The sequence below is a fragment of the Canis lupus genome, chromosome 6, assembly GCF_011100685.1.
Source record: "Canis lupus familiaris isolate Mischka breed German Shepherd chromosome 6, alternate assembly UU_Cfam_GSD_1.0, whole genome shotgun sequence".
Lineage (NCBI taxonomy): Eukaryota > Metazoa > Chordata > Mammalia > Carnivora > Canidae > Canis > Canis lupus.
The window spans coordinates 14654019-14792600 of NC_049227.1; the positions used below are offsets into that span (position 1 = coordinate 14654019).

Sequence of the window (138582 nt, forward strand, 5' to 3'; positions counted from 1 at the left end):
GGTCCCCCTTGGAGGGCTTGTGTCTGAGCAATTTCCTCACTTTCTTATGGGCACCTCAGGGCTCCTACAGGTGGCATTAAGTCCCGTGTCTTTCCCTGTTTGCAGTGATATGGGTGGCCCAGATCATCTAAACTGCTCTCACTGGGAAGAGAAATCTACATAGCAACAGTGCTGGTGGTCAGCTGCTGCACCTTGATTGGACACATCAGTGTCCAACATCAATTCTGATTGGCTGGCACCCTTCTGCCCAGAGAGCATCTGTCAACACCTGCCAATACCTGTTGGGTGGCCTCGTGGGGTCGGAGGGCAGAAGTCAGGGCCAGTTCTGCCCACAGTGGGGTTGTATTACAAACCCACCCCCTCACCCTAAACTGAAAACCTAAAGGGCTATGCTGTTGGTGTGGGAATGGGTCAGAATTTAACCTGCCCCCCATCCTGCTACGAACCCCAGGGAACTGGCCAAGAGTGACCCAAAGTTGAATGACCACAGTTCCTCAGACATTAGAGCACCCTACTCTACACCCAAGGTGGAGCTCCCCTGGCTCAAGCTGTGAATTTGGGTTGAGGGAGGTCCCCACTGAGCTCCTCCCTAGGAAAGCTCCCCTTCACGCGAGCCCTCCAAGTGTTTGAAAGCCAGTGATCAGAACAGTCAACGGCCAACAGGCAGAAACAAGGTACCATGTGACATGTCATGGCAGATCCCGACTGGCTGGCCCCAGTCGCTCCCCTCTGTCTGCCCTGCCACGCTCGTCATGACCACATGACTGAAGCCCCAACCTGGGAATGTGCAGAGTAACCTGTGCCTTCTGCACCCCACCCACAAAGCCTGGCCTGTTTGACCCTTCATGTTCTCCTCTCATTTCTGCACACCTGGTGAGGTCCCAAACAGGAGCCTTAGGAGCCACAGGCAGACAATGACACCAGGACAGCAGGGCCCGGGTCCCCTTCACCCCTGGGAGGAAAGCTGCCCAGGAGAGAAAGCCTGCAGTGCACCCACCACTCTGTGAGCAGTGAGTTTCAGCCATGGCATCTTCAGGGGTGTGATAAGCAGCTAGTGTTACAACTAGTGTAGACAGGCCATAGAGCACCTTGAGCTTGCTGTGTTTAAAGAATTAAAAGGCAAGCTTGAAAGTGTCAGCACACAGCAGAGGTTATATGAAGTGATGGCAAATTTTCAAACAGTACAGAACGGGACATAAATCAAAGGACAGGATATTTAAGGGGAAAAGTGAGATCTCAGGGACTGACTGGTGTTCTAGAAGAAGTGAGAAACAATATGGATCACGGACGTCTGAAAGGACAGGGGCTGAGATTTCGCCAGGGTGGAAAAAAATCCAGATTCAAGAATCCCAGTGAATCCCAAGAATTAAAAAAACAAAACAAAACAAAAATGCAACCCTCACCTACACAATAGTAAATTGTCCAAGCAGCCGCAGAGAAGACAGGTTACCTTCAGGAACAGAAGTGAGGCCGGCAGTGACCTCTCGGGGTCCCCCTGCTGTCCCCCTGTCGGGGACAGTGGTGTGCTCCGTGGACCCCCATGCGCTGGAAGAAACAGCTGCCAGCTCAGAGTCTATACCTGCTATCAGTGTACCCCGAGAAGGACGGTTGACAGAATGACATGTTCAGACTAACCCAAACGGGCATTTTCACCACCAGGCTCTCCCGAGGTGCTTGCTATAAATGCAGGCTCCCTAGGCACCTGCTTTCCACCACCTGCTGAAGCTGGAATGGCTGAGGGCTCAGAGATCGGGCCACAGCCAGTGACTCAGTCTCCTGTGGATGATTTTCCAGGAGAATCGGGGAGGGCTTTGCAAGACACCATGCAGGAGAGGCTGCTGGGCACCTGGCCCTAAGAATCTTCCGTGCAGCCTGCTGGCAGTGGGGAGCCATGGTAGGTTGTAGGCAGGGAAGTGACAATGACCGGGCTTAGACAGATTACTCTGCAGCCAGGGAGAATGGGCCAGAGAAAGGGAAGGTCAGTGGAAGGAAACACATTAAGAAGTGGCCCCAGGAACCCACAAGAGAGGCAGAGGGTGCAGGGAAGTGTTATGATGTCCCACATGCAGCGTCCTTGCCCCACCCCAGTACGGCTGACCCGTGTGCAGTGGGTGTGCAGGTCCAGGGCTCAGGGAGAAGTCTGGGCAGGAGTGTGTGTGGGGGTGTGGGTTATGTAACCAGGGGAAGGAGGTGGGCAGGTCAATTCACAGGACCTCAGGGACACACCGTTGGAGACAAAGGAGGAAAGTGAGAAGCTAACATGTACCAACCACTTTGTGAACGACGCCCCATGTCTCCCCGTCAGCTCTCAACAGCCCGGTGAGGCCCACACAGCTCGGGGGGCGGGGGCACCTACAGGACCCAACAGCCTGTCAGAGGTGGAGCCGGGCCCTGACTGTGAGTGCATCTGGCAGGCCAGTCTCCCTTAGTGGGCAGGTGGAGGCAAGCGGGCCCACGCTGGGAATGCAGATCTGCCCAGGACAGCCCCAGCTCTTTCCACAGCGCACAAACCTTTCTGCGCAGGTCCCCCCGCTGTCCACACATTCCTCTCCCTCCAGAAGGTTCTGTGTGATGTCGGAAAAGCGCACAGGCTTTCCAGAGGTGGCAGGGCCTTCACCTCTGAGGTGAGAACAGGGCAGGGCAGGGATTAGCAGGTGCCTTTTCCGCATTGACTGGTACCAGTGTGCAGTTTCTCTCCTGAGCCTGTGGACGTGATCGCTTACGTTAATTTTCAAAGGCTGAACCAGCCTTGCACAACTGGGACGAATCCCACTTGGTGGCAGTCTAGAATTTCTCCATTGTTGGATTCCACCCACCGGAGCTATGACAATGCCTACCACCACCATTCACGGCACACTGGTCTCTGGTGCTTCCCTAGAACATCTCTGTCTGATTTGGGGGTCAGGGTGAGTGAGCACTCTGGAGGAGAGCAGAGAGCGCTCATTGCTTCCTCATGTGGTTGGTACAGCTCACCAGCACACCCGTCTGGGCCTGGTGCTGTTTGGGAAAGTTATGAGTTACGGACTCAACTTCCTTAACAGAAACAGGCTAATTTAAATCCTCTATTTCTTCCGTGTGAGTTTGGTGGACTGTCGTTCAAAGAATTGGCCATCTCATTTAGGTCAAGCTGTGAGCCCGAAACTTCTCGCAGCGTTCCGTTATTATCACCTGCACTGAGGTCCCCACCTCTGTTTCAGGGGTTAGTGATTTGTACCTCCTCTCTTTTCCATACCCAGCTTATCGATTTTACTGATCTCTTCAAAGAATCAGCTTTTGGCTAAGATGATTTTCTTTACTGAATTCCTATTTCTTTTTTTTTTTTTAATATTTATTTATTTATGATAGTCACAGAGAGAGAGAGAGGCAGAGACATAGGCAGAGGGAGAAGCAGGCTCCATGCACCAGGAACCCAACGTGGGATTCGATCCTGGGTCCCCAGGATTGCGCCCTGGGCCAAAGGCAGGCACCAAACCGCTGCGCCACCCAGGGATCCCCCTATTTCAATTTCACTGATTTCGGTTCTAATTTTTTCTATTCTTCCTGCTATATATATATATATATACATATATATATATTTATTTATTTTAAGATTTTATTTATTCATCAGAGACAGAGGAGAGAGAGAGAGAGAGAGAGAGAGAGAGAGAGGCAGAGACACAGGCAGAGGGAGAAGCAGGCTCCATGCAGGGCGCCTGACGTGGGACTCGATCCTGGGTCTCCAGGATCACGCCCTGGGCTCAAAGCGCTAAACTGCTGAACCACCCGGGCTGCCCTATTCTTCCTGCTGAAGATGTAATCTGCTCTTTTTCTAGTTATCGAAGGCAGAGCCTACTGATCTGTGATGTTCACCATCTCCTAATCCCTGCATTCAATGCCTAAACTTCTCTCTGAGCACGGCTTCACCCCACAAACTTCGGTAAGTTGTACTTTTACTTTAATTTAGTTAAAAATGTTTCTTTCTCTGGAGATTTCTTCGTTGACGGTGCCAGCTGCAGAGAACTCCAGGACATTTGCCTGTGGGAGCCAAAGGGGAGAATGTCCATCTCACAGATGAGAAAACAGGCTCCAAGAGGGAGTGATGTGCCCAGTATCCCACTGTTGGGAGACAGCAGAGCTGGTCCCAGTGCAGCTGTGTGGCCCCCTGGGCACCGGCCCAGGTTCTGACCATCCTCCCTCCCCCCCGCCCCCACGTTACCACCAGCACCTCTCCCTTCCTGGTGAGTTGAGACGGCAGGTTCTGAATCACTACAAGCATATGGTGATCCTGCAGGTTCAGAGGCTGGAGACCTGGCCTTGGTCCAACCTGGGGTCATTATCACCAGGGATTAGAATCCAGGGCTGGACACTCTCCAGCCCGAGCTATTATCTCTCTGATGCCTGGGCATTCCTGGGGCACAGTGGGGTGGAGACCCCCCTGACCCACAGCCATGAAGCACATGGCTGTCCGGCAGAGAAATCCTCCCCCAGATGCTGCTTTTCCAAAGCCCCACTGGGCCTGGGACCTACCCCTGGGCAGTCTTAGAACACAGGCTAACTCAGGGACACCATCAAATGCCATTTATTTTGAGTAAAAAATAAGCCACTTCTTTAATAATACATCAAGATGGACTCTTCAACCTTGCTGGGCTCACCTGGTCCCGGTCTCCCTGAATAGTCCCTCGTGCAGCCAGGTCAGCCAGAGATCTCAGGACAACAGTCCCAAGGAAGGGACGTGGCACAGGGGAGAGGGACGCTGGGGACACTGCCACTGGGCTGGCTCAGTAGCAGTCGGCCTCGTTCTCTCCCAGGACGCCCACCGTGGCCAGCATGTCCTGCAGGAGTGACTGAGGGCTCTTCTCCATGTGGTCACTGCCCTCGGCTAATGCACCCCGAAGGCCTTCCAGGTCCACAGACCTCAGCACAGCCAGCACGACCTCGGGCTCCAGGTCCCCCAGGGGCTGGCCCTGATCACCTGCCTGCCACCTCTGCAAGGCAGCCTCCACAGAGGCCACATCTGGGCCGCTCCTGGACTCCTCCAGGCTACCAGAGGAAGAAGCAGTCTTGGCCCTCAGGAAGAGGAGGAGATCACAGGACTTCTGAGCCACAGGTCGGTCACAGTCAAACAAGGCACGGAAGGCAAACTCAAAGAGCCGCACTCGGCATAGTGGCTGCAGGGCCTGGGCCAGCGAGCCAGCTGGGGCCGCCACGGGTGGGGTCACAGCATAGGGACAGTGGGAGTGGAACTGGCCCAGCGTCTGCTCCAGGAATACCAGCGCCAGCTCCAGGCCCTGGGCCCGGACCTCCCAGTCCAGATCCTGGCTGGCGACCTGGAGCACCCTGGCCATAAACTGTTCCGTGTCCCCCGCCACGTCGGCATGGTGGTCCCTCAGCCACTGGGTGAAGACCTGCATGACGGCTCTCCGCGGGAATCCCTCTGAATCTGTGGAGAGGATATGCAGAAGCTCCACGAGCAGACTCTTCTGGAAGACAGAGCAAGAGGCGGTGGGAGGGGAGAGGGGAGACAGAGCCGCCGCTGACAGGCGCGGGTTACAGCAGGGAAGATCCGCCCCCCCAAGAATCTTCTGTCACGCAGGTCTGGGGCTAAACCTGCTTCTCCCCTCATCCCTCCATTTGCTCATGTATCAAAAAGGAGTGCTTGGAAGTAGAGCCAGATTCAGGTAATATGTCCAATAGAACCATAGCCCCAGACTGCCTGAGACCGAGTGGCCAACCCACTGGACCCTGTGCATCAAGACAGCTACCAGGTGTGGGCTACCTGGCCTGGGGACCCATAGCCTCCTACCTGCTGGCCCCCTGGATGCTCAGGGCTCACAGGGGTGACATGCAGCCCCTGGCTGGAGAGCTGCCCCATGACGGTCACTGCACTGGCACGGACGTAACTCTCAGGGTCTCGTAGGAGCTGCTCGGTAAGCTTGGGCACCTCCGAAGCGAGGAGTGCATGTCTGAAGCCAGCCTGCCCTGGGAGGGTCCAAGCGGCCACACTGGCTGTGACCAAGGCCTAAGTCCAAAGCCTCCTCCCTTGCTTCCCCAAGGGCAGCCTAGGTGGTCTGCTTCCCAAAGCTGACAAGAGACAACCAGTGTGGCAAGGTCGGGTCCCCCTTATGCCCTGTACTCACCTCCCCAGTGTCTGGTCATCTGAGTCAGGAACTCGAGGCCGGAGTCCCTCACCTCCCAGCAGGGGCTGCACAGACGCTTCTGCAGCACAGGAAGCAGCTCTGGGGCAGGAGGGGCAGCTCAGAGTGGCCCAGGCCATGCCCATCCTGCCCCCAACTGCCTCTACCCAGCGACTCCCTTGGTTTACCTGGGAAGGGTCAAGATTACCTCTCAGGACCAGCAGGGCATGGGGTTCTAGATCACAGCAGCCGGGGGTCTTGGGTGAGCTCAGGAGCCACCTGAATGTGGCCTGGAAGGCTTTCTTCAGAACCTGGAGCAGGCAAAGCAAGGCTGCAGGGCCAGGAGTGGTGAGGGGCCGAGCTGGCCTGCCTGCCCCCATCTGCCCACGCTGCACTCCTGTGCCTGCCCTAGGACACAAGAGGGGACCCCGGGGTATGGTGAGAAGGAAGCACTGGCTTTCATTTCCACAAGGCAGAAGCACCAGGCAGGGGCAGAACTGACATCACGGATCCCGATAGAAGGAGGCAGCTCCCATAAGGTCGCTGACTGCCGAAGAGATTCTCCAGACCCCCTTTCCAAGGCCCAGGAATCCACCATGCCTTCTGTCCCATCCTCTAACCGTCTGCTCAATGGCAGGGGGCAAACACGCTGCACCCACCAGAGCACAGCCACCACGGGGCCACGGGGAGGCCACGTTTGCAGAAAACGCTGATGAAGAGTTTGGATCCCAAGCGCAGGGGCCCTCTGGCTCCAGTTCCCCACTGCACCAGAGCATGCCCTGTTCCCATGGCTCAGCTCCCCTGGCGCCCAATCCTCACCACTGCTAGGCCCTGGGTCAAACCCCGTGCCGCTGCCTGCCCCTCCAAACTCACTTTAAGTAGTGACTCTGGGGGCGCCTGGGTGGCTCAGTCGGCTAAGCGTCCAACTCTTGGTTTCAGCTCAGGTCATGATCTCAGGGTTGTGAGAACCGAGCCCCAGTCGGGCTCTGCGCTCAGTGCACAGTCTGCCTGAAACTCTCTCCCCACTCCTCTCCCCCACACTTTCTCTAAATGAATCTTAAAAAAAAAAAAACAAAAAACAAAAGGAGCAACTGTGGCCCACAGAGACCTGGTTCCGAGAGGCCTGCAGGGGTCCTCCCCAGACATCTCCCCATTCCCCCCGCCCCGTGTACCCCATGCCTGTACCGTGGGGCTGGAGTCTGGGCTCCTGAGATATTCCAGAAGGACAGCAAACACCTCCGTCACCAGCTCTTGGGGGCCTGAGACAAACATGGAGAAAGAACCCACCCTTCCCTTCCAGGGGCCTCCCCAGCACAAAAGCGCGTCAATCCAAGGAAAGCAGGGGCAGAATAAGTCAGACAGCCGAACCCCACCCCTACCCCAGAGAGAACATGCAGAGGACATTGATCCCCGGTGCAGCTGAGCAGCAGGTGAGCAGGGCGCCTGCGGGGGCACTGTGGCTTACCTGTCCCCTGAGACAGCGTCCCCAGGAAATCCAGGGCCGCTCGCTGCACCCGCACGCAGCCCAGCAGGAGCGCGCAGAGGTGGCGCCCCACGTCAGAGGCAGGGCTTGCTGAGCCCCTGCATAACTGCAGCAGGGTCACCGCGGCCCCAAGCAGGGGCTCCTGAGGCCAGGGGCAGGGGCGCTGGGGCTGGGAGAGAGGGCATGTCAGTGCAGGCCCCGATTCCGGCTGCCACTGTGGACATGGGCCAGGACTGCACTTACTAGCGGCTGCAGCAGCTCCAGGTGGGCCAGAGTCCGGCACAGGAGACCCACACAGGCCGCCTTGGAGGAGAGGAGCACGTCCACTGTCAGAGAGTCACCTGTGGCACTGTCCAGCACACCTGCAGGCCAAGCCAGAGGCAGCTCCCAATCAGCGGGGTGCCTCCCACTTGGCCACTGCAGGCCTCGCTAAGGGCCACCGACCCCGCGGCTGCCACCACACACTGGAGACCAGGACCGGGGGTTCCCAGCAGGTGACATGCCCAGGGTGACACAGGCTGGCCAGAGCTGGAACCTGTATGAAGGGCTGAACCCTACATACAGCTGAACCTATATGTAGGGCTCCTGAGCCATCGAGCCTAGCTCTGGCCACAGCCTGTTCCTGGGCCAGTCCCATTACTTGGGATACTCGTCCCTGTGCTCAACATGGGGGTACAAGGCACACCTGGGTCCCCTTTGCTAATCCTCGACACACCGACACACTTCATAGCTGAAGCAATGTGAGTCACAGCAGGGGAAGCCACCCCCCTACCACCACCCTGGTCACAGAAACCACCATGTGGTTCAGGTCCACATGAACACCCAGCTGCTCTGGGGCCACCCCGGACAGCACACGGGGGCGGCGGGGGGGGGGTGATGCTGCCTCGTGAATCCCAGCAGGGACACGAGACAAGCAGCAGTAATGCTGGTGACAACAACCTACACCCATCCACCTGCACTCGGCAGAGGCAACGAGCTAGGTACCATGCTGGTCACTGCCCCAATATAAAAGGACATGTCTGGGACCCCAGGGGCCTCCCATCCTATACCTGTCTACTCTCAGGAAGCAGCATACCTGAGGGTCCGGGGTCCTGACCCGTGGCTTTAAGGACGCAGGCCAGAGGCTGGAGAAGAATGACAAAGGCCTGGGCCCTTAGCACCTGTGGACTAAGTACAGAGGACACGGTGAGTGCCGCTTCCTGACCCTGACCTCTCCACCAAATCTGGAGCAAAGAGGCCAGTGCTGGGGATCTGGACACCCCCTTGAGAAACAGCTTCCTTGCAAGCACTGTGACCAGCACTCAGGCCACCAGTACACAGACCAGCAATGTGGGACTCCATGGGAGCTGTTGGAAAGTACTGCCCCAGGCCCCAGGAAGAGCCCCTTGAAGGACAGGCCTGCTCCAATGGACAGTGTCTACTCAGAGCCAGGGACAGGAGGCCCACCTCCAGGGAGTGTTCTTGGGCTCACGGTGGGGTGAGAGGCTAAGCCAGCACATCATTCTCCCTGTAGGCCAGCTGCCCGGTCCTCCCCCTGTGGACCACTACCTCACCCTGAACATCTGGAGAGCCTGAAGCCCAGAACCAGGCTTGCACCATACCCTAGTACCTCTGGGGAGTGGGTCCTGTGGTGACCTTCACCCCTAACCTGGGCCAACATGACCACCTCTCATCTGCCCAGAACCCTGGAAAGACTTACTCATTCCTCCCATCTCTCTAGGCTCACGCACCCTTTCCTCTCCCTGCAGGAAGCTGTCCAGCCACTCCTGCCCACTGGGTCCCCCTCTACCTTCCCAGGGCCCCTAGTCCCTACCCCATTGACATGCATGCCATGCTGAGGCCGCTAAAGTGGGGAGCAGATCCTGGGTAAGAACCTAACCCTGCTCAGAATGGAACAGCTCCAAGCCTCTGTTTTACCTCTGGGGAGCCTATATAGTTTTTCATTGAAAACATTCTGCCACTATAGCACGTAGAAGCCATAGCCTCCAGCAAGACCTTGGTAATAACCAAGTTATGGCCCAGCCATATCCCCAATGGCCGCCTCCGACCCTTCTCTGGTGTCAGGAGTTCCCCAAAAGGTCCCTGACCACGAGGGCTATGCTTCAGACCCCTCTGCCTGTCCTCGCATAAAACAAACCCCAATCCTTACCAGTCCTGCAGTTTCAGGATCCCTAACGCCAGCGGCCCTGCTTGGGTAGGGCTCAGATGGTTCAGAGTCTGAGCCAGAGTCTCCCACAGGCCGCAGCTAGAAGAGCTCAGCCCAGGAGAACTGCAGAGAAGCCCAGAAAGATAGTTAGTTCTCTGTCCTGCCCACCAAAGCCCACGAAGCACCCAGTGGGACTGCCACAGCCCTGGCTTGGGGCATGCCCAGCTGAGACAGAGTCCTTCCTAGGTGGGTGGGCTTTCAGATCCCCTCTGCCATTCCCCTGCTCCAGGCGGTGCCCTGGTTGGGCCCATGAGATGTGCCTCAGGTGTAACAGCTACCCTAAGACTCCCCAAGGGAAATAGTGCCCCCAACTCCTGCCCACCCCCGGATGCACCCCAGAGGAACTGACCGGGCCACACTGAGGAGGAGGTCCACGAGCGAGTGTGCAGCTGGGACAGGGTCTTTCTCAAGTAGACTGCCTACTAGGGGACTCAGCCGTACCCACAGAACTTGTGTCCAAGGGTCATGGCAGTGCCCGAACGTGGTAGTCAGGACGTTTAGAGCCTGTGTGATCTGCGGGACGGCTGTGGAGTGCAGGGACTCTTCTATGTGACCCACGATCTTCTGGGCACACACTGGCCAATCACCAGCCTGCAGGCTGGGGTGTCCCTCGGCTAGGCCTTGCATGGACAAGCCCAGGATGTGCACCAGGAGCTGCCCAGCTGCCGAGGCCACAAACAGGCTGGAATCTCCCTGCAGGGAGAAGATGGTGTCAACGGCACCTGGGGAAGGGATAGGGGCAAGGAGAGAAGAAAACGGGCTTCAGCTGGAACAGAATCCGAGGTAGAGGGCAGAGATGCTAAAACCACCAGGCGGCTTTAACTGCCAGACTTGGGAGCCTCAGGGAAAGGGCCCGAATGCAGCAAGCCACAAGAGGCACCGCTAAGGCCCCAGCCTCCCCTCTGCTTAGAGGCAGGGGAACCAGCACGGAGGGCACCAAGGGGGGCAGCTTTAGACCCTTGGAAGGAAGCTTTTGATTCTAATTAGTTTCAAAGTCAACCCTAACTGCTTGGTCTGACCTGTAAACCAAAGGACACTGCAGGGACCTCGAGGAGCCTCAGGCCCCCCAGTCACCCCGGGTGCCCCTCACAACAGCCCCATGACATTATAGCTGCTTTCCCAGATGAGCCCAGCAAGGTGCAATGAGGTCGCATAGGTATGGCAAGGCCACGGGCTAAAGGCGGGGCAGGCAAGGGCACTCACCACAGTCAGCCAGGAAATGCAGGGCACTAGGATGCTGTGCCAGGGAGCGCAGGCCCTGGATCCAGCCACTGCGCACTGAGGGGGCAGTCCAGGCAGCTCCTCCCAGGGGCCCTGGCTCCCCAAAGAGCCTGGGCAGCAACTCCCCCTGCTGGGAAGTACAGAAGGAAGTGGTGACGTGGGCCCGTTCCCATAGGCGGGCAGATCATAGACAATTTTTCTGTTGTTCAGGGCTGGTCAAGGCACTTTTCTAGGCACTTTCTCACTTGCTGCCAACACAGAGAGCCCACAGGCAGCTGTGCTTCCGGGAAGTGGCAGGTGGCCACCAGTGCCAGCCATGGCAGCCCAGGCACGGCCAAGTCTGCCTTCCAGGGTACAGCTTTGGGAGAACTGGGTTTTAAACAAAGGTTCATCAATCCTGTTGTTGGTTTACTTTAGAAATCCTCTCCCCAAAACAGTACCATGAGTTTCACCTCCAAAAGTCCACCTCTGACCAGGACGTCGGGCTCACAGACCCCTGATAGACTCCAAAGCCTACTGAACTCCTGAGCTGGGCATGTGGGGTCCACCAAGGCACTCACCCTCCTCTGGGTATCCCCCACTCCAGATGCCCCAGCACACCTGTTGTGCCCAGCCCGCCTCACTCCCTGTACCTGTTCAAACCCTTTACAAACCAGCTGCGAGCCCACTGCCCCCACACAAAGCTAACCCCCCGCCCCCCGCCCATCTGGCAGTGGCTAACTCCCCACTCAAGTTCCACCAGCTTAGGGATGCCCACAGTACAATCATGCATTGTGCTACATTTTCTGCCATGGGTACAAGATTCTCCACCACTACTGGTTTCAACACAGTATGCTGCCTCTTACCAGGGCAGTCAGTGCTCGCTGGTGCAGCTATTCCCTCTGAGCCTATCTGCACAACAGGCACGGCAGTCAGAGCCCAGGCCATGACCAAGCCAGGCCACGGAGCATCCTGATCGGCTCTGGCCCAACCATCAAGGCACAGGGGCCTTCCAATCATCTGACTCCAGGATCAGGGACCGAGCCTGGATCAGGGACCGAGAGACCTTGGAGACAGGCTCCAAACACTCAGGGATTAAGTCTAACTCTATAGCAGTCACGGCCCCTGAGGGGGGTGCCACTGCTAGCAGCTCACAGGGAAGGCCCCCTGTGGGGTCTGTTGTCATCAAAGAGGGGCCCCCCCCGAAGTTACAGTTCCTCACCAGTAGGTGAGTAGAGGTTTCTGTCACCAAAAGAAGGTACAGCCCTTCACCAGTAGGTGGGTACAGAGCTCACCCCCTGCCTGGAACTGTCCACTGCAGAGCAGCTGGCTGGTGAGGAGCCCGTGGGGCTGTAAGACCACCCGGGAGTGTGTGCAGGGGCAGCTGAGGAGGGAACAGGAGGCCAGCCTGGCACTGCGGCCCTCGTCCCTCGTGTAGCCAGCAGCAGACTCTTTATGGTCTAGTGTGAACAATGCCACTTCCATGAGGCTCCTAGAGTAAGCCTCCCCTGTTTCCTCATCTGGGAAATAAAGGCCATTGGTCTGCTGACTGGCCAGGGCTGCCAGGATAAAACAAAAGTGATTCTGCAAACCCTGAAGAGCTCCATAAGCCGCAAGGTACCTCGGGTACGTGTGCGTTATCCTATGTACCATGAGGACAGCAAGCACAAAGTTATGCCCCAAAACACTTTGGCACAGTAAGGTGCAGAGAACATCCTGGAAAGTCAGTCCACAGCAAGGTGCGCTGAGCCATGCCTCTGGAGGATCTGCTTTGCCAGACTGAGGAGCATCCATGAACAGCATCCCAAAGCTACTGAAAGAACACATCCCTCCCCACTACTGTCCTCTCTTCAGGTGACTGTATCATAGCATGGCCTTCCTGGGGCCCTGTGCACACCAGGTCAGAGAAAGTTAATGTGCTTTCCCCAAGAGCTGGTGAGGCTGAGAGGTGCCAAGAGAAGCCAATGAAGGGCTAGACAGGCTCCTTCAGGCATTGCCTAACCAACCCAGCTGTGCCCACATAGGAGCATGCAAAGCTGTGAGGTGCAGTGCTCTGGGGAGCTCCCCAAACTCCATGTCTATCACTAAGTAGAAATTCTTATGAGTCATTCATTCATTCATCCAACAGGACCAAGTGGGAGACCGACAGTCTTGGTTAGCCCTCGTGACAGTTCCACATGACGTGTACAACTCTCCTGTCTGTCACAGGAAGAAACTAAGGCTCAGAGGGCTCGTGAACTTGGGCAAGTCCATACAGCAGGCCAAGTGTCAGAACTGAGCCAACCCCAGCTCTGTCTGATTCCAAAAATCTGACCCTTTCACCCCAACATCATTCTTGGCCGGTTTTTCAAAGAAGGTTCACATTCAGGAATAAAAACCTCATGATATAAGACAAAACACGGGTCAGCACATTTCAGAGGCCTAGGGATCATTACGGCCACCACTGCTTGGTGTACCTGCAGCAAAAGCAAGCTGTGCACTTCCCTGTGGGTCCCTCAGCTGGGAAGACCCCGGCTCACCTGAAGATACTGGAAGCAATCTTCCTGGGCTGCAAATACCCCTGCGAGGCGGAGAGAGAAGGAGAGGACTCTGGAACTCAGGTCCTGGGGTTTCAGCACGTGACACAGCAGCTCCACCAGACAGGGGTTCTCCTGTAATAACAGGAGACTGGACCCTGGGGGCAGGCCCAGCCAGGGAGAGTGTCATTGGGGCACAGTGATGCAGCTTTCTCTAAAGGACTTTTCTTTCTTTCTTTTCTTTTCTTTTCTTTTCTTTTCTTTTTCTTTCTTTCTTTTGATTTATTAATTTATTAATTAATTTATTTATTTAGAGAAAGACAGTGCAAGCACACATGTGCACAAGTAGGGGGAGGAATAGAGGGAGAGGGAGACAGAGAATGTCAAGCAGACTCCCCTTTGGCACGGAGTCTGACTGCTCCATCCCACGACCCTGAGATCATGACCTGAACCAAAATCAAGAGTTGGACACTTAACTGACTGAGCCAGCCAGGCGCCCCGTAAAGGACCATTCTTCTGGCAACTCCCAGACCTTCTTCTCCCCCGATATTAGGTTTAGCAATCCCACCAAGAGAAAACATTTGCACCAACTGCAACAAGGGAGTCATGACTTGAACTTGATGGGAGGGCAGGAAGTAGAAAGCCATCACCTCCACATCAGGTAAGGGACCAGGACAAGTGTCTAGCAAACCAAAACAGGCATTCCTGTTGCTGCTGATTACAAAAAAAGGAAATGCAAATTAAAGCAGAAGACCACTTTTACCTCCCAAGTGGGTGCTTTTCTTTTACACTCAGAGTGCTGCCCGCAAGGAAGTACAATGGAACAGCCATCCTCACCCAGATGCGGCACCAGAGTTGTCTATACTCCACGATGCTCCTATTCAAAGGCACTCAGGTTGGTGAAGGGGAGTGTGTGGCACAGGCTGAGACAGTTTCCTGTTAAGAGGCCCTTGCTGACACAACCACCAACAAATGTGGTTCAGGGAGAATGACAGAGAACAGCATAAGGAAGAGAGAATCATGAATCCAAGAAGCCAATAAACACATGGGCGAATTTAAAAAGGCACCAATTTTAAATACTAAGTAACTTTTTGATGGGTCTTAAGATAGAATCAAAATGCCAGACAATAACAGTTAGACTGTGCTGGAGTTAAAGGGCCCTGAGATCCCTGTGTCAGTGGAATGGAGGATAGAGATTCTAGTTAACTTCTGACTTTTTTTTAACTTTTGACTTTTTAAATCCAGTTTGTGTGTGAGAGTCACCACTAAAGAACCTAAGTGGAATGCATAATTTCAAAACCAGAAAATGAAAAACTTTAAAAACAAAGCTTTATCCATCCAATGCAAGGCAGAAAGGAGGGGAAAGAAACAAAGACAAGGCATGGGAAGTTCTAAAAAATCCAAAAGAGGGCAGCCTGGGTGGCTTAGCAGTTTAGCGCTGCCTTTGACCCAGGGTGTGATCCTGAAGACCTGGGATTGAGTTCCACATCAGGCTCCCTGCATGGAGCCTGCTTCTCCCTCTGCCTGTGTCTCTGCCTCTGTCTCTCTGTGTCTCTCATGAATAAATAAATAAAATCTTAAAAAAAAAAATCCCAAAGAACATAGGTTCAAATAGAATAAACAGTAGGCTCAACAAATGAAGAAGATCATCTGTTAGGGCGCTGCTCATATTAAATTGAGACTAAGCCAGCCGCATAGTGTTATAGACCAGAGGAAGCAGGACAGCACAGAATGGCTGGGAGCACAGCAGCGAGGGTGCAGCATGCAGGTTCCTGCCTTAGAAGGGCAGTTGCATCAAGAAGAACATCTGACAATGTGACTTGAAAGCAAAAAGCACCATCAGTGCTTCAAGAAGAAAGTCATCATTCAAAGGTAGAACAGTCTAAGCCTGCAGGTACCTAAGCTAGCTTCAAGATCTGTAAAGGAAAAAACCAAGCAGAGTTTCAGAGAAAAACTGTTGAATCCACAATCTCAGGGTAGGGTCTTCCCATCTCAGAAACAATCAAGCAAACCAATTAGCAAGAACACAGCGAGCTTGAACCAGGGAGATCTGAACTAAGGAGCGCGCATGAAGACCGTTCTCATTGTGCAGAATGCTGAAGGCCATGGGGCACAGGCCCGCTTCCTTTAAGGGACGGACAGTGCTGCAAAATTACACTGTGGCAATGGCTGTACCAAGCCCCCTGTGTGTGAATTTACTGAAAACCAATCAACTGTATACTTTGAGTCAATTCCATGGTATGTAAATTATATCTCAAAGAAACCCGTCTAAAAGTAATTTTTAGGGCAGCCCTGGTGGCGCAGCAGTTTGGTGCTGCCTGCAGCCTGGGGTGTGATCCTGGAGACCTGGGATCGAGTTCCATGTCGGGCTCCCTGCATGGAGCCTGCTTCTCCATCTGCCTGTGTCTCTGTGTCTCTCATGAGTAAATAAATAAAATCTTAAAAAAAATAATAATAAAAAAATAAAAGTAATTTTTAAAATCTGACTACAAACTAGGCCACCACTGAAGACTCTACAAATACCAGAAATGCAGCAGGTAGCGAAATCTATAGAATGTCTGAGAAAATAGGGTACTCTACCATGGTAAGAGCCTCGACGGATACAAAGAAATAAAAATGCAGGTATTTTAAAGTCTAATAAGTTAGAAATCAATAATAAGACTGAAGAAAACCCCACGTTGTAAATATAAAAGAAACCCTTTTAAATCGTTTGTGTGTAAAGAAAAAAATCACAATGAAGAGTATGAAATACTTGGAAACAAACTAAGCAAAAGTACAGAGCAGTAAAACCTGTGGGGTGCAGCTTCCAGGGAAGTGTGCAGCCTTACATGCATGTATTAGAAAAGACCTAGATGTTCAATTCAAAGGAGGGTAAAAAAGCATGTAGACCAAATAAACAAATAGCAGGAATTAATGACGGGTGCTATCCTAAGATCACTGGTAGTCAAGAGATCAAACGCCAGTAGGGCATTATTTACACTAGGGAACATCAGAAACACAAACACCTAGTAACAGTGGTGTGATTGTGTAAGTTATGGTCCATTCATATAGTGGACACCAGATAGTCAATAAAATCAACATGTTCTACAGAGAAAACACTCACTGTAGTGCTAACAGAGAAAAAGCAAGGGGCGCTAGGTGGCTCAGCTGGTAAAGTGTCTGCCTTTGGCTCAGGTCATGAGTCCCCCCATCAGGCTCCCGGCTCAGCGAGGGGAGCTGGTTTCTCCCTCTGCCCCCACCCCACTTGCGCATGCGCTCATGGTCTCTCAAAAAAAAAAAGGAATAAAATCTTTAAAAAAGAGAGAGAAAAAAAGCAAGACACCATATCGTATTTATGGCGTGACTTTGCTTTTATAAGAAAATGCAGCTTTGGGGCACCTGGGTGGCTCAGCTGATTAAGTGACACTTGATTTCAGCTCAGGTCCCAATGTCAGGGTTGTAGAATCCAGACACTTGTGGGGCTCCATGCTCTGTACAGAGTCTGCTTGAGATTCTCTCTCTCCCTCTGCTCCCTCTCTCAATAAATAAACAAAATCTTCTTAAAAAAAAAAAAAAAAAAAAAGGCAGGGCAGCCTGGGTGGCTCAGTGATTTAGTGCTGCCTTCAGCCCAGGGCCTGATCCTGGAGACCCGGGATCGAGTCCCATGTCGGGCTCCCTGCATGGAGCCTGCTTCTCCCTCTGCCTGTGTCTCTGCCTCTCTCTCTCTCTGTGTCTCTCATGAATAAATAAATAAAATCTTAAAAAAGAAAGAAAGAAAGAAAGAAAGAAAGAAAGAAAGAAAGAAAGAAAGAAAGAAAGAAAGAAAAGAAAGAAAGAAAGAAAGAAAGAAAGAAAGAAAGAAAGAAAGAAAGAAAGAAAGAAAAGAAAAGAAAAAAAGACAAATGCAGCTTTATGACACATTAAGAAAACGGGCTGGAAGGAAATTTAAAAGATGGTAGTTTAATTTTCCTTACTCTTTTGTGTTGTTCAAGGTTTATCTAAAGGATACACATTAGTTTCATAACAAAAAATGATTTCCTAAAGCAGACAAACAAATGCAACAGTAACAACAAAGTAAGCTCCTCGTTGCCCTCACAGCCATCTAGAGTGAACTGAAGGAGGAGGCCTGGACAGGGCAGGAAGCAGCTGAGAGTACCAAGGTCAAGCTCTCCTGCTCATTCCCTCAGACTTCAACTGATGCTGTCCCCAACTCGCCAGGCGGCCTCCCTAGGATGGAAGGAAGGGAACCAGAGGGTCCCTCCTTCCCCTGTACAGGAGAGTCCCACGCACCCTCTGGCCTTCCGGACAGCAGTCGACAGCAGCATCCTCCCCTTACCAGCTTTGGTTATCGTTTTAAACCAATCCAGCAGCTTCTCCAAACAGGTGTCATCTGCCACGGGCTGCCTGGGGTCTGCCAGAACTGCACAGAGGGCCGGGAGGAGCTGGGAGCACTCTGGGTCCATGGTGATGCTGGGGATCCCTGCAAAGAAAACGTCCGGGCCAGGTCCCACCCGCCCTGGCCCCAGGCAGCCACTCCCCCAGCCTGGGTCCCCCCGGGGCTGGACGCTAGACCTCGGCCTGGGTGGTCCTGGCAGGTGGTGAGGAGCAAGCGGGGCCCTGAGCTCGGGGCCTGAGGAGCTCCGGGCCTGCCAGCCTTGGACCCTGGTGGGAGGGGAGCGTGGGCCGGCGCCAGCCGCGCTCCGGGGCAGAGCTTCTCCGCCAGGGTCAGCGCGTCTGCACCGAAGGCGCTCGGTCCACCGTCGGTCCCCCCCGGGCCGGGGCGTGCACCTGCCAGTCCTGCCGCGGCGGGGACCGGGAGCCCGGTGGCCAGGCGCTCAGGCCGCGCGGTCGGGAGGCTGGGGTGCGCAAGGACTCCGTCGCAGGGGGAGCGTCCGTCGGGCTGTCCGACTGCGGGGAAGCTGGGTCCCTAGGAGGGAGCCCTCCTTGCGGGAGCCGCCGCCCCGGCCGGCCGAGGCCCACAGAAGGCACGAGGCGGAGATGTCCGTCGGGCCGGCCCCCGGCTGCCCGCGGAGCCCGGCCCCCCCGCCGGCCTGCACCGAGCCCCCTCCGCGGCCGCGACCCCTCCCCGCGCTCGCCGCTCACCTGCTCCGCGGGCCTCGGGCGCCGCAGGCCCCGCCCCGGACCGCACCACCGGCCGGGCCTGGCGGGGGCGCGCAGACGGACGGCGGCCGCCGGGAACCCCGAAAGGCCCCGGAGGCCACTCTGGGAGCCCCGGAGGCCTACACGTGAGGAACCAGCTCTAGCTGGGAGGAGCTGAGGCAGACGGGGGCCAACCGGTGGGTCCGACCCGTCACCCTCACGGTGGCGCCGAGTGGTACTGCCCGACATCCGGCGGGGCCTGCGCCCAGAAGGCGGGCCTTCCGGTGGAAGGGGCGGGTGCAAAGCCGGAAGGGGCGTGGCCTCCCACGCCGCGGACCGAGGGTCTGGGCCGGCCTGTGGGTGGGATGCACTTTCGGGTTTCCTAATTTTTGGGGCTAAGTCCCTAGGTCTTTAGGCTCAAAACTGGGTCCTCAGGGCCCATCAGGGGTGTGCCAGGGGGTCTCTAAGCCTGGGTCCTCGGGGCCCATCACTTGTGTGCCAGGGGGTCTCTAAGCCTGGGTCCTCGGGGCCCATCACTTGTGTGCCAGGGGGTCTCTAAGCCTGGGTCCTCAGGGCCCATCAGGGGTGTGCCAGGGGGTCTCTAAGCCTGGGTCCTCAGGGCCCATCAGTGGTGTGCCAGGGGGTCTCTAAGCCTGGGTCCTCAGGGCCCATCACTTGTGTGCCAGAGGGTCTCTAAGCCTGGGTCCTCGGGGCCCATCACTTGTGTGCCAGAGGGTCTCTAAGCCTGGGTCCTCGGGGCCCATCACTTGTGTGCCAGGGGGTCTCTAAGCCTGGGTCCTCAGGGCCCATCACTTGTGTGCCAGAGGGTCTCTAAGCCTGGGTCCTCGGGGCCCATCACTTGTGTGCCAGGGGGTCTCTAAGCCTGGGTCCTCAGGGCCCATCAGGGGTGTGCCAGGGGGTCTCTAAGCCTGGGTCCTCAGGGCCCATCAGTGGTGTGCCAGGGGGTCTCTAAGCCTGGGTCCTCAGGGCCCATCACTTGTGTGCCAGAGGGTCTCTAAGCCTGGGTCCTCGGGGCCCATCACTTGTGTGCCAGAGGGTCTCTAAGCCTGGGTCCTCGGGGCCCATCACTTGTGTGCCAGGGGGTCTCTAAGCCTGGGTCCTCAGGGCCCATCACTTGTGTGCCAGAGGGTCTCTAAGCCTGGGTCCTCGGGGCCCATCACTTGTGTGCCAGAGGGTCTCTAAGCCTGGGTCCTCGGGGCCCATCACTTGTGTGCCAGGGGGTCTCTAAGCCTGGGTCCTCAGGGCCCATCACTTGTGTGCCAGAGGGTCTCTAAGCCTGGGTCCTCGGGGCCCATCACTTGTGTGCCAGGGGGTCTCTAAGCCTGGGTCCTCAGGGCCCATCAGGGGTGTGCCAGGGGGTCTCTAAGCCTGGGTCCTCAGGGCCCATCAGTGGTGTGCCAGGGGGTCTCTAAGCCTGGGTCCTCAGGGCCCATCACTTGTGTGCCAGAGGGTCTCTAAGCCTGGGTCCTCGGGGCCCATCACTTGTGTGCCAGAGGGTCTCTAAGCCTGGGTCCTCGGGGCCCATCACTTGTGTGCCAGGGGGTCTCTAAGCCTGGGTCCTCAGGGCCCATCACTTGTGTGCCAGAGGGTCTCTAAGCCTGGGTCCTCGGGGCCCATCACTTGTGTGCCAGGGGGTCTCTAAGCCTGGGTCCTCAGGGCCCATCAGGGGTGTGCCAGGGGGTCTCTAAGCCTGGGTCCTCAGGGCCCATCAGTGGTGTGCCAGGGGGTCTCTAAGCCTGGGTCCTCAGGGCCCATCAGGGGTGTGCCAGAGGGTCTCTAAGCCTGGGTCCTCAGGGCCCATCAGGGGTGTGCCAGGGGGTCTCTAAGCCAGTGGATAAAAACATCTCATCTTGGGGCACTGGGGTGGCTCAGTGGTTAAACCTCTGCCTCTTGATCTCAGCTCAGGTCGTGATCTCAGGGTCCTGAATTCAGGCCTCATGTTGGGCTCCGCGCTGGGCAGGAAGCTTACTTAAAATAAAAAAATAAAATATTTTTTAAAAGCCTCATCTTCCTGGAGCATCAGTGTTACAGCAGGATATTGGGGGATACACCAGGTACATATTAGGATATAGAAAGCAGAATTCCTACCAGTACGAACATAAAAAGGAACTCTAAAAACTTTGACTTTGATGGGTGATCACTTTGGACACCCCGCCCCTTAGAGCTGCTTGGGTGAAAAGGCTTGACCTGCGCAGCTCTCTTCCCTGAATTGTGATCCCTCATTGTAAACACGGGGACAGGAATATTTGCGCGGCCCGGCAGTTGTGGGGATAGCATCTTAGGGCAGCACTGTGTTAAGTGCTTCATGTAATAGAGGTTTGCGTGATTCTGCACTAACTCTGGTGGGGAGGGGTACTATGACCATCCCCTCACCAGGGAACTCAAGTGCACAGAGGTTAGCTCCTAAGCTTACAGGGCTAGTGGGTTGTCCTGGCTGGGGTCCAAACCCAGGCAGAATGGCTCCAGAGTTGTATACTAGATTATGCAGGTCCACCATTTCTCACCTGAAACTTTTTTTAAAAAAGATTCTATTTATTTATTCATTAGAGACACAGAGAGATGCAGAGACACAGGCAGAGGGAGGAGCAGGCTCCCTGCAAGGAGCCCGACGCGGGACTCCATCCCAGATCCTGGGATCACAGGCTGAGCCAAAGGCAGACGCTCAACCTCTGAGCCATCCAGGCGTTCCTCACCTGAAACTTTTGAGGACACGTGGTTCAGGAACATGTGAGCGGTTACCTGGTACACATACACTGTAATGTGAGGTTACATTCCTGCCAGGCTGTGATGGGCACACCATAATCAAATGCATTAAAAGTTCTGTGGTGAAACACATTAATATACAAGCAGAACGTGTGGACGCTGTAAATAGCTTCAGCTCAGACTTCTGTTGGCAAATGAGGTCAGGACAGCTTTTGCCAATACGTTTTGAAAGGCTTTTAGATGTTTTTAGAATTCAGAACAGCAGAGGGGATTCCTGGGTGGCTCAGCGGTTTGGCGCCTGCCTTTGGCCCAGGGCATGATCTTGGAGTCCTGGGATCGAGTCCCACGTCAGGTTCCCTGCATGGAGCCTGCTTCTGTCTCTGCCTCTCTCTCTCTCTGTGTGTGTCTCTCATGAGTGAATAAATAAAATCTAAAAAAAAAAAAAAAGGAAGAAAAAGTCATTAAAAAAAAAAAAAAGAACAGCAGAGGAAAAAGTTGTGGACACGGAGTGCCTGGGTGGCTCAGACAGTGAAGCGTCTGCCTTCATGTTGTGATCTCTGGGTTGTGATGGAGCCCCACATCTCAGCTCCCTGCTCAGTGGGGAGTCTGCTTTCCCTCTCCCTCTGCCCCTGCCCTGCTTGTGCTTGCTCTCTCAATAATAATTTTTTTTAAATCTAAAAAAAAAAAAAAAATGGCCCTGGACTGTCCTGACAACTAAATGAGCGAAAGTAAGAGAAACAACACAAGCAGAAGAGCAAGGGGACTGCAGGAGCAAAAGGCACACGGGCATAGGTCGTTTAGGTGGTACAAGCTCTTGTCCACCTCGTGGGCAGTATCCCCAGGAAATAAATGGCAGTTGTTAAAATAAGCAGCTCAGTTTCTCCTACCGGTGGGGAGACAGCCTGTGTGCCAGAACTAGGGCAGTAATAACCCGCCAGGCATTTCTGCTGCGCCGCACTGCAGCGGTGTGAGGAGTCAGTCATCCACCCCATCAAAGGACACGTGTCGCATCACACTCATTCTGGGGCGGACCACCAACTGTACTAAGCACCTTACAGCTATTGCCTCACTTGATCCTCACGGCAACACTTTCCCCCACTAGATATTTGAGGAAACAGCGCCACAGGGAAGTCGCATGACTCCCCGGACTCCAAATATATATTAGTGGAGCACCTGCCTGGGCCAGACCCCGTTCCCAGGGATGAGGGGACGGCTGTGAATTAAACAAAGCCCCTGCCCCTAAGAGCTTGCATTCCAGACACGCAACGCGTTAGCAGATAATGTCAGTGGCTGGAAAAAGAAAGCAGGGTGAGGGGACAGAGCAAGTGCCCTTGCACACCTGTGCCAAGGTGCAAGGGCAAATCATATTTGCTATTCATGATTTAAACAAACTCTGCAGCCCGATGCTCCTAACGATCTTCATGATGCACACCGAGTGCGTGCAAACTCGTCACTTTTTATTGCCCTGGGGCTGCATCAGAACCCCAGCGCCTGGGATAGAAGAGGAGGAGAGCTCTCGGAATGCCAGGTGCCGGGAGCGAGCAGCCTGGGACCCTGCACACGCCCCTTATGCCTCTCAGCGTCAACCGAGCACGCACTTGCATCCCGTTGGGGTGACTGCCGCGCAGGCGTGCCGCAGAGCCTCCGCGAGAGAAGGCGGGGGGCGCCCTCTGGGAACCGTTGCGCTCCACCCCCGGCTCCGGCACCGCTGCGCTCGCCGCCCCGCACCTCCCCGCGCGCGGCGCGTCGGCCCGCGGCTTTCTCTGCGCACGCGCACGGTCGGCCGGGCTCGCCGGCGCCGGCCACATCCGGGGCCCCGCCGGCGGCGCGGTTACCATGGCAGCGGGGGCGCGGCCGGCGCGCGGGCTGGCAGGCCCGGAGGCTGCGGGCGGCCGGGGGGCCCGCGGAGCCGCGCAGCGGGACAGCCGCGCCCGCAGCGCCCCGGGCCGGCCGGGCAGCGCCGCCGCCATGTCGCAGGGCACCGCGGAGCCGGCCTCAGAGACGGTAAGCGCGGGCGGGCCTCCCCGTTCCCTCCGGCTCCCGGGCTCGCGGGGCCGGGCGCGGGCCGGAGGAAGGGGCGCACGGCTGGCGGCCGCCGGCTCACAGCCGCCCTTATTGTTACCGCACAAGAGCGGCCCTCGGGTCCCCGCCCGCGGGCGGCCGGCCGGGCGTCCCGCCCCGCACCCAGCCTCCAGCCGCCCCTCGACCCCGCCCGCCCTTGCACAGGCCGCCGCTTCCAGGAAGCCCTCCCGGACGCCGCGTCCTCGCCGCTCGGCGCCTGCGAGGCCCCGGCCTGTGCCGAGCCTGCGACCGCGGCCCGCGGGGCTACGGAGCTCACTGCGTAAGTGCCCGCCCCTCCCCGTGCCTCGGGGCGGCGGGGTGGGGGGCGCAGCGGCCGGGTGCCCAGCCCGAGCCCTCCAGATGTGCGAGGCGTGGAGGTGGGGGGAAGGAAGCCCCGCGCCGCCCCCCCCCCCCGGACCTGCGTCCGGCCCAGCGCCGAGAGGAGGCTTCCCCGAGAAGGTGCCCCCAAGTTCCCCCCTAGGGTGAGGGCAGGCGTGCTGACAGCTCGCGCCTTTGCCAAGTGTTTGGGGGCGCCTGCCCCCCGCTGGAGGTGTCACGATGGGTGAATGAGTGGCACTGCGGTGCAGGTGCGGGGAGAACGAGGCCTGCAACCGCACTCAGGTGGCCCGAGCAGAACAGGGAACAGGCCCCTGGGGCCGCGGTGGGTTGCAGAGGGCTGCTTCAGGCCGGGTGCTGGAGCAGGTGCCCAGGACTCCCTGGATGCCCCTGCGCAAGGAGACCTGAGAGCGTGGGAGGTGGGACGGTGGGGACTGTTCCAGGGCCTGAGAGAGCTTGCTGCCCCCTGCCCCTCCAGAAGGAGAGCAGGGCCTGACCACAGGGAGCCTCGCAGGCCATGCAGGGAGTTTGCACCTTATTGTGGGCACCGTGAGAAGCCTCTGGAGGGCTCCAGACAGGGACATTTTGGCCACGTTGCTTCCTTCTCAGAGGGCCGAGCCCCGCAGGGCTGCACAGAGCTTACCCAGTACCGGAGCATCCCTCAAGGCACCAAGGCCTGGCCCATCTCCAGCTCACCTACCTGGGCGCACTCCTTGCTCCTTCATCTTTAGAAAGTGACTTCCCAGGTCGTGATTACGAAAGCCATGGCTGCTAGAGAAAACGTAGACAGCTTACCCATGATCTAACCACCTGCGCCAGACCACCTCAATATCGGGTGGACTTCCTCCCAGTCTTTCCTCAGTGCATCTCTTCCCACGTAGATTTTCTAAAAATCGAGATCATTGTGTTTAAACACGTTTAAATTGTGTTGTGGGATCCCTGGGTGGCGCAGCGGTTTAGCGCCTGCCTTTGGCCCAGGGCGCGATCCTGGAGACCCGGGATCGAATCCCACGTCGGGCTCCCGGTGCATGGAGCTTGCTTCTCCCTCTGCCTATGTCTCTGCCTCTCTCTCTCTCTCTCTCTCTCTGTGACTATCATAAGAATAAAAAAAAATTAATAAAAAAAAGATTCTTTAAAAAAAATAAAATAAATTGTGTTGTGACCTTTACCATTTAATTTGTTGACGTTTTCCCACAGCCACGTGTTTTCAAGAGCGTGATTTAAAGTCTAACCTGTGGCTACTCCTACTTTACCTGTTCCCCAGCTTTCCCTCTCTTGTTTTCACTTTTATGTGACTATACACATTCTTACACGCACAAGCATTTGTTAAGCCCCCTATACATGGGAGTCCGAGGCACAAAACCAGTTATGCTCTGGTGCCTTAGTCTCAAGGAGTCCAGTCGTGGAGGAACTGGCACAAAGGTCTCTTGGCGCTTAGGAGACTCTCAGCCCTCGGTCCAGGCTGACCTGTGGCTTTCTGCTGATCTCGGATCAGTCTGAGATTAGACAAAAACCTCTTGAGAGCAGGAACTGCTCTGTCTGTCCGTTCCCTAAGTGGAATGGAGCTGCCTCCAGGCTGGCCGGTGAAGTTCACAGAGCATGTGCTGTGTGCCAGGGGCTCACTGTGCGGGCTGTAAGCAGCCCCGCTGACCACGGTACAGAGCCACAGGGGTGACATGGAGCCTGAGTGGGACCACCTGTGATGTAAGAGCCAGTGCTGGTAAAAGGGCTTGAACATATTTATTATGGCTGCTAGTCTATTACCTGAGCCTCTTCAAAAGACTCTATTTCTGCTTTTCTCCCTTATTCCACTCATGCTTTCCTGCTTCTGTGTATCATAGTTTCTCATCGAAAGCTAGACATTTAGATAGAATGTTATAGCAACTTGGTATTGATCCCTCCTCCCCATGGGAGCGATGGGGTTTGCTTGGTGGTTCGTCTGTTTGCTGAGCGATTTGGCTGGACTCACTCTGCAGTTGGTCTTCCCACACCTGTGCGGCCTCTGATTCCCTGCTCACATTCTTTCTTGTTTGCATCTTTTAGCCTAACTACCTAGGGGTCACCCCTGGGTCAGCAGAAGCCACTTTCTGGTCAAAGGTTATGGGTAAGCTCCTTGGCCAGTCAAAACTTTGCTCTTTATCACTGTGTGTACATGTGTGCATGCATTTGCATGTGTATGCATGCATGTGTGCACATGTGTACCTGTGCTGTGTTACATGCATGTGCATGTATGGTGTGTGCGTGTGCATGTGTGTTTGTGCACATGTGCATCTGGAGCATGTGTATGTGCGTGTGTGCATCTGAGGTATGTGGCCTGGGGGCTGCTGCCACAGGATGGGGATTTACGGTTTTGCCCCTGCAACCAGGGCCTAGCAGCTTGGACTGCTCCCCTCCCATGTCGCCTAAGAGGGCAGCCTTAGATGAGCACGTGGCCCCCCAGACTTCCAAGGATGTGTGATTTTACCTCTAAGCCTGGCTTCCTGGGAGCTGCTCTTGGGTCAGAGCTTCTTATTCAACTAGTGTTTAGTTTAGAGTCATGCTGAGGCCCCAAGTGCTGGTGGGCTTGTGCCCCTTGGTTGATCTAGGTGCGTGTGGGGGGTGTTTCCATGTCCACCTTGAGCCTGCTGCTGATGCGTGCAGTCTAGTGCTTGTAGGCAGCCTCCCTGAGCCTCAGGGTTGACCATGACCCTGGGAAGGCTCTCCTGGGCCTGTTGTAGTTCTGCTTGCTCTGCTGGTTAGTTTTCTGTTGGTATGATTGCACCGTGAGGGGGCTTTGCAATTGCTCTCCATTGTGTCACTGTGGTCTTCGACTTGGCAGTGGAATCAGGGAAGCATGAAGATGCTCCACTACCTGCCACAAATAAAGCCAGTCCCCTTGGGCACAAGTGTTGACCTGCCTCTCCCCCGGGAAAGGACCTTTGTGCTACTGCACAGAACTGGCAGTGGGGATGGCCACATGCTTCTCCTGGAGTGACACCTCTGCTCCAGGAGGGGTGCTGTCCTTCTGGGCCTGACCTTCCCTGTGTGGAACCTCTGCCCTACAAGCAAACTGGCTTAGGGGTTTTGGGGACCCAGAATCCCTAGCCTGCCACACCTGGGGCAGAGCTTACACTCTACTTCTGGAACACTCCCCCACCATTCCCCACCATCCTGCCTGCACCCACCTAGAGCAGGTCTCTCTGAAGTAGAGAGTTTCTATGGGATGGAGCTTGGGAGGCGAGGAGTGCCCCAGACTCTCACTCAGATTCTTCCTCAGATTTAGTAAATTTTCTTGAATGAATCTTTCTCTATTGCTGTATGCCTTTAGGTCAATTTCCAGAAACCTCAACCAATTGTTTGTTTTATAACTTTCTTGTTTGTTGAGACAATCACCCAAGCTCCTCACCTCACCATTCTGGAAGACGTCTTCCTCTCTGTCATGTACTGAGTCCCTAGAGGCCCCTGCATCTCCTGGACATGCCATATCTTCTGCTCCAGGGTTGAATTACTAGTGTATGTATACTTCCAGTGCTTTTAAACATCTGGTAGAGGAACATGTCCTCCGTTGTCAAGGCAGCTGAGCTGCGGAGGGTTGGTGGCGTGGCCAACATCACAGCTGGCCCAGAGGCCTGCTGCTACTCCCGGTCTTGCAGGACCCCCCTGCCTGCCTGCCCAGTGCCCAGAGGCCCCTGTGTTCCTGACGGGCCATGAATGGGTGCTGTCTAGTTCGCCAGCCTGCAGCAGCGTGGATCATGCTCAGGGAATCAACCATTAATGCTTTGGTTGTTTTTAACACTGTGTGTGGTCTCTCTCCTGGGGACTGAAGGGGCGGGTCTGAGGAGGCTCTGTGGTTCCAGATCTGACTGGTGGGGCACAGGTGGTGACCCGTGGTGGGGGACAGGCTGGGGAGAAGGCATGGTGGGTGAACAGACCTGTTGCAGAGAAAGGTAACACACATAACCTCAATCCCTCGTTGAGCCTTCAGGTTATTACACAGTTTTCAAGGTTTTATTCAGAACAAGTCATAATGATGAGTCTCCACAAGAGAAACTTTTTTTGGCTTCTGTATGTAGTTTTCCTGGGGGTTCACACGTGCGGTTGGCAGGTGTGTCCTTTGTGATGCCAGGGCACCAGGACATGGTTGCTGCTGTGGCTCCTCTGGTCTTGAACAGGATCTGCACATCAAATCCTCTGCCTTCCCTTCCTTAATGCCGCACATCATATTAATCCACTTTGCTCAAAGAAAACTCCTCTCTATAATGGGCATGTGCTCTTTACGCCTGAAAACGTCACCCGTTTAGTGACATCGAAAATCTAAGTGGCTGATAAAAGGTTCTGTTTATTTGAGCACACTACCTTCCCCCTGGTCCCACGTCAAGTCCCGCTGCACCATTAGTCCAGACTGTGTCTCAGAGAGGCTGTATAGCAACACCTGATCCATGTTCCGCCGCGGTCCTGTTTCCAGGGGACCTTCAATCTGCTAGCAGAATTATTGCTCAAAGTGCTGATGCTCAGCCTTGGATCATCTCTGTGCTTTTCAGAAGGCATCAGAGCCCCCCCTAGGATAGTAAGTGGGTTCCACCACAGATGGATGGATGGCTCGCTGAGACGTACTCACCCCAGCAGCCAGACGCAGTGTCATTGGTTCACAAGAGGGGCGTGCAGTCCTCTCAGCAGCAACTTCAATCAGCAACACAACAGTCTGAAGGATTTAAATTTTGTTCCTCCTTTCTCTCTCTCTCTCTCTCTCTTTAGGATTTAAACTTGGGTGAGTTAACATGGAAACACTCTTCTTTTGGGAAATGACATCCTAGTACTGAAATTAGGTGGTACAGATTTTATTTCCTAACTTACTGAAATTAGGTGGTACAGAAATATACCCCCAACCCCCAGTCCAGGGCAGGAAGCTTTATTAGTCCAAATAATAATGCATGTATTAATGAATGAATGTGTTTTTTAAAATGACTTTGATTTGCTCTTATAGGATCCAGTTACAGATTCCTCATGTTTTGATGTGAAGGTGATGCGAGCACATTTAAACAGTGCAGAAAACGAAATCCTTTTATCCTGAACTGTTTCTTTATCAACAGTACCCAGCAGTTCCCTGAAAATGGTGTCTCTGGACCAACAGACACAGAGCAGCCCCTCAGGCAGGGTTTCTGTGCTGTGTCCCCCACCCATTCCTTCTGCTGGATGGAGCCATCTGGCCACCACCTGTTTCGTGTGTCCTGAATTTCTTGAGTCTCTGCCTCCATAGCTGTGGATGAGCTCTTTCTACCTTGTGTATATGACTGTAGGGAGCCAAGCAGGTGCCCTAAAATTTCAATGTTTGCATCTCTTCTTCTAGGGAGATGACAGTCTATCTGCAATTACCTTTGACTCTGACTTTGAGACGGTGAGTGTGATTGAGGGGCAGCCACATATCCTAGCACCAGCTAGGCTATTTTGCCCCTTTTCTTGTAACTCAAACATGTGCACCAGGTCAAACCCCACAAATGTTGTGTTTGGAGCTGGAATACAAACTCCAAATGCTACTCAGCCCTTAGTTGGATGTAAACAACTGTGGTTATCATTTTAAAACTTGTATCCAGATGTTAGTCCTGAGCAGAGTATATTTGAGGCAGATTGTAAACTCCTATTCTGCATCTAGTTTTGGCCTACAACCTGCACCACCCCCCTCCGGATCCCCAGTCAGGAGAGGGCTCCGGGTGAGAAAGAGACCCTTTGGCAGCCACAGCCCTGGCACTGCATGATGTCCTGGCCAGATGGCCCCTGGAGTCCCCAGGGTGCAGGGAGCTAGGCTGAAGCATCTCCAGGCAAACTAGCCCCCATCCTGGTCTCTCTGGGTTCATCTGGGAAGCTGTGCTGGATAGAAAAGCCCACCAGCCACGCAGTTGGGAAAGAAGAGCACAAGGAGCGTGTGTCTAAAAGGCAGGGTCACAGACAAACGTCTGCACAGAGTTCTGAGGGCATGTGGCCCCAGCAGATCCCCATTCCACAAGAGCCTCATAGGTTCCTTGTCTGTCGTGAGGAACCTCTGCAGAGTTAGGGATGTTCCCTCCACACCACTGAGAACAGGAGCCCAACATGTCCCCTGGAGAAGTAGGGATCCAGCCCGTCCACTGGGTAAAATTCAGAATGTAGAGTTCATTGTTTCTACCAGAAGGGAAGCAAAGGGGATCCTCTGTCTAGTGGGAAGCAGTTGAGGAAAACAAGGCGCCAAAGGTGTGTCATTTCCCAAGCCTGCAAGTAGTGGGTAGGAGAACCAAGTTGGTGCCCAGTTCTGCACTTGGCATCAGGGTTGGCCCGGGAGATGGTGAACCAACACATCTGTCCTCTGCTGGACCTTCCCTCCCCAGGAGGATTCGCAGGTGCCTTATTCATAAGGCTTTCTTCTTGTTGAATCTGCCCTCATGGACAGTCACACCCTGGTGCTCCAGGCGCTGACATGAGGACAGTGGCGTGGTCACAGATACACCATTTGTGTGGTATCTCCTGTCTGCACTTAGGTGGTGTCACCAGAGCTCCCAGGGACCTGGCCCAGCTAGAGTGCTGTACTCATTACGTTTCCTGGGGTCGCCCTGCTTTGCAATGGGTTTCTTTCTTGGCCCAGACTATGCTAACATCTCTGCTGGGTGAATCTCGCTGCCCTTGCACCTGCCCTGACCCATCCTGATCACACCTGTGCTTCACACCTGAGGCTGCTGGGCTGCTCCAGAAGGCTGGGCATGCTTTACCTCATTTTTTCTTTCTTTCAGAAAGCAAAAAGGAAAAGTTTCCACAAACCTCCACCCACATCACCAAGTAAGTATGACCAGGCCCCTCATCCCTCAAATTTCTTTAGTTTAACCCAGAAAATGATTTTCAGAAACTGTCCTTCCCTGGCATCTTGGGAGAAAGATCACGAATATCTTCTTCAAACACTTAGGGTCATTGAGCTAGGACACTCCACTGCTTGGCTCTGTTTTGTGTTAGGGTGTTTGGAGCTGGCGCTCTTGGGGTCCCTGCCTTCCCCCGTGGCCCCAGTGGTCCCCATGGGAGGAGGCCTGATGAGGGGCTGAGGCTCCTGAGTGGTTGCTGTCCCTGGGGCCTCTGGTAGACGCAGTGCTTCTGGCCTCTTGTGCTCTTTCCTTTCTCTTGTGCTCTGCTGTGGCCAGAGGGCCTTGTGCTCTAGAGTCAGAGGGGTTTGGCTCTAGAGTCAGAGCTGTTGTCAGCACACTGTGTTGAGCAGATGTAGTGGCTTTCTTGTGGGCTCTCCCTGGCTGCATTTGCTGGCAGGTTCTGTTCCCCATCCTCAGCAGGGGTGGCAGATCTGTCCGGGAGACACTGTCCTTGGCCGTGGGCAAGCATGTGGCTGCCTGTCGGGGAACCAGGTTGTGGGGATGGGTCCTCCACCCAGGCGGCTGAGTGCCTTCTGAATAACAGGCATTTACTTCTTATGGTCCTGGAGGCCAGAGGCCCAAGACTAGGATCCCAGCATGGTTGAGTTCTGGTGAGGCCTCTTTTGGGCTGTAGACAGCCACTACCATTGTATCTCACACAGAGGAAGGGGTGAGGGAGCTCTGTGGGGTCCCTTCTATAGGGGCACCAATCCCATCACAAGGGTCTCATCTCATGACCCAACCATCTCCTGGAGGCCTCACCCCCTAATGTGATCACATTAGGGCTTTAGGTTTCATAGTAAGGCTTATGGGAGGCACAGGCATTTAGTCCGTGGTGCATGGAGTTAGTCCAGATGGCCAGCCCGGCCTCTCTCATTTTCAACTGTCTGACATTGCTCTAGAGCACAGTGAACCAATCACATGTGAATCTTATGCTTAGGAATGTTTTTATGACAAAGTTTGAATCCTGGATTGGCTTCCTTTTGCGACTCAAAAACCTGAGGCTGTCCCTGACTTTATTTTATATATATGTTTTTTACATACACGTACATTTCTTTTTTTTTTACATGTACATTTCAAACAGACTGTGTCATGTATGTGACACACTCAGAGAATACTAATGGACTTTTCTATTAGCCCAAGAAAAACATAATTGGAACGATAAATTCCAGCAAAGGAGAGAAGCATGTTTTATGTTACAAAGTAATATAAGCATTAGAAAGAAACTATCAGCTTGAATTTTTGATGTCTCCTCTCCTTCCATGGAGGAAATTGACAGTCCATATGAAGTAGAAATGTGGTATTTGTGTTTTAATCCTTCTTGTTTTATTTTACTTTTTTTTTTAAGATTTTTTTTTAATTTATTCATGAGAGACAGAGAGAGAGAAAGAGACAGAGACAGAGACAGAGAGAGACAGAGATACAGGCAGAGGGAGAAGCAGGCTCCATGCAGGGAGCCTGATGTAAGACTTGATCCTGGGACTCCAGGATTACACCCTGGGCTGAAGGCAGTGCTAAACTGCTGAGCCACCCAGGCTGCCCCCTTCTTGTTTTAGAACCATTTTGTTTGAAGTCCTTTTTGGCTACAAGGTACCTAAGGTAAATGTCACAGCATCTTTCATGATTCTTACTGAAAGTCAGTGTTTCGAGTGTTTAAAATCATAAAAATCAAATTGTTTTTAACTTGATTTCTGCAAATGTCAGAATTGCATTTCATGTAATATACAATGGTGAGAACCCCCAAATCACAACTCGAGAGGGTTGCTGAACCTCAGCGGCCCCACTTCTTCTCGTGCTTTCTCCTGGCGGCCTAGCAGGGCCTCTCGTCCAGCACCAGTGCCGATTATCAGTGTCCTGTCCCCCTGCTCTGACGCCTCTTTCCCTGGGCTGGCGTGGCCTCACACTGGTTGGCCTGATCTCCCTTCACGGCCTTCGGAACGCCCCTTCAGCAGGTGCACTTCTGTCTGGATTCCCCGGGCTACGACAGCAGCAATTGCGTTTCCTGTTCCCTTAGCTTGTTACTTCTCTGTAATGCCTAAGCCAGTTTCGCATGTTTGTAGCTTCCAAGGTGTGGGGGTTTGGTGCTTGCAGCCCTTCTCGCCAGCGTACTTCCCGCTTTGGTCTACGCGTATACATGTTCCTGAGGAATTCTTACTATTTGTTGATGAATCGCATACATTTAGGAGGGAAATGTTACTTGGGGAGCTGTTTTACTAACCACTAATTTACTTTATAAATGAGCACTTAAATGAACAAAATTTGGAAGGCTTTCATCTTCCGGTGAGGGAAAATGCATCCAGGTCTAATGTATCTTTATTCTCCTGTTCTAAATCATAATGGGAAATTTCTCATAAATTTTGAAGCCATGAAAAAAACATAGAAGTTTTTTAAAAATTTAAAAAATGTTAGCTTTTTGGGACCTGCTATAGACAGACATTTCTTTGCTAATTATAAACATGTTTTATGACGAACTAAGTTTTTCCATAAATTTGTCATATCTTCCAGAATTAAAGAGATGAAATCCCAGATTAAAAAAAGAATTTTAAAACATTTCCCTTGTTTTGATAAAACTAAAAATGCCATAGAAAGGTCATTTTTTCTCATTTCTTCTAGATTTTTTATTTTTATTTTTTTAAGATTTTATTTTATTTATTCATGAGACACACAGAGAGAGGCAGAGACATAGGCAGAGGGGGAAGTAGGCTCCCTGCAAGGAATCTGATGTGGGACTCAATCCCAGGACCTTGGGATCATGACCTGGACCAAAGGCAGACACTCTATCACTGAGCCACCCAGGCACCCCTCTTCTAGATTTTTTAATATATTAAGTTCTTGATATTATTGCTTATGTCACAAAATGGACCATTTTTTACAACGTTAAGTACAATAGACACAAAATTGTATGTTCATTATATCACAACTATGTAAAACTACACATGCATCTGAAAACGTCAAATATTGGTAGAATTAAGGATTTGTGTTTTTAGACAAATTTCCCATTATGTTGTCTTTATAATGGAATTTAAAAAGAAATATAAGTATATGTACATATATCATAGCTGTGTTTTTGACTTTTGTCAGAATGTTCTGGTGAGTATGCTGTTTTGCCTCTCTGAAGCACATATGTTGAGGGGGCATTGATATCTTGCACTTCTGAAACCATATATTGGCTTTCCAGAGTCACCTTATCACTCTAAACCGCGAAAAGTGGCATCCTGGAGATCTCTGAGGACAGCAGCAAGCATGCCTCTTGGTAACAGAATGTCCTTAACCCCACAGAAGCTGTGGCTGGGAAGCACAAAGCAAGGTATGTGGTTGCTCCGACAGAAACTTTTCCTGCTCCAGAGGAGAGTTTTAGGACTTGCAGGTGGTAATTTAGGATAGAGTTTCTGATATGACTTATTTGAATGACATTGTTTTTAATCCTCTCAAAGACGTTGCATTAAGTGTGCTTTCTGATGGTTTGCGTGTGTGACACTGTATCCCTTTGAGTCTTAGGATGTCTCAGCGGTGCTGGCCGTGGCCAGCTCCTACTGGCTTGCAGGAGCCAATTGTTCAGTTTCTAGGAATTTTGTGAGCTGGTCGATGTCACACTGCCAGCTTGAAATTGGATGTGGTGGGAATATTTATACCATGGAAATAGGTAGATGCTACAAAACTGGGCTTTGTTTTTTGAGAGCTGCTGATTAAACATCTATCAGCCTACCAAGATTGTCAGTATCTGCTGGTTGACTTAAACTTTCCTCAATCCACGAAGATTGATTATTAGGGGCAAAACCTCCTGTTTCATTTATCTGTCCTGTCCTATTAAATCCGTGCACATTCAAACCAGGAAGTCTGACCCAACCCCTGAAGTCAGACCTGACCTTGGAGCATGCATGGACCAACCCCCCGAGCAGCACTCCCGACTATCTGACAGAAGCTTTAAGAATGAAGAGGTCAAATCTCAGGCGTTCCGCCAGCAACGGTGAGCACGCTAATGGTGACGAGGCCACAAGGAGGGAAAGCCCGAGATTTGTGCTTTGACATAATGAGATTTGGGGCTTCCTGTACTGGCTCCATCCCTATGAGATCATGGAGAGAGGACAGGGACCCTACAAGTCCACTCTGCCTCCTAGAAAGCAGTTTCCCTAATGTGGACAGTGGTATCTTCCTGGGCTCCAATTGGGCCTGCCTCCCTAAGCTTAGAGTCTTATTGAAATCTATTGTGGGGGGCAGCCCCGGTGGCTCAGCGGTTTGGTGCTGCCTGCAGCCCAGGGCGTGATCCTGGAGACCCGAGATCGAGTCCCATCAGGCTCCCTGCATGGAGCCTGCTTCTCCCTCTGCCTGTGTCTCTGCTTCTCTCTCTCCTCTCTGTGTATTCTCATGAATAAATAAATAAAATCTTAAAAAAAAAATCTGTTGGGGGCAGCCCAGGTGGCTCAGCGGTTTAGTGTCACCTTCAGCCCAGGGCCTGATCCTGGAGACCTGGGATCGAGTCCCACATCAGGTTCCCTGCGTGGAGCCTGCTTCTCCTTCTGCCTGTGTCTCTGCCTCTCTCTGTGTGTGTCTCTCATGAATAAATAAATAAAATCTTAAAGAAATCTATTGGATAGGGATGCCTGGGTGGCTCAGCAGTTGGGCAGCTACCTTTGGCTCAGATCATGATCCTGAGATCCGGGATTGAGTCCTGCATTGGGCTCCTGCTAAGAGCCTGCTTCTTCCTCTGCCTATGTCTGTCTGTCTGTCTCTCTCTCTCTCTCTCTCTCATGAATAAATAAATACATTTAAAAAAAAAAGAAATCTATTGGATAAACAATATTAGAAATAACAATTGCAAACAATAAAAAGCCCAAATCTCACCAGAAAGGCTGGGTCTGTTGTCCTGTCTCTGCCTTTCTGTCTCGCCTTTATCCACGTTTCCTACCTGGCTCTCACTGCTCTCCTTGGAGACTTGTGCAGGGAGCGTGGTGAGCCCATGTCACCTTGCCCCCTGAGCTGACCCCCTCCCTGTGTTTGCTGGCTCTGTGTTCTACTTTAGGCTTGAATGTTCTAGAGTCTTAATATATTAAGTATCCTCCTGAAACCAGAGTATGCTTCATTCACTACACTTCATTCACTGGACATTGGAAGGGGTGTTGTTCATTGCCTTTTTACTTGGTTTGCTATTTAAAAACTTGAACTTACCACTTCTTTTGACCCCTTCTTTCCTTTTCCTGCATGTGAGCCCTGTGTTCACACCTTTCCATTTCCTCCTGCTTTATCTTTCTGGATCACTCTCAGTTTTAGTCTCCTTACTTTTGCGGGGAGTATGGCGGTCAGGCTAAAAGTGTTGAAGTATTTTTACTCTTTTTTTTTTTTTAAGCCTCCTTTTTTAAAAAAGGTAATTTTGTCAACTTCCAGGTTTTCCTTCAGGTACAGCCAAGAATTCTATCTACTGTTCAGATGATCTTATCCAACATTTGCTTGTCCCCCTCCAGGTCACGTTCCTGGAACCCTCATCTACAGAGAGAAGGAAGACATGTATGACGAGATCATTGAACTGAAGAAGGTAGTGTTTCTGTCTATCCCTTGCTGGTTTTCGACAGCAAGAGCCTTCTGCAAGGACAGCGGGGAAGGTCGGGGTCAGTGCTGACATGTCTGCCCGGGAAGAACATGAGCTTTGAAGGGACACCCGAGTTCAAACCCCGGCCCCGTGTCATGGAAGCTGGGTGTCCCACCTAGCACCACTGTAGAAGAGGCCTCCCCAAGTATGTAGATTCCATCTGTGCTCTGCTCTCGCAGCCTGGCAGGGAGGCAGGGGAAACACAGACTTGACCTCACAGTCCCTCTGCACAGAGATTTGGCATCGGGTAAGGTCACTGGTGTCATTATTATCAGTAGCCCCCCATGTGTGTGACTGTTTCACATTTACCGGATGTTCCACATGCCCTCACTCAGTGTGTCTCTACAGGAGTCTGGGAGGGAGTGCATGGCTCTTAGCCAGTGCTGACCTTGAGACTCAGACAAGGTAGTCTGTCCAAGGTTGACCAGTAGCAGAATGAAGACTTCTACCAAGGCCATCTGCCTCCCAGGGCCAGGGCTGCTTTTACTTTCCCATGCTATCTCCCATCCTTAAAGTATGAATTGCACTGATAAATGACCACCATCCTCGTCACCATCACCATAACCACGAATGCCACACTGTTCTTTAGTGCTCATCTGCATTCCTGTGCCCCTGGAGAAGAGGCCAGGGTTCACTCCCTTACATAGCATTAATCTCTTTCAAGCCCTACCATCTCCGCCAGCTGAGCTTCATCCAGGGGCAGGATCCTCTGGGCACCCGAGGTTAAGCGGGGTGTGGGCAGCTAGCACGCCCAGGGCACAGCTGTGGAGAGGAGTCTGTGAGCCATCCTACCTGAGAAGCATGTGGTCTAGGCCGCTGTGGACAAGATGCAGCCCTTCTGTCTCGGTCCAAACAAGATGCTCAGATCTCAGATAGAACCAAGATACTCCTCACCCATGGGAGCCGCCTGGCGGTTAAAGTGCTATTCCATGCACCCGAACTCCCTTGTCCTTCGAAACTGTAAGCACATGTTGGACAACTGCTTCTCAGGCATACCGTGGGGAGAACCCTCATTTTGAACTCTGAATAATCACTGCAGCAACACTCGTGAATCTCCTTTTGGCTAGAATTGGGTCCCTGGGTAAAATTATACTGACTTTATTCAAACTTAACATTATGGGCTTCTGGAAAAAAAATCAGCCTAAGCTCCTAAATGCAGAGAGAAGAGAACGTCACTTCCATGACTCTGTTGCTCTGGGATCAGTTTTCTGTGGCAAGTGATGCCTCCCGATTCCTGTTGAAAAATGGCAATCATAAAGGGGCAGTCTCACAGGGTCACTGTGAGAGTTTAGCAAGGTACCCATGCGCGTGCCACCACTCCACGCCTGGTACTCAGCTGGAGGCCAGGAATGTAGACCGCCCAGGCAGTGGCAGAGATGTCATGGAGAGTCCTTTGCACCCAGCACCAGTCTCCCCTACCCGCCAGCTTAGTATCGAAACCAGGACACAGACACGGGCACAGTGTGAGTGTTGGATTCCATGCCATGTTGCCACGTGTGTATATTCACATACCCGCCACCACAGTCAACACACATGCTGCTCCAGACTGTCCCTTAAACTGTCCCTTTGTGGTCACACCCACCTCCCCTCCCCACTCATCACTCCTCACTCCTGGTGACCACTGACTTTTCTCCCCATCTCTATAATTTTTGCATCCTGATAATGTCCTATACATGGAATTAAAGAGCATATGACCTCTTAAGATTGGTATTTTCTATCAGTGTCTTGCCCTGAGAGCCTTCCACAGCAGCCCATACAAGTGACTCCTTCCACTCGGCCCTGGTCCAGCTGTGTCTTTGTCTGAGTGTCTTGTCTTCACACTCTCTTGCTGTGTGTGTATGCATTTAGGGTCCCTGTTGTATTTTTTTGATGTGTTAATTCCCCGAAGACCCTTTGGCCTGTGGATTATTTGGAATTGTGTTGTTAAATTTCTGAGAATTTAAAGATTTTCACGTTATTTTTGTTGCTGAATTGAGTTTGACTCATTATGGCCACAGAACACATCCCGTGTAGTTTCATTTCTTTTGTGTGGCTCAGGGAGTGCCCCTTTGCAGCTTTGCCACGGGCCAGAGTAGAGAGCATGTACATTGCTGCCAGGCAGGGTGTCGTGTGCAGGCAGTCAAACCCTTTGGGGTGTCAGGGTGAGCTCCCCTGCACCCCTGCCGGGTTTCTGTCCAGCTGCTTGCTCATCACTGAGAGAAGAGTGTTGAAGGCCCCACTGTGCTCATAGGTTTCATTTCCCCTCCAGTTTTGTCACGTGTCTTCACACTCTCTTGCTGGGTGTGTATGCATTTAGGGTCCCTGTCTCTTCAGTGGACTGACCCTTAAAGTCACTATGTGACGTATCATCAGCTTTGCCTGATGATAATGTACCCACTCTTTCCATCCTATTACTGCCACCTTCTGTCTCGTTACGCTAAAGTCAGTTTCTTGTAGACAGCATATGCTTGGTCATGTTCTTTAATCTACTTTGCCAGTTTCTGTCTTCCAGGTGGTTTGTTTAGATCATTTATATTTAATACAATTTTTGGTATTCCGTGATATAATTCTTCCATTTTATTTTGTGCGTGTGGCCTCATTACCCTGGACAGTAAAGTCCTGACCCTCCCACGGGCCTCCTCTGACCACCATTCTCCCTCAGCAAGAAAGGGGCTGGGAGCCTTGCTACAACCCAGAGGGTGGGGGTAAGGGGTGGGGGCTGGGCTCTGCACTCAGCCCTTGCTGACAGGGGTGGGGCTACGCTCTGTTCTGCAGGGTCTGTCCGAGGTGGAGCATTTGTTGTCTGTGAGTTTTCTGCCTAGGGAGGCTGCCCCTTTCCTGCTGGGGAGCAGAGGCTTTCCTGTCTGTGTCTGTGGACTCGTGTAGGCTGTTGGCATCCTCTGCACTCCACTGAGAGTGTGTAAGGCACAAGAGGGGATTCTGTGGTCCTCTCTTGGGTCCTGAGCCCCAGGCTAGTCTGCTTCTTCTCTCCCCCCCTTCTGATGCTCCTTTTGTTTGTGCTACGTACTATGTCCAAGGTTTTTCACTGTACAGAGCAGGAGGAAAGAGAACAGTGAGTGTATCCCCATTTCCAAAGCAGAATTCCCACTATTCGATTTCTTCTTCCCAATGACTGTGCATGAACTGACTTATTCATTAAGCCCTCACTGAGTGCCAGGAACTCTCATGCCCCAGAGCAATACTGGCCAATGGTGGGCATGTGGCCGACCTGCCAGGCCACCCTACGTGGGTGCACTTTACGAGTCAGCTGGCCGGTTGTAGTTTTGTTCAGATGCTGTCTCTCTGCTACGCGCCACAAGACTCCAGAAAGGAGAAGGATGTTTCCAGGATGACTGGCTTGTTGACATGCAGGCTGATGCTGGAAGCTGATTAAATGTACACTGGCTACTCGTATGGGCGCTGGCCGCAGCGGCTAATCACTGCTGTTGGAACCTCATGCTCTCTGTACTGTGGGGTTTCACCACTTGGGAGAGAGCTTTTTCAAGTGAGGACATGGAAAACAAAAATGAAAAATTCCTTGCCATCACTGTTTCATAAAAGGGTGAAGTCCAGAATAGAAGGAGGGAGAAATTTCTAAGTACAGGGCAGCTGTGGGATTGAACCAGCTTAGGTTAGGGGAAAATTGACAGCATGGTCTTTTCTCCTCAGTTCACCACAGACTGGTAAAAACTTAGGAGCCATTGCTCTTGACCCCCTGAGCCTTAGCTGAGGACAAGGATTTTAAGTGGACATTAGTTAGCCTTTGATAAGTTTTAGTGACACCGGGATCCCTGGGTGGCGCAGCGGTTTGGCGCCTGCCTTTGCCCCGGGGCGTGATCCTGGAGACCCGGGATCGAATCCCACATCGGGCTCCTGGTGCATGGAGCCTGCTTCTCCCTCTGCCTGTGTCTCTGCCTCTCTCTCTCTCTCTGTATCTGTCATAAATAAATATTTAAAAAAAAAAAAAGTTTTAGTGACACCTGCTGTGACATACATGGGCTGTCAGATGGGCGTGGAAGGGAGTGTGATGGTAGAAGTTTCCAGAAGTGCTGTTGATGGTGTCGATGTGTAGGGCAGTGTTTCTCAGAGACGGAGGGTGTGCCTTTTAGGGCAGGGGGCTCCTAGTCGCTTGGGATGGTCCTGCACCTAACGGCATCTCCCCAGTCCCCGTCCACCAAGTGCCGGGGGTGCCCACAGGACTCCTTCCTGTGACATCCAGCTCTCCGTCCCCTTGCGCCACACACAGTACCCTGACTGGGCACCAGGCCACTTTGCCAGACCTGCTCCGGCTGCTATTTCCCCTGGCATTTGTGTGCGCACATGTGTGCATGGGTGTGCGTGTGTGTGGTTATGTTTCCCTTCAGTCCCTGCACATGCAGAAAAGTGACATGGATCTCATGAGAACAAAGCTTCGGCGCCTAGAAGAGGAAAATAGCAGGAAGGACCGGCAGATAGAGCAGCTTTTGGATTCATCCCGAGTAAGTCGTGGTCCTGCAGTGGTGGCACCCGGCCATGGGCTGGGAAGGCACAGGCTCCACTCCTCAGGCTGCTGGGGGGAGAGGCCGTTCCCTCTGCCTGTGTCTTCATCTCTCCATCTGCTTACTGCAGGGCCCGGATTTTGTTCGGACTCTGGCAGAGAAAAGGCCTGATACTGGCTGGGTGAGTACCATCTCCAGCAGGACGCATAACCTTCCCACTGAAATCTGAAAACAGCCCACGGTTGAGGGATGCCTTTCCTCTAACACAGTCGTGCAACAATGACAGAGATGAGGGCCCAGAGCTCCCTAAAGCCAGTCTCCATGCAGCCAGAGGGCTTGCAAGAGGACACCGTGGGCACTGTTAGGGGACGTGAGGGGGCTGAGCAGGCTCCGTGCAGAGCAGGAGGTACACTGTAGGGAACGGGGTCACAGTGGAGATGTCTCCCGCCACACCCTATACACACATCGCGCTGAACTAATGACGCTAAGTGGAAACAGAAACAGCAGACACACACACGACACCTCTGCTGTGAGACTGCACAACATGTGGTGATGGTTAAGGGAGCCATTCTGCAGTGGGTGCAGTGGCAGGAACCATGATACACTTTTGTCCAAAAGTGTATCATGATAAACCTCCTGAGTCAAGGGAGCACAGTTTTATAGAAATGCAAAATTCAAAAAGAAAGTGGGAAGGGACACGGTTTTGAGATTATTGAACACAAGGAATTAAGAAACATTAGTGAGATGATTGTTGGGTTTGGTGACACAAAATTTATAACCAAACCCTCTGAGACCACAGTGGGAACTGGCTCGACATAACGGGGAACGGGGGGATGTGAATCAGTTCAACAGAGTCCTCTATCCCGAGCGCACGGAGAGTCTGTGCTGGCCTGTACAGAAGGCAAGACTCAGCCCTGCATAAATGGTTAAAGCCTGGCTCTGCTCCGAGGACAGCACAAAGGAAATGCTTTCAGGGCCTGAGAACAAATCCAAGTGTTTCCACAAGAAAATCGTTTTTAGATGAATAGCAACTCCTGGATCTTACATGGTCGTACATAATCTCGTTGGATTTTTTGTGGTAGGGAGTCAATCTCCTTTTTTTAAAATCCAGAAACAGGTTAAGAGATTCTCCCCACTTGGGTTCGTAGTGAATCCACAGGCCCCATGCAGGCTGGGTGGCATCAGCCTTGGTCCCCGCCACTACCTCAGCCGTCAATACTTGAGTGAAGATGTTCACTTGAACCACCATGAGTAAAGCCCTCATGCCCTAAAACAGCAGAATAAACAGATGGTCAAAACCAGTGTCCGCAGGGCTGAGAAGGCACAGGCATACTCGGAGCTGGATGCTGCATTTTAAGTTGGCACGACTGAGCCGAGGAATGGTCCGTGAAGTCATGCCTTCCATTTGTCCAGTACTGCTCTCTTTCGGGCTGTATCTCTGGGGAAAAAATCCAATATAAAAGGGCTTTCACATAAGGATATTTATAGCTGCCCAATCGCGAGGGGAATATTGCGGAGAAACCATTAAAATTAAAATAACACTACATTAAAATACATCTTAAGAAAAATGGTTTTTAAAGACTATTAAAAATGATTTATTTTTAAATTTTTTAATTTTTAAAAAATGATTTATAAAGAATATACAACTATGTTCAGAATCATGTGATTAATTTAGGTGAGGATTTAGAATTATGTAAATAATGCATACTTGTAGAGGAAGGGCTTTTTTTTTTTTTTTTTTTAGGAAGGGCTTTTTGCATTTTTGTTCTGATGCTGTGGGGTTTTTGGGTTTTTTTTCTTAGACTTTATTTTATTTAGAGAGAGACTGCATGTGAGCAGGGGGCAGGGCAGAGGGAGTGAGAGAATCTCAAGGAGACTCTGCTGAGTGTGGAGTCTGATGTGGGGCTTGATCTCCCGACCCTGAGATCACAACCTGAGCCAAAACCAAGAGTCAGAGGCTCAACCGACTGAACCACCAGGTGCCCTGCTATGAATTTTTTTTTCAATTAAAGTTGATTACAAGTAGAAATTCTAGATCCTCAGATATGTACCATTCCCACTTTCATATCCGTTGCCAAATCACCCTTCAGAGTCACTGCGTCTTGTGACTAGACACTTGTGCTGGTCACCATCTCCCCTCAAGAGACATTTGCACACATGCACAAGGAAGGCTGGATATCTCCTGCAGGCTTGTTTGTATTCATAGCTTAGACATCTGTCAGTGGAGAAATGCTTGTCTACACCAAATGATCGTACTGTGCAAGAATAACCTAGATCTGTAGGCAGCACAGGGTTAGACCACCAAGACCGTTTGTGCTGTGAAAGGAACGACTTGCAGACTGCGTGGTGGGATGGCATTTCTGCAAACACAACAGTGCCATAATGCCAGTGGGGACACATCCGTATAACAAGGTCTAAAGAATACAGATTCAATTGGTAATGATATTTAGTTGAGAGATATAAGGTCAAGGAACATAGTTTATAATGTTTTAATCCTTTTTGCAAGGAGATGTATTCATGTGTTACTAATATAATTTAAAATTAGCTTTTAAAAAAAGTCATTTGGCTATTCAAGAAGAAAGGAAGAGCTATTCTTCCAGGAACATAAGGGTGCCAGCTCCCAGAATGGTACGTTAGCAGAGAGAAGGAAGAAATGAGGTGGATGAGTGGTCTTTCCCCAGAAGGAAACATGGGGCCATGGGGGGCTTCTCCAGGCCTCTACCGCTCTGCTCACTCCCAGGGGAATACTGTGGATGCAGTCGCCCTGGGCAGGGTCACAGTTGTCAATCTTTGTATCTAGCACTGTGGTGGCTCCTGTCAGCCCTCAAGTGTGGAATGAGGCCAAGGGGAGGGCCCTGCACCTGCTGGCACATCTCTGGGGCCCGCCCCACTGTTGCCACCACGTACTGAGCCAGGGGGACAGTTGGCCCTCTCTTTGCTGCGCCTAGAGACTACAAAAGAAGCCAGCAACAAAGGGGGCAGTGTGTTAGATGCTGCTGGGTCCACTGGCCAGGGACAGTCTTGAGTGTCCAGAGGGAGGAGGAGGTTGCGGACATGGAGGCAGTCAACTTGATGTGCTGGTGTTTGATTGGCAGGTCATTAACGGGCTAAAGCAGAGGATTCTCAAGCTAGAGCAGCAGTGCAAGGAGAAGGACAACACCATCAAGTATGGAGGCGCTGGCCATGGGCGGGATGGGGGGAGGTGAGGGAGGACAGCAGGGGGGACTCTCGAGGGTCACCACCTGACCTGGTCTCCAGTAGCAATGTCTGCTCTGTCTGCAGCTTCAGTCCCCCTACAACCCCATCCCATGTCCCTTATCCCAGTTTCCTCTTTGTACTAAAGAAATGAAAACGAGTATTAGCCATCTCTCCCAAACATCACTGGGGGACAGTATCTTCCTTAATCTCTTTTCCTGTCCCCACTGCATTTAAGAAATGCTTCCTTTCCTTGGTCTTCTGTGGATTGCTTGAGTATGTGCCCATGGGTCTGTGGTCTTGATGCCAGCTGTCAGTGCTGGGACACCAGCTGCCTGCCTGGCCCCTGCCTCATCCTGCTGCTGCTCAGGGCAGCGGGCAGCCTCACACACTCTCCCCTGGTGATGCGGTATAGAGGAGTGTCCATCCTGGCCCTGGTTCCCCTCCCTATGTTTCTTGCTGAAATTGTCACCTATAAAAATTTGGATTTTTTGCTGGTTTCTCCTATGTTACAGATTCCTGAAGTCTGTAACTGTACTTTCATTTGTCTGCAAAAGCTTTTTGTCTAAGTCTGCTGGATGCTGAGGGTGGGGGAATGGTACTGGTACTGCAGGAGGGAAGTGATGCTCCTTTCTTTTGAACTGCTCCTCCCACCACCCCCAGAGGCAGCTGTTCTCACCTATCGTGTACTTAGTAGTTACTCTGCTTCTTCTCAAACAGCCTTCTATTTAGTAAGAAATTGCTTTAGGGAATCTCTTATGGCACCTGGAGGTGGCTGGTCCAACAGGGAGGGGTTCCTGAGGGTGTGAGGATCCTCCCATGGGCCTCAAGGGGAGTCCATGAGGCTCCCTGCCCAGTTCGCTTCTCTTGCAAAGCCCTTCTATCACTGTTGTTATGGGAGACACACTTCCCCTTGTTGGTCTGCCCTGGGGATACCAGCACTGCTGTGCTAACTCTGAACTTGGGTTTCTAGCAAACTGCAGACTGACATGAAGACCACCAACTTGGAAGAGATGAGGATTGCCATGGAGACTTACTACGAGGAGGTGTGTGGCCTTCTCTGGGTGGGGTGGGTCAACTGCTGAGCTGGGCAGTCACCCCACAACGCCCTGGGGACCCTGTTCTCCCATTTCATCTTTGCTTGACTATGAATCCCAGAAACTCAGTGCTTACCTCCAGCCACTAGGCAGAAATCAAGAATCTGATTATGACTTTTTTCAGAGGAGGGCCTTCATGCTCATTTTGTATTGTAATGGACTTTAATTTGGTGTTTACAGATTCATCGTCTCCAGACTCTGCTGGCAAGCTCCGAGACTGTCGGAAAGAAGTATGGTCATCTCCTTGGGAGCTGTGTTTTGTGTTTGGTCCTAAGAATAGCATAGGCATTACATGGGAAGTGCTGGCAGTACCCACACCTGCATGGTTTGTTCATTGTTAGAGTGGACCTGTTTCCATTTGGGATGGTTACACAGGTGCCCTCGTGGTTGCCACACACTGGCTACTAACAGCGTGCTCAACTCTCCACACGTTACTTCCCTAATTCCTACTATGGAACACTTCCCTCATACAGTTAGAAAGCACTGTTGTTGAAAGCAGGCCTTCCTTGTCAAGAAGACATTTCATACCCAACAGTAAACACAAGTTCATTTTCCTGAAGGAGTTTATTAGGAGAGACATCAGGGTTTCCTTATCGCCAAGATTCCCTCACTGCAGATTTGGCCATGCCACTGGCCTCTGCACTGAGCTGCATATGTGTATCACGCATTCACCTTGTGCCACGCACAGCCTTCTCTTTGCCCCCTTTGGCTTGGCAAGCTTTTTCCATAAAGGACAACTGATTCTTGCTGTTTGAGGTAGGTATGTTCTGTGCAGCATCCACAAACAAATACAAAGCCATTCCCCTGGGGGACGTACAGAGTAGGTTCCTGCGAGCCTCAGGTCACGACATCACCACCCACCCTGTTTCTGTGTGTATTTCTGCTGAAAAACCACTTATTTAGTACATACTGCTGATTCCCAATATCAAGTGGCATCACACACATGTGCTTTCTGGTGATTAGGTCCATGGGGCAGACCCGAGCATTGTGCTGAAGAGCCCGTTTTAAACCGTGAGACCACCAACGAAAGACACAGGGAAATACACACTCAATATAGTGGAGGTGCTGCTTGAGGAGCACATGGGGACTCCACCCACCCTCCCACCAGGAACTCGCCCTGAAGCTTCCCGCCACCCTACCCATGTCCCTGAGTGACTGTGAAGCCACCCCAAGTATCAATTCAGGGGTTACAAATAAATTTTAGCAAGTAGGCAAATTTGCAGGTACAGAAACTGAACAGGCTGTATGTTAGACTTTCTGGGATAAGGGGCAAAATCAGAACTGTTAGACAAGTGTTTATGTAACAAGACAAAGTAAGTTCACACAAACTTTTTAGTGATGCAATTTAGGATATGTTACTGTATGTTCCTTGGAGTTCAAAGTCTGTGTTTCCTGTTCAATTGCAAATATGCAGAAATCTCTCTGAGCCAGGGCCAGACACCCACAGGCTGTTGTGCGCCCACCCCTCTTTTAAGGCATTTTATAAAGTCAGTTTAGGAGCTCAAACCTAGCTGTTGGTCTTGTTGTTCCCAGGCCTCCAGGGGAGAAGAAAATGGGCCTCAGAAGACAGAAAAAAGTGAGCAGCGCCCTCCTGAGCTTGTCCCGGAGTGTCCAGGAGCTCACAGAAGAAAACCAGAGCCTGAAGGAAGATCTGGACCGTGTGCTGAGCAACTCTCCCACTGTCTCCACCATGAAGGGTACCATCCCTGGAGCCGCCCACAGAGGGACGCTCAAGGAGAGGCCACCTCTCATGTTCTTTGAGGGAAGATGCAGGCAGAGGCTGTGGGAGAGTCTTGGCCCTCCCGCCCAGCCCCTGAGGCCTGATTTCAGTTGCCACAAATGCAGACAATCCTGCTAGGCTACACTAAAATGTATCCCAAAATCTAATGGGTACCTGCCGTGTGCCAAGCACCCATCTAGGGAGTGGAGTAGAGTGGTGAACAAAGCAGACATCCCTTGTAGGGGGTGACTGTGTCATGACTGTGTCATGCTGGGAGGGGAACAAGAAGTCAACCCATCAGCTGTGGGTCAGGTGGTAGTGTCGTGGAGCAAAATAAAGTGGAAAGTCAGCAGGGGTCGGGGCAGGGTGTGCACCTGTGAATAGGGTCTTCAGGGACAGTGACAGCTGACAGACCTGGGACAGCTGAGGGACAGCCAGGCCCATAGCCAATGCGTACAGCATGTGTCGGCAATGGCAGGGTGGAGCAATGAGACAGGAGCCGGGTCAGGTGGAGGGCAGGGTTGTGCCAGCCATGCCCAGGCCCTGGGGGTTTGGGCCTGGGGAGAAGACCAGCTACTATGCTGAGCAGACTGTAGAAAAGCAGATGGGGAGACAGGGCTGCTACGATGTCCTCATACAGGCTGCTGACCACTTGGAGCAGGGCGGCACCATAGGGCTGAAAGGTAGCCAGGTTCCAGATACCTTTGGGAGATCAGGTGCAGCCTCTGATGCAGGAGGAGCTAGGTTCCAGGGCTTTTATCTGAGCAACTGAAAGGACGAGTGTCCTTTACTGGGGTGGAGGTGACAGGAGCAGGTCTGGAGGAAGGGAACAGGTCTAGTCTGTGGTGTGTACTAAGTATCCAAGTGGAAACAATGTATCCATGAGTTCAGGGCAGAGGCTCAGCAGGTGATCACCAGCAAACAGAGGACTTGGGTGAGATTCAGAGCACCCACGAGTCAGTGGTGCAGAGGAGGGCCCAAGTGCAGACCCTGACATGACATGGCAGTGTGCAGAGGGTGACCGGCGAGGTGAGCCAGCAGCACTGCTGCCACTAGCTGGCGAGACAGCTGGAAGAGCTAGGAGGGCCAGCGAAGGAAGTGCCCGCAGGAGGGAAGGGGCAAAGGATACAGCAAAGTGGACTCGTGTGACCTTGAGAAGGACCATCTTTGACCGGGGGCGCCAAAGCCCAACGGGTAGAATCAGGAGTAGGTGTCACACTACAGACAGCTCCACAGTGGGGGGAACAGAATCCTTTGCGGGGAGGCGCCATTGGGTTATAAGAACCTGCCGGGTGGGGGTTTCCCGGCTTTGCTTCTGGCTATGCGAGCTGTGCCAGCTTGTGGAGGGGGAAACTCACAGGCTGTGCTTGAGACAGTTGGGCTGGGCTGAAGGGGCCATCGGATGGTTGTATGAAGTACATCTTTAAAACCGTTGCTTCCGTCAGGTTACATGGAGTGGAGTAAGCCCCGGCTGCTGAGACGGATCACAGAGCTGGAAAAAGTGAGTGGTGTGCCTCTTAGCCCACCTCCTGTCCTTTAGGATCAGCCTGTGCTCAAAGAGAAGCCAGACAGCTTATAAAGTGGGAAAATAGACAAGTCCTCTGCTCATAGGATACTCAGAGAGGACATGTTAATGAATAGTCGCTGTCTACTGGATGGCACTCAGGGCAGACTCCTTGCAGGTCTGGATGAGACCAAGGGTCATGTCCTTCCTGTCTCTGATATTACAGGTGGTCACACGGCACATGGTTTTGGACTCTGTGTGTGACTAGGGATGGATGCAGGTGATCCTAGAGCCTTTTAGAAACTCAGCCTGACGTGTGCATGTGAGCTTTCTACAGGCCGGTCCCTCACCATCCTATATATCTGAGTCATCAGAAAACTCTATGTATCCCCCGGAAAATTGGGGAGATGAATATTTCCTCATATCTGCCATGTGAATTTGTAAATTTGGTATCATTCCTCTGGTCAGTAATCAATCAGATTCTACTGGAGTTAGTCAGAAGTGTCAGCATATTCTGAGTAGCCTGGTAAAGTGGGAGCTGCCCCCTTATTTGGCTGAGCAGAGTAAACCTAGAGGGGAGCATTAAAAAAAGAACTTTACATATTTACACAGCAGAAAAACCTAATAAGTTTTATATATTGTGGGTATTTTGAAAATAAAGTTTGTTAGGAAAGGAAGTCAGCCAGAGGTGGCTCTGAAGTGCACGAGGGCAATACTTTGCTGATGCAGGCTGGCATCAAGCAAGCCACAAGGCATCAGGAGTTCTTCGTGGGCACAACTGGGTTATCACTTAAGATTAAAATCACAGAGTTTGAAAATTCTAGAAATCCTAAGGAAATACTAGAGTAAATGAGCACAAAGAAGAGAAGCTTATGAATTTCCCTTTCATAGGCCCTGTGTTCTGTTTTGTTAATGGTGCCTTGCCCCCACTTGTCCCAGGCTGGGCTGTGCTGGCAGGGGTGCTCTTCACTTCCCCAATGGGCTCCTGTCCCAAAAGGCTCCCGTGAGGTGGAGCTGTCCCACGATTTAAGGTCACACCCAGAGCTTGTCCCATACCTGGGCTTGGGACGAGTTTTGCTTGGTCACTATCTCTTCCTTGGGTTTCATAACCACAACATAAAATGAGAAAGAACATCTAAAAAATGCATGTGTTGCCTCTAGAAAATAAGTTCGATGGAAAGCCCCAAATTACATGCTTCAGAAGTGGTCAAGGCAAACGCTGTGGTGCACTCTGCGTCCAGCTCCACTGTGTCCAGGCAGCCACGAGGTGACCAACACGAGGACAACGAGCATCTGCGGGGGACTGTGCGGAGCCTGAAAGGCGAGCGGAATGCCCTACAGATGCAGCTGCAGGAGAAAGAGTAGGTCTCGGGGCACAACTGGCACTCTGGCCCCCCGGGAGGGCTTGTGGCTAGAGACTGGCATTCTGGTGAATACAGGGGAGATGCTCAACTCCTGGTAGTAATTCCTGGGGTAGTTTTGTAGGATTCAGAGACTTACTGTATTTTTTTTAAAGATTTTATTTATTTATTCATGAGAGACACAGAAGGTAGGGGATCCCTGGGTGGCGCAGCGGTTTGGCGCCTGCCTTTGGCCCAGGGCGCGATCCTGGAGACCCGGGATCGAATCCCACATCGGGCTCCCGGTGCATGGAGCCTGCTTCTCCCTCTGCCTGTGTCTCTGCCTCTCTCTCTCTCTGTAACTATCATAAATAAATAAAAATTTAAAAAAATATATTAAAAAAAAAAAAAAAAGGCAGAGACATAGGCAGAGGGAGAAGCAGGCTTCTCGCAGGGACTCGATCCCTGGATCCTAGGATCATGCCTTGAACCGAAGGCAGACGCTCAACCACTGAGCTACCCAAGAGTCCCAAACTCCTACCTTTTTGAATGTTTACTTAGTGGCAACATTCAGAGGGAACAAAGACTAAATAATAAACATAACGAATAAATTATGTTCTTAAAGATTTTATTTGTTCATGAGAGACAGAGAGAGAGGCAGAGACGTAAGCAGAGGGAGAAGCAGGCTCCCTGCAGGGAGCCCGATGTAGGACTCCCTCCCAGAACTCTGGGATCACAACCTCAGCCGAAGGCAGAAGGCAGATGCTCAACCGCTGAACCACCCAGGCGTCCCAACTTCCTGTATCTTATTTGTGAAGTAAAAGTCACTTAGTGGTGAAAAGAAGACCTTAACTGACCATATTACATCATTGAAAGAAGGGGAGGTATTTAAATCTCTTTATGCAGAATTCTAGAGTGATTTCCAAATTCTTTTTTTGGGAAGAATTGACTTTCGTTGACTTTTGTAAAGTAGATAAGCCAGTTAAATCTTCTGCAGAGTGGTTCAGAGAGCAGTTATATGTTTATGACATCCAGTCTAAATGCCAAATAAGACACAAATTCTGTGAAGTGTTCAGTGTGACCCTCAGAGTTTGAAAGGCAAAATCTCCAGATTTTGCTTGTTCACTGTTTTTTTCTCTAGTGTCTTGATCTATAGTTTACTGAAGATGTTTCCTCTGCTGTTTACTTGTGGCTTCTCTGGTCGCAGTTCTGTCATAAGTAAGCGAAACCCATGCATCTTCTGAGATGGGGTTTATCTCTCAGAGTGGCCTAGGGAAGCCACCAGCCTCAGCATCACGTGGGTGCTGATGAGAGATGCAAAACCTAGGTCCCGCCCACCCAGGAGCTGGTTAGATATGTAGAACCTAGGCCCTGTCCACCCAAAAGCTGGTTAGAGATGCAGAACCTAGGCGTGGCACACCTGGAAGCTGGTTGGAGATCTAGAACCTTGTCAGACCCAGATCTCCTGAATCTGACTCTGTCTGATGAGGCCCCCTGATGATTCATGTGCACATTTAAGTCTGAGAAGGACTCCCTAGCTGACTCCTCACCTACTAAGTTCTCTGCTGCCTTCTGTTTACAGCAGAGGAAAATCCCTTCACACTCCACCTGTTCTTAGTCCTCCAATCCAAGTACATCTATGTGAATTGGTAGGTTCTTTGTAAAAATTAGTATTTATCAAAAAAACTGGGCTAGTCGTTTTGAAAGGTAAATAATGCTAGTCATTTTGAGAGGTAAGTAACGTCTCTGATAATCTCTTCAGCTGTCACCTGGCATGATAAGAGCTTCCACCTATTCAGCCCTTACTCTGTGATAGACCCTCTTTGAAATAGTCAAGGTTTTTCCTCTGATTCATAGAAGATTAAGGGACCTAACTTTTCTAGGTCCCTTTCAGTGAGCAGTGGAGCTGAGTTCAGACTTGGAGCGGTGCTCTTAGCCACATGCCACCTGTAGGACCAGGAAAGCCTATCAGGGAGCAGTTTAGTTGGAGGTCCCAGGTCACCCCCTTGTCCTCAATGGCTCGGCTCAAGTAGCAGCCCCGTGTGGTGCAGGCAGGACCCTCCTAGCACTCATCTGAGATACGGTTACATACCAATTGTGTGACTGTTGGGATAAAGCCTCTCTCCACGAGAGCAGGGCCACAGCTCATCTGAGCCTCCTCGCCACTGTATCCTGGGTACCTAATAGCTGCAGGCACATAGCAGGTACTCAGTGAATATCTGGAGGAACAGCCCCCCAGGGTGGCAGGCCTGTCGGGTCTTCTGGCTGCGTGGTTATAAACAAGTGCCTCTATCCATTTGCCCCCACGTCCATCCACTGTCATGAGGAAGGAAGTTGGGTGACCTGATGTTTTTGGAAAGCTCTTCCTGCTTTGGTGATAATTCATGTAACCGTGGTCCTTCATTTTCACGAACTCTGAAATGTTTCTGGTTCTGCATGTTCAGTTTGGAGATGAAGCAGCTGCTCCAGACAAATGCTGACCTGCAGAAGGAGCTGGAGGACATGAAGGGAGGTGAGGAGGAGAGAAGAGGAAGAGAGGAGGCTCTGAGGTGAGCATGCCAGGAGTCAGAGGCTGTCAAGAGATCCCACAATTCCAGGCATTTCCAGTCTTCCCTCCGTACAGCTTCTGGAGCATTTTCTTACAGCCCCAGCCTGAATCTGTCACTCACTTCCTGACATCCTGCAGGAGCTCTTTGTGTACCTTAGAGTAAAAATCCTAATTCTGGGAAAGAGCTCTTCACAATCAGGCAGTTTTTGCCTCTGTGTTGTGATGCCAGGTCCTCCACACACACCCTCCACTGCAGCCACAGCCACCACGGGCGGCCATCCAGGGCCAGAATCCTGCTCCTTCACGATTGTTCATAGACCCCAAAGGAGAGACAGCCCCAAGCCCATCAGCTGAGGCACAGATAAGAAATTCAAGTATGTCCACCTGAAGGAAGAAAAAGAAATAGGTTCTGGCACACATGATGGCGTGGATGAGCCTCCGGCACAGGGTGCCACATGAAGGAAGTAGACAGGAAGGGTCACAGACTGGATGCGCACGGGCAGATTCTCAGGGAGGGGTGGGGGCAGGGAAATAAGCAGGGGCTGCTCCACGCGAGGCTCCCTTGGGTGGGAGGAGTGTTCTGAATTGGTGGTGATGGTCGCACCATGTTCTATGAATTTTACCTCAATGAGAAGTGCCCCCCCAAAGTAGGCTAGAACCCTGGATGGAAATATATACCACTCAGAATAATGAGGAAGACACAGATTGCTAAAATGAATAAAAGTACTTGTTTTCAGGAGAACTGTGATGAGGTTTTGTCGGAAGGCAGGGCCGGAAGAGACCAGAAAGGGCAGGTATGCAGGGAAGAGCTATTTTTCTATTGCCATTAAAACCTATAGCAAGGACACAAGTCCTAGTTGCTTCCACTCACATTGTGCACTGAAAACCCCAAATGCTGCTGGCCCATGCATCACTCCAGCCACCAGGATTTTTCCCACACATCAGAGGCAGTGCTGGCCCTGGGGATCCTCCGACACTGCCCTCCTGGGGCTGCCAGCCTGGCCGCAGACACAGGCCACAGGGCATGGTCCTGCAGTAGGGACCCCATGCTGGCCAACGTGCAGGGAGGTGGTACTGGGGGCCTCAAATGGCTGCAGGAGAGGTACCCCCGCAGGCGGTCCTTGCAGTCACATACAGACATGGAGACATGGGCCACTGCATGATGACCAGTTAAGATGTCATCCTCTCCCTCCTACTTTAGAGAGGAAATTCAAACGCTTGTGAAGAAGTGTCAAGAACTGGAAGAGATTAGGAGAGCAGAGAGAGACAACCCCGTGGAAATGAGTCCTGAGGTATGGCTCAGCTGGGCTTCAGACTTCCTGTGCAAGTGCCGTGGGGCTCTCGGCCTGAGCGGGACATTCTGCTGGGTTGGTCCCCTGGTTCTCCTGACTCTGGCACTGATAGGCCGTTCCCCTTACCGTCCCCCTTGATCTCCACAAATTGCGTATGTTGAATCCAGGATCTGAACTGATTAATTGTCAGTTAAGTGACTTTTTTGAACAGTGTTTGAGTCTTAGATAGTGAAGTTGAGTGAAGATCTTCCCCGGATTTCACCTATTCAGAAAGTCTAATTGTCCAACAAGGGGTGTCTGTTAGTGGGTGAGGAGTTTGAGAAGGCCTTCTGGGGAAGGGGCAACGCTTGGGGAGGACCTCCTGTCCCCAGTCCTGCGTGTCTAATGTAAGCTTCAGACGATGACATGGACACAGCCTGGCCAGGAGAGTGCTCACTGTGGCAGAGCATCTTCCGAGACCCCCGTGCCTGCCACTGAACTTTGCACATGTCCAGGTGTTGAATGAGTGTGTGGCAAATGGCAGGTTCAAGGTGAGAGGTAAGTTGCAGGCACCTGCCCTCCTGTCCCTGTCCCCTCATGGAGGCAGCTACAGCTGAGCTGGTCTTTGTGGCCACAGGGGCTGGCTCCCCTGGCACCACCTTTGAGCCAGAGCAGCCCTCTGGTACCCACTGGCCCTATGCCACCTGCACTTGGACTTCTGGTGGCTGCACTGTGCCTCCTTGCTAATCCTTTTTTCCAATTGATGGATTTTTTTCAGGTGGCATGTATAATCTATTAACACAAATAACATTGGTATTAAAATTCTGTGGTAGCAGTGTGCTCCAAGAGGACTCCACCATGTAAACGTGTGGTAGATAAAACCAGGCTGGTGGGGAAGCGTCTACAACGAGCACACGTCAGAAATGGTAGATAACACCTGGCGGCCCCTTTACGATCCCTTTTCCATGAGCCCCCATCTACTTGCTACAGACACGGTAACACCCAGGGGATCCACCAGGACAGTGGGCCTTTACGGGGTACACATCATAGCCAAGAAGTTCTGTTGCTTCAGAAGGCGACTTACTGTTTTATAACAAGTGACCTGACAGAGATGGTCACTGGCCGCCGGGAAAAGAGAGTGTCCCCGGGCTCTAGGGCTGCGTTACCTGCTGAGGGTGAAACAGACACGTTCTGATGTTTGAATCTGGGCTGGCTTGTGTCTTCTGAGGCTGGCTTCCTGAGCTGGAGTCTCCGTGGGGAGGGCTCTTACACTACATGACATGGTGTGTACTTCAAAAACAGAGAAGTGCTGACAGTCGGGAATCCGCAGAAGCTGATGGGTGCAGCTCTGGTGGCAAATGGAGATGAGCCGCAGCTTACCAGGGAGGCAAGGAAAGGCAGTCTCGTGGTGCACACGCGCTGGAGTTCCTGAAGGTTGCGTGACAGCCTTGGTGCCGGCATATCCTGCTGGCCAAGTGTGAGGGTTGGACTATATGAGTCCTTCCTGAGCCTTTCTGGAAACTATTTTTGTGGTTCAGTAAAGTATATTTTTTGTGTTATCTGTGGGATGCATTTCTGTGCTGGTTTCTCCAAAGTGCTTTGGTTAATGTCCTGAGTCCTGTAGAGTCACGGTCCCAGTGTCCAGGAAGCCAGCCGTTCTGCATGACCGTCACCTTCCAGGGGACCCCTTGCCCCCCTGCATACCGTGCCCGCTGTCTGCTCTGGGTGGATAGATGTGAGGCCATGGCTGCTGGGGTGGGGGCATGTGGGCGGTGGAGCTATGTTTGTGTGTCTCCGGGGACCACCTCACTGGCAGGGGCCCCTTTTCTTCCCGAGCGGGTGCTCACAGGGCTCTGAGCCGACAGGGCTCCCCCATCTGTGACTTGTCCACTCTGGGTGATCCTGACCCCTCGGAGGCACCCAACAGAAGCAAACGTCAACTCTTCTGCTTGTTTTAATTCATCTGGTTCTTGGAGACCCCTCCCTCTACAGAGAGACCCGCTCAGGGTTCCTGTAGACACTCATGTGGGAAGCAAAGCAAGTTTCTCCTATTGTCTCCTCAGAGTGTTGACGCGGAGACAGAGGAGAGTCACTGTAGCGCCAGGCTCCGCCCGTGCGCTGATGTTCCCCCACGGTCAGGAAGGTGGCTCTGGTGCGGGCTCCTCGTCCCCCAGGCCTCGCGCTGACCTCCAGGATCCGGCACCAAGGTATTGGTGCCGGCACAGGCCCACTTCTCTGCACACCTTACCACAAGAATGCCGCTTTTCCTGTGAGTCCCAGCAATTCGGGATTTCGATCCTCCACTAACCCAGTGTGAGACACAGTGGCTGCACTGGTAGGGAGCCCTGATGAACGTTCTTTTTCTCAAGGTTTGACATCCTCAATCACCATCTCTACGTCCCCTGAGAGGGGCTTCTCGAGGTTTGCCCAGTGTCAAAGTTATACTCAGGACTTACTGAGGCATCTTATTCAACCTGGAGGTTTTATGTCCCTACTATCGGCAGGAGCCTACCTTGGGCCCCAGGTTTCACGCTGTTCATGCCAAGAGTGGGCCAAGGGAATAGCCATACCCTCTGCAAAGCCACAGGGACAAGGATGTTAGGTAGCCTGGCAGTAGTGGTGCAGACGCCATGGACGGGAGACACACGGGTGAGCGGTGCATTTGCCAGCGGGAGAGCAGGACCCTGTCCAGCCACTGCTGGTGGGGAACAGGTCTCCACTGGCTGACTCAGAAAGCCACCTGTGACCTACTGTTTGGTGGAAACAAATCTATCTCTTCCAGAGAAGGTCACAGCAGCGATCCCCTGAGATTAGAAAAAAAAACTCACACTGGAAAAAAATCCGAACAAATTACCAAAGTATGGCTTGTTTCTGTGTGGTGGGACCACGAGCAGTTTTATTTACCCCAGCGTAGTCTGAATTTTTTATAACAGGCATGTATATTCTTATAACAGGCTTTGGGGTTTTCCTGCTGGAAATGCATTTCCAAATGGACTTGGCTCTCCACGTTTGGACATGGGTGATGAGTTGTAGGTTTAATCAGGGGGGCAGGGGGGCAGTTTCTAACAGTTGCCTCAAGGAATTTCTCTATCGAAATTTAAAATCCTTTCAGCTATTTGCCAAGAGTTTTGGAGTGAGTATCCCTTTATCTCTAGGTGACTGATGGGACTCTCTTGCTCCCATTGGGACAGGCCACATAGTGACAGAGGTCATGTTGCCACAGAGGAACATCGATGTGGGGGCATATTGGTACCGAGGGAGAAGATAAGCCCCTCTCCGGCTGGATGTTGGGGGTCTCGGTGGGTAGTAACTGGGCACGCCAGGAGGGCCTGGTGACAGTGACTGATCCACTAGGGGCCCCGGGGTGTGGGTGGTGGGCCTGGCTCCTTGGACCTGGTACAGTTCAGTTTTTACCAGTTTCCATCTTCACGAGGGGGTCCTCCAGCAACATAGGCCCCCAGCGGTGAGGACGATAGTCCAGGGTGTGGATTTTTATTGAGAGATGTCATTGCAGATAATACATTTGGACTCTTTTTTTTTTTTTAGTTTTTTTTTTTTAAAGATTTTATTTATTTATTCATGAGAAACACAGAGAGGAGAGAGAGAGAGAGAGGCAGAGACACAGGCAGAGGGAGAAGCAGGCTCCATGCAGGGAGCTTCTTTTCATCATGAAAACTGAACTAGAAATCTATTGCCTTCAATCGCAAAGGTCTTTAGAGTAAAAGAAAGACCAAAAACAAGGTGCCTGAGAAGCAGGTAAACCTTGCAATAACACACACGTGTCACTGAGCTCAGGAAGTACATTGTAGCTTCGGAAGGGCCACGTGTCAGACTTACAGGGGTGTCACCCCGTCATCCTCTCATGGGAGTGCCATCACGCCGGGTTTAGAGAGGTGGATGAAAACCACCTTAAAGCCATTTATTAGCTGTACCTTGTTTCTGCAGAGATTTATTTATTTATTTATTTATTTTGTAGTACGGCATACTGAACGTGTAGGTACAGATTTTTCCTCCACATTAAAAAATCTAGTCTGATGAGCTCAGCCTGTATCATGCCAGCATCCTGCCACCTCACCCGGTACCCATCTTCCCTGCCCGGCTTAATCGTCCTTTGCACCTTTCTGCAGACCCCAGAAGAACCCCGACCTTCCCTTCCCACCAGCAGGCTCTCTCAGCAGGACCATGAGCCAGATCCAAGTGAGGAGGGCTTCTCTTGGCCCCCCTCCACCTGCTCCGAGGGGCAAAGAGACACGGCAGCCAGGATCCTGCAGGCCCGCTGGAAGAGATACTGCCAGCAGGTGAGAGCCCGGGGGGCCTCACTGTGGTCCGCTCCCTCTGCCGCACAGGCTCTGTGCTCGGTGCCGCTGGCATGCATGGAAATGTGGGACAGAATGTCGTGGGGGGTGAGGGGCAGACCAGCACCTGGACCCAAAGTAGCTCCTACAGGGACCCTTACAGGGTCATCTGGAGGTGGAGAGGGGCAGTGGCTTGTCCGGAAGCCTTTGTTAGCTCACTGACTACACAGCGGCAGGTGGCTGGTTCCAAGGGAGACCCGCTCTGGGTGCAGCCCCTGACCGCACTATGAAATCTCTGCCCTATCCCCCTAAACATGGCTGAGCATGGGCTCCACAGTGAGGTGGATCCAGTCTAGAAACAACTGGAAATTCAAACCCCCAGAGAAGCCCCTCTTCTGGGGTTGCCTGGGGGAAAGCAGCTCAGGCTGTGGTCTATTTTCCTGGGACTCTGAAAAACCTGCCTTGAGTGGCTGCTCCTCAGGGGACACCACCTATAAGTTAGGGTACAGGAAGGCCACCCATGAAAGCTGAGAATGTATGTCAGACCCCAGGAGACAAGGAGCTATGAGTCTGTGCTGAATGCCTTCATGCTTGGGGAGAGGTGGAGCGAGGAGCCCAGGGCAGGGGAAATAGGGTGACGGGAGGAGCCCAGGGCAAGGGAAGTGGGGTGATGGGGGAGGAGCCTGGGGCAGAGGAAGCAGGGGAGATGACGGGGTGGGGGGGAGAAGGGGAGCCTGAGGTGGGGGAAGTGGGGTGACTGGCAAGGAGTCCAGGGCAGGGGAAGCAGGGTGACAGGGGAGGAGCCCGGGAGACGTCATGCTATCTCGTGGAGGGAGGACTGTGGCTCCATTCCTGAGCTTCTGGGGTAAGAGTGGCTGTCTCCTTGGACGAGCTCTGCGCTCTGAAAGAGCTCCTGGCTGTAGAACATGGCAGGGCCCTTTCTCCCCGGCTGAATCAACAGAGACTGTGCAGCTCTCTGGCTGTCTGAATATCATAAGATCTTAGTTCCAGAAGGCTGTCCATAGAGTTTCTTAAGCTACTGTTTCTTCGCAATTTCTGTTATGAGAATGTATAGAACATTTAGAATATTTGGAAGAACTCCATGTATTCAGGAAGGTACCACGCAAATTCTTGCCCCTACCTCAACAGTAGTTAACACTCAGCATTATTTCTTTTCTATGTGGATCGTTTCTTGGTACAACCTTATGAGAGTAAGTTTTAAACGTGAATTCTCGGCATCTTCTGAGCACGAGGGCACCCAGCTGACCACAGCAGGCACCCTCAGACACCCCAAAGTGAGGCAGAGGGTGTCTCATGGCCTCTGGCCTACCTTCATAGCCACATCTCCCCACGTGCCCCAGGATCCCTTCTCAAGGATCAACGTTGTCAGCCCCAATCCAGTCAAGGTTGAGCGTTGACCCACATCCAGTGAGAACTCTGCAGTGTTCCTGCACGTCCTTATGAAGAGTGAGGGCCAGTCCCCTGCAGGGTGCCCACGTCCAGGATCTGTCCCATTGTGTTCCTGTGGTGGCCCTTGTCTCCTCCCTGTAAGTAGAAAGTCAGGGGTGCAGGCTTGATGCCGCTCAGGTTAGGCCTTTTGGGCCAGAGCATCATCTCCCTTCAGGCACAGGTGAGACCAGGGAGTCCTGTTCCTGTGTCTGACCGCAGGCACAGGGTAATGTCACGGCTGCCAGCTTCTGCCATTGTCAGGCAACACCTTTCTCATGACAGTGACCCCGTAAATCTGTGGGAAGAATGACCTCTTTGCACTCTGGTCCCCACCTTCCACCAATGGCTCTGCACCCTTCACACATCTTTACTCAGCCCATCATGTCACACAGTTATGGGGGGACTTCGGGGCTGGCACTCTTCTGTAAAGCAGCTTTGCTTATCGGCTGGTCAGCAGGGCATCACTCCATGGTCTCCCAAAAAGGCAGGCTCAAAACTTCCCTGTTTCCCATCAAGCACTAAGTAAACCCTGACTTCAGAGCAGGGGATTGTTCCGGTGGTCATTCTACAGGAAGCCAGCAAGCTTCTTCCCCCACTCTATATGAGGGCTGGGACATTTCTGGCTTTTAGATTAATTAGTCATTTTTTTCTTTTCTCGTTCAGCTTGTCCCACATCTGGTCAGTGGGAGCGCTCAGGTCTGGCTCCTGGGCCTTTGTTCTTGTCAGCGCACTCTCATCTTCTGGCTCAGGAAGGCATTGCAAGCTCCCCGTCCTCCTCACCCCAGACCTGGAGGGAGCTCACCATTACTGAGCCGCTTGTCTGTCTGGGTGCTGCTTTTCCCCTCACCTTTGTCCTCATCAGACCTTTCCTTAATTAAAAAGACCAAATGCGGGTGCCTGGGCTGCTCAGTTGGTTGAGCATCTGACTCATGATTTCGGCTCAGGTAATGATCTTGGGTTCTGGGATCAAGCTCCACATCAGGCTCCACGCTCAGTGGGGTACCTGTTTGACTTCTCTCTCTGCCTCTCTCTTTGCCCCTCCCTCTCCTTTTGCCCCCTTCCCTCTCAAATTAATTAAAAAACTCAAATTTAATTAATGAATTAATTTAAAAAGACAAAATGTAAGGTGCTCTCAGAGCAGTGCCCTAGCTCACTGCTCCCCACCAACTTGGCAGGACCTGTCACCCACATTGTCTTCCACTGCCTGCCCCTCCGGGAGCTGGGGCACAGCTGACTTCTTGACACGTGAGCGGAGTCATTTCTTCAGGATTCTGTGTTAAAAGAACTCAGAAACATCAGATGTACATGCCTACATCTGAGAATATAGCATTCAAAAGGCTACTTTTTTTTTTTTTAAATATTTTATTTATTCATGAGAGACAGAGAGAGGCAGAGACACAGGCAGAGGGAGAAGCAGGCTGCATGCAGGGAGCCTGATGTGGGACTCGATCCTGGGACTCCAGGATCACGCCCTGGGCCAAAGGCAGACGCTCAACCACTGAGCCACCCAGGCATCCCTCAAAAGGCTACTTGATTGGAAATTGGGGTCCTGGGACCTCAGCCCCAGGTCCTCTTGGTCTGCACGTCTCGGACTCATGTCAGGGTGTGATGGTGTCTGAAGCCATGAGGAAGAAGGCCCTGGGCCTTCCTGGAGCCCCCTGGCAGTGCAACTGCACCCCACACCCGGCTACACTTTCTGCCATCAACAGGCCTACAGCTGGCCACACTCCACCATGCCTCCTTGACTCAGAGTCCATTTCCGCAAGCAATGTGGTTCCATCTTTTCTGCCTGTCTCGAGTCATGGCACATTTCCACTCCTCCACTTTTGCACTTTTCAGGCTCACCATTAGACTTCCTCACTCTGCAGCTCGCCCCACGTCCTTGCTGGTGCTATCCTCATCTGCTGCTTGGTGGTTTCTTGGCCAGTCCTGATTGTTACTATTATTCATTCATTCATTCATCTTACATCCTGCTGGTCCTCATACTCCATTTTTCCTTAACCCGTCAAGGGTCAAATCCTCTTCTATAATGGCCGTGGGCCATGCACTCTGATTAATATCAAAAAGGATCTGGCAAGTATGTTTTGTTGGCTGTGGTCATTGACCACTATAGCTCGTGTATCATCCCGGGCTTTCCACATCAGAAGTACTCGGGCTTCCCTGACATCTATAAAAATACACATTCCTGGGGCCTCTGTGCTGGTTCTGGCTCAGCCTTGGGTGTAGCTCAATCTTTGTTCCTCCATTCCCTGGGTGCTTCTGACAATGGATTGGGAGTCAGTATGGGGACCCTCTTTGTAGCTTCTTCAGCAGACATGACCATCCAGAGAGGACACCTGTGTCAGGACCGCTCTGGCTGTGGGAAGGGTCTTCCTCACTTGGGGCTGAAGACAAGTGTGCACGGTGGTGCCTGTGAGTCATGTCTCACAGAGAGCTGCCATGGGCTCGCCCAGAGCCACAGGCGACACCGACCTGGCTCGTCTGCAGCTGACTCATCCTAAGAAAGTTGGCCATCTGGATATGGCCGCTGGCTCCCTCAGCACTGCCAGCTGAGGACAGGGATGCACCCAGCTTCCTGGGCTGCAGGTGGTGAGGAGGGCGCTCTCGATGAGGGGAGTGCCCTGGTACCCCAGTTCTGCTTTTCTCCATCTGTGATGACTGTGGCAGATACAGGATCAGGAAATGAACACTGTATTGTGAAAAATTCATCCTCGTGTTAATTCATAATGTATCTCTTTATTTCAGAAAAAAGAGGCTGTTCTGGCTGAGGTAAGCAAGGTTTTTTTCATCTGTTTCAAAATATATAGTCTTGCACTAGAGCAAAGTCACAGTGGGATGTCTCACACACTGGTTTCCATGAAATCAGACCAGACCCGGGTGATACCAACGTCAGAGGAATATTGGGATAACTTCACATGTTCAGATATATTCAATCAATCATTCTTTCAACATACTTTTCTTGATCATCACTTCAGGTCTGGTAACCCGGTGGGCCCTCAGGACTCAGAAAGCTGTTGAGACAAGTCATTGCAGGTCAGGGTGTCAGGTGTGCCTTAGGGCTCTTGTGAAGGCCAGGCACAGGGCCTGGGGAGTGTGGGGGCTCCCAGGCGTAGGGAGAAGACAGGCGTGCACAGGAGCATGGCTTGCTGGGGAGAGAGCAGGTCTGTGTGATCAGTTGGAAGCAGAGGTTGGAGGCAGCAGCAGAACTGATGGGAGCCTCCAGCTACCCAGACCACCCTGGAGACCCACACGGCCCCGTGCTGCTGCTGTTGCCCGCCCTCAGCCTATTCCCTATGCAGCCTCCAGGGTGACATGTTTTAAATGATAAATAACACCATCACTGTACATGACTTGCTCTCAAACTTAAAAGCAAATGTAAAGCTATTGCCTAAAGACTCTCCATGTCACACTCTCTGGCTACTCCTCCAGCCCTGCTCATTCTTCTCTGGCCAATCTGGAGGCTTCTTCAGCACTCCTCGGAAATGCGAACCTTATTCCTGACACCAGGCCTTTGCACTTGCTGCTCCCTCTGCCTAGAAGGCTCTTCCTCTAGACACTTGCATGCCTTGCCCCCTTGCTTTACACAGGAAATGTTACCTCTTCAGAGACCCGGTCTCTGAATACCCCACATCGGCCATCACTCCAGCCCCATGTCCTGCTTTATTTCTCTTCATAGCTTTTATCCCCACTTGATATTTTGATATTTTACTTTTTTTTTAAATTGCTTGTCTTCCATTGCAATGTAAGTTCCTTGGAGGCAGGGACCACCTCTGTCCTCACACCACTGTATCCACAGTTCCTAGGATGTTGCCCACCACGTGATAGGCATTCAGCAGATTGTGTGGAATGAATGGGTGAGTGAATGGGTGAATCTGGGATTCCTCAAAGGACTGTATAGAGTGTTTCCCAGCCAGCTAGCTGGCTAGCATGTGCTGTCGTGTTCTCCTGCTTGTCTTCAGGGGTCTCCCCAGGCCTGGTTGTCCTCACCTCCCCAGCCAAGGGATGATGACAAGACCCCTGCAGGATGCTGCTGAGCTGGGCTTCTGTAGTGCTTTGGTGGCTGTCATGTCACCCCAGCCTGTGTCGCTCATTACGAGCCCTCGCTATGGGTCATCTGCATGCAGCAAGCCCCCCACCCCACCCCAGGTCGGTCTATACATGCACTTGCTTATGCTCACCGCGCTTTGTTGGGCCTTGTCTCTGAACCCTGAGTTCAGGACATCTCCTTCACTGCCTCCAATAACAACAAAGCAAAGCTGTTTCTTTTAGTTACCGTGATGCTGGAAGCATCTTAACCTCGAAACACGCGACATATCAGGCCCCAGTGTGCTCGCGTGGCGCTCGCCTAATATGCGATGAGAGCTCAACCCTTTTGTCATGCTGTGACGTTTCCAGCCAGGGCTGCCCCTGGAATCCAGAACAGTGTTCTCAGACTTAACAGAGCATCCATGTGTGTGTCTGAGGAGATCATTTAAGATTAAGGTCAGAGGATAAATAATCCCTTTGCTACCGTTTGAGATCATGCTCTGGCCCACTTGGTTTTGAAAGAGGTATATAGAAAGCAGGTTGCATGGGCTTAACTACCCAATATGGAAACATAACTGTGTTTAGAATATGGACGAATATGAGCAGCTAAATGTGATAGCATTGAACAGATGCCTGGGTTCAGATGCTGGGTATGCCTCTTCCTGCACGAGGCAGTAGGCAGGAGACACAGAGGCTGTGGCTATGCAGCAGTGAGAGAGAAAGTTTTCTCTGCTGATAGAGCTTTCCCCTCCAGCACCCCATTCTCTGCACCTGCCACCTTCCAGGGAGATTAATACCCATTTCCCTCTCCTCGTTCCCCACCAGGCGGCTACGGTGCTTCAGTCAGCTTTCAGGGGACACCTAGCACGGGTGAAGCTGCTATCAAGCCAGGCGTGTACTTCAGAATCCCCTGGGCCTCCCAGCCCGCCAGGCCAGGTAACCCTGGGAGCGGGACACAGCAGGGTGCTAACTGCCCTCTCTCCAGATTGCCATCTCATGCCCCATCATCCAGGGCAGCGTGGCATCTCTATGTCCGTGTCCTACCTGGCACCTTACTCTGTGTGTAGGGGGCCACACTGGGCCAGGCACCAGGACCTGTAGTGCAGGCTCAGCTGGATTTAATTCAGGGGCCACATGGCTTTGAGGTGCTCACATATTAGGTAGTGTGCCTGTCTCGCAATTAAGGCAGAAGTTTAAAAACACAATAAAGATAAGCATTTTCTGTATCTGTCCGTCCTCTGCAAAAATGACAAGACATTCATTTTAAGAATCTCTAGGATCTGAGGGTCAGGAGCCTGCTGAGCACATGGTTAGTGACGAGATAAGCCACCTGGAATGGGGCTGCACACCCACACGACTCTCTGGGGGCCTGGTAGGGGCCCTGCCACACCTGGAAGATGGGCAGAGGCTTCTAAATGGCTCTCTTCTCCACTGTGGTATCATAGCAGGACCCCCTACCACCACGTGTTCCAAGCCGTGCCATCCAGGCCCAGGATGACCCCGGGGAGGAAGAGGCCATCACCACCATCCAGTCCGTCCTCCGGGCACACTTGGCACGGGTCAGACACAGGTAAATCCAACTGGCAGGCCCCCCTCTGTTGCATGTCACTGGGAGACACCAGCCACAGCCATGGCGCAGGAAGCTGCCTATCCACCAGGCCACCCATGCACAGGCACAGGGCACGGGAGCCAGGAGATGTCACGTGATCACAAACGCGCCGTGCAGAGCTCCTCCTGCACATGCAGGTGGGGTAGCCCACCAGGTCTGCCTCTCAGGAGGGTGCCTTCCTGGAATGGCTCCCTTGTGCTGGGGAAAACCAGCAGAAGGGCATAGGCACCGTGTGATTCTGGTTCCCACCAATTTGTAGCCAGCTCTCTTGTCCTAACGCATTACCCTTTTAAAAAAATTTTTGAAAAAAAAAAATTCGACATGACCTGAGTGTTCAGGAGGGTGTGAGTGTTGTCAGGCCCTTCCCACAGCAGCTCACACTCATTCTCAATAGCCACGATCCTGCCAGACCTGCTGGAGCCCTGGATGCGGAAACTCAGACCCCATCTAGGTCGACTCGGGCAGAGCAGGATCTGCAGCAGGCAAGGGAGTGTCTGTTGAGGTGCAAGGACAAGAGGCTTGGGTTCCCGTTTCCCAGTCTACACAACAGGAAAGGCAGCCGCCCATCACTTTTCAGGCTATGCTTCCTCTCTGCCGAAGGAGAGCCAGGTGGAGCCAGGATCTCACAGTCTGGTTCCCAATGAGCTGGGGCGGCTGGGGATGCCACGCAGGTTGGGGTCTCACCAGTGCCACCAGGCACGGCAGCAAGCACTAGGGACCATGGGAGAGAAGGCGTCGACGCCTGACCTTGGCATGTGCCCGGGAGGCCGATGGCGGACGCGCTGTGCTCCGTGCCACCCACCCGTGCTGGTTCTGCCAAGGCCTTGGTGGTAGGGGCGTCTGTAAAGTCCAAGCGGCCAGCCTCTCTCTCTTCCCCAGTGCCGCCAGTCAGAGAGCCACCCCTGCAGCTTCCAGGAGGAGGAGACCCGCTCTGGCACCCGCCCGCCAGCCGCCCGCGCCACCCTGCCCTGCTTTTCCTGGTAATTTCATTTCGTCTTGGATTTCCATGCAAGGGGCAGCTGGCCCTCTGGGCTCCAAGAACAGTGTGGCCGCTGCCCCGGAAGTTCAGGGTGTGCAGGCACGTGCGGGGGCTTGTCCCAGGGCGACCACTCAGGCACAGAGTATGGCTGTCAGCAGGGAGGTGCCCCCAGCTTCGGCCCTCATCCCCCAGGCTGCTGGGAAAGGCGAGCCCACAGGAGGCAGCCCTGGTGCCAGTTGTAGCAGCTTCCAGGAACCAACGGGCCACACAGTTGGAGCTTCGTGGCTCATGTGTCTTTGGTTTTTATTCTTGGCTCTAACTGGAACTGTGTGGTTTCCCTCCCTTAGGCCAGCGCCTTTCCTATTTGTTAGTTTTGAGCAAAGCTTTGCTTGTATTTGCTTCTCTGCCTCATTACGGTCCAAAAGCTGCAGAAATCCCTGGACCTGGCAGGACTGCTATACCCCAGCTACGAGGCCCAGTCCCTGCTCTGCCCAGTGGCTGACGTGGGGTCCTGGGCTAGGGCCTGCGGCCTCATGTGTGAGATAGAGCCCAATGTGAGCGGCCTGAGCATTTTCTTCAGGTCTTGGGATTCTGATGGCCCCTCACACTGGTTGGGGAGCCTCTCTTGCTGCCAGCTCCTGCTCCCAGTGATGCTGGAGATGAGCGGGAGGGGAGTGCGTGAGATCTGATGCTGTCTTTAGACCAAGAAACACAGTCTTGAGGTCTCATTTGTGAGGGCAGCATGCTGTCACCACGCGGCGCTATTGTGGAGCATGTGCACTGGAGGATTTTTCCGTGCTGCGCCCTTGGGTCGCACAGATGGAATCCGAGAAGGACAGGGCAAATTGCAAAAGGAAGCAGTTTTTCCAAACCAAAGCCCTCGGGGTAGAAAGACAGGTGGAGGTGACGAGCCCTGCCTGTGTTGGCTGTTGGCTTTGCGCACCGCAGGTGCTTTGAGTGTGCGTGTTGTTTCAGGCCAGGAGGACAGTGACATGAGCAGCGGGGAGACTGTGGAGGGGCCGGCAGCAGAGGATGAAGTGCTGGGGCCGTGGGGGCCAAGGAAGCCAGCCTCCCTGCAGCCCTGCTCTGGTGAGTGTGGGAGGCTGGGTCTGGGCCCTGGAGGATCTCCTGCATGAGCTGAGGGTTTCACGCCATGTCTGACCCGAAGATCCCCACTCAACTTTCACCCTGTCAGAGCTTGTGAACTGTGAATTGTGAACTGTGGTATTCGGCCGCCATATGACTGCGCATCCTCCACCGGTTGGAGCATAGCCCTGTGTGGGGCCAGTTGCCCACCCACCCCCTGCCCTCGCCTCCCCCGCCCTCCACCAAGCTGGCTCTCCGGGTGCAGGCAGTCATCAGGGGTGCCCCTTCCGGCGTGGACTGAGGATTTGGGAAATTGGCTGTGTGTGTAGAAAGCAGGGGAGGGTAGGCTGGAAGGCTCGCAGGACTCACTGGGCACCTCCTGGTCCTGCCTGCCTCCCCTGCCCAAGGGCCCATGTCATGAGGAAGGTGGCTGTTACCCATGCAGGTGGTCCCCAGCCCCACCTGCACTCGGGTCGCAGCCCCACCCAGGCCCCAGACTCAGGGTGCCACCATGAAGTGGTCCTCAGAAACCCCCGCCCACGCTCAAGCTTGCTCACTGCTGGCCAGCCATCACCTTTTACAGGAGTTGGCCTTTTGGAAATGGCCAGAATGTTCCGAGCTGAGCTTGGAGGCTGAGGTGGCTTTGTGGCTGCTGTGACACTGATTCTGAAGGCCTGTCCCACCTTCACTGCTTTGGGTGTGACCTTGGGCGTCCTGGCAGGAGCAGGTCCGATGCAAGGTGTTGGAGAGCAGCAGCCCAAGGCACACTCCAGCCCTAAGCAGCTTGGGTGACGACCCCCTCTGGTTCCTTGCAGGGCCGTTCTCTCCCTTAGGACTGCAACAGCAACCACAGCCCATGGGGCCTCCACAAGTGGATGACAGCAGCTCGGAGGATTCAGACGAGATTGTCGTTGCTCCAGCTCTGCCCACAAGGAAGATGGCCTCCCTGCCCTAGGCCCTGGCCCTGGGCCCTCACACGGTGCTGGCTCTGCCGGGGAGCTCAGGGTTCGTAGGACGAGGCGTGTTCCGGGGGACATAGTGACCAGAATTGGAAAGCAATTTATCTCGTTAAGAGAGAACTACCTACTCCACAGCTCAGCGCTCTCTTCTTTGGCTTTTCTCTTTGGTTTGGTTTTGTCACTTGTCTGGTTGTCTGTGTAGGAATCCTGAAGCCTCTCCTTAATCTCTGGGAAGGGCCAGCTGGGCTGGTTTTCAGGGTCAGATGGACAATGCCTGTGCCTGGAATGGGGTCCACCAGGAGCCCTGCAAACACATGCTCTGGGGAGCAGCTTCCTGGCCACCTTTGGCCTTGAGCTGGGAAGAGCTGCTCTGTCTGGAGCTGCTCTGTCTGGAGCTGGGCCGCCAGCACCTCCTTCTCCCCACCATGTGCTCCCACCTCTGCCCAGTAAGTAGGCCAAGCTGGACACGCCAGGGCCGCACCTTCTGGAAGAGAGAGATGTGACAGGCTTGTTTGGGGCAGGCTCTCCCCAACCCATGACAGGACACGAAGACGTCAAGGCCCCAAGATGGGCTCGGGCTCCTCAGGCTGCTCCTTTCTGCGCCTCTCCAAGCAGAACTCTCCTCTTCATTGTCCCCCACCCCCGGATGTGCCCAGGAAGGAGTCTGGATGGATCTTTGTCACTGTGTAGATTGAGCCTTAAAAGATACCAAACTGTAATCAAGAAGTAGCATCGACCTGCAGGGTCAAGCTGCCCCTGGCCCCAAAGAAAGAGTAGTGGGGAGCCCGCAGCCCAGCCTCTACTGCACAGAGCTCCACTCAGAAGCCCAGTCTCGCCCTTCATGAGATTAGCCCTTGCTGATGGTAACAGGGAGACCTTCAGGCCTGGGTGGGATTCCGAGGGCCTCTAGAGCCCCACGTCTCCGGGTCCCAGAGCTGATGCTAGAAAGCTCACCCTGGCTGGGACAGAGTGCCTACTGGAGCCCTTCTGAGGTCACTCTTGAGGAGCACGAGGTTCTGCTTGGGGAAAGTCGTGGGCCCTCCTCCCTGTGGTCAGGAAGCTTCTGCTCCAGCACCAGCAGGACACGTGGCAGGAGGCGCTCTGCATCCCCCGCCCCTGGGCAGTGAGGTCCCCCAGCCCAGCACATCCATCCCAAGTCACCTGGGCCCACCCTGTTAGGTTCTGCTCATACAGTGGGTTGAGAAGAATTCAGCCAGGAGGCTTGGCTAGTTTAGTCTCTTCTCTTTGCCTGGTCTGTGGGCTGTCAGGTCAATTCTCTTTTCTCTTTATTTTCCCACTGGACTGATTGGTAACTTGACTGAATTCCTTGCTGGCCCTGACTTGGGTCATTCATGGGGTCTGTTCCACGGTGACCGGACCACCGTTCTCTGGGCGCCGGGTTCAGAGCTCAGGGTCTGTAGGGGCCGGGTGCGCACCCGAGGGCGAGGAAGGCTGGGCCCATAGGCCTGTGAGCTCGGATGCGGTTCCTCCCGCCCCTCCCACAAAACACGGGCATTTCTGCCAACTCTTCACTCTGAGGAGCGGGCTCAGGTCGTAGGGATGTCCCTGCCTCGGGCCTGGACAAGGCCTGCCCGGGAGAAAGGGGCAATTCCGCACAGCATCCGGGTTGGCTTGTGCGCCGCGACCAGAGGGCAGGATCAGCCCCCGGGAACTGTAAATATGTACACTGGTCTGTCCGTGCACCTCTGGTGTAGCATTGTTGATCTATTAAAAGCAAACAGTCTGGAAGCTGCCTCGGTCACTGACGCACCTCCAGGCCATGATTTCAGCCAACATCCATCACGCACACCCTCTGAGGGACAGCCCACCCCACAGCTCTGTGACCTTGCGGGCCCTGTGGAGAACCCCAGGTCCCCACGTGCTTACAGCGCCCGAGCATGGCAGCTGGGGTGGGGGTGGGGTTCCCAGGGCTGCAGAGCAGCCCAAGACAGGGTGGGAGAGGGGCCTCACCTAGGGGCCAGTCCCAGCATGGGGCCTTAGGGCAGCTAGGCTGATGCCTGGGAGACAGAGAAGGGAAAAGGACCCAGCAGGAAGGCATAGAGCACCCCAAAGGCCCAGGTCCCTGCCCTCCAGAGGGGAAGTCCAGGAGCATGTACAACTCACTTTGCCCTAGCTATCACCACAGCTCCTGTGCACCTGCTGGAGCCCACCCTCTCGAAGCACTGCTGTCCAGGGGCCCCAGGGATGCCCCCCAGGATGCATGCAGGCTGACCTGGGCTGGCCATCCAGATGCTGTTCCTTTCTCTCGGGAAAGACTATTCTGTCGCTTTTCTGAAGGAGCCAAGTGATGACAAACGAGTCCAGGCCATGCCATGGCCTCTGCAGCCCTTGGTTCTCTCCCAGCAGGCAAGAGCTCAGGAGAAAGGGCAGCGGGGGCAGGAGCTGGTGGGAAGACCATGGGGCAGGACCAGAAGCTACTCAGACACCCACCGGGCCAAGTGGTGGGTCACTTTCCTGGGCCTCCAGCCCTTTGCCTGGGTGGCTGCACTGGCTCAGGCACTGAGGACCAGCAGGAAGGAGGGGGCCCCCGCCGCCAACCCACCCCCTTCTCTCTCCTGGCCCACTGCATTCCCCCAAATTCTTCTTTAGGAGCAGGGAAGGAATGATTGTCAGGAATCCCACTATCCAGTGACATAAGGGAGCCCATCTCTGGGGAATACACTTCCCAGGAGTTTGCTGCACAGAGCAAGGTATCCCATGACTTGGTTCACATGTGGCTGTTTGCCGGGCCCTCGGGTCCCTTGGGATCTGCCTGAAGTCCTCTGGGGACTTGTTGGCTGGCTCTAGCGCTTGCCCAAGCCCACCTCGTGCCCCATCACTATGCGTCTCTTTAACCAATAGCTCATTGGGAAGGCTTCTTGCTTTGTCGGGGAGCTGCTTGGGCCTGATGGAGTCCATGACAGCGGAGGGCAGGGCCCCTCAGACACCCTCCCCAGCCTTGAGCCCACCTCCATGGGTCCTTCCAAGAGCCTGAGGTCCACCAGCACAGGCGCAGCCTCCAGGGTTGGGGGGATAGCTCCAGCCTCGGCCCCGGCCAGCAGGTGTAGACAAACACATGGTACGCAAGTATGCATACAGATACACACCTCACCAACACACATAACCTCCCCGTTCCTGCCACTGGCTCTGGGCTCCCAGGAGTCACTGGTCTGGTGCCCAGTCTGGCCCGCAAGGACCGTGTGGCCTCTTTACCACTCGTGACTGCAAGTTACCCCCAGGCCCTTGGCCAAGATGACTTTAAAAGTGAGATTCTTCAAAAGTCACCAGGGAATATGGAAAAAAAAAATGTCAGACTCCGAATCCCTGGCTCCCAGCGCTGCTACTGGGCTGGGAACATGAATGAGGAGGAGGAACCGGCCCAGGTTGCTGGCGTGGGTGCCAGCGGATGGCCTTTGGCCAGCACCTTCCATTAACATGCTGGGAACCCAGCCGGGGCCGTTACAGCCCCGAGGGGCGGCCCCATTAACCAGAGCCTGCCTAAGGAGCCTGTGGGACGTTTCCATGGAGTCCTTTCTGAAGAGAGAGAGGGGTGCCCCGAGCTGTTCGTTAATTAAGCCCCAGAACTGCCAGGGATTCAAAGGAGAGGGTCCAATGTGTGCCAAGGCCCCAGGGCTTTCATTCAGGAGCCCAGCCTGGCCGCTTCTTCCTCAGCCCTCCCCTTCCTGGTTGCAGGGGGTGGGGAGGGAGGGGGTTGCTGGGGTCGGGGGCCCCAGAGTGGCTGTCCCTGCTGACGGCCTCACCCCGCCATCCGCCATCCGCCTGGACTGCCTTTCCCCAGCTCAGCGCCAGGGCCGGCCCCCTCAGCAGCACTGACGGGGTGGCTGCTGCCCCATGTCTCATCTCAGTTTCCACCCTGCCCAGCCCCCGGGCTCTACCAGCCCCGTCCCCTGCCTGCCTGCCGGGCACGGGCAACCCCAGGGCCCTGTCCCTAACACGGGACTCCCCGGAGATTGAGATGAATGTCTGCACCTACGTGTCTCAGATGCCTCAAACTCAGCTTGGCCCAGCTTTGACTGACCTTCGCCCCGTAACCCGCGCCCTGCCCCTCGATGCCGTCTCCATGACAACATCACAGGCCTCTGGGTTTCCTGAGCCAGAAACCTGGCCATCACCCCTGTCTCCCAACATGCTCCTCACCCTACACTCGGTCACCAGGCCCCGGGCTCCTGCCCGGAGCCCCACTCTGCTGCCACATCTGAGCAAGGCCACCAGCCATCCCCACGGAACGGGCCACACCGCCCCTCACACAAACACCCGTGGACAGACACATGCCGATGGACATGGGCATGCGCACACACGTATGCACACGCAAACACGCATACAAACACGCACCACAAACACACACATGAATATGCAAAAACTCACAAACACATACACACGCTATAAACTCAGGCAGTGCTGAACTATATGGGGCACCTCTGTTGTTCCAAGGAGAAGACCACACAAAAGGGGAATGTGTGACCAATGTGCAAACAGTCACTTTTGAAAGATGTGGATGAAGTTGTCCAACGCCAGCTTGTCTGTAAGTAGTGCGTTCTTGGGTCCTACGGACGTATTTACAACCACTTATGAAATAAGCCACTCGTGGGTTTGGCCAGCTCACACCGGCATCTACACCACGCCATGTGAGTCACCTGACACAGTTTCCAATGCACGTCGTCCTCACTTTGCCCATGCTGTCCGATCATCAGCCATGTAAAGATCCGTAAGGAAACCTTGGCCTCTGGAAACACTTCTACCCAAGCATTGAGGACAGGCGTGAGGACGTGAGGACGTCTGTGTCCCGGTGTGCTGGCTCCTGCCAGGCCGCGGGTGCTCGTCTCTCACAGTGTAATCACAGCTGTGTGCGCCAAGAGATTTTCCAAAGGCCAGGGCCACAGGGGACACCCAGCATTTGAGACATGAGGCTCTCCTGCTACGATGGTGACAGTTTTAGCTGGCTCTGTCGGAAGGCCCCCCGGCTCTGGCTCTCAGGAGCCAGGCTGCCGTGTTGAGAGCCCCGCAGGACTAGATGCTGGGTAAGCACTTAAGCCCAAGGCGGGGTCCTCATTCCCCAAAGATGTGTTTCAGGGGGAAATCCTCCTCTTACATTTGGACCATCCTGGAACGAACCCGCCCACTGTCCCCGTGCCCTGACACCCCCAACCTCCGCCTTGTGCACCTCTGCCTCCTGCCCGCTGGCTCTCAGACCACTTCCCTCACATCTAACACATTATTGCAAAAGCTAGAAAAGCCTCGAGCTGCCACACAGGGTCCACGGTCCTTCTGCGCAGAGATAACCGCCGTTGGCATTGGGTAAATATCACCGCGTCCATGCCTCCCTGCATTTGTATACGGAGGGCAGGGTAGATGGACCGGACGGAAGGAAGGAAGGCAGGTAGGTAAATGCCACGTAGACATAAGTTTACAATAGGCTAGAAAGAGACGGATATGTGCTGGTTTGGTTTTTAAATACCACCTTTAATGTTACTTGAATTCAACAGAGGAAAGGAGCCTGAGGGACCGTCTGATCGCCGGGCTCACGCTGGGCATTGGGTCCCGTGCTCCAGGCACCGGAGCCAGGGTCTCCCGGTCTCTCCTGACGCTTGCTGACGACCTGGGTCGCCGTCCTCCACGGGCTGTGCGGGCTGTATCCTCCGTCCCTTCTGCCGCGCTGCGGGGTGGCTTCTGCTTCCAGGGATGCTCCTTGTCCTACTCGCTGGGACGAAGGGCGTGGTGCAGCCGTGGTTGCTCTGGGCGGCCCCCCTGAGCGGCAGCGCAGGGCCGAGGCTGCCCTCAGGCTCACCCCACATCCCAGGCAGCTTCTCTGCCCAGAGGCACTTGGTCGGCTTCCGACTGGCCCCCAGCAGGACACGTGGCGCTCTGAAAAAGCGCATCCTGCAGCTGGGGGGTGGGGAGGTGTCTCAGGGCATTCTGGAACATTCTGAACCATGTCTCTTGCCCACCCATCCACCCCTGCAGTGAGTTCTTTGGAAATCAGGAGAGGTCCTGACAAAGTCTCTCAGAATTCTGTGGACTCTGCTGCCTTCCTTCTTTGCTTCTGGAGGCCTGAGGTAGAGGTATGATCTGCATGTATGCTTCTGGAATCTTCTACATTTCTGTTTGCTACTTGATTGCATTCCCGTCCTTATGTGGTTACTGCTGATGGAATCTTGACTTCTCTCTCCTGTGTCGACTCTTTCCTATTCCTGCTGGGGACTGAGAGGAGGCTCTCTGCTCCAGCCTCAGATGCCCACCTTCACCCCGAAGCCCATGGAAGTTTAGACCTCCCAGCGACAGGTGACACCGCTGACCACCCTTTCCCTCAGTTGCCACAAAACCCACACCCCTGTGCCGCAGACCACTGCCACCCACCGGTGTCCTCCGCTCCTGCGAGCTCACAGGTGCCATGGCCTCCGTCGTCTGTGCTGCGTGGATGATGGCACATGTGCCTCTGCAGCCGGGGATGGTCTGCTCACCCCAGTCCTGGCTGCCCAGCCATCCCCTCCTCATTGCCTTGGGGATGTTCCAAGACCTCCACCTCAACTTGTCCAAAATTACACTCACCAACCTCATGCCCACCAGGATGGCTATGGCAGTAAAATCACACACAAAGTCATGAGATAGACTCACATAATGTAACATAAAATCACACAATGTCACAGGTGCTGGGGAGGATGCGGAGGAGTCAGCACCCTTGCCCAATCACTGTCGGTGGGAATGGAAGACGGGTCAGCCGCTCTGGGAAACAGTCTGGCAGCTCCTCAGAAAAGGAAACAGAATCAGCACGGGCCCCAGCCAGGAATATGCCCCCAAAGAACTCCAATCGGGGACTCAAAGAGGGATTCGCACACCCACGTCCACAGCAGCAGTGCTCCCTGGAGTCAGACGGTAACTGTCCACTGTCAGAGGAACAAACAAGATGCCGTCCACACACACAGGGGATCATTCCACAGCCTTGAAGAGGAAGGAAGCATGGACCCTTGCTACCCAGTGCTGAACTGGAGGACAGGACCTGGGGCTCATTGAAATGAGGTGGTCATGGGGCACCTGGGTGGCTCAGTGTTTGAGCATCTGCCTTCGACCCAGGGCATGATCCCAGGGTCCTGGGATGAAGTCCCACATCGGGATCCCCATGGGGAGCCTGCTTCTCCCTCTGCCTATGTCTCTGCCTCTCTCTCTGTATGTATCTCTCATGAATAAATAAGTAAAATCTTAGAAAAGAAAGAAAGAAAGAGAGAGAGAGAGAGAGAGAGGGAGGGAGGGAGGGAGGAAGGAAGGAAGGAAGGAAGGAAGGAAGGAAGGAAGGAAGGAAGGAAGGAAGGGAGAAAGGGAGAAAGGAAGAAAGGAAGAAAGGAAGAAAGAAAGAAAGAAAGAAAGAAAGAAAGAAAGAAAGAAAGAAAGAAAGAAAGAAAGAAAGAAAGAAAGAAAGAAACGAGGCTGTCACAAAAAGACTAACACTGCTTGAGTCCACTTGTACAAGGTCCCTGGAGTTGTGAAACCCTCAGAGACAGCAGATGGTGGTGCCCAGGCTGAGGTGGGCATGGGGGTCCATGCATGATGGGGTCGGCGTCTCAGTGTGGGTGGTTGGAACATTCTGGATCCAGATGGGGTGGGTGTGCAATAGTGTGAGTGTGCCCCTGAACTGGATGCTGGAAATTGGTGAAAATGGTAAATACTATGTTATATATACTTTACCCTAATTAAAAAATCCCTCTAAGTGACTTGATTCTCTCCTCCCATCAGGCACAGCCTCAGAGGACCCCTCCTCCACCCGTCACCAAGCACACAGGCCAGAAGCCTGGAGGGGGTGCTACACGGGCCTCTCCCTCTCCTTCATTACCGTCCCCAATGTGTCGACACAATCTCCCATCGCCTTCACCTCCTAAAGCTGGCCCCCATGTGTCCACTCCTCTTCGTGTCCATCCCTGCCCATGACAGCCCAAACCAGCACCCCAGCCTTGCCTGCATGGCCCTGCCCCTTCATCCTGTGGGCCTGGACTCGCTTTGGCCAGGCCCCATCTGCTGTCAACCACAGCCAAGTCGGGGCCGCCAGGAGCAAGTGGGAGGGAGAAGCACTGGGCAAGTGGCTTTGGTCTAGGAGAGCCCTGGAGACACCCACCCCACAGGGCAGTGTCACAAAGCCCCTGGGAGCCTCCCGTGCCCTGACACCACCACCACCTCCTCGGCCCCTCCTCCCCGGTCTCGGGCAGTCACTCATGCTGAGGGCCTGGGATTCCCCCTGTAGCACTTGGCGAGTTCTACTCTGTCATTTAATGACAAGATCATTTGATGCTTGTCTGACATTCCCATCAGACTCCCTACCTTCCATACTGGGTTTGTGATGCCTGTTGCTGGTCCCAAGACCTAGCACAGCACCTGGTACATAGTAGGTGCTCAATAACTGCAGAACAAACGCACAAAGGGCTTCACGGCTGCTTCTTCCAGCAGAGCTCTTCAAGTGTCTGTCTGTCCCATTGAGGACTACAAGCTCCCTGAAGAAAGCAGGCATTCACCTGTATACTGAGCAGACACAGAAGGTGCCTAATGCATGCTGAACAAACCATTCTACCTCCCAATAGGACCTCAAAGGCAGCCTTGGCTCTCTCTTCTTGCTCCCCACACCCCACCAAGTTTCCATAGAGCCCTCAGAATCTGAGCCCTCCCCTCCATGCTTGCATTTGTTAGGTTTAGATCTGGCTGGAGAATCACAGTAAACCTAAAATCACAGTAACCCCAAACACATTAGAAGTTTCCAAAGGCCCCAGAGAAACAGTGCAGGTAAGATAGGGTGGCTGCACAATTTTCAAAGACCCATACTCTTGTTGCTTCACTCTCCGGAACACAAGGCTTCATGGCCCAAAGTGGCTGCTTGGACGCCAGCCTTGACACACACACTTGCCAACAGAAAGGAAGGAGAAAGGAGGTGTCCCCTCACACTTCTATTGATGTCCCCTTGGTCAGAAGATAGTTACTTGCATATCCGGCTGCCCAGGAGCTTGGAAAATGTTGTCTTTATTCTAACTGGCCATAGACACAAAAAAACAGGAGGTTCTGTTACTAAGGAAGAAGGGGAGGTAAGATCCAGTGAGGTGGCTGGCACTCTCCTCCCTGTTCCTCATCTCCCTCCTGGCACCGTGATTCTAGAGTCAGGCCCTTGGGTCCACCCTCCCCACACTGCCCTGTGTTCCTTTGTTGAAAACCAGTGTAAGCGCACACCTTCTCTCCCCAACAGACTCATTGAGGTTCCACGTGGCAGCTTGGACTCCCTCCATGTCCCAGCTTGGCACAGCTCCCGGCTCCTGGCCCTGACCCCTGCCCTCCCTTTCAGGCACACACAGCAACACCCCCTCCAGCTGACCCTCTTGCACAAGCTGTTTCCTGCCAGCAGCCTCCTGTCCCCCAGGCCAGCCCAAGTGGCCTGCCGGGAAGGTCTCTGGATCAGCCCCTCCTCTCACACTTCCTTTGCCCACTCTACTATTTGCTACATGTTTTGCCGTGTGCCCGGCACAGAGGGAGTAAGCTCTGTGCCCCTTCGAGTACCAGGGTGTATTTCATCTGTTTGCAAGCCTGTCAACTGGGCGGAGCGCCACGCAGACTGCAGTGAATTCCTGCATCCAGCAAATATGTACCTGCCAGGGCGCCAGGCGCCCAGTGGGCAGAACTCTGGTAGCGCCTTCCCTACCAGGGTGGCGAGAGTCCAGGCGCCAGAGGCCTAGGGGCACAGAGTACAGAGCAAGCAGTGGCCAGGGGGCCCAGGGGAGGGAATGAGGGGTGGGGCTGTGTGGGTGGGGGTCCTCACCCTGGAACTGGAATTGGCTCCAAGGTGCCTGGGGCTGGTGGGCCAGGGTGGAAGCAGAGGCTGCAGGGGGGCTTCAGCCCTGGGAACCTTGGGAGCAGGGAAGGGCTGCTGGCAGCAGAATGACAAGCTCTGATTTGTATTTCAGGAGGTGAAGGACCCGCTGGCAGCTGGGAGGGCACACAATGGCTCAGGGGCTGGTGAGGAAGCCTGTCAATGCTGCTTGCCACCCCCCTCCAGTGCCCACTGGAGCCCAGTGAAGCCAGCCCCTCCCAGCCACCCCTGCAAAGAGAGAGAGGAGAGCACTCAGAGCATCCCGGGGTGGGGGATATGGGGACACCCCACCAGACAGGCAGCACATTTCCAGCACACTCCATCCTCAGTGATCTCGATGCATTCCCGGGGCCCTGATGGAGATAGTAGAGGCAGGCAGGAAGGTGAGCACTGTGGGGCCTCCCACTTGCCCACCTCTCCCCACCCATGCTGCAAAGCCAGCTGGGGTATCTGAGGAGGAAAGGGGTCCTGTGCCTGCAGACAAAAGAATCCAGGCCAAGAGTTCCAGCCAGACCACCCTGACCAGTGACCTGGGGTGACCCGAACGGACCTCAGCTTCCCCATCTGTAAACGAGGGAGTGACAGGGGCCACGTTGTCTGTGGGTGGCTGTGAGCAGGTGGCTGGAGCGGGCCTATGCCAGCCAGGGCACCTCCCAGAGATCATGAGGGTGTCCATTCCAGGACAAGCACGGAGCACCCATCAAGGGCCATGGTGACATCATCATCATAGCCTTGGTTCCGGAAGCCTCCACCTTGCCCCTCTCCTGACCCTTGCCGCCCTGCACCTCCGAGAGAGATAGGGAGGATGAGGGCGGCAGGGGAGTGGCACAGTCAGCGTCCCTCATGCAGACAGGGGTGGTAAGGACAAGCTCAGGCAGGGAGCACGGCCCTGTCTGCCCCATGTGCCCAGTGACCTGGGGGAGGTGCTTCCTCTAACAGCCCTGGGTGGGCTGATATTTCCTTCTGGACCAAGGGGAGCAGGAGGTCTCCACAGCGTCCCAGAAGACGCAGCCCACCCTGGGGAGGGAAACCTGGCTCACCCCGACTCCCTGGGCCCCACCCTGACCAGCAAAGCCATGTGTGAGGGAACGAGGCCAATATGAGCCCCTGTGGACTCTGGGTCCCCAGGGTGCTGACGTGGGCAGGGCCATAGCAGTGGTGGGGTGAATGACAGGCCCCCAAGGGCACTTGGGTGCATCATGTGGGACAACAACTTACAGTGATGGAAGGAAGCTGGGTTTCGGCTGTGAACATCCCCTTTCTAGTGTAATCCTGGCACCCACCCAGGGAGGGAGGCAAGATTGTCCTCCTTTTACAGACGGGGGGACTGCTATTGGAAGGCTGCCCGACCCAGGGGGCTCAGCTCTTGGAAGGGGAACAGTGTCAGCAGACAGCCCAAGCCTGGGAGCAGCTGGCAGGGCTCCGGAGGAGGAGGGGAGAGCCTATCTCTCCCACGGCCCCAGGCCAGGGGCCCCGATCCCTCCCCATGCTGCTGGCCTGCTTCCGAGGTCCCAGGAAGACATCTTCTCTCCCCCCAGCAAGGGGACCCTGTGATTGGCAGCCCATCCTTCCAATGGCTGCCTGGCCAGCCTTTGTTACCAGCTAGAAGCCAGAGTCCCCTTCCCACTGCTCCTGGAGACGGTCATGAGCCGCCAGGAGGAGACAACAAGTCCTTCAGCTTCAAAGACCCTCTTGTGCCTCCTCTGTGCCTGCCAGGGAGGAAGAGGATGTACTCTCATGGCCATTGAGAGCACCAGAACTTTAAGCAATCCATTCCCCTTTTGGAAGTCCACACAGTCAAGATTGCTGTAGTCACAACCCTGAGTCTACACTTCCCTGTGTCCATGTCTTGTTCTGTCCTGCCTGTTGTCTCTGGGCTTGGCTATGACCGGCTTTGGCCAATGGAGCATTATTAACCAGGACATGAGCAGACAAGCGCTCATGCTTCAGGGCTTGTGCTCTCCAGCCTCCCAAGACACCAAGGAAGAAGCCCGACATGGCTGGCAGGAACCACATGGCCCACAGGGTCAGCACCAATGACCAGCCACCAGTGAGAGCATCTGAGACCATCCAGCACCGGTGGAGCTGCCCCATGACCACAGGGTGACAGCAGCCCAAGAGTCACCCAGCTGCACCCAAGCAGCTGAACCCCGGAGTCATGAACGAATAGGGCAGTCGTTGTTTTAAACCAGCAAGTTCTGAGGTGGTTCATTATGCAGCAATAAATAAGTCCTACACTGGCCTTTTCAAAATACATGACTTGGTGGTCTACACTGCAGAGAGGTTTAGATGAAAAAATTTGAGAGACAGGGGTTTACATCTTGTATGTGTAACTAATTCTCTGAGCCCTTTTTTCTCCTCCTAACACGAGTGGTCACCCATCTCGTGCACGGTTGAGCAAGATCGGAGTGTGACAGGGAAGTTGCCTGAGAGTCTGAGGGCATTGTCCCTGAGATTGTCTCATTGCTCACTCCACCTGCCATAAGTCTGGAGAGCTCTCCAAACCACACTGAGATTTGAGAATTCACTAGGACTCATTCATGGATGTCGTGAAAGCAAGATAAACCCCCCAAAACAGTTCATTACCACGAAGGCTTAAAACCAGCCAAAGTTAGTGCTGCAAGACGGCTTCCCAGGAGGTGTTCACAGGAGACATTTCTGTTGCCCTCAGGGTGGGTGACCCTCCGGCAGTGACATATGAGCAAATGCATGGAGTGTAGCCAGCCAGGGGGCCCCACCCCAGCCCCGCCCTGCTGTCCAGGGTTTGTGTTTGGGTTCTGTGACATAGGCACGACTAATTGATTCATTCATTCATTCATTGCCCACGTGGTTACCAAGTCGGCTGATGCTGTGGGACCCCGAAGCCCCCATCCTAAATCATCTGGCTGGTCTTGTCTTCTCTTTTTTTTTAGATTTTATTTATTTATTCATTCATGAGAGACACACAGAGAGAGAGGCAGAAACACAGGCAGAGAGAGAAGCAGGCTCCATGCAGGGAGCCCAATGTGAGACTCAATCCCATAACCCTGGGATCACACCCTGAGCTGAAGGCAGATGCTGAACCACTGAGCCAGCCACCCAAGCATCCTGCATCCCATGCAGCTGGTCTTCTAATGGGGCCAGTCCCCACCCTAAATGAAGACACAGTTACAGTCTTGACGTAGATCTCCCCAAAGCTGAAGGCAAAGGCTGGACCTCAGTTTGGACCAGGACAAGGTGTGCACTACCCAGGGGCCCCAAGGCGTCTCCAGCTTCCTGGCTTGGGACTCGGGGTGAGCAGCTTCAAGTCCTGGGCCTTAGTATCCTTGTCTGTAAAATGAGGGAGCAATGGTTCTCTTGCAGGCTGTGAAGATGAGCCATCCGGCTTGGGGCTGGTGTCCGTGCTATGTGCAGTGCACAGATTCTCATCTTCTAGCGTGAGATGAGCCACTGGACACAGCTTCCTGCTTTGTTGACGAGCCAGGCTTGTGGTTTGGAAGCTCAGTTTTCTCAGCTGTAAAATGGGGAGGCTGTGCTTTGTGAGCATAAAGCCCTGGAAGGTGACACGTGGTTTCCAATGGACTCAGAGTTGGTGGACAAAGCCTGAGATGAGCCCGAGTCCCTCCGGTGACTCTTGACGCGGTGCTCCTCACGGTGAGACCTGGCGGCCCTGCTGGGCCAGGCAGATAGGCAGGCGGAAGGGCCATGGGGAAATCGCCCCACCCCGGAGGTGGGGGTCTCTGTGAAAGCTCTTCTCCTGTCATATCACCCCGGGGGCCCAGAGACCAGCCCTGTCTGTGCTGCGTGTTGGGCCAGCAGGAAGGAGGCTCTGAGCAAGACGAAGCTTGCAGGCTGGGACTTGGGGCGGGGTCCCTGGCTGCCAGCGGCCGTCCCTGTTGATTTACTGTTCCAGGGGCTCTCCGGATAGGCAAGGCTGCTGGGGAGGTGGTTCCAGACAAGTGAGGGGTGCTCACATCCTCACTCTGGCTGGGACTGTGTTCGCCTTGCCCTGTGGACCTCTCGGGGACCAGGCAGGCTGGCATCTCTCCACCAGGTCACCTGGTGGAGTGAAAGCAGTGCTCCCACGGCTTCCCCGTGACCAGGACCCAAGAGCCAGGTATCCACAGGGAGCATGCAGCAGAGCATCACCCAGCCACACTGGGCGCAGCAGGCGCCAGGGAAACCCGGCCCCTGGCTTTCTCTTCTCCCTGCCAGTTCTCATGAGTGCTATCTCCATGGAAAATGTGAACCTCTCTGGAAGGGGTCCAAATGCAGGGGATGCTATTGTTCTGGCTTCCGCCCCAGCATCTGGGGACCTGGCCCTGCCAGGCCTTTCTCCTGGCGCCCACAGGTCTTGGGACAACCATTCAGGAGCCTCAACTCAGCCACCTTCCTGGCCTGGGACTCGGACCCTGGGGAGTTCCTGGGCTGGCCTGTCCCTCCCACTGCATTCCAGATGCTTCTACCAGATGCGCCTAAGCAGCTTTCTCATCTCTGTCCTTTGCTCACAAACTCTACTTCACCGGAAGGAAGGAAGGGAGGGGGGTATGTAATCATATTTTGTGTGTGCAGTAAGATATAACTATTCTGACTGTTTTTAAGTGAACAGTTCAGTGGCATTCAGTGCATTCACAATATTGTGCAAGCACTACCTCTGTTCCCAAAGTTTTCCCCAGAACACAGTACAAACAGAAACCCCAATACCCATTCATCAGTGACTCCCTGTTCTTCCTCCTACCCCTAAAACCCCAGTCTCTTGCATCCACTCAGCCACTTTCTGTTTCTCTGGGTTCACTTACGTCAAACACTTCTTAGAAATGGAATCACACAAGATGTGGCACCTTGTGTCTCGCTTCTGTCATGTTTTTTGAGGTTCGTCCACGTGACAGCGTGAGTCAGCGCTTCATTCCTGAGTGAAGGATGACTCTACCCATTTTAGCCATGAGAAGGCAAAGGCTCACAGAGGATCTGAGGTCGTCATGTGGAAAAGTTAATTCAGAGATAGAGGTTTGGAGGCGGAGAAGTCAAGGGAGCACCAGAATGGTGCCCACACACGGAATGTGCATGGGAACCTGGTCCCTGCTGCCGTTTCCAGGCACGGCCTCCACCACACAACCTTCCCAGGACATGGGACTGTTTTTTGTTTTGTTTTGTTTTTTTGTTTTTTATTTTTGAGATTTCATTTATTTAATTGATTGAGAGCCTGAGCTGGTAGAGAGGCAGAGGGAAAGGGAGAAGTAGACTCCCTGCCGAATGTGGAACCCAACCTGGGCCTCCATCCCAGAACCCTGGGATCATGACCTGAGCTGAAGACCAGTGCTTCACCAGACGCCCCAATATGGGACTGGTTCTAATCCCATTTTAAACAAGGACACTGAGGCCCATCTGTCTGCCACCTGACTGTGTGGATAAAGAACAAGTTTCTTCATTCCTGAGGCTTGAAACCCCCCTCACTACCCCTCTGTGATGTGGGCACCTGGTGGGGAGCTGGAGGACACATGCATGGGCACTCCAGGGGTGCCTGGCTCAGGGATGCTCAGCTGGAGACTGCCAGCTGTCCTTCCTGCCTTTGGGCTCCTGGCTCCAGGTCCCCATGGTAGAGGTGATGGGATGTCCTCGCTGCTGATCACCCCCTGGGATGCTCCAGCTGCTTCCCTAGCTGGAGGAGGACCAGCTGTTTCCCCTGCCTTCTCCTGAGTCACTGCTGAGTCACTGAGAGTGTGTCCTTTGCTACCCTGTTCAGGGGCCAGCAAAGCAGACGGAGTCCTCTCTGACTTCTTGGGTCAGCAGTGCCCTACTTCAGGTCATTCGGTCTACGGCCAACAGCACAAGGCTGAGTCTTGGTTTCCTGCTTGGGTGGTGATTCTAATGCTTTCAGAGATATGGTGGGGCTTGGGACTCAGTTTGTCCATCTGTAGAGTGGGGCCAGAGTCTGGCCACAGCTGTCCAGGGTAGGCAGGAAAAACCACCAGTGTCACTTGAGCCAGTACCACCAGGCAAAAGGATGGTGTGTGTGAGTGGCAGACAGGACTTCCTTGTAGCCTCTCCCCTCCACCCAGGATTCTCCCTTTACCTGTCACCCTTCTGGGTGTGGGGCTACAGGAACCCCTTTTGCCCATCAGGGACAGGAGTAAAGATGTTTCCCCAAGATCACACAGCTACAAGTGTCAGACTCCAGAACCCCTGGATCCTACTTGCCCACCAAGGAACTGTGGTTTCCTGGGGGCCTTTCAGTCTCAGGGAGGGGGGTTTATCTCTAGTACCTGGGGGCCCTAAGCCACAGTAGATTTGAGGCTCTTGAAGTGCTTTTCTAGAACTATGTGTTGTAGGTTCTTCCTTTTCTCCACCCTGGGCCCCTTTATTACTTTCCCTCCAGGGCCCATTCCCCTCCCTCAGTCTTAGGAAAAGTTTCCACAGACCAGACACATTGTGAGTATTGATCAGCAATGACCTCCTTTGCTGTTCCGGCCACGCAGAGGTGCAGAACACCTGCCATGTGGAAGCTCTGAACAGCCCAACGTATGAGTTTCCTGCAGATGCTATAACAAAGCACCACATACATACTGGACAGCTTGAACAATAGGCATTTAGGGTCTCCCAGTTCTGGATACCCACATTTGAGGTTGAAATGTCAGCAGGGCTGTTTTTTTGTGATGCTGTGAGGGAAACTCTACTGCAGGCCTCTCTGTCCTGGCTGCTGGTGGCTCTGGTGACCCTCAGGGTCACTTGGCTACAGAGACATTACCCCCAACCCTGCTTCTGTCTTCATATGGTGTTTCCCTCTGTGTCTCTGCATCTCCGAGTCAATGTGTCCAAATTCCTTCTTATGAAGACATCGTCATTTGATTAGGGCCTGCCATAGTCTAGTATGACCTCATCGTAACTTGTTCACATTTGCAATGATCCTATTTCCAGATAAAACCACAGTTACAGGTACCAGGAGTTAGGACAAGGACTTATCTGTGTGTGTGTGTGTGTGTGTGTGTGTGTTGCGGGGGTGGGGGGGACACAAGTCCACTCAGGACAGCTGAGTTATCATCTCACATGTTTAGGTCAGGATTTCTGGCCTTATCAGATGGAAATGCACAATGTTTTGGGGCTTCTGGAAACATGGAAAAGAGCTCATAGACCCCATGCCTCCACATGGGGACCCTGGTCGGCCTGATACACTGGTGCCTGGGGGCATGGGAGTCAGGGTGATGCAGGGGGTCTGTGGCTGTGTGACCTGCTGCTAATAACAGGACCCAGACACCATGCCCTTTAGGGATGGAGAATGTGACCTCTCTCTTCCTGCAAGGCTGTTATTCCTCAACTGGGTGGTATCTACATTATCCCATGGGTGGACACCATAGTTTTGCAAAGGCTCTCCTATGCCCATGGGCCTTTGCAGGAGGCCAAGTGAGGCCACCCAGCCTTATTACAAGAAAACAGACAAGTCAGGTCAAGCAGGTGAGCAGATGGACAGGCCTCTTGGGAAGCCACCGCCCGGAGTCTACAAGAGCCCAGCCCAGCCTGCCAGAAGGGGCCTGTCTGCCCACAGAGCTGGCTGAGCCAGAACATAGCAGGTGACAAAGTCCCAGATGTAAGGAGGGCCCTGTTTCTCAGGATGCAAGAGGTCCAGAAATAATAGTAAGAGGCCAGCGCAGCCCCTCCAGGCTGAACCCCCGCAGAAGCTCAAGGAACGTGCAGTGGTCGAGCCGACGAGCGAGCACCCTGGGAACCCTGGGAAGCGCAGCCAGGCGTGCGGATGTGCCGCGGGGTTCCGGCCCCCACCCCCACCTGCGGGTGGAGAATCAGCGGCTGGGCGCCGGGGTCCGCTCGGTCCTCCCCGCTCGGCGCCCCTTGGCCGAGGGGCGGGGCTCCGGGTGGGCGGAGCCTCCTCTAGCGAGCCAATGGCGGACTGGGGGCGGAGGCCTGCGGGCGGGCGCGCGGGGGCGGGGCCGGCGGGCGGCGGACCAATGGCGGCGGGGGGCGGGGCCGGCGGCAGAGGCGGGGCCGGCGGGCGGCGGGCCAATGGCAGCGCGGGGGCGGGGCGGCGGGCGGCGGGCGGGGGCGGGGGCGCGCGCGGAGGCGGCGGCGGCGGCGGCGGCGGCGGCGAACAAAGAGGCGGCGGGCGCGGGCGGCCGAGCGGAGCCGAGCGTAGCCGAGCCGGGCCGAGCCGGGCCGGGCCGGGCCCAGGAGCGCGCGGGCGATGCGGGCGGCCAGGCGGGGGGTGGCGGACCCCTGAAGCCCGCGCCCCCGGGCCAGCGAGGGAGCCCCGCGGCGGCGCGCGCCCGAGGCAGCGGCCCGCCATGGCCGGGGTCAGCTACGCGGCGCCCTGGTGGGTGAACCTCCTGCACCGGCTGCCCCACTTCGACCTGCGCTGGGAGACCACCAGCAGCCAGTTCCGGCCCGAGGACACCGACTACCAGCAGGTGACGCGGCCCCCCGGGGTCGGGGGTCAGGACCCGGGGTCCGGGCCTCGCCATGCCGGAGTCTGGGGGCCCTCGACCCCCCCCACCGCCATCGAGGGTCTGGGGGGTTCCCCTCCCCGAGGGTCGCCGCCCCCGTCCCCCTGGAGGGTCAAGGCCTCCGCCTTCCCCAGGGTCCTCCTGCGTCCTGGGGCCCCCCTCCGTGAGCGTCTAGAGACCCCCGTCCTGCATCGAGGGTCCATGGCCCTCCTGCAGATGCTAGTCTTCTCCCCTGGTGTCACTTGGGCCCTCCCTTCTGGGGTCTGGGGGAGCCCCCTGTGCCAGCTGTCAGCCCCAGCCCAGGCCCCTGCCCCACTCCTGGGGCAGCCCTCACCTGTGGCCCTGCAGAGCCCCCAACCCACAGGGGCCCAGGGCTCTGAGACCCAGCTGATACCTGAGAGTACTGGGTGCAGCCAGGAGGGGATTCCTTGCTCCCTTCCCCCCGGCTGGGGAATCCCACTCCCTGCCAAGATTTTGGTGGGTGAGTGAGCTGGGCAGGTGCCAGCCCTCTGTGGCTGGCCGTGACCCCCGGCTGGGTGGCCAGGCTGTGGGGATGCACAGTGCTGTGTGTGCGGTGGTGACACCTGGCCTGCCTAGAGACCCGGCTGCCAGTAGCCCCTGAGGAAGGAAGGCCTGACCACAGGGACACTCAAGGTGGGCCTCAGTCTGGGAGTCTGGGCAGAGTAGGGGGCAGTGGGAGCCTCTGCAGCCTTCTCCCCAAGGGACCAGGCTCTCCCAGTAGAACCCGAGGCCTGGGGTCATGCCAAGCCCAAGCACCAACCCCCCCCCCCCCCCCCCCTTTGCTTGAGCCACTGTCATTTGAGTGCAGGGCAGGGGACCAGGCTGTGGGCATTTCCTTCCTGCCTGGGGATCCGGATTCCAGAAGCCCCATGGCAGGGATGCCTGGTCACCCAGAACTCCCCCAGAGTGCTTTCTCTCCAGTGGTCATTGCAGAGCCCCGGGTGGAGTAGATCAGCCTTGCTTGTCAAGATGGCCTGGGAATCCAGGATTCCATGATATGATCACACCTCGCCTTTGTAGAATTCTGTCTTCTGTGGCCACCCTCATCTAGAAGATGAGAATCGGAAGCAGAGAGCAAGGGCACCATGGGCACCCCAACTCTGCAGAGGAGCCCACCACTCCCAGCTTCAGTGCTCACCTGAGGCCTGCCCCCCACCGCCCCACCCCCAGCTCTGCTGATTTGTTTCTAAGCAGATTAGAAAGGGGGCCAAGGATTGGCCCAGGCATGCCCAGAGACAGCATGATTTTTATAAAACTCAACGCCCACATTCTAAAAGCCCAGCCCTGGGGTGCCGACCAGTGTGGGAACAACACCCTTCTGTGCTCCCAGGGGCTTCCATATGTCATGGCTCTGTCACGTCCATGTCCATCTCCTGGCTCCCGCGGGCCAGGGGCTCTGCTGTACTTAGGAAGTTCTCTGCCACTTCTCAGTTGGGAAGCTCTCGGGTTGCCCCTGGGGCCACCTGGGGTGTCTGGGACCTGCACAGAGCTGGCCTGCTGGCCTGTAGGCGGCACCTGCTGTGGGCCAACCTCCTGCCCTCTGGGGCTCCTGGGACACGTTGTGGGGAAGGGAATGAGGGGCCAACGCTTGCAGCCTGTGGAAGCCTCCAGAATGGTAGCCAGCCCCCCAGCTCAGCCTGACCCCCTGCAGGGCCCTGTGCCCCTAAGAGGTCCCTGGTGTCTTCCCCCAGCCTCTGTGATCACTGTTCCCTCCTCCGCTGTGGGAGGGCTCTGACTCACTCTCCTGCCTCCTCTCTGTGGAGCAGAATTAGCCACTGAATAATTCACGGCGTGGAAACCAGCCTGTCTCCATCCCCCGCCGCCTCCGCTCCTGGCTGGGGGCTGTAGAATGAGCCAGGCCTGGACATACATCCTGCCCCCTGCCCTCCCATGCTGGTGCTTTTGGGCAAGCATTTGACCTCTCTGATCCTTAATTGCCACATCCTGAAATCTGGGCTGGCACACTTTTGTGGGGTCACAGTGGGGAATGCAAGGGCCCTGTGTTCCTGCTCCATTTTTGGTTGCAACAGACAGAGCTCCCTTCCTGGGTGGCTGGGCCATGGGTCGGTGTGGGCGGTGGCCTGGAGCCCCTTCCTGCCTCCCCTGATGCAGTATTCCTAGCTGTGAAGGGGCAGCTGTTCCTATCCCATTTCCCACTGCTGGGTGGTGGACCCCTCATCGTCCTGACCTAGGCACCCCCTCTTGGCCTGGGAGCCTGTTATGCCAACCCCCACCTGGGCTGCAGCTGGACCCCTTGTGAGCTGGGTCCAGCTGGGGAGGAGGGCTTCTGCCTCCTGGACTGCCCAGGGGCAAAGCGCAGCCCAAGTCCAGGGGAGAGACCAGCTGTTGCCTTTCTTTGCTATTTCCTGCCCCCACCAGCCACTGCTGGGAGCCCTGGTAAAATCCACTGGAAAACCCCATAAGCTAGGTCCTGATTTGAGGCACCATGTGGAGCTATCACTAGCCCTTTCTCTCGCAAGCCTGGGGTATGAGGATGGTTGTCACCATTGTACAGATTAGCAAACTGAGGCTCAGAATCACATGATGAGTAGGTGGTAGGAGCCAGAGTTGTCCTGGGAGGGTGGGGGCCTCCTGGGTCCCCCTCTGCCACCCCCTGCAGAGGTTAGGAACAGTTCCAGGGCTATTCTGAGGACTCCCAGAGCCCTGGCTGGCTGTACACTGGGGGCTTTGGAGCCTCTGCAGGAGCAAGGATGGCATCTTTCTAGGGGATGAAGGTGTCAGGCTCCCCTGTTCCCAAGACTTCCATTCTGCAGGGGAGGGGCTCCCTGGCCTCTGCATCCATCTCTTAGGGGCCCGTGACGTTTGCTGAATGGACAGATTACAGGAAGGGTGCTGCTGTGGTTTCTGTGGGGGCTGATGGGATCTGTGAGTGGACAGGTAGTGGAAGGAGGCAGAGAAGCTTCTGGGTTTGGTCTGTGCTACCCCACCCCCCACATGTCTGCCAGGAAGGTCCACTGGCCTTGTTTCCTTGGGGTTGGGCCCAGAGCCCCCCGTACAAGGGGCAGCTGAGTGGATGGGGACTCTCATTTTATGGGGGGCAGTGGGAGGGATTGCAGACCCAGAGGAAAGAGGAGACTGGTGGCCGCTCAGCTAAGCTGAGCTGGCTGGGCCCCATGTCTGGGGGCCTGATGTGGCTTGAGGCCAGTCTGTGCCTTGATGAGGTGATGGTAGGGCCTGTCCTGGCTTTGGGGCGGTGTCCCAGAGCCTTCTTTTCAGGCTGGAGACTGGGGGCCTGGGTGCCAGCTCTGTTGCTTCCTATTTGTGTGACCTTGGGTGGGACCAGCCATCTCTCTGGGCTTCCCTTGGACTCTCCACACCCCCGTGTCCTCAGGCAAAAGTCGACTTCACTCTCTTGGCCCTTAGCCTCTTTTATCTCTTATTCTTGCTTGTTATCTCTGCCAATTCAGGGGCGGGGGTGTGGGGGAGCGGCTGGAAGCTATGAGGTGATGGAGGGGTCCGGACAGGGCCTGCAGGAGCTCAGTGGTCAGGGAAGGCTTCTTGGAGGACATGCTACCTGGCCTGCCAGGCTGTGAATGCCCAGAGGACTGGGACTTGCCTGGAGCCCGGCATTAAGTGGACACCGGCCTGGCTCACTTTCCAGGTCAGATGGTAGCATTTACTTCAGGTTTGCCCAGAATGTGGGACCTATTTCCTGTTAGAACCCTGAGCTCTGGGATGTTTCAGTTGAGACCCTAAAGATAAGACTGAGGTAGCCATGCAAAGACCTTGGGGAAGCTGGTCCTGGCACCAGGACCAGCACATGCAAAGGCCCTGAGGCAGAGAGAAGCTTCAGCCTCAGCCCCAAAAAAGGGAGTCTGAATATCCTGCCTCAGGGGGTAGTGAGCACTCAATGCCCGGAGGTGTGTGAACCCAGGCTGGGTGGCTGCTCAGAGGGCCTTTTGGAACTCTGGGTTGTATGACCATCAGGCACCAGTGGTCTCCTAGCTAACACCACAGCATCTTGGTTAAAGCCGTGACTCAGGCAAGGTCAGCCACGTACCTGACTGTAGGCTGCCTGTGTCCCGTGGGTGGGCTAGCCCTGTTGTCACCCTTCTCGTTAACCCAGAGGTTAGAAAAGTGTTTGTCGCCTGCCTTCTCATTTACAAAAATTGTAAACATTCATGGGACATTTGGAAAACACGAACAAGCATGAAGAAAACAACAGAGAGCCCCTGTGGCTGGATTTTGTCCATGCAGGTATCCCGTGGGCCAGGTGTCCCCTAAAACTGGAGTCACACCATATGCCCTTATCATCACCATCTTTTGGGCCATTTTGTTGCCCCTTGGTTCTTGGTGCCAGCGTCCCATGGTTATGGCCAGGATGCTGAGTGGTGGCAAGACCAAGTGTGACAGAGCTCCCCGAGGAGTGAGTGGAACATTCTAGAGTGCCCTGTGCATAGACAGAGCCGAGGAGCTGGACTTGGGGGATGTGATAGTGGGGGACAGTGTAGCCCTGCTGGGACAAATGGACTGGCTGTTTCCTATTTGGTAGGGGGGAGGGGGAACTTGGCCTTTGGTTACCTCTACGACCGAGTCCACACCCTGGCAGTGGTTGGGGGAGGTGGGTAATGGGAAGCCTGGCACATCCGCCGCTTGGCATTGGCATAGGATCCATTGTTAGGCCTTTTGGGGACTCCTGGTTTTGGAGGGCCTGGGGATGTGGTGAGAAGCTGTGTCCCCAGCACTGTACTGTGACCCAGGGGACATGCAGGGAGGGACACCAGCCGTTTCAGCGCTGGCTGGGGGCTCTTGGGCAGGCTTTAGGCAGGCTGTACTGTGGCTCTTAGCCCAGGCTGCAGCCGATCTGCCAGAAGGGGCTCCTGCTGTTCCTTTTCCTAAGCATTTCTCTGGGCAGCCACATAGCAGCCCTCGGGGCGGGCATCGTGGCCTCTTTAGAAGCAGAATCGAGGCCACTGGCCAGCCAGCATCGGTGGGCTAGAAGATGTGGGCAGGCTTGCGCTCCAGCCTGGTACCCCCATTTCCGTGGACTCAGCCCCCATGCAGAGACTCCCTGGGTCCCCAAGCAGGGGCCAGTTCTGGGGAGCTCAGCGGGTGTTGGGACCGGGCCCCCTCAACCACAGGCAGCTCTGCTGAGTCTTCGACTGGGGAAGAGGAACTGAATCTGCAGCCCAGGGACTGGGTCACAGATACAGGAAATGTCCCCATGTGGCCCCCCCCAGGAATTGGGACATGTGACCAGGCTGATGGTGGGTGGAGCAGAATCCCAGGAGTGCATGGCTGGACCCGTGCCTGGCTCCCGGAGTCTGCGGGGAGTCTGCCCTTAGCCCTGTGCTGGGCCAGCACACACACATGGCCCTCACATGGCTCTGGGGGGCCTCTCGTGGTCTTGGGAAGGACTCAGACCCATAGACAGGCCATTGCAGCTAGCATGGTGAGGCTCTGATAGGCACACACTGGGCCCTGTCGCCCAGAGCAGGGAGTCACTCGTGCTATCGTTGGTGGGGGCTGCTTTCCAGAGGGTGCCCCTGAGCTAAGGTCCTAAGGCGGGGCCTGTAAGTGCCAGGGCCTGCCTAGGGTCCCTGCGAGGGAGGGAAGGGATGACGCATGTCTGCAGAGTTGTGCTGCTGCCTGCCCAGCAGGACTCCTGGGGGGTCCACGCACAGCAGACATCTGCCGAGGCAGCGAGTGTGCTTCACACTGTGGAGGGGGCTGTGAGGGCTTTGGTGGGCCTTGGTCAAAGGCAGGCCTCAGGCCAGTATCAGGAGCAGGATGAGGGCTGCAGAGAAGGCGTCTGGATGTGGGGTGTGCCCCCAGGAGCAGGACCAGGTAGAGAGCCCAGGCTGTGCCAGGGTCTGCAGGTGGCCTGGTGGTTATGTGCCCAGATGGACTCGTGCACACACACGAGCCTGCACATGTGGGCCACCGTCAGGCCTCAGCTGGCGTGCCCCTTCCACTCCCCAGAGGAATCTGGCTCCTGGCTGCATCTGAGGCCCGTGGCCTAGGTCTTAGGGGTGGCCATTGGAGAGGCGCTTGCAGAGAAGCCTGGGGAAGAGCAGAGGACTTTTCTGGGTGTCATGTTGGGAAACATGTTAGAGCACCAGGACCAAAATAGATGCCCTCACCCCGGGGAGGGCAAGCTCTGTGCCGTGTTCTTCTGTGTCTGTTCACTCCGTGAGCTCATGTGGCCTGGGCAGTAGGAGAGCAGGCTGGAGGGTGGCAGGCAGGCAGGGTCGGGGTTGGGGGATGACCCACCCCCTCCCCTGTGGGGACATGAGGGCTCAGCTGCTGCGTGTCCATGTGCGGCCTGGTGCTCCGGGTCTCAGCCCTCAGCCCTCAGCCCTCAGCCTGGGGGGACAGCCTTGGACAGACAGCTGGGCCCCTTCTGGGCTCCTGCTTGGCCGGCCGCTGGCTGTGCTTTCTCCAGGATGGCCACGAGCTCACCGTCATGGAATTCGTGAAACCCAAGCCCAGCACAGTGGAAAATCTGTTTTTAATTTCTGGTCGGCATTTGGGAGCCACAGCCAAGTGTGTTAGAGGGGTGGGGGGCTGCGGGCCGAACAGCCAGCCCGGCGCCCAGCTCTGCTGCATGGCCAGAGCCTTCGGCACCCACTTAGCCTGGCCCAAGAACTGAGAGGGGCCTTTTCCGGAGCTTTCCTCAGGAGGCTTATGTGGGCTTGGACCCTGCTTCCTGTGTCACTGAAGTGCACGGGCCTCCAGCATCCCTTCTGGCCTCAGGCCCCTGGCCTGCAAGGTGGGTGCTACCCCTCCCCAGGTGGTCTAGGGAGCAGGGAGTCCATGCGTGAGCCAGAGGGCCAGCCCAGGGGAGTGGGCAACATTGTGTGGTGTGAACCCTTTCCAGTGAGGGACCCCGGACGTAGAGGAGCCATGGCAGCAGCCCAGCTCAGTGCCCATCCCTTGGCTCAGCCCAGACCCAGGCTCCAGCCGAGGCACGTTTGGGTTCCTGGGTGGTACCTTGCTGGCCCCTCTCGTGCCACGGGCAGTGGTGGGACGTCAGGTTTGGTTCCACCAGCCTGGGCTGGGGTCCTGGCTCCGTACCTCCTGCTGTGTGATCATGAGGGTTCCTGACTCCCTGAGAATACCAGTCACCCCTGGACTGCCGGCCCCCACGTCTCCCTAGCCCGCGAGCGCTGGTGCCTGGGTGCACGTGACTTCCCACAAGGAGGCTGGCTAAGGGGGTGTGTCACTGTGGGTCTGGGATTAGGGGGACCTGGAGGCCCACACATCCCATCAGAGCCCCAGGGAGGGACTTCCAGGGGGGCAGGGGTTCCCTAGCCTGGCTGTTGGCAGTGGTGGTCCACAGGGGGATTGACTGTTTGGGTCCCTGTCAGGAGCAGTTGCCGAGGGCATGAGGCTCCTCCCTGGGGAGGTGTGTAGGGAGACGGTTCATCGGGGGTTCCAGTGTAGGTTCCACAGGTGGCGTGCTCCCATGCAGGCTTGTGTGCGACTACTGCTGGGCTGTCTGTGTGCAGATGGCACATGGGTGTGCTGCCAAGGGCCCTGTGTGGCTACCCTGGCCTGGTGGCCTCTGGCACATTGGGGTGGCCCATGCTGACATGAGCCTGGTGTTGCACACGGGTGGGGTGCACTGACAGGCCATGTTCAGGCCAGTGGTGAGGCTGAGCCTCCAGTTGCAAAGCTCTTAGTAAGGTTTGGTGGCATGCCACGGGCCCTCCCCTCACGGGGCTAGCGTGGGGCCCCCAGTACCCTGACTGCCAGCAAGCCTGGGGCTGAGCCAGGAAACATCCCCCCACCCCACCCCCACCCCCGCCCCAGGCAGGGAACCAGTTCAGGCTCACACAGAGAACAGCTGCTGCCCTGGGCCCCCTCCTACCCCTGCTCCCCCACTGGGGCTGGGGGCTTGGGTCCCTCAGTGGGCCTCAGACCTGGGCCAGGGTAAGGCTGTAGACCCCCAAGCTCTGGCTCACTGGGTGTGTCCAGAGTGGACGGGGGCCTTGGCAGACCTCAGGGCATGCAGGAGAGTGTGTGGGCACAGGCTGGGGTGGAGGCTGTGCTCTGGAAGGGGCTGCGGGAGCCTTGAGAGGATGGGATGGTCCAGGGCCCAGAAATGAGCTGTGGGGCCAGGAGGGGTGGGAGGGCCACGCCGAGTCCTCGCTGCCGGCGCCCGCCCAGAGCCCAGTGCGTTCTTAGCGCTTCAGGCGGCTGGCGGCCAGCACTGTGGCCAGCGGTGGGGATCCGGGCCCGAGCATCTCACCTCGCCTGACCGAGTGCTGACATCACTTCCATCACAGATGGAAGATTCCATGTGGTTAGAGCCCAGATGCTGATCAGACATTTCCCATTCTCTCTTTGAATGGGCCCAGGGGAAGGGGAGGGGGGCCAGGGGGAGGCGGGGCTGCCCCTGGGAAGGCCGGCGGAAGGCTGTCCTCTGGGAACGTGGCCTTAGGAGTCAGGGGCAGAGGTCGTGCTGGGCGCCCCCGTGCCTGGCTCGTGCCCCCAGCCAGCGACAGGCTCTGCACGTTCACCATGATGGGCCGGACCCCAGTGCCCTCCTGTGTGATCCAGGGCGGGGGCAGGGGTGGGTTCTGGTGCATTCCTTGGGGGCTGAGGGAAGCTGTTGTGGTACCAGCCCCGGAGCCTGACTTCCTGCCAGAGAGAGAGCCCCCAGCCTCTCAGACTTTCGGGGTGGCGCGAGGGGCACGGGTGAGCGACCCCTGTGTGCCAGGTCTCTGTGCTGGGGTTGGGGGCACTGCCTCTGCTAGACCGGTGAGCTTCATGAGGCCTTTCCAGCACTGTACTGGGGCAGGCCTGGGCAGACACACCCAGTGCAGAGATGATAGAAACAGGCTCCTCATAGTCAGGGGGCTTCTTGGAGCTGGGATCCTGGCTGTGTGGATGCCTGGCTCCCAAGGTGCAGTGTTACAGGGGGGACGTGGGGGCAGAGGGGCACCGGAGCTTCTGACTGTCCTTGCCTCCAGGGAAGCCTCTGGAGAGTACCCGGCTCTGAGCCCCAGAACATAGGATCACCGTCCAGCCTGGCTCTGGGGTTCCTTGGGCAGTGGCCCCAGCTCCTGGACCCACTCCGTGAGACAGGCACGGGATAAGAGTGTCCTCTGCCACCGTGGCTGTGGCAGTGATGCCCCCAAGGCGAGCAGCCTTCCCCACTTGCCAGTTGCTGCAGGTATCCCAGCACCCAGATGCTTGGGAGCCCCTCTCCCTACCCACGACCACAGGGCCACTGTTCCTGCCACTGCTGGGGAGATACAGGATGACACCATCACATGCATATTGTAAGTCTGAACGTGGGCGTGCACATCTGGGAATGCATGGGTGTAGATGTTTGAGTGTGGATACATATGTGTGAGTGTGCATGTGGGCACAGGTGTGTACATGCTCAGCTTGTCCTTGAGCAGCCCTAGACACCCCCCCGCCCAGCAGCCTAGGTGCCCACTCTCTGCCCCCAGCCCCCTAGGACCCTAACCTTTCCTGGGTGACCCCTGTGGCGGGGCTGAGTGTGTGCAGAGACTAGCTGCTCTAGTCCTCACAGTCCCCCAGCCAGGAGAATCATGTTCCTGTCTGCAGTTGATAGGTGGGGACACTGAGGCACAGAGGTCAGAGTCACTGACTCAATGTCATGTCTTGAGCCAGGCTTGGTGCTTTGGTTCCCAGGGAGCTGGAGTGCCCCCTGTGGGCATGAGTTTTAGGGTGGCTGGGGAGGACCCCTCCCTCGTACCTTTGTCTGGCAGTGGGCGGTCCTGGGCCTTCTGGTGGCCAGCCAGGGGTGTCTTCCCCTCGGTCTTGGCTCCCTCAGTCTTGGCTTTCCCTCCGTCTTGGTCTGGGTACCAGCAGGTCTTGGGTGACCATGCCATAGACTAAGAGGGGCCCAGCTGGGCTGCCAGGGGCCTTCTCCCACAGGAGAGCCCAGGGGGTCTGGTGAATGCTTGTACCACCTCACAAAGGCAAAAGTGGGGTCCAGAGAGTGGCAGGGCCTGGCCGGGGACCGCACAGGAACTCTCATGTGGCAGAACTGGGCGCCGACCAGGGGCCTCCCACGCTTAGCTGGAAAGAACGAACAGGTTTCTGGTTCTGCATTTTAATTATAAAGTTAGTACAAGTGTGTGGTTAAAAAAAAACAAAACCAAAAGACCCACAACAACAAAACAAACCACGATCAAAGCAGTAGGAGAGGACCCAAGGAAGGTACCAGTGTGATTCTCACCCAGAGAGACACAGCACCCTTCCCTGACCTCCTGGAGGAGGACGCACCCACTCAGGGAGGTGCCCAGTCACTGTAAATCACAGACCTGCCCCTGTGCGCTTCCCTGTCCTGCTCTCTCTGGTTTCTTGGGCCCACCTCATGTCCAGCAGGCGCTGTCCCTGCTCCCTCTGCTGGGTGGCTCCAGGGGCTGTGAGTGAGATCCGTTGTGGACCTGCCAGGCCTGGTACCTGCCATAGCTCCCAAAGGAGCGGGGAGCCCAGCCTTATTCCAGGTGTGATGTCTCACCTGGCTGGTGGTGCTATCTTGCCTCAGTTTTCCCATCTGGCAAATGGGAATGGGTGGTCCTGACACGCCTGAGGCAGTGTTCTGGGCCTGCAAGGAGCTTGCTGGTGAGTCATGATGACAGTGAGGGCTGAGTGGGCTCTCAGGACTCCAGCGTGGGTGCCTCTGGTCCCAGCTTCCCCACCTCAGGAGGATGTGTGTCCATGTGTGTATTTAACCACCTGCTCCAAGCTTGCTGTGTTCTGGACATGGTGGGTGGGGGTGGTGGAGGTTCAAGCAAGACAGGAAGTGGTGGGGTGGCAGGGTCAGGGTCAGGCGACTCCACCCAGCTGGGCCAAGGGACGTCTGTTAGAGCAGAGGGTGGCCTCCAGGGGGACTACCAGCATGGGCCAGGCATGGGGCTGGTGGGCACAGCCACAGTCTGGGAGCCAGGGTTGGCAGGGCTTTGACGGGGGGTTCTTTCTGGGTGGGGGTGTGGTGTGGTCTTTGGGGGCTTGTGGGAGGAGAGGAGCCTGCAGGCAGGATGGAGAAGAGGTGGCAGCATCAGGACATGGTGGCAATGGAAGCGCAGATGTCCCCTGTGAGCCATGGCCCCAGGGACAGTGCTGCGATGTGCCCTTTGCCTCTGACCGGGGAGGAGGCAGTGGGTGGGACCCGTGCATGGGAGGGCCAACCCCTGGAGACATGCTCTTCCACTCTAATGTTAATGACATCCGGTGCTGGGTGGGGTGAGGGCGGGGCCTGATAGCAGGACTGTGAAGGTGACCCCCCTCCCTGACTGGCCCTTGGCCCTCTGACAAGCCTTTGATTCCTGCCTGGAGACTCCTGGCTGTGGCCTGGGTCTTACCAGTACCGAGTTACCATTGTGACATGAGCGCCCCTGACCTCCAGGAGCCTTAGGCTGATGAGGGGGCGCTGACTCCAGCTTGGATGCAGGGGTGGCCAGGGCCCATCAGGCCCTCCTGCCAGGGCAGAGGTAGTGGGCAGCTGCACCCCCAGTCTGAGGGAGGGACAGAGGGCGCCAGCCCCCAGTGACCATGGTCCCCATATGGAAGGCGGGGCGGCCAGCAAGGCCAGACTGTGACATGTGACTACAGCCTCATGGTGCCTGCAACCCTGGTCTTCCCCAAGATAGGGCCCCCATCTTGTGCCTCATGGTGGGGCGTGGGGGCAGAGGTGTGAGCCCTGGTTAGGTGGGAGGTGGGAGGCCCCCCTCAGGTGTCGGGGTGGGTAAGGGATGGCGGGCCTGGTGGGAGACCTGTGGGAGCAGCGGGCTCCTGGGAGTGCAGGGAGTGCCATCCTGCCTCTGCTGCTTGGCAACCATCTCTGGGGAGACGGCTGCTGGGTATCAGGGCCTCTGTGGCTGAGCCTCTCTTCCCAAGGGGGTGCTGCAGGAGGCAGGTGGGCCTCCCACCCCTCAGGAGCACTCCAGGGACAGCCACATTGCTGAGTATTCAGACATGGGGAGGGAGGGTGTGTTCAGGTCCCCCCAGGCCCAGGGAGGGCAGCTGTGGGGTGCCTATTGGTTGCACCCCAGATCTGATGGCCCCTGTGGGGTGGATGCTACTATGCGTTGGACCTCGTGCGTGGCACTTACTTGCCTCCTGCCGTGAGTTTCACATGGTCAGGCCCAGCCTGCATCCCTGTTAGATGGTCACTCCCATGCCAACAAAGCATGTATGTGAGTAGAGATCCCAGAGGGGCTGTGATGTAGGAACATGGCTTCTTCCTCCATATCTCTGAGGGCAGTTTCTTTCCCGGCGAAGTGGAGGTGACACACTGGGCCAGGCAAGAGGGAGAGCAGGGTGCCCAGGGGAGGCCAGGCTGGCATGTGTTCCAACAGAGGGAGGCCCAGCCCGGGGCGGGGCCCACAGTGGGAGTCCCTGCTGGATCAAGTCAGCCCCTTCTTTTTTTTTTTTTTGGTATATAATGCAATTTATTTCTGCCAGGAACAAACCGCCCCTTGGTAATGGAAGGAAGGTATGATGGTAGAGGCTAAGGGAAAGTCACATCTTTCTCCAAAATGTTGCAGCAGATGCAGCTTTCTTGTGGGCTACTTGAGAACTACAGAATTTCTGCTATTTCACTTCTGCACATAGTGAGCTCACCAGGCTCTACTAATAATAAGATGACTTGGCACCACTTGGCCTTGGCCAAGTTGACCTGTGGGCATACATTTCTGGAAAGTTAGTAACTTTTTGACAATATAATCAGGACTTTATTCTAAAATCTATTTTAATAATCATAGATGAGGTAGAAAATATCAGCCAAGATAATAAGTCTGTTAATAAACCCAAAGTGAGACAAAAGCTTTTAAATTTACTTAGCATGTTCATAATTCTTAGGAAAGTTCAAGTCAGCCACGTCCATGGTGGTGCCCACCTCCGTGACAGGGGGGTGCTGCAGGAGGCATTTCCTCCTCCCCTGGTGATGCCCGGGGTGTGGCCAGGGAGTTCAGGGCCCTTCGGGCCACCCAGGGCCCAGGGGCTTGTGAAGGTGGCCAGATCCAGAGCAGGGTCCAGGCTGACGGTGAGGGCTCTGCTGCGTGCCTGGCCCTACCAGGCGTGCCCTCGCTGACACTCTACCAGTCTCTTCTGAGGAGAGGTTGCCCCCTTTATACAAAAAAGAAAGCAGGCTCAGGAGGTTAGGGGCCTTCCTGGGCCGCGTGGCCATCTGCCCTCCTTCCTGGGTTTGGTCAGAGGCCCCGGAATAGACATATCCTGCTTTGGGCTCCAACGCGGAGGGCACAGGGCCTGGAAGGACCCCATGGCCATGACCTCCTGGACCTCCAAGTGTAGCTTGGTTCCAGTCCTGATGGCCAGTACAGGGTTAAGGACGGGGCGTCCGTGGGATCTCAGGCCTGCTCAGGCCAGCCACCCAAGCATTGGGGGGACGGCTGGGTGGGAGTGTGCTCGGGTGCCGCGTTAGGTGCAGCAGAGCCCGGCAGGGGGCCACACCTCCAGCGCCTCCCCACCTCCCACAGGCGCTGCTGCTGCTGGGGGCCACCGCGCTGGCCTGCCTCGCCCTGGACCTCCTCTTCCTGCTCTTCTACTCCTTCTGGCTGTGCTGCCGGCGGCGCAAGAGCGAAGAGCACCTGGACGCCGACTGCTGCTGCACCGCCTGGTGCGTGATCATCGCCACGCTGGTCTGCAGGTGAGCGCGGGCCCTGGCCCGCCAGGTGGGGGCGGGCCTGACAGGCCGGATCTCCCCAGTGCAGGGCGCCCCGCCCTCACGCGCCCCTCCCCCCTCCCCCCACCCTCCACCCTGTCCCAGCGCCGGCATCGCCGTGGGGTTCTATGGCAACGGGGAGACCAGTGACGGCATCCATCGGGCCACCTACTCGCTCCGCCACGCCAACCGCACAGTGGCAGGGGTCCAGGACCGCGTGAGTGGCCGCCCGGTGGGGAGGGGGCCCCGTGTCTGCGTGTGTGAGCGAGGGGTGGGTGTGTGCGGGGGGACAAGCGGGGAGCCCGTCTGTGCCCGGGCTCACTGGCCGCTGGTCCGGCGCAGGTGTGGGACACGGCAGCCGCCCTGAACCGCTCGGCGGAGCCTAGCCTGCAGAGCCTGGAGCGGCAGCTGGCTGCGCGGCCAGAGCCCCTGCGTGCGGTCCAGCGGCTGCAGGGCCTTCTTGAGACGCTGCTGGGCTACACAGCTGCCATCCCCTTCTGGAGGAACCCCGCCGTGTCGCTGGAGGTGCTGGCTGAGCAGGCCGATGTCTACGACTGGTACAGGTGCGGATGGCCCTCTTTTCTGCCCACGCAGGAGAGGTGGACCTCCCTGGGCTGGTTGGGGTCAGAGCTGTGGTTTGGGGCCTAGTTCCCCTGGACCCCTGGCTATTTCCCTCAGCTCTGCCCCTGCGCTAGCTCCGCCCCTGCAGTACCACCGCCCCCACCCTCTGTGCCCCACCCACACCCACCATGTGCCCACAGGTGGCTGGGCTATTTGGGCCTTCTGCTGCTTGACGTGGCCATCTGCCTGCTGGTGCTGGTGGGCCTCATCCGCAGCTCCAAAGGCATCCTGGTTGGGTAAGTCTGTGGGCGTGAGGGGCAGAGGGGCAGAGGGCAGGGGTGGGGTACCCACAGCACCATCTTCTAAGTCAGCCTCGCCCTCCCCCATCTGTGCAGCTAGCCTCAGGTCGGCCATGGGGAGCCTCTGACATTCCTCCTGTGTCCTGGACCTGTGCCCCTGTGGTGCGCACATCTGCCCTGCCTGTCCTCAGTTCCCACTGGGCTCCTTGCCCCTTAAGTCTGCACATTGTAACCCAGAGGCCACTTAGTCATGAGGACACCAGAAGGCCCAGCTGGGGGCTCTGTCTTTGGCCTGGAGGCAGTCTGGCAGCAGTCCCTGCTGCATCACTTATTCAGTTGGCCACCTTGGGGAGGTGGCTCACTGGGATGGGGAAACTGGAGCGCAGGCCCAAGGGACCCAGGGATGTCTGACCACCAGGGCACAGCCTGCATTGGAGGGGGGCGGGGGGTATGAGGAGCAGCGGGGAGGCCTGAGTGACTGGACCAAGGGAGGCAGGTGAGGTCAGGCCTCCAGTAAGGCAGGGGCCAGCAAGAACCCTGCCTGGTGGTTTGAGGAGGCGCCCCGCAGGGTTTGAGCCCCATAGGGTCTGGCCCAGGCTACCAGGTCCCTCTGGCCACGCCATGGAGAGCAGGGTGAAGGCCAGGACCCATCGTCTGCTAGAGGGAGGGGTAAGCAGGAAGATTGGCCCTCCCTGGCCCTACCCTGGGCCCTACTCGAGCCCAGCCCAGGTAGGAGGGAGATCATCTGTGCCCAGCCTTCGGGTCACTCTAGCTAAGGCCAGACTGCAGGAGGAGCAGCCCTTGTGTGGGCAGACCCCTAGATGTTCCCAGGATGCTGATCCTCTGGCCTGCAGCCACTCTAGCTGTAAGGGTGCTGACTGGCTTTCTTTGCCCCAAGGGTCTGCCTACTGGGGGTCCTGGCCCTGGTCATCAGCTGGGGCGCCCTAGGCTTGGAGCTGGCCGTGTCTGTGGTGAGTGGCAGGGGGAAGTGTGATCTGGTCTGCTTGGCCTAGGCATGGGGTTGGGGTGGGGAATGTCACACTTCTCTCCCTTCCCACCCTCCCCTGGGACACTGACGTTCCCCATGGAGTAGGGACCTTTCCATGGGCACGCAGCAAGTCGGTGTCTTCCCAGATCCATATTCTACCTTCCTGGGCTGAGAGCAAACCCAGGGCCCAGGCTCTATCTGTGAGAGCTGAAGGTTGGGGGGCCTAGCTTGGTCACCCCATCTTCCTTGCCTGCACCCATCAGGGCTCCAGTGACTTCTGTGTGGACCCCGACACCTATGTGACCAGGATGGTGGAGGAACACTCGGTGCTGAGTGGGGGTGAGTCTGCAGTTATGTCTGAGCTGGCACCCCCCCACCCCCGGTGGCCAGGCTGAGGAGACCCACCTGAGTGAGGCCAAGGCATCCTCTCCCTCATGGGCTTTCAGTCTGGGGGAGGCAGGACTACCGTAGATGAGGAGGCTAGTGAGTGAACAGGAACACCTTCTGTGGGGGGGGGGGTGTGCTCTGAGAATGATGACAGGTGCTGTGTGAGGCCAGAGACAGTGGAGCATGGGATGCGGGTGGAGGCAGGTGACCAGGGGGCAGGCAAGGCAAGTGATGACAGGCTGTTTCAGAGCAGTTGGTGTGGCTTGCCAAAGAGGTGGCATTAAAATTGAACCAGAGAAGGCTATGTGTCTTATGCAAAGGCCCTGAGGCAGAGACAGACTTAATGTGTTTGTAAGGCAGAAGATAGACTACCTGGGAAAGGAGAGGATGGGGAGGCTGGCAGGCAAGGTCGAGGACAGGAATCTGAGCTTAATCCTGGGGGTCCGTTGGAGGGTGGGAAGCCCAGAAGAGACCTGATCCAGGATTGGATTGCCTTTTAAAAGCTGCTTTGGGCTATTGGAGTGCCAAGGAGGTCAAGTAGGAAGGCAGGGAGGCTGTCGTACTCCTCCAGGCAGGAGATAGGATGCCTCCAGCCAGCGGGGTAAGAGGTGGATGGGGATGTGCTGTGAGGCAGCATGTTGGGGCACCTGGAGAAGCAGAGTGTAGGGAGGGAGCAACCCAGGGCTCTGCTCTCTGCCTGAGCCACTGTCGTCATGGGAGCCACGGGGGCCACGGACGGAGGAGGTTGCCGGGAGCGGGTCTGGGCCATCCCAGGAAGCAGGTACATGCAGGACTCGGGCTCAGGTGCAGCCAGAGCTGGAAGGTGCTCAGCTCATCAGTTTGCCCTGCTGTGTGTGTTCCTTGAGAGAAGGGTAGAGGGGCTGTCTCCGTGGGGACAGGGGTTCTGAGTAGCCTTCAAATGCTGGCCCTCTTGGGACCATCTTCCCCTCTTTGCCTGAGAAAGCCACAGGGAAGAGAATATGGGCTGGCTTTAGCTTATCTGGTTAAAGGAACTGGTTCCACCCAAGCCCGAGGAGGCCCCTGGAGGGCAGGTTGTCTGCCCCCCAGTGGGGGAGGGGTGGGCCTGCTGTGCTCACCAGTGTCCCTGGCCTCCCCAGGTCCTCACTGCTCAGGACTCTTAGGTCCTTAGCAAGCTCGAGCTGCCCCCACCTCAAGTGAGTGTGGGCTCCCACCTGCAAGCCACAGGCCACCCCTCCCAGAGCCAGGCAGAACCACGGCCAGCGTGCTGGCTCCATTTACAGGTGGCCAAAGTGAAGTGGGTTTCACACAGGCTGGGTGGGAGCCCAGGCCAGAGGGGCGGAGTGTGGGAGTGTGGGAGCTGTGCGAGAAGCTGCCCGGGCTGTGGGAAGCCCTGTGCCCAAGCTCCTACTCCTGGTCCCCATCTTGCACCGGGCACTAGAGGGCTCCTCCCAGAAGGGAGGTGCCTGGAACTCCAAAGCCAGCATCACTGCCTCAGGCAAGAGCCCTGACCCCACTGGGGGGAGGTGGGGCAGGCAGACAGGGCTTCTCCCCCAGCTCCAGCCAGGCTCGGGTCTCCCAGGGTTCTCAGAATCAGAATTGTAAGTGAATCCCCATTTTCAAATGTGAGATGCCAAATTGACATGTTTTAATGGGGAGACAGGCCACCTGAGTCCTAGGCCTCCTGGCTGCAACACACATGTCACATCCCCTCCTCCGTGGGGTAATGTTCTGGCCTAAGAACTGTTATTCTGCCCTGGTGACCCAGGAACAGATGCATGCCTAGGTGTCTTCTGACCCCATGTCCACCCCTGGTGCCCTGCCTGCTGCCCCAGAGGGAAGGGAGGAAGAGGGCTGCCCCCCGCAAGGCAATCATGCGTGCTGCAGGGACGCCGCTTGGAGCAGAAGGGTCTGGGCCCTGGGCCTGGGCTCTCTGCAAGCCACCTCCCCTCTCACACATCTTCGAACACACACAGGCACAACAGACAGATGCACGTACCCATGCACACGCGTGTCACACACATGTCTACGTGTGTGCAGACACACATGCAGACCTATATAGAGCTACAAAATTACATACCAGTGTGGACACCCACACACGTGTGCCTGTGTGAGCACACATGTGGGCACACACATAGACACAGGCATAGCACACATGGATGTCTGGCCTCACACAGCCACCTTGACCTCTGTCCACAGACATCCTGCAGTACTACCTGGCTTGCTCGCCCCGTGCCTCTAACCCCTTCCAGCAGGTGAGTGCCCAGGTTTCTCCTGCCCCCAGAAGACCAAACTGGCCCTGACCCCCACAGCCCAGATGTCCGCAGCCCCCCAGTCCCTCTCTCAGACCTCAGTAGACCCCAGGACCCAAGGCGCCATCAGGGACAGCTGGATGAATGCCATATTGACCTCATTAATTGCCCCTGCGGTTGGCGCCCTGATGCCCTTAGTGTAAGCCCCTTGGGGTAGACTGCTTAATGCCCCCCAAATACCTGGAGTTTCTTTCATTTCTTGGGTTGCCCTTGGCCACCCTGCAGGGCAAATCCAACTGTCTTTGGCGACTCAGGGATGCCTCATTGTGGGAGGGAAATAACTGGACAGGTGTCATGGTGAAATTTGGGGGGAAACGCTTTGGCCCACTGCCTGTCTCTCCACATGGTTGCGTGGCCTACTGGTCCTGAAAACCACCTGCTCTGAAGATCATTTCGGTGATCTGTGTTATCTCTGGACACTGGGGAGCTCTGTTCTCTAGGCCCACAGAGTGGAGTGCCTGGGGCTGGCCTGAGCCCCAAGCATCTCAACCTGGCTGACCTGTGTGTGGGTGGGGCCGTGGGACCGGGAGCCAGTGCCCCACCCCTCCTGAATCAGCCTGCCTCTCTGTGGAGCAGAAGCTGTCTGGCAGCCACAAGGCGCTGGTGGAAATGCAGGACGTTGTGGCTGAACTTCTGAAGACGGTCCCCCGGGAGTACCCGGCCACCAAGGTGAGTGGGCGGCAGGGTGAGCAGGGCTCAGTGCAACACCTGTCCCGGTGCCCCAGCTCAGGCTGCTCGTGCTGGGACCTTGCTGGGAGTCCTTCCATGGAGAGGCTTCTCCTCCTCCCCTTCATCTGTGGCCCTGGGGGCTTGGGAGAGGTTTTTAAAAATAATTCTGTTCTTTATTTGAAAAGTAATACAAACTCTTTGAATTTGAAAAAAAGAACATCAAGGGAACATGGGGACAGATGTAGGAACAAAGTGAAGTCCACCCCCGGCCCATGGGGGCTGTTCCGGGAACTGGAGAGGTGGCAGCTTTTCCCCTGAGGTGTTCTGGGGCCTGAGCACTTGGTCCCATACATCCGTCCATTACCGTGCTCCTGACAAAACTCAGCCTCCTAGGAGGTGCCAGTCTGCCTGTGGGGGTCATCCCGTGGGAATCATCCCGCGGTGGTCCGCCTGCAGGAGTCATCCTTGGGATCATCCATGGGGATCCACCCATAGGAGTCATCCTCAGGGGATCATCCATGGGGGTCCGCCTGCAGGGGTCATCCTCAGGGGATCATCCCTTGGGGGTCCACCTGCAGGGGTCATCCTCAGGGGATCATCCCATGGGGGTCCACCTGCAGGGGTCATCCTCAGGGGATCATCCATGGGGGTCCACCTGCAGGGGTCATCCTCAGGATCATCCCATGGGGGTCCACCTGCAGGGGTCATCCTCAAAGGATCATCCATGGGGGTCTGCCTGCAGGGGTCATCCTCAGGGGATCATCCATGGGGGTCCACCTGCAGGGGTCATCCTCAAAGGATCATCCATGGGGGTCTGCCTGCAGGGGTCATCCTCAGGGGATCATCCATGGGGGTCCACCTGCAGGGGTCATCCTCAAAGGATCATCCATGGGGGTCTGCCTGCAGGGGTCATCCCACAGAGGTCACCCTGTCGTAGTCATCCTGCAGGGGTCATCCCACAGGGGTCTGCCTGTGGGGGTCTGCCTGCGGGGGTCATCCTATAGGGCCTGCCTGGTGCGCACACTGCCAAGTGGGTTGGGCACCACCCATGCGCACTGCTGACCTCTCAGACTTCTCTTGTGACCGGCTGGACCTTCTGCAACAAACTTCACCGAATTTAAGTTAAAAAGATGCACATATACATACATACATTAAAACTCCTTCCTTTTCTTTCTTGTTTCTGTCAGGGCCAGGGCATCCTCTAGGTGTTTTGTGAGTGGGTGAGTGGGTATGTGGGTGTGCTGTGTGCTGTGTGGGAGTACCACGCACAGGGGGTGTAGACCACAGGGATTTACTTCCTTACATGCTAAGGCTGCAAGTCGGGGTGATCAAGACCAGGCTCAGGCTGGGCTGGCTTCTCTCGCAGCCTCTCTCCGTGGTATGTGGACGCCTTGTTTTCCCTGTGTCCCCGCGTGGCTGTCCCTCTGCACATGTCTGTGCCCTGACCCCTTCCTCTTACAAGACCTCTGTCCTGTGGGGTTAGGGTCCCCCTGATGACCCGCTCTTACCTTAATTACCTCCTGAAAGACCCCACCACCAAATAGTCCCATTGTGAGGTATTCAGGGTTAGGAATGCAATGTATGAATCTGGGGAGGGGGTGAGAGGACGCAATTCAGCCCCTAACAGTGAGTTAGGTCATTCTGAGGCCCATTTCAGAATCACAGGGCGCCCTTAGAATACACACCGTAACCTGCAGTGTTGGGTCCTGTGGCTGGTATTGGAGGAACCCTATCCGCCCTGGAGGGTTTCTGGGAGGTCATCATTCCATGGAGAGGGTGTGCACAGCGGTGCCCGTAGACACACAGATGCACAGATGCACACACGCACACTACAGCATCCAGCTATACAGAGCATTTGGATGATGTTTTGTCACCTGAAATATCATGAAAAATTTCCCTTTAACTGTCCCTTAAAGTAGAATTTTTAAAACACCAGGGCCCCCATCAGGAGATAAATGGGTATTTGCCGCTGCTCCCCTTCTGACAGGCATTGGTGGGTCTCACTTTGCCCACTACACTCATGTCCTCAGCAGTGCCCCTGAGCCCAGGACCCAGACTACTGCTGTCGTTTCTAGAAGACCAGGGTCCGTGTGCCAAGACTGCAGGGTCAAGGGTGGTCTTGACAGCAGGGTGTGGGTGGACAGGCACCGGAGGGCTCTCAGGGGACCTGTGCCTGGCTCGAGTGCCCCCTCTCGACCGTGGTACTGACCCTGTGTGCTATGTGTCCCTCCAGGATCCCCTGCTCCGAGTCCAGGAGGTGCTGAACGGCACAGAGGTGAACCTGCAGCATCTTACTGCCCTGGTGGACTGCCGTAGCCTGCATCTGGTGAGAGCCAGCCTCTTGAGAGGGTGCAGGGGGAACAGCTGGGGGGCGATGTGCGGCAGGAGGAGTAGCTAGGGGGGTGGGGGTAGAAGGGAGCAGCTGGGGACAGGGTTGCAGCTGAGGTGTTGGGGGAACAGAAGAAAGCAGCTGGGGGTGGAGGGCAGAGGGTGTAGCTGAGGGGGTGCAGAGGAAGAAGCTGGGGTGTTGGGGGAACAGCAGGGAGCAGAGAGGAACAATTGGGGGATGGGGACTTAGAATGGGAGCTCACCAAGGGCTGGTGGGTCCAAAGCCCAGACTGGAGCCAGCGGGGTCCAGGCTGCCAGGAGCGGGCTGGACTGAGGCTCTGGCATGTCTCATCTCACCCTCCCTTCCCCGTCTCTCTCTTGGTCTCTGTGGGCCGTGCTGTCCCCGTGCCGTCTGGCCTCAGGACTACGTGCAGGCCCTGACGGGCTTTTGTTATGACGGCGTGGAGGGCCTCATCTACCTGGCCCTCTTCTCCTTCGTCACAGCCCTCATGTTCAGCTCCATCGTCTGCAGTGTCCCCCACACTTGGCAGCAGAAAAGGTGAGGGACTCAGCGCTTGCCCCAGGCCATATGGCATGGAAGGTGTTTTAGGGACGTGCCTTCCGGACACCCATGTCTTAGTCCCCAGGGACAGGAACAAATGCTTCCTCACCTCCTGACACTCTGTAAGCCTCTGTAGCGCTCTGAGGCTGGCAAGTCCGAGGGGAGTAGCCCCGTTTCACAGATGGAAAACTAAGTCTAGAGGAGCTCCCAGCCCAGGTGACATACAAGACCAGAGCAGGCAAGTGGAGCCAGGTCTCCTGCCTGCTAGTGCTGGCTCCGTGCATCATGCCCCTCCACTCTTCTGCCCGGCTCTCCTCACAATGTCTTGTCCGTCTCCGTGCCCCTGGGTGCACATGTGCAGGGCTTGTGGGTGGAAAAAGCAGCTATCCAGCTACAGGGACCTGCAGCTTCTACAGGGAGGGTCCAGGTGGCTGTGGCCTTCGTGGCCCATTCAGCTGGGTGACCAGGATGGCAGCTACCTCCTATGGGGCTGTTATGTCCTGATCTTTGATGTGGGGGTCCTGGCAGCCCCTGCCTCAGTCCCCCTGATCAGCACTGAGTTGAATGGTATATGGAGGAGCCAGGCCCCTTCCCTTGCTTGGGCCCTTACACTTGATCTCCCAGACTTACCAACTCCTATTGGGCTGTGACTTCCTATTGGGCTGTGACTGCTTCTTGGTGGCCCAGCTCTGATAACAAGTAGCTCAGCTCAGATCTCTTCCTTCTGTCTGGATTTCTACTCTGTTGTATTCTGTAGTGATGCTGTCAGTGGTGGTGTTGGTGATCATGATGATGAAGGTGATGGTGATAATGATGGTGGTGGTAATAATGATGATGATGATGATGGCAATGATGATGATGATGATGGTAGTGATGATGATGGTGATGGTGGTAGTGATGGTGTTGATGGTCATGATGACGGTGATGGTGGTGGTAGTGATAATGATGATAGTGATGGTGATGATGATGATGATGGTGATGGTGGTGGTGGTGGTGGTAGCAGTGAGGAATCTGGTAGTGATGGTGGCAGAAATACTAAAGATGGCAGCTCTAGGGAAGTGGCTAAGAGAACAGACCTGGAACCACATGGCCTGGATTCAGATCCTGGTTCTGCCTTTGCTTATTGAGTGACCATGGGCAAGTCGCTTAGCCACTCTGGACCTCCATTTCCTTAACTGTAAAATGGGGGTTGTAAGAGTATACCCTTCTTGGAGTCAGGTAGACACTAGATGAACCATTGCGTGTAAGGGCCCACCCTTGGGCTTGGCTGGTAATTGACCCTCAACCAGTTGCTACCCCTATTCTGTTTATCTCACTGCAAGGGGCCCAGAGAGGAAGGCCCTCTGCTCAAGGTGACCCAGCTGGTGGTTGGGAGGTGGGACGTGAACCCAGGCCTGGCTAACCTGTGCCATCACCACCAGGCAGCCTGGCCATAAATCTGACCTGGGAACAGGCAGTTCATGAAGATCCTTGAGCATGCCCAAGGCCTAGCTCCAGCTTCTTGCCTCGCTCTGCAGTAGCCTGAGCAGAGAGGATAGAAAGCCAGAGCACAGCAGAGCAGGAGGATTGGGCTCAGGCCACCCAGAGGTGCAGGCTGGGACCTGCAGGGCCAGAAGAGGGCACCCCTACCTCCAGGCCCCCAACCGCTTCTGCCCCCAAGGAGGCACTGCACTCCCTTTCCCTCAAGGCAGACAGCATCCCTGTGCACAGGCTGAAGGTCAGGGCCCTTGGTACCCCCGACTCACAGAGGACGAAGCCAGGGTGACTTGCCCACAGTGCCATAGGCCATCTGTGACCAAGCCAGGATTGGAACAAGGTATATCTACATCCAAGCTGACCCCACTCAGGTGTCCTGGCTGGCTGCCCTGGGCCAGGGTGTGAACCTGTGCCGGGTGTCCCTCCTTGCAGAGGCCCTGACGAGGATGGGGAGGAGGAAGCGGCCCCAGGGCCAAGGCAGACACACGACAGCCTCTACCGTGTCCACATGCCGAGCCTGTACAGCTGTGGCAGCAGCTATGGCAGTGAGACCAGCATTCCAGCTGCGGCCCACACCGTCAGCAATGCCCCTGTTACCGAGTACATGTGAGTAGCATCCGGAGCTGGAGGTGAGGGAGCAGAGCCAGGCAGACCTGGGCCCTGGGGTAGGCGTGTGGAGCTCAGAGTGCCCAATACAGCCAAGAAGCTGTGGGGGTGCCGGGGCAGGGGCCTCAAGACAGCGGGGTCACATCAGAGCTGGGCCCCCCACTGGGGCTGCCAGGGCTTGGTGGGGGGTCATCCAGGCAAACCTGTGTTGTGGCCACAACAGTGAGGCCACTCGGTCAGATGGAGGCCCTGTGTCTAGGGTGTGAGGGTGCCGTGGTGGAGGGCCTGGGGCCAGCCATGTGGCGGGCAGGCTTCCAGGCTGGGGGTGGGCTCCAGTGGGGCTGAGGCAGGCAGGTGGGCCACTGAGCTCTGGTTACTCTGCCAAGATCACGGGCACCCCAGGCACTTGACTGTGGGCCACATGCAGGGAGGCAATGAGAACGCCCAGGGCCAGAGGCTGCCAGGCAGAGCAGGGTGGACATGGGGTCCACCTGGCTCCAGAGTGGCCTCTGACCAGCGCTGGGACTGCCGAGGCTGGAGCCACTCACGGCCCCTCTCCCCACACCGCAGGAGCCAGAACGCCAACTTCCAGAATCCACGCTGTGAGAACACCCCCCTCATCGGGCGCGAGTCCCCGCCGCCCTCAGTAAGTCCCAGGCCTGGTGGGTGGGGGGCAGGCCTGAGGGGGGCGCCCTGCTGCCTTGGGGTCTGGTGTCACTCTCCTGCTCAGTGTGGCCCCAGGGGCTGCTGCTGTGAGCCCCCAGCGCCGGAGTGAGGGGTCTCCTGAGCCGGGGCTCTCCAGTGGACATCTGGCCCCAGGACATGGTGGTGCTGGAGGTGCCCTGGGGTCAGAGTGGGCAGCTGGGGGCTGGCTACCTGGTGGGTCAGCTTGACCCTAAGGGGCCCTGGCTCTCCTTCCCCAGTCTGTTCCACTTCCTTTCATTTCCTCCACGGACTTCCTGAACTCAGCAAAGAATTTAGCCTCAGGCTCTTCTAGCCAGTGTCCCCTCTGGCCTCAGGGTTGAAACAGAAAAGAGGGGACAGGTTGGTTTGGTGCAAAAGAGAAGGAGTTTGCTGACTGACAGGGGCCCTGGTGGCCTTCCTGGAGGTGATGGGCTGCAAAGGACAGGGCCAGAGAAGCTGAAGCTCACCCACCTTCAGAAATAGGTCTGTGCAGTGGCCCCAGGTGCCAGGAGCTGTGTGGGCTTGCAAGCCATCGTCCTGCTCCAGCGGCCCTCCCCATCGCCACTCTGCTCCATCCCCTCCCCTGCCCCAGCCCCAACAGTCTGGCGTTCAGGCCGCCCTCTCTCTTCTCTCTCTCTCTCCTGCACCCCTCCCACCCCGGGCCCTCCTAGCGCTATCTGGCGGCCCTGGACTCTGGCAGCCACGCGGGCTGGCAGTTTAAGCCCATGGATAGTGCCTGAACGCTGTGGTGGCCGTGCCCTCAGAGTGACAGGTACTGACCCCCCAGGTGCCCCTCCCTGCACCGCCTGCCGCGTGCTCTCTGCTGATTGCTGCCCCACAGCAGGGCCGTCTCAGCCAGGCACCCGCTGGGCCAGCTCTGGGTCCTTACAGGCCTGCAGACTTGTCAGCCACCAGCCCCGCCAGAGACTTCATGCTGGCCTTGGGCCGTGAGCCCCTTCCCTACCCCTGGCCCAGCTGCAGCTGCTCCCAGCCCTCTTAATTGCTTCCCAGCAAGGAGACCATCTGCCCAGGCCCGAGGGCGTGCCTGCACCTGGGCCCTAGGCTCAGTGAGCTAACCCCTGGGGGTGCGGCCAGCAGGCCCGGCCCTTGAGGGGCCACCCTGCATGTTCAAAAGTACACACAGGTGCATGCAGGCAAGCGTGCAAGCTGTTCCCAGCCGACCCCACATGTCTGTGCCCGCCTGCTTGGGCTCCTTCAGGGGCCTGGGGTGCTGCGCCCACCCCCTGCTGCATGTCCGTGGAATGACATGGCTCCCTGGTGCCCACTGCTCCTCCTTCCGACAATGTCCTGGCCGGCCCACCGGCACTCATGACCTTCTTCCCTACCAGGAGTTCCAGGAGGGCTGTCAGGTCCGGGGAGCGTTGTCCCTCCTGAGCTAGGGGCCGTGGTGCGGAGACTGAGGCGCGGGGTCAGCCTGCCACGCTCTCTACCACCAGCAGCCCGGGGCATGGCCCTCATCCACACCCCGTTGGGCTTGTGGCTGTAACACCCGCCTCCTCTGTGTCTTTCCCTGTGGACCCCACACATACATCGAAACCCTCGTGCTTCAGGTTGGACGAGGGTAGCCAAGCAGCCCTTGCCCTCCCCCACCTGCCTCACCTCCCCCACCACCTCCATCCTTGCGTCCGTTCTTGCGTCCGTGAGCTGGGAGGATGCGCGCTTTGTTCCCTTCCTGAGCAGGCAGCAGCATCACCCCGGCCTGAGGGGCCCTCCTTTCCCCAGGTGACAGGGCAGAGTGTAGCCGTGGGTCCTCCCTGTTCCTGTGGCCCATGGCCCTGCCTGTCTGGGCCCTCGGGGACCGCCTGACCCTTTCTCGAACATAACCTGACTCCGCCTTTGCATGATGCTCTCCTCGATCAGGATCTTGCTCGGAGAGGAGGCCTCACCACGTCCCCTCAGCCCAGCCGTTGAGGGCAACCTGCCTGTGGCCGCAGGTCCTGGGCACCTGGGGGTGCGGCTGGGGAGCCTCCAAATGCTGCCTCTTTGTAGGGCTGAGCTCTGCCTGGCCGGGGGCCCAGATGCCTGAGTGTGCTCCTGTTGCCAGAAGAGGACGCTGGTCCCCATCCTGAGCCTGGGGCGCAGGGGCTGTCCCTCTGCTCACGGGCCAGCCGGCTCCTCTGAGCCCCTCTGCCAGGGCTCCGCCAGCCGTGCCACTCCCATCCTGTCCTGCCCGCAGGGGTGCTTCTGGCTCGGCTCACCAAGGCCCACAGGCCACGTCCGACGCCCTGCTGACCCCCTCTTCCCCTTATCTCCCTCCAGTACACCTCCAGCATGAGAGCCAAATACCTCGCCACCAGCCAGCCTCGCCCCGACTCCAGCGGCAGCGGCCACTAGACAGCCCCGGCCGGCCACCCGCCCACGTGCCAATCGCCCTGCTCCTCCCTGTGCCAGCACTGCCGCTTACACCCGTGACCACCCGCCGGACCCTCCGCACCTTCACCAGGCCTGCTGCAGGCACCCTCGCGGCCGCTCGCCCTCCCCTCCCCTTCCCACAGGGGCCTGGAGATGCAGGAGCTCTCCTCGGGTCATGCACCCGGACCAGGGCAGCGATGCCACCAATGCTGGGCCCTCCAGCCCTCACTCCCCACACCCCTCCACCTCTGAGGATCTGGGTTCGCCGAGCCCTGCTCGGGGCTGAGCTCAGTGCTGTGTCCCCGACACTGTGCAGCACGCCAACCCTGCGGACCCCCATCTCGGCTCACGCCCCAGCCTGCTCTCTCCCTTCCGCAGCTCCGATGCTTCTCCTGCGCCCTCAAGGCTTCTGTGCGTCACTTGGTTCACAGGCTGTGCAGCACCCCCTCTGCGCCAGGGAGCTGGAGGGGCCTCGGCGTGCACCTGCCCGGTAGGCTCCTGTGCAGGAAGTTCCCGGGGAGCTCCTCTTTCTCTCACTCCACCTGACCACAGGCCCCCTCCTGCCGGTTGCCAGAAGCCTCCTGGGGAGGCCCCCATTTCTCTGCCTCCCACCCAGCACCGCTCTCTCCCCTAGCGCCCACCCTGCCCGTGGAGCCCAGCCGTCCACAGCGGCAGGAGGACGGCAGGTGCCACGCCGAGCCCAGGCTGCACCCCCCAGGGCTGGCCATGTTCTTGGTGCCAAACCCCTCCCTCACCCCAGGACTTGGCAGCTCGTCCGGTTCATTTTTGCACTAACCACATTTGTCATCCTAGGGCAGGCGGGGCTGCGGGCCGAGCAGCGCTCCCTTGTCAGCTCCCTCTCTGTCCAGGACAGGCGCAGTGTCCCGAGTCCGGCCTTGGGGCTGGACCCGAGCTGGCTGTGAATGTGCCCTCGGCCCCTGCCACCCCTCTTGGGACTAACCACTAACCTCACCTCTGCGAGCGCCCCTGGCCGACCCCAAGCCGAAACATGTAACCCCTAGTCCAGGCCAGAGGTGAGCCTAGGACAACCGGCTGGGAGTCGGGCTGGAGTAGCCGTTTTCTTCTTGGGGTGCTGCTGGGGAAGGGCTGTAGACTGACAGGCAGCCTGAAAGCCTGGAGACCTGTCCCTGGGCAGGTGCTGCCCCAGGACGACTGTGTCCTTGGGAACCAATGTCCCTTGGGCTGTAGGACCGAGGTCCCTGCGGCCTCATTCTTCCTACCTGTGAAGTGGGAGCAAGGCTTCCCTAAGGTGCTTTGGCTTTAGTGTACAATGTTTGCTGTGTTTCCTGCCGTGGAGGGTGTGCCACCGGCAAGTCAGGATGGGAAGTCCCCTGCCAGTCTCAGCCCTGGCCTGGCCAGCCTGAAACAGAGAGGCTCTGGCCTGTGTGTCAGGCCAGGGGCTGCGGAGCACCAGCCAGCAGCCATGAGGGAGGGCCCGGGCCAGGGTCCTCCAGTGGGAAGCAGGCAACTGGCCAGGCCGCCTACGGGCATGTGGGCTCTTCCTTCCAGAGCGGGACAGTGCCCTTCCCTGGGACAGGCCTGGGGAGATGCCACCTGCCCCTCCTCCACGATCCTTTCTCTGTGCTGGTATCTGGGACCAAAAGGGCAGGTGGGCTGGGGGCCAGGCCACATCTGCCCCACTCCTGGGGCCACCTCCGCCCCTGGGAAAGGAGGGGAGTGAGCAAGCAAACACGGGGTGCCCCAGGTGGGCCTGGGGCCCTGAGCCTTGCATCTGAGCCCGTGGGCGTGGCCAAACCTCACCGCAGGGCCCTGTGTGCCCCAGGCCTCCCCGGCCATTGCGCTGGGCCCCCACGGCAGGCCTGCCCAGTGCTCCCTCCGGGCTCCACCAGTGGCGAGAGCGTCCCTGGCCCGGCGTCAGGAGGGAGGCCCCAGCAGTCCTGCCTGGTCCCTGCCGTGCGCTCTGTCGCTGCTCAGAAGCACAAAGGCTGCCCGCGGCCCTCAAAGGCCGCCCGCAATGTGAATGTACATAGCATGAGAGGCGGGCGCTGCCTGGACAGGCTGTGGACCTCGGCCGTCCTGGGAGTCCCCACCGTGCGTCGTATGCGTGTGTGCCTGCCCCGTCTGTGACTTCATCGAGTTCCTTCTACTCACCGAGGTTGAATAAAGGAAAAGGAGAATCATCAGCGGGGGTTCAAACCCAAGCCTCAGTCTGGAGGGGAACAGGTCCCGCCATTGGTTTTCTTTCTGAGTTTTCAGGGTCCCCTTCCCCCCCATCCCAGTGACCTGTCCACATCCCTCCCCGGCCTCGCTCCCTGCAGGCCCTGCATCTGGGGGGCGGCCCTTGACAAAGTGGGTGGCAGGTGGGAGGGAGGACCACCAGGGGCCTTGGAGCCTCAGAGGGTCCAGCTGGCTCCCAGGCCCGGACAGGCTGGGCAAGTAGGCAGGGGCCAGCCGGGACATCTGGGCCAGCATCCACCCACCCCATCTCACTATGCAATTCCAGCCCAAGCACCATTTCCCGCGGTACCCGGGACCCCTGCCCAGCCCTGTGGGAGGTGGGTAGCCTCCCTGGGCCCCTACCAAGGGGCCAGGGCCTTCTGTTTAACCATAATGGTTGTGTGCTGTACCATTTTGTTACATATAACATATAAGTCAATATAATTTTGTTAAGACTCCAACCCTTCCAATTCCCCTCCCAGCCCTGGTACCCATTCCCCAGTGTGATTTAGGGCCCTGAGCGGGAAGGGGGTACTGAGGCCTGAACCACTCGGCATCTTCTTCCAGCATCTTCCTCCAACCTCTGTAGGGCCATGGCTGTATGTGCTGTCGCTGTGTTTTTTAATTTTTTGTTTTTGATTTTTAACTGGGTTTGGGGTTTGATTTTTATTTCTTTGGGGGCTTTATTTTTCTTGGCAGATAACTAAAAATCTCGTCAATGTAATTTCTGTGGTTTCTATTCAGCTTGGGTTTCATGTTTTAAAATAAACATTTTAAAAAACAAGCCCCGTTTCCCGAGTTGATTTGGCTCCTGACCCAGTGTGTGGGCAGTGTGGTCACCTGCTGAGGAGCCAAGAGCCCTGCCCCCTTCCGCCCAGGGGGAGGTAGGTGGGGACCCGACCCAACCCAGGAGTTCAGGCAGTGGGAAGCCTGTGCAGAGTGTCCTCTGAGTGGGACAGGTCTGGCCTTAGGCAGGGGTGTTGAAGGGGGCCATGTGGGAACGATGGTGTGTCCCCAGGGAAGTGCATTTCCTGGGCCCCATTATGGGGGCATCTCCAGGCACTGGCCTCCTTGGGGCCCTTCCCATTCCTACCCCTACCCCACAGGCAGGATGATGGCCAGAAAAGGAATAAAGGAGCCCGTTGTGTGCCCGGAGGCCAGCAGGGACCATGGGCCCCAATTGCCCACCCAACGCGAAGACACAGGTGTATCTCTTCCTCCAGCAACAGCCCAGCCAATGAGAGGCCTTACCGCTTAGCCAATGAGAAGCAGCCGCTCGGGTCTCCTCCAATGGGCTTCTGTCCAGAGCAGCCCCGCCTCCCCCGTGGGGATATATAAGCAGGCGCCGCCCCTTGGCTGCCAGCCGTGTTTGTGATTCGTGCGCAGGTGGGGGTCTCAGGGGCTGTGCCCTTCCCAAGTAAGCTCGTTTTGCTGGTGACAACTGGCTGCTGTGTTTTTAGGGTTAACAGTCACTCTTATTCTCATCTGAGAAAGGGACTCTGGAAGGTGCCACATAATCCAGCACGGAGCTCTGGAGGGGCGCTGGTCGGCTCCCTTTCCTCTCCCAAAGGTAATACCACCCACCTCCCAGGAGAGCTCAGAGCCCCGGGCATTGGGGGACACACCCTTTCACCAGACAGCATTGGTCTCCCATGCCTGGGGCACAGGTGGCCGAAGCACCTGCAAGGCTCAGTGGAAGACACCAGGCGGAGCTACGGCACACCCCAGCTGCCTGGACAGCTGACCCCAGTTTGGCTCCTGAGGACACCCAGCACCCAGGGGTGGAGACATTTGAGGCCTCCAGGGTGCAGTAAGGAGAGTGAACTGGGGACATCAGGCCAAGGAGCCCAAAAGGCAAGAGAGCCCCACAAGGGAAAGAGTCCAGGCACTTCCTGACCCTCTGGGACCTCAGTTTCCCTGTCTGTGTGTCAGAGAAGGCACAGTGACATCTCAGTCCTAGAAGCTGTCACATTCCTTGATTCACGGCTCCTCCATCCTCAAAGCCAGCAGTGGCGGACCTTCAGATCCCTCGGTCTGACCCTGACACTCCTGCCTCCTCTCATGAGGACCTTTGTGATTGCATGGGACCCACCTGGATAATCCAGGATAATAATCTCCCCATCTCGAGGTTCTTAATTTACTCACATCTACAAAGTCCCCTTTGCTGTGAGGTTAGCATACTCATCAGTTATGGAGATTAAGATGTGAACATCTTTGGGGACTACCCTTCTGCCCACAGTGTGGAGAATATCTGGGGAATGAGTGTTTCGGGCAGAGAACAGCCTGTGCAAAGGTCCTGAGGCTGGTGTGTTCACGAAAAAAGCGAGGGTCGCTGGAATGGAGGGGCAGAGAAGAGTGGTCAGAGATGAAGCACAGGTGTGAGGATTGCAAAGAGCCAGTGGGTCTCCTAAGGACTTGGGAGGCTGACTCTGCAGGAGGAGGATGCCGTGGAGCATCTGACACGACCTGACATTCATTTTAACAGGATGGCCCTAGCTGGCGAGTTGGGAAGGGAGGAGGGGCAGAAGCAGGAGAGCAGGTAGGAGGCGATGGCAATGGTGCAGGCCAGAGCGGAGGGCAGCCCAGCCGGTGCTGGCCAGCCGAGGAGTGGTGAGAAAGGAGTGGGTTCTGGAAGGCAGGCCAATAGCACTTCCCCCACACTGTGTGTGGGTGTGGGGTTCAGGTCGAGCCGTTGCAGGTAGGGGTCTGTGTTGTCATAAAATAAGACAGGCAGCTGGGGAGGGAGCAGGTTTGGGATCAGAAGGTCAAAGGTCCTGTTTTGGACATGTTGAGCCTAAGATGCCTATTGGTTCCTCCAGAGGTGGCACAGGGAGGGGTGGAACAATGAGTCTGAGAGTCAGGGGAGAGCACTAGGTGGCAACAGTCAGCTGGAGTCTTTGGCTTGAACACTGTTGAAAGCCACGATCCTGGGTGACATCCCTCAGGGAATGGGTGCAGAAGAGGAGACCGAGCGCCAGTGTTTGGGGTCTGAGAGTGGGGAGGAGCGGCCAGCAGGGCAGAAGGAGCCCAGGATGGGGGGGTGTCCCGGCAGCCACATGAGGACAGTGTGGAGGAGAGACGAGGGACCATGTTGTGTACTGCTGATGGCCAGGTTCCTTCCAGGAGCACCAGAAGAGACCAGTGGGCTCAGCCACCTGGACACCACGGGAGCCTTGGACAAGCCTAACAGCTGGCTCTGGAGAGCACCGGAGAGGATGCGGGGACAGCAAGATGTGACTCCTCCTCTTTGAGTTTAGCTGCAACGTAGAAAAACTGCCACACCTGGAAGGAGTGTGGCCCCGAGGAGTGTGTGTGTGCCAGCCTGTGTGTGTGTTTTAGGACAGATAACAGCATGTGGGACAGACTGACATGGCATGGCTGCAGAGGGAAGAGGGGACAGCTCATTATGGAGTGGCCTTCAGTCACCAAGAAGGGTGGGACCCAGGTCACAGTGGAGGGCTGACCAGAGATGGGAGTGTGGACTCCCTGCTGGCCTGGCTGTCAGCTGTTTGGGCAGCAGTGGGGGCAGATGGGGGGTGGATCTCATGAAGTAGAGGGGCCGAGGAAGTGGTGGGGGGTGGGGGCAGAGACTGCAGGGGAGCCAGAGAGCAGGTGGGGACAACGCGGGCACAGGGGACTCACCACGGCCAGAGGCTCCTTCTGGAACTCCCGGAGGGCAGTGTTTCCCTTCAGCTGCCCAGGCGCAGAGGACAGGCTTGGCTGAGAGAGAACATAGAAGCAAGAGCCAAGAGAGGTAGAGGTGAGCTCAAGGTTATGACTGAACCTGGGGAAGGGAAGGATGAGCCCATGAGGTGTGAGGGGGGCTGGGGGTCCGCCAGGGTCAGGAAATGGAGGGAGGGAGTGGCACAGACAGGAGGTGGATGCAGAGTGGGGTGTTGGGGCAGGTAAGATCTGGGGAGTGACCATGTAGTGGGGACCAAGGGAGCAGGGCTGGGGGAGGGGAGGCCAAAGCAACCTGGTATGGACACAGGAGCAGGGTGGGCGAGCGAGCTTGGGAGCCAGGAGGCAAGGTTTCCAGGAAGGAGGGGCCTTCGGAGCCCCAGGGCGGGCTGGGGGGCAGCAGGTGTTTTGATCCCAGCCCTGGGAGGTCAAGGAGCAGGGTCTGTAAGTGGTGGAAAGAGCGTCTCCAGGAGTCAGGCAGATAGATGGCCAGCAGGGGGCGCTGGGTCCTCAGAGGACGGGAGACTCCGGGCAGGGCCGGTCCCAGGGACTGCGGGACCCATCCTGGAGCTCAGGACACTCCTGCATTCCCGCAACACTGCTGGTCTGGGGCTCACCGTGGCTCTGCTGGGTGGAGGCCCCAAGGATCCCGCCAGGACGGGCCTCGAGGATGTGGCACGGCCAGCCCCCCATCAGAGCCGGGGGTGGGCAGGATGGTGGCGGGGGTGGCCTGAGTGGCCTGCTGCTGCCGGCTGGAGCTTTCTTCTTGACCACATACTGGTAAGAACTTTCAGGTTCACGATACGAACTTTTAAGGGCAAGAATGGGGCGTGCCCGGGGATTTTGGTGGGTCCTGGGGAAGGCTGATTTGGGCAGGGAGAGAGAGCAGCAGCTCTCCCCAGCAGCTGGCACCCAAGGACCAAAGTGGACTGCACACGGCAGTAGGGGGAGGGTCCCCACAAACCTGCACCAGAGCAGGTAGGGGACACGGGAGGGGCAGCCACAGCTCTAAGCTCCCAACCCAGAATGCTAACATAAGCCCGACCACCTCCAGGGGTGCAGTCAGGAGCCCCAGGTCCCTGGGTTTCTCCTAGTGATGCCCCAAGGGCCTTGTGTGTTTGTGTCCCACCCTGGGCTCAGGAAGGGGTCACCTCCAACATTTGGCCAGGCTGGGGCTCAGTGTGGGGGGGGGCGGGGGCAGATGGGCCTGGGGCAGAAGCAGGAGGGGCTTGTCCGTCTGACAAACCGTCTCTGGTCATTCCCCACCCGCCCCGCCCCAGGCCCAGAGAGGCCCGAACTGGAGGAAGCCCCCAGCAGGAAAGGGAGCCTCCAGGCAGTCCCGGGGTTGACCACCGGGGGGTGGGCCAGGTTGGGGAAGGGTGGTGGGGACCCAGTCCGCTGTCTGTCCTCTGTCCCAGGCGTCTGGAGCAGCCCCACCTCCGCACCTCTTCCCCAGCTGTGCGGAGACCCGGACCCCCCCCCCCCCCGCACCCCAGTGAAGCCTGGAGCTCAGATGCGCCACTGCCTCTCAGGAAGTCTAGTCGGCTGTGATGGCCCCAAGGTGAAGGGAAGTTTGTTTAAACCGAGCAGGGAGGGGCCCCCCAGCCTGGACCTGGCGCGCTCAGCCGCCTGGCAGCACGGAAGCCCCAGGGGGTGGGGGTGGGGAGCACCCAGCTGCCCCCATGGCTGCATGGTTACTTATTTTGAAAGCCCCCAAATGACAGGCAGTGTGGGAGGGGCCGGGCTGGGGGATGGGCACCCCCGTGGGTCAGCCGGGACCCTGTGTGGCAACCAGCCACTAGCCCAGTGCAGGGGGGTGGAGGGGAGAGCATGACACCCTCAGGCCTGCTGCGGGGGGAGAAGTGAGGTCAACTCTGTGACTCATCTTCCTGGGGGAGGGCCCCTTCCCCACACCCCTGAGGGCAGCAGATGGAAGAAATCGGGCTGCTGGTTCCCGTCAGGCCCCTCCTGGACCTGCTTCCCCTTCTCAGGAGGAACTGCCCGCCCTCCATTTCTTGAGAAGAGGGAAGGGCTAGGTGTCTGTGCCCCTGGGTGGCAGCCCCCCACACCCAGAGCCCTGGGGACTCATTTACCCCTGCTCTCAGACGAGGACCCAGGGCCTCCTCCCCAGGTCCCCAGCTCTGAGGCCAGCCCTACCTGTCCCAGCAAGGGCTCTCAGCTCTGTGGGGCTGCGGCCAGCGGCCTGGGCCCTGGCTCTGTACTCAGGCAGGCAGCAGGCTCCTCTGCCGGTGGCCGCCCTCCGCTCCCTCTCCTTGGTGATTAGTTAGGATGTCCCTTTGCACCACGGAGGGGGCACCCTGGACAGGGGGTCAGGCTGTGATGCTTAGGGGTCCTCCTCCCCTCCCTCTGTCCCAGACACTGCCCACAGCCCTTCCGGAAGCCACTCTGCTGACTCAGGGCTATACAGGCCCAGATGGGGTCAGGCCCTGGCCAGGTGCCCCCAGGCCCGAGGAGCCACCACCAGCAAGGGTTGTGAGGAAGGAAGGATGTCCTGGCCCATGCCCTCCATTTGGGGCTGCTGAGTATGCAAGCACATGGCTGGTGGGGATGGGACTGGCTTTTTAAAAAAAATTTTTTTTTAAAGATTTTATTTATTCATGAGAGACAGAAGCAGAGACATAGGCAGAGAGAGAAGCAGGCTCCATGCAGGAAGCCTGATGCAGGACTCGATCCCAGGACCCTGGGATCACGCCCTGAGCCAAAGGCAGACACTCAATTGCTGAGCCACCCAGGCATGGGACTGGCTTTGAGTCCCCGGCAGGTCAGGGCTGGGGAAATGTGGCACTTTTCAAATGACTGTCTCTATTCTGTGTTGAGAAGTGAATGAAGGGGAGGCCAGGACCCAAGACCACCAGGCCTCTGCGTTTGAGCTCTTTACCACCCCGCCAGCCTAGGTGCCTAACCTTGGCGGTCCCTGGCTCCGAGCCTTAGTTCTGGCATTTCCAAAATGGGACAAGGATATGGCCTCCGTGAGTGTGTGATGGGGATGAAGCCAGGTAAGAAGGTCCCAGGCTGCGCCATCTCCAGCCCCCGTCCCTCCCACAGGGAAGGCAAGGCTCCCTGCAGCCTCCAGACCCAGGCCTGACACAGGATGGAGCCTTAGGGCCACTCCGCCACCCCTGACCATATCCACAGTGCCTGGGGCTGGCCGCGCCTCCCACGCACCTGCCAATGGCTGCTCCGCTTCCCTTCTATCTCTCTCCCCCCCTCCTTGACAGCAAACAAGCCCCCAGGTCCCCTGGATCCACCTCCCATGGACTTGCACCTCAGGCCCAATTTCCAGCAAGATCAGAACCCCAGGGTTGCCCCAAAGAGCACTTTATTCACAGCAAAGGACGTCACCATAGTAACCACACTTCAATTCCCTGAGAACTTTTCCATTATCGGTGGCTTTCCTAGCTATGTCTTTGCAGAAAGAAAAACAGAAGACAAAACACACCCCACGGGCCAGGTGTGCCAAGCTGGGCCTGCGGGGGACAGGTACGGTACAGGAGGGGGCAAGGGTGGTCCAGATGCTGGGACATATAAATATATGGAGCAGTAGACATTTCCATCAGCTTGAACAACAAAGATCATCTCAATTTTGGCTTCTGCTTTTTCTGATCCACAGAAAAGATAAAATAACACCCGCCCCACCCACCCCCCAAAACAAGAACACCTTACCTTTTACCCACCCCCTTATGAGAAACAAGCACAGTAAAAAAATACTGTCACAATATTTACAGACACGCCCATTATGGGCGACTTTCTCTCTACTTCAGAGAGGAGATAATATGCTCAGCTCTGTCTTCCCATCATGGGGAGACAAAGAGAAGACCTCCGCAAGGACTGGAAAGACACCCCACCCAGGATGGTTGGGAGGGGAGCTGCTATTCACCTGGCCACATGGTCGCAAGGGGCTTCATGGGGTGGCTGCGCCCAGGTGCTGGCTGCTGTTCCTCTGAGCGCAGTGTGTGGGAAAAGGGGCTCGGAGGCAGGGCCCCCCTGGCACAGAGCCTGCACCCGACAGGAAGGGAGAGGCACCTGCATATCCCTGCAGAGCAGCCCCTGGTCCTCATGCTGTCGAAAGACCCCAAAATAATAAAAAGGCCCACAGTGACCTCTGACTCACATCCTGGGATGGGGCACCAGAGCCTGCTGACCCACGGGGCATGGAAAGGCAGACAAGTGGCACTTTGGCCTGTTCCTTGGCAGAGCAGAACTGCCCAGCAGCCTGCTGCACACAGGCACAGAGCACACACACGCAGGCACGGCCCTGAGGGAGCCTCGAATGCCAAGGCCAGGGCGGCACAACACAGGTCCCCGGGCCCTTTGGATACCAGGGGCGCCCGAGGACGGGGTCTCAACCACGGCTGCTAGAAGACGGTGGTGCGGGGACACCAGGGTGTGTCCGGGTACAGGTGGCAGTGGATGGAGCGGAACCTGTAGGGATGGAGTAGAGGGCTGGTCTGTGTGGGGAGTGGGTACTGAGACCCATCTTCAGACCCACCGCCGCAGGGGGGGCCCTATTATACCCTGAGCAAGGCTCCTGGGGGTGCTTCACAGGACCAGCTCCTGCAGACCCCCTACCCCCACCGCACCCCAGGGGACCTGCCGCACATCCCAACCTCTATCTGGACCTGCTTCCTCACCTGGACGGGTCAGCCTCCACTGAGAAGGGCCCCTTCATGTGGATGGCATTCCGCTTGTTCTCGAACATGCCATAGCTGAGGGTCACCTGTGGGAGGAGACACAGAGTGAAGCTGGGAGGGGCCCCCATACCCTGGGCTCTGTCAGTGGTGGGCCCTGTGGTTTTAATCCAGGGGTACAGCTGTGCCTTCTGTCCTCCCTTGGACCAAGAAGGAAGGCCCACGAGTCACACTGTACCTTGCCCCACCTGCCCTGCACGACCCAGGATGAAGTCTAGAGTGGGGGCTTCAGCGGAGGCCAAGAATCCTCTGCTGCTATATATAGGAAGAGCCCCCGGGAGCCCTGCTGGCTCAGCGGTTTAGCGCTGCCTTCAGCCCAGGGCCTGATCCTGGAGACCCAGGATCGAGTCCCACATCAGGTTTCCTGCATGGAGCCTGCTTCTCCCTCTGCCTGTATCTCTGCCTCGCTCTCTGTGTCTCTCATGAATAAATAAATAAAAAAATCAAAAAAAAAAAAAAAAAAAAGGAAGAGCCCCCAAACAGCACAGACTAGGCATGTCGCGCAGGATAGGAGCAGGGTCCTGCCGGAGGTGGGGGTGTCCGAGGGGCAGCCAACAGTGGGGCCCTTCTTAATGTCCCTGCTTACAACAGTGACTCCCCATTCCCCCCACACCACCTGGTTCCTCCTCTGGTTTTCCCCTTCCCTCCCAGCCCAGCAGCTCTCCTCTGCCCAGGCCGGGGCAGCACACCTGCTCCCGGAGCTCCGATGCTGGCACCTGCTGCAGGTTCTCCAGGTGGGAGTGAAAGAGGCCGCTGCGGATGAGGGGCACACCCAGCAGGGCCTCCACGATGTAGCCTACGGTGCAGTCATCCGGCAGGCGGATCCGCTCGGCCGTGCTCATGAAGTGGCCCCTGCTGCAGGAGGAAAGGACCCAACAACCGCTGAACAAAAAGGCAGGAGCTGGTTGCCCATCAGGAGCTTGGTAGGACCCAGCAGGGAACGAAGAAGCCAGACTGGGGAGAGGAGGGAACATGCCCCTGGGGAGCTGGATGCAGATCCCCTCCCAGTGCAGCACCCTGCTCTGAACCAGCCTGACAATTCTGAATTGGAGGTTACTGGGTGCAGAAAAGAGTCCTGCCCAGTGGTGCCTGGGTCTGGCGCTGACCAGCCCTGCTGCCCAGTAGGCAGGAAGTGACCAGTTGGGGGCGGAGGTGGGAATTCATGACTCAGCCTGCCAACGAATGAGGTTAGGGACACCTGCTGCTGGGAAGATGAACGAGGCCAGGGACCCAGGGTAGGTTCATGGCGGGGGAGGGGGGGGGACGGGACACGGGACACCAAGAGCACTCACCTGGCCCACGGGCTCATCTTCAGGGCCAGCCCACGGCTGATGCAGAAGCCAGCCCCGCCGGTGGCAAACCAGAAGTGGACAGGGCGCTGTGGGAGGGGAGCATGGTGAGACCCTTGCCCCAGGCTCCAGGGACACCTTTGGCCTCCTCCCCGCTCAGCGCAGGCCCGAGAGAGCAGGGCACTCACCACCTTGTTCTCGCTGACCCTCTCTGTGGCCTGGATGGGCCTGTCCAGACTGGGCTTGCCGATGTACACATCCTGCGTGTGCGGGTAGCTGGCCAGCAGTCGCAGCAAAGCCCTGACGTTGACATAGTTGTCATCGTCCACATGACAGAACCACCTGCAGAGAAGCGGGCAGCAGAGGGGACAGAGGGCAGGGCGTCAAGGGGTGCAGAAGGCCAGGGCAGGGACCTGGAGGGGATGGGGCACAATCCTTGGGCGGCAGCCTGAGGCCAACACTCACTTCCTCCCCGATTCAATGAAGTGGTCATACTCCACGGCCATCTTGCAGGACAGGGCCTGGCGGCTGTGGGCAGCCGAGCAGTTGGTGTTGACCACGTTGCCTGTGAACAAGGGAAGGGGGGCCGTTAGCAGGTTCGAGCTGGCTCAGAGAGGACCGAGCACCCTGTGAGAGCGGAGCAGCGGGGGGGGGGGGGGGGGGGGGGGGGGGGGGGCGTCCCAGGGTGCCCTGGGTTCAAGCTGTGCCCTGCAGCGGGCTCCCTCCTCGGCCCCCTCCCTAGCACAGGGCTCACGGCCCAGTGATCCCCCCCACCCCCCCCACCCCCGGCCCAACCCCCTTCAGGGCAACCCCGGCCCGCCCCAGCCCATTCAGGCGGCTTTTTCCCAGCACCGGCCACCTGTTGCCGCCACATCAGCTCAAAGGGCCTCGGGAGCTGAAAGGACCTCATTTGCATGAGAATTGGGTGTCCCCCCCCCCCCTCCGAGTGGTGGGGCGGGGCATTGAGCAAACCAGTTGAGTAAACTGCCCTCTCTGGCCCGTGGCCTCTGTGACCTCTCTGGAGGGGAGGAGGGCGAGTGGAGGGGACAGTTCCTCCCAGGAATGGAGTCCCCCTGGCCTCCCCAAGCCCAGGGCTCACCCGTGCGCCTGGCCAGGGCTTCATCTTCCCCGTCGGTGAAAATGAACGTCTGGAAGGAGAAACATGGCCTTGAACAGGCAGCTCTGTGTCCCCCAACCCCGGGGCTGCTGTGGGAGCGGAGCTGGATACCCCAGGGCTCCAGCAGCCACAGCTCAGTCACGCCCACCCTTCAGTCGGCCTGTTTCCCCACGTGCACAGAGTGGGTCTCCAATGCCCAACCTAGGCAGAAGCAGGGCTGGGACTCCTGCAGACCCCACCCCCCATGTCGGCAGCTGGGCCCCCAGGTCGCTGGGCGGCTGTGCCGGCACGAGCCAGGTGGGGCGCCCCGCCCACCCGCCAGGTAACCGGCTCCCTGCCTGCCCCGCACACCTGGCGGGACACACACCCTTATTGACACAGCGCCCAGCCTGCAGGAGGGGGCAGAGGGGCTGGGGGGGGGGGGGGACAGGCGGAGGAGGTCGGCTTTGGGAAGCCAAGTCTCAATCAGGGACAAAGGCCTCTGCTGGGCGGCTGCCAAGCCCTGGCGGACAAAGGGCCCGGAGGGAGGATGAATCACCAGGCATTGTCCGCCAGCTTTGTCCTGGGCCGCGCGGCGAGGGGCGCCGGGCTGGCCTTAACTCGGCCGCGTTAAGCAGGAGTGGCCGAGCTGCCCATTACCATACAGCTGGCCTGGTTAACTGGGCCGGGCTGGGCGAGAGGTCCAATGGGCAGGGGTGAGCCACAGCACTACAGCCTTCTGGGCTGGGCCTTCAAGTCTGCCCCTCCCCCGCCCCCACCCAACACCCTGGGCAGGGTGACTAGCCAGGCAGGTCACCTTCTCTGAGCCTAAGAAGGCACCGTTGTTCTCCGGAGACGCCGATCATCAGAAGGGTTGAGGCAGGAAACCGCATGTGCCCCAGCCCCAAGATCAGTACCCCCAGCCCCCACGAGGCCCGGCAGCCCCCCTCCCACTGCTCAGGCAAGGAAATCCAGGCTGGCAGACAGGCCTGCCCAAGGCCACATCAAGGCTCCACCTGTGCCAGCTCGGGCCACCCCTGCCAGGATCGCTCCGAGGAAGGGGGAGGGGGGCAGTGGGGCGGGGCCAGGAGCTGCCGGCACCCGCCTGGGCCCGTCGGCACACGGGGAGGAATGTTCCTTCCTCTGCCTGGCCCGCCCAGCGCGTGCCGCCCAGCGCACCCAGGCATGGCTGAATGCAAAGCCGGGGCCCGGTGCTGGTGAGGGGGGTGCTCTGAGCCTAAGAAGGCAGAAGACCCCCACCTCCATGCCCACCGGACCTGTTTCCTTCTGTGGGTCCAAGGGAGGATCTAGCACGTGCAAGCCTGGAGCACAGTACACATCCAGGAACCTGGGGGACCCACCTCGAGGTGGCCCTCTGGGCAGCCCCCCGCCCCTTGCCTGGCCTGACCTCAGACTGGAGCACATACTCAGGTGAGGCCACTAGCTGCTGATCACAGGCTGAGAACTGGGGCAGACCCCACGTAGGCCCTCTCCATACACTCTTTCCAGAGCCCTGCAGGCACCCCAAGGCAGCCCGCACGCACAGACCTGCACCCAGCCCCCCACCCACTCCCCAGCATCTCAGCCCAGGAATGCTGTGGGAGGCTGAGACCGGCCAGTGCAGACGCGCCACTGCCGTCGCTGGATTAAAAGGAAAATGCTTTCTTAATGAGATCAAGCGGGGCCTGTTCTCCCGCGCTTTGGTGGTGCCCTAAAAACCCAGCCCAAGGCTATGGAGATTAAAGTCACCTTTGTTCAGCTGTGGGGAGAGCGAGGCAGGCGGCCTGGAGAGGGTACCGGGGAGGGTGGGGCTGTGGGGCTGTGAGGGTGCCAGGCCTCCGGTCTCCCTACATCAGAGCAACCAGCAGAGGAGGGGATGGGCTGTCTGGCGGTTAAGAGCCTCAGTATCCCCCTCTGTCAAATGGGCATAACAAGAGCTCCCCTGTAGCCAGAGCAAAGCACAGAAACAGAGTCCTGGGCCGCCCAGGACTCTTCTTTGGTCTCCCTAGCAGCCCTGAGAGGTGGGCTCCATTACTCCCTAAATGTACACTAGGGACAAGGAGGATCAGAGAGGGGCAGCCTCCAGCCTGTGGTCATGCCCTGGGGCAGAGGGGGTGCTGGTCTAGCCCCAAGAGCCTTCCAGAGACCGAGACCACCCCCACCCCACCCCACCCCCGCAGGCCTCCTCCCCACTTCCCCAACGATGGGGCTGGAGGAGGAAGAGCAGGGCAGCAGGGGCAGCAAGGCTGGCCCAGCGCGGGCGGGAGGACACCCACAGGAAGCGGCATTGTTCCTGGAGCTGCGATTCAAAGAAACACAGGATGCCAAGCTCTCCCCCAGCAATTGTGGTCGCTGTGGTGGCAGCCGCAGAAGCCTGGCCCACTCCTGTGAGGGGGGGCATGGGGGCCAAAGGTCCAGCCCCTCATCCTGGACTCATTGAGCACTGTCACAGTGTGGCCCCTGCTGACCGCCCCTGCCCCCCACCTACCCCCACCCCTTGACTATCATGCCAAGTGCTGGAAGTTTCTTATACATGCTCTGTGCTTGTGCTGTCTAGCTCAAATGGCACCTTCTCCAGGAAGTCCCCCAACCCTCCACGTCAGTTAGATGCCCACTCTCAGCTTGCACAGCCTCTCTGGGTTTCCCCCACCAAAGCCTGGACTTCTCAGAGTCTTCCCCCATCACACTGAGTCTGAATCACCAGGCACAGGACTGGGAGAGGAGGACCCTGGTTGGGATAGTTTCAAGGACCCCCTCGCCCAACAAGGCGATGTGAAGCCCTCTGGCACGCCGTGACACACGAGCTGATGCTGGGGCAGATGCAGCCTTTCCTGGGTGGGTTCAGAAGGAAACCTGAGTGGCCCCTTCAGCAGGGACCTCGGGGCCCAGGGCAGTGACAGCCCCCACCCTGACTCATTCCCTCCACCTCCACGTTCTGCCATTCCTCTTACAACACCATACTAGAAGGACAAGGCTTTCCCCATTTCAGAGATGAGGAGACTGAGGGTCAGAAAGGCCTCAGGTCTTGCCCAACATTACCCACCTCGGCTGGCACTGGTACCCAAGACCCCTCGACCACCCCCTCTGCTGGAGAAAGCCCCTAGGGTCTGCACTCAGAGCTGGTGGCAGCCCAGGGGAAGCCGAAGGCTGCCAAAGGTCACACAGCAGGGAGGCAGAGTCCTGGGGGGGTAGGGTGCCTGGCTCAAGGATGGTGCCCCACAAGGGCTGTCAGTCAGGGATGGGGGGGGCCGTCGGCCCCCTCATCGCCAGGCAACCTGAGTGGCCAGCACGCCAGCGGCGGTTCCCATGGAGCGCATAGCTGCACACAAGAGGCCGGACGCCTTTCTCCGTTGGAGAAAGGGGCTTTGTTACCTTGCCCAAGCGGCCGGCGTGAGAGCCGCCGGGCGCTGGGAATCCTAACGGCCCGGCGGCCAAACAAAACCCCCGGCCCCCGCCGCCCCCTCCCGCTGGCCCGCTGAGCCCCTGGGAAAGGGGATGCTGCTTTCCCAGGAGGCTGCCACGGGGCTCCCAGGGGGCCCCCTCCCCAAACGGGAACCAGAGAGGACCCTTCCCACCCCCCACCCTGGCCCCCATCATGACCTCACCAGAACCCAGTCCCAAAACAGGGCGCAGCCACTCCAGAAGATCCCAGGACTTCATCATGAGGTTTAAATAGGGAGGAAGGGGGGTGGGATCTTCTCTGAGCCCTCACCCTAGTCAAGGGTCTCTCAGCTTCATCCCAAATGCCCACTCAAGCCTTTGAATGTCCTAGCCCAGGGCCTACCCTCCCTCTGCTGCCCCTCCCCTGGCAGGGCCCACACTGCCCGCCCCAACCCAACCATCCTGCTGCAGCCTCCTGCTGCAGCCTCGAGGAAGATTTTCAAAGTGGGGTGTGTCTTGATTATGTGTAGGAAGCCAATGTGCAACGAGCGTGCAGTTAAGCACAAGGTTCCAAACTCCAGAGACTCCTGTGCTGTGGGGACAGGGTCTCTGCACACCCCCCCGCCCCGAAAAACAGTTTTCTTTGAAGATGGATTCTCCAGGGCTCACCAACACACGCTCTAACTCCAGGTTACCTTGAACGATGACTTGTCCCCTATCCTACAGCAGAGACTTGGGGGGGGGGGGAACACCAGCCCTATGCTGGAGGTTCTCATTCCCCATTCCACCACTAAGAACAAGTCTTCCTCCCCAGGGAAGGGTCTGCGCCCAGTGCGGGTGCCCCACGAAGAAGAATCGGCTTTGGGGGGATTTGGAAACGACAGCACCTTATTAATGGACTCCAGCGTCTGGGGGGTTAGGAAGCGTCACAGGGCACCGACCCCAAACACTGGCAGCTGGTGTAGAGTCATCGCACACCATCCAGGGCTCTGGGAGTTGGATGGGGTCGCGTCCCCCTGTGACACTTCCACAGCTCTCCGGGGAGAGTGGCCCCGGCAGGCACACCGGGCTGGGAAGAGAGGGACCGGCGTCACGGCCCCCAGGAGTTCCCGGCGGCTGGACGGAGGCGCGGGCTGGCGCCGTCGGACCCGCCGCCGGCTGCACCGCACGGGCCGCGAGGGCTCACCATCTCCTTGTGGCGCGAGATCCAGGTCTCCAGCAGCAGGTCGAGGCGCGCGCGGTGGAACTTTCTGGTGGTCTTGACGGCGATGAAGACGTCGTGGGGCGCCAGCGGCTCGGCCGGGGGCGGGGGCGGGGGCGGGGGCGGGGGGCGGCCGTCGGCGGGGCGGGGGGCGCCCCCGGGCGGCGGGCCCGCGTCTCTGCGCGCGCGGCTCAGCAGGCCGAAGTACTCGGACAGGCTCTGCACCTCGCGGGCGAGCGCGGCGGGCGCCGGGGCCGCCTCCAGCCCGGGCGCCGGGGCCGCCCCCGCGGGGCCCGCCAGGCTGCGCAGCGCGCGCCGGCCGCGCTCGGCGGGCACCGGGGGCGGCGGCGGGTCGGCCGTGAGCACCAGCAGGCAGGCGAGCAGCGCGCCCGCCAGCGCCAGCAGCAGGCGTCGGCCGCAGCGCTTGAGCATGGTGGGCTGGTGGGCTGGCGGGCTGGCGGGCTGGCGGCCCCCGCGCCCTGCCCCGCGCCCTGCCCCGCGCCCCGGCCCGCCCCGCGCAGCCACGCCGAGCAGCCCGGGTCCCGCGGCGCGTCCAGCCGCCCCGGCCCGCGCCCCGCGCTCTTAAACCTCCCCGCGCGGCCCGGCCCGCCCCGGGGCGTGGCCTCCCGCCCCGCCCCGCCCCCCGCCCCGCCCCCCGCGCTCACTGGCCCCCGGGCCCCGGGGCGGGGCCGGCGGGTCGCCCCCGAGGCTCGCAGCGCCCACGTGGGGCCGCGGCGGGGGTCTGGGAAAGGCCGGGCGGGCGCGCCGCCCCCGCCCCTGCGAGCACGTGCGCGGCCCGCCCCGCCCAGGTCGTCCCCGCGGGCGGCTGCGGGCCGCGGGCTCCGGGCGGCCCCGAGGGGAACCGGGCCGTCCTCCCTCCCTCCCCCGCAGGCCACTGCACCCCCGACCCCGCAGCCTCCCCTTGGGGCGGCGCCTAGGCGGAGCGTCCGGGACGACCGAGAAGGTTCCAGCGAGAACGCACCTGTGCTTCGTTCCACCTTCAACGCCCCCCTCCCCCCCAGCTACCTTCCTCGCATCCCAGCCCAGCGGCGGGGGGTGGGGGCCGGTCCCCGAAATCCGCCGGGCGCCCCGCCCCTCGCGGGATGAAAGGCTGCCCCTCCGTCCCGTTTGGTCCCTCTCTGCTCGGGCCAGATGCGGCCCAGCTGCGCCCCGCCCCGCCCCCGGCACACGGCGCCCCGGTCCCCAGGCCTTCCCACGGGCCGGGCCCGCCCACCGCACGAGCAGGGGCGGCAGGAATGCGCGGCAGCCCGGGGTGAGCGCGAGGGGCCAGGGGCCCGGAAGGGGCGGGGGGCGGGGGGCTGGGGTCCGAGCTCCCTGCCCCCCGCATCTTCCGGAGGCGCAGCTGGGGGCGGCTCTGCGCTTGGCTGCGCCTCGGTCCCCTCCCTCTCGTCTCTGGCATCCCCTCGTCGGGAGGCCCCCTGCGACCACCGGAGCCAAGGTCCCAGGTAGCGCTCACTCCGCCCACGGCTGGTTACCTTCACGGCGCTTAGCCCTCCTCCTCCACCTGAACGTCAAGGGCAGGGCCTGAAGGCAGTAGGATTGACTGGGTAAAAGTCTGGCCCCGGTACCAGATTCCTGCCCCCACCCCCGGCGGGGGGAGGGGGGAGCCTGTGGCCCATTTGCTCTTGGGGCCCTGGGGCCCTACCCCAGCGCCTCTGTCCTGGGGTGTGATGGGGGATAGTGGTTCCCAGGCGTCTTCCTGCCCCCCTACCCCAGGTAATTAGCGGGGCGCCACCTCAGGCAGGCAGATGCCTGAGCAGATGGTGCTGGCCATGCCCAAGTGACAAGCCTCCCGTGGTGTCACCTCCTGCCATAAACCCCTCCCCCATCAGCCAGAGCCCAGCCTTGGAACCTCTAGGCAGCAGGAGAGGTGGGGGTGGGCAGGGGGAAAAAGGACCCTGTGACTGCACGGGCTGTCCCCACATAGCCAGCTGAGCTCCGCCCAGCCTCAGGTCTGAAGTCCCCATGGCCCTTGCCCTACCACCAACTCCCATCTATCCTCAGTCTGGGCTATTTTGAGAAAGAGTCCTCTCCACCACCTTCATCTCTCCTCTTGGGCATTCTCTGCCTGGTCTCCCTGTCCCCGGTCTCCCTGCTGTATTTATTCTGCACTCAGCAACCAGGCCCCTCTGATCATCCCACCCCCCCACCCCCCCGCCAGCACACACATACACATGCACAAACAGATCCGAATCTTCCATGGCTCCTCGGTGCCTCTGAGTTCAAATCCTGGCCTGGTGTCTACTTGCCTTGGGACTCATTCCCAGCCCCATTTCTTGTTGCACCCTACAATCCTTCCCATTCTGATACAGCCCAAGCACCATGGAGCCCCAAAATTTTTGCATGAGCTGTGCCCTGTACCTGGGAGTCAGGTCAGTAGCATCCTTGCTTGCTACCCTCTAGATGCGGAGCCTTCTATAAGAGGTAGAGGGAGCGCAGCACACAGCCGTGTTGCCCCATACGCCCACCTGACAGGTTGCTGAGGAGATGGCACTCCCTGCTTTCTCTGACGTGTGCCCTGGCTACAGGGCCCTTTGACGCACCAGACAGTGGGCGCACTGTGCCCATTGTACAGAAAACAAGGTGAAGCTCAGTGGACTGCTGTCTTGCACTCAGGGAGGGAGGAGAGGAAGCAAGGTACTGAGAGAGGGACTGGTCCAGCCTGGTGGGGGAGGATGGCTTTCCTGCACCCCCTTGCATCCAGGCTCCGGGAGTGGGGGCCCCGGGTGCGGTGCGGCTGTCTGTCTGGGAACACAGGACAAAGCCTTATAGCATTCTTGTGGGGGCCGTGGACTTTGGCAAGAGTGATTCAGTTTCTTTGCTGTCAGGAGAATGGAATTTCGTGGTGACTCCTTGAGGTCTAAAAACCATAAGGGGGTGGCCGGCTTCGCTACCCCCCCCACCCCTTCCCCAGCCTGAGGCGCTCTCCTCCCTGCCCTTGCCCAAGGCCCAAATGCTCCCACCAGGGACCCACTGAGCTAAACAGCCATGGGAGAAGGGGAGGTGCTGGGCTCAGGACAGGAAATGGGGAGCCTGAGAGGGGAGGGGGGTGACCAGGTCGCCAGGAGGCCCCCACCTGGGGAAAGGGGCTGGGGCTGCTCCAGGACCCTGCTGCAGGCATAGGCACAAGCACAGGCCAGGGGCTGGGGGCCCCTCTGGAGCCAGAGGGCTTGCCTCGAAAACCCAGGTCCTTTCTCAGCTCCAAGCCTGGGACCCAGGACGTTTCTGCTCTGAACTTCAGGTCTCCTCCCATGGCCTGAGGATAACACTACCTTGCGTTTTATAAGGTGCTTATGGGCAAAACGTCAGACAGGCAGTCTGGCCCTCTCGTCCAGGGACATGGTGTACATACCTTCTGGGCAGCTGACCTCATGGTGTCTCCACCAGCCCCTGCATGGGGCTCCTGGGCAGCAGGTGGCTGAACGGCTTCGGAACTGCCCCTTAAAGGGGTACAGAGAGGTGCCCAAGGAAAATGTCACCACGAAGTCTCGTTGGGGCTCTACTCTCCCCACCCCCAATCAGGCTCAGAGGCAGTACGGTGCCCCCACTTGAGTTCAGGCCTGCGGGCTCAGCCTGTGGCCTTCCGTGGATGGAGTCGGTCCCACCAGGTTCTGGAAGCCCCTTCTCCACAGGCTCCTGGGGACCTTGGAGCTGGCTTCCTGTGGATCGTCTCTTTCCTGGGAAGATCCAGGGGACATAATCGGTGGTTAACTCGCAAGAAGTCATCAAAGGCAGGCCTGTTCCATGTCACCGGAGCAAGCCTTCTCCAACCCAGCAGTGGGGCCCAGAGACAGAAGGCACTGCCTCTGAGATCTGGCAGCAGGAAGATGGAGCTGGGCATCACGCACCCTGTTGGACAGACAGACATGAGGGTTCCTGCCCCCCCCCCATGCCTCGTGCTGCTGTGAGGGCATCAGAAGATACCTGGGAGTTAGGGAGGCTTCGAGATGCCAGGGCGCATGTGGGCCCCCTAAAGGGCAATGAGTCACCTGGCCACAGAGGCTCAGGGAGGGCCCCAGCCCAGAAGCTTCTGGACAAAGAGTCCTGCTGGCAGGAGGGGAGGTAATGAAGAGGGATTGGCTCAGAAGCCCAGTGCAGCCGGCTCTGTGGCAGGAGGGAGAGGGCACAGCAGGCGGGCGGCAGCTGATTCCCATTACTGCAGCTGGGGTAGGCACTGCCCCCACGAGAAAAATAGACAGCCTACAGCTGTGAATGGAGCCCCTGGCCCGGCCCAGCCTGCCTGCACACCCACTCTACCCAGAGTCCCTCACCCCCAGGCCGCGCTTTGTGTGGTCTTGGGCCAGTTCTCTCCCCCTGTGCATCTCAGGATTTTACTTGACTCTGTAAAGTAATGTGGCTGCTGCTTTTCCTGCCCTGCCCTACCCACCCCAGGCTGGTCCTCTGCAGCCGTAGTGGCAATGACCACTGGTGGTATGGCCCTTTGGCCTGAACCCTGGGGCCTGGCATGGTCAGAGTGGCCAGGTGACTCAGCCTAGGTGGCTGAGTAAAGCTTCAGGGGATACCCTTCAAGGCCAACTAAATGCTACTTCTTCCAGGAAGTCTTCCCCAACCCCCTGTGGTACCCAACCCCATCCTAGTGGACCACATGAGATTATAACTGCCCATTTCCCTGCCTGCCTCCCCAGCTAGCCTGGGAACTATGTGAGGACAGGGGCCACATTGTGATCCTCATCAGTGCCTTCCCCAAAGTAGGTACCCAGTAAACAATGCCTGAACAGATGAGTAAGGGAAGGGACAGATGGATGGAGACACAAAAAGAGAGATAGATGGATGGTTGGGAAGGTGCTGGATGCTGGCTACATGACCGCAGAAACACTATCATCCGTGGCTGTGCCCCAGTGCTTAGAACAATACATGGCATGTATTAGGTATTTGAGAAACATTTGTTAGATGGGTGGATGGGTGGATGGATAGATGGGTGGGTGGATGAACAGATGTGGCTGGATGAGTAGATGAACAGACTGGGTGGGTGGGTAGCTGGCTGGCTGACTGGGTGAATGGGTGGATGGATAGATGGGTGGATGGATGAACAGATGTGGCTGGATGAGTAGATGAACAGACTGGGTGGTTGGCTGGCTGGCTAGATGAATGGGTGAGTGGATGGATGGATAGATGGGTGGATGGATGAACAGATGTGGCTGGATGAATGGGTGGATGAGTGGATGAACAGACTGGGTGGTTGGCTGGCTGGCTAGATGAATGGGTGAGTGGATAGATGGATGGGTGGGTGGGTGGGTGGGTGGATGAGTGGATGAACAGACTGGGTGGGTGGGTAGCTGGCTGGCTGGGTAGGTGGGTGAATGGGTGGATGGATGGATGGATGGATGGATGGATGGATGGATGGATGGCTGAGTGGATGAAGAGGCTGGGTGGGTGGCTGGCTGCATGTAGATATATGGACATACAGGCTCAAGGGAACACCTCCTGCCTCTTTCCCCCAGGCACCAGCCCCAGGGAATGTGGGTTTCCGGGTAAGGAGGCATGGCTGCCCACTGAACTCTGGATTGGCACCAGGGATGAAGCCTGAAGGCAGATCTGAGGTGGGTGGCAGGGGCTAACACCCCTAGATGCCCCAATGACCACCATATACTGTGGGCCCACCGTGCACTGGCAGCGTTTCTGAACACCACAGTCAGAAGGCTTCTAAAGGTCTCACTTAAACTGTTGTTCTTGCAGATGGGACATGGGAGATCCAGAGAGGAGAAGAGGCATGCCCCTGACCCCACAGCAAGTCGGGGAGAAGGAGCCTGTCAGCCATGGGGCAGGGTTTCTACACACCAGGAGGGAGACAGGCCTCTGCCTGGCAGCTGCATCTCTTCCTGGGGGCTCTGTGTGGAGGCCAGACTGGGCTAATCTGATTTGCAGCCCCCAGGAGCAGAGCCCTGGCTGTGAGAACACATTACTGACGTCCTACAGAGGCCAGACACCCACCGGGGAGCCACCAGAGCCACTCTGCCCCAGCCCGCCTTTGTTTTACCAAGAATGACTAGCTTGTGCTGTGGCCACAGGGTGGGGCGTGGCTGTCCTGGAGCCTGGCAGGCCCCAGGCATGACCCCTTGCCCCAGGCATGACCCAGTGCCCATGTCAATGGGACCAGACCCTGGGGGCAGTGGAAGGAGGGGCTCCTGGCCGAATGGAGGTAGTAGGGATCAGAGTCTTGGCTCAAAGGGGGCCTTGCTCACCATGTGATCCTGACTTTATCTCTGTAACTCCATGACCTCAGGCTCCTCTGCAACAGGAGTGGGGTTGAGTAAGTCCCCTCACTCACGGGGATGGAGGAGGATATGGCATTGGTGTCTATTTCAGGCTGCCCTGGAAGTGAGGGCTGGGAGAGGTTATATGCTCAGGAGTGGCCATCATACCCACAAAGAGATGAGCCACCACCATGGAAACGCTTCATCCACCTGTCTGTCCGTCCATCCATCTGTCCACTCACCCAACCATTCAATAGGATCCCTCGACACTTTCTCCACACCTGGCTCTGCTTGACTCTGGGATAATGAAGGAGGTGACTCAGACACAGCCCCTGGCCCCAGGCAGCTCATAGTCTTGTGGGGAGGATTCTTCGGGCTCTCAGGTGTCCTTCAAACAGGTAGAGCATGGTCGGGGTTGGAAGTTGGGTCAAGCCCAAGTGTGTCTGGGGCCTGGGTGAGGGGTAATCCACTGTGTGCCAGGGTTGGGAGAAGGGGGCTTCATGCAAGTCTTCCAGGGAAGGATGGTGACCATTGACCAGTAGCTCAGAAGTTTGGGCAGGGAAGACAGGGAAGGGGTGCCGCCCAGGGGTGTCTGGAGAGGTTGTACACTTCGGTGGGGGTGTGGGTAGAGAACGGTGGGACATGATGCTGAGGAGGTAAGCAGGGGCCTCTAAGGCCAAGCTCAGGGTCAGGCTTGGGAGGCAATACGGAGCCACAGAAGGTCTGTGAGTAAAAGGGATGTGGTTTGAATTGCGTTATAGAAGGGGACTCGACTCCAGTCCGGCTCAGACACCAGGAGTCAACCCTGAGCCTCCATACCTGTCTGTCCCTCTGGGCCTTGTGTCCTTGTGGCCAGGCCTTTGCTTTCCCTCCTGCCTTCATTGGGTGGCCCCAGCAACAGTGAAGCTTAGTCCAGGGAGGGTTCTTGGAGGAGGGCAGGGCCAGGCTCCTCAGAGGTAGGTAGGCCCTGGTGGGAAGGGATGAGGGAGGCAGGGGGCGCGGGACAGAGACTGGGCGGAGGCCCGCACCAGCGGGAAGGCCTGGCCTCTCTCTGCAGCCCTGGTTTCCTTGTATGCACATGGTCTGCAGGGACTAGCCCTGGGCTTCTCAACCCCAGAGTGACTGGGGCTCTGGGGGGTATTTGGCAATGCCTGGAGACATTTTTGGTCGTCATACCTGGGGGGAAGTCAGAACTAGTACATCGAGTCAGCAGAAGCCAGGGATGCTGCTAAATGTCCTACAACGGAGAAGACAGGCCCCAGGCAATTTCCCAGCTTGCCACATCAGGTGACCCAAGTGGGAAAATCAGCAGCCAGATGATGGGCCTCTGTGGGGCACTTGGGGGGGGCTCTCCTGCCATGCCCGGGGTCCCCACCAGGTAGGCCTGTGCTGGCAATGAGGGCTCAAGGCTCCACTTGCTCCTCGCTTCCCGCAGGAGGGTTACATGAGGGCAGAGGATGCAGTGGGCAGGGCTGCTGGGACAGTGCGCCAGCCCGGAAGGATGACACGGGGGCTTCTGGGGCGGTGGCCTCGGCGGCAGTGGGGGCAGTCAGTGGGGGCTGGGGCCAGGCCGGACCGCCTGCGCTGCAGTCTGGGGCTTGATGGGGTTGGGGGTTAGGACAGCAGAGCCAGCCTGGCCTGGTCACCCTGGACAGCCACCAGGTGGTTGTAGCCAAGGCCAGGCTGGGTTTGGGAAGGTGACAGGGAGGGGCCTCCTTGAAAGCTGTTTGCTCAGCCGAGGTTTAATCTCCAAAACAGGAAGGCTCATATTGACAGAAGCAGCGGACGGAACTGCCGAAGCGCCCGCCAGGTTGAGCTCCCGTCCCCCACCTCCTGCCCCCACACTGGGGGGGCCCCCCCACAGACCCTGCCCTCCTGTGCAAACGCTCCTACCCCCTCCCACAGCCCCTAAGCTGTGCCACCCTATGCCAACCAG

General features: G+C 56.7%; 3 protein-coding genes, 2 long non-coding RNA genes and 1 other non-coding gene across 16 annotated transcripts; 4 read left to right on the plus strand and 2 right to left on the minus strand.

The window, feature by feature from the left end:
- The first annotated feature begins 294 nt into the window (after window positions 1-294).
- Window positions 295-13377, plus strand: LOC111096236. Its single transcript, XR_005360670.1, has 4 exons — window positions 295-674; window positions 1795-1894; window positions 3813-3916; window positions 13131-13377. It is a non-coding gene; the product is annotated as an uncharacterized LOC111096236 (long non-coding RNA).
- MIR8876 (microRNA mir-8876) lies at window positions 7924-8052 on the minus strand. The gene has a single exon (NR_128832.1). It is a non-coding gene; the product is annotated as a microRNA mir-8876 (primary transcript).
- Window positions 13378-23244: 9867 nt separating the features above from the next.
- Window positions 23245-69446, plus strand: IQCE (IQ motif containing E). Of its 10 annotated transcripts, none has more exons than XM_038539608.1 (24): window positions 23246-23325; window positions 29045-29092; window positions 30456-30501; window positions 33757-33885; window positions 34411-34545; window positions 36038-36108; window positions 40506-40619; window positions 40750-40800; window positions 43715-43785; window positions 44788-44860; window positions 45092-45141; window positions 46445-46608; window positions 48077-48132; window positions 49297-49496; window positions 51920-52024; window positions 52761-52817; window positions 53225-53315; window positions 57422-57592; window positions 61784-61807; window positions 63890-64000; window positions 64510-64634; window positions 65553-65653; window positions 66628-66741; window positions 67554-69446. In XM_038539608.1, the coding sequence occupies exons 1-24, from the start codon at window positions 23290-23292 to the stop codon at window positions 67691-67693; spliced, it is 2283 nt and encodes a 760-aa protein (XP_038395536.1). In that variant the 5' UTR covers window positions 23246-23289; the 3' UTR covers window positions 67694-69446. The 10 variants fall into 10 exon arrangements, with proteins under 10 accessions (XP_038395540.1, XP_038395536.1, XP_038395537.1 ...); XM_038539609.1 differs by having other exon boundaries at window positions 64513-64634; XM_038539617.1 differs by lacking the exon at window positions 23246-23325 and adding an exon at window positions 23643-23662.
- Window positions 36115-38705, plus strand: LOC119872167. The gene is made up of 2 exons (XR_005360671.1): window positions 36115-36409; window positions 36827-38705. It is a non-coding gene; the product is annotated as an uncharacterized LOC119872167 (long non-coding RNA).
- Window positions 69447-85774: 16328 nt separating the features above from the next.
- TTYH3 (tweety family member 3) lies at window positions 85775-115837 on the plus strand. Of its 2 annotated transcripts, none has more exons than XM_038539619.1 (14): window positions 85775-85943; window positions 99446-99615; window positions 99736-99847; window positions 99973-100193; window positions 100392-100487; window positions 101389-101461; window positions 101742-101817; window positions 104044-104099; window positions 104733-104825; window positions 107059-107151; window positions 107576-107712; window positions 109624-109797; window positions 110368-110443; window positions 111153-112750. In XM_038539619.1, the coding sequence occupies exons 1-14, from the start codon at window positions 85821-85823 to the stop codon at window positions 111219-111221; spliced, it is 1569 nt and encodes a 522-aa protein (XP_038395547.1). In that variant the 5' UTR covers window positions 85775-85820; the 3' UTR covers window positions 111222-112750. The 2 variants fall into 2 exon arrangements, with proteins under 2 accessions (XP_038395547.1, XP_038395546.1); XM_038539618.1 differs by lacking the exon at window positions 111153-112750 and adding an exon at window positions 112762-115837 and having other exon boundaries at window positions 85777-85943.
- Window positions 115838-122031: 6194 nt separating this feature from the next.
- On the minus strand, window positions 122032-130842 carry LFNG (LFNG O-fucosylpeptide 3-beta-N-acetylglucosaminyltransferase). Its single transcript, XM_038539620.1, has 8 exons — window positions 130396-130842; window positions 125832-125880; window positions 125198-125297; window positions 124921-125074; window positions 124736-124821; window positions 124133-124298; window positions 123387-123472; window positions 122032-123177 (listed from the first exon to the last, which is right to left on the minus strand). Exons 1-8 carry the CDS (start codon window positions 130840-130842, stop codon window positions 123111-123113), a joined length of 1155 nt encoding a protein of 384 aa, XP_038395548.1. The 3' UTR covers window positions 122032-123110.
- Window positions 130843-138582: the final 7740 nt, after the last annotated feature.

Excerpts from the sequence above, each read along its gene's own strand:
- IQCE (XM_038539608.1), top strand. The coding sequence starts at position 23,290 with ATGTCGCAGGGCACCGCGGAGCCGGCCTCAGAGACG. Across the intron at positions 45,142-46,444 it reads TCCGAGACTGTCGGAAAGAA|GCCTCCAGGGGAGAAGAAAA; the intron begins GTATGGTCATCT and ends TGTTGTTCCCAG. Across the intron at positions 48,133-49,296 it reads GGATCACAGAGCTGGAAAAA|AAAATAAGTTCGATGGAAAG; the intron begins GTGAGTGGTGTG and ends TGTTGCCTCTAG.
- TTYH3 (XM_038539618.1), top strand. The coding sequence starts at position 85,821 with ATGGCCGGGGTCAGCTACGCGGCGCCCTGGTGGGTGAACCTCCTGCAC. Across the intron at positions 85,944-99,445 it reads AGGACACCGACTACCAGCAG|GCGCTGCTGCTGCTGGGGGC; the intron begins GTGACGCGGCCC and ends CACCTCCCACAG. Across the intron at positions 100,488-101,388 it reads TCCAAAGGCATCCTGGTTGG|GGTCTGCCTACTGGGGGTCC; the intron begins GTAAGTCTGTGG and ends CTTTGCCCCAAG.
- LFNG (XM_038539620.1), bottom strand. The coding sequence starts at position 130,842 with ATGCTCAAGCGCTGCGGCCGACGCCTGCTGCTGGCGCTGGCGGGCGCG. Across the intron at positions 125,075-125,197 it reads TTCATTGAATCGGGGAGGAA|GTGGTTCTGTCATGTGGACG; the intron begins GTGAGTGTTGGC and ends GCTTCTCTGCAG. Across the intron at positions 123,473-124,132 it reads CATCGGAGCTCCGGGAGCAG|GTGACCCTCAGCTATGGCAT; the intron begins GTGTGCTGCCCC and ends CTCCTCCCACAG.